At 38.0% G+C, this 132,795-nt stretch overlaps 1 protein-coding gene across 2 annotated transcripts; it reads left to right on the forward strand.

The window, feature by feature from the left end:
- The first annotated feature begins 462 nt into the window (after nucleotides 1–462).
- On the forward strand, nucleotides 463–112,940 carry ccser1 (coiled-coil serine-rich protein 1). 2 transcript variants are annotated; one of them, XM_087792512.1, is made up of 12 exons: nucleotides 463–591; nucleotides 7,608–8,594; nucleotides 9,759–10,179; nucleotides 11,203–11,387; nucleotides 17,481–17,571; nucleotides 24,253–24,358; nucleotides 38,340–38,514; nucleotides 46,096–46,173; nucleotides 50,908–50,985; nucleotides 56,878–56,958; nucleotides 62,860–62,908; nucleotides 104,697–104,952. In XM_087792512.1, the coding sequence occupies exons 2-12, from the start codon at nucleotides 7,632–7,634 to the stop codon at nucleotides 104,828–104,830; spliced, it is 2,361 nt and encodes a 786-aa protein (XP_087648638.1). In that variant the 5' UTR covers nucleotides 463–591; nucleotides 7,608–7,631; the 3' UTR covers nucleotides 104,831–104,952. The 2 variants fall into 2 exon arrangements, with proteins under 2 accessions (XP_087648638.1, XP_087648630.1); XM_087792504.1 differs by lacking the exon at nucleotides 62,860–62,908 and having other exon boundaries at nucleotides 104,697–112,940.
- Nucleotides 112,941–132,795: the final 19,855 nt, after the last annotated feature.

The following is a 132,795-nucleotide window of genomic DNA, read 5'->3' on the forward strand; positions in this document are numbered from 1 at the left end:
ATACTTAAAATGCATATGATCATGTATTAATACAGAAACGTAAACATAAATACATGTCAGAATTATTGCTCAATATTATTATACTTAAAATACATATTTCTATGTATTAATTAAAAAATACGTAAATATAAATGTCAGCTGAATTATTGCTCAATATTGTTATTCTTAAAATACATATTTATATGTATTAATAAAGAAAAACGTAAATATAAATACATGTCAGCTCAATTATTGCTTAATATTGTTATAGTTACAATAAATAATTGCATGAACTAATATTAAAACGTAAATAAAAAAACATTATTATATCTATTATATTATATATTATATTATATTATATATATAATATAATATGTTTGTTGTCATCCACGCACCTGTAGGGAGGGGAGGGAGGGAAGGCGGGAGCGTCGACGTCACGCCGACGCGCTGGCGCTACGCGGAAGAGCGTCGGAGAAGAAGGACGTCAGTGACGTCACGTCCCAGAAGGTGTACCACAGGCGTCAGAACCAGGCTCTACCTCACTCAGGGTCGCACGACGTCACTTCTCAACGGGTCTCAACCTTCGTCAGGAGAACAGAAGAGTCGCTGAAGGTACGACTGACGCAGGCTCGTGTACGTGCGCGTGTACGTGTGTGTGTGTGTGTGTGTGCGCGCAGCACTGGATGCTAGCTGACACAAGAACCGTCGCCGGACACACCGGTGTCCACTGTTGCGTCATCAAGCAGCGGCGACTTCAAGCTTCTGATCACATGTATCGATAATGAAGATCTGGAGACAGTGTTGGGGTCTCAGGGACACACACCGGCTGTTGACGTCACACTGACAGTTGCTGCTAAAGCTAGGTTTAAGCTACTGAGCACTGCATCTACGTCATAGTGCGTGAGAGCATCTTATCAACAGACATGTAGTACTACTTTATATCTACATGTAGTACTACTTTATATCTACATGTAGTACTACTGTATAGTCTAGATCGGTTCATTCAACGTTTTACAATCGTTTTATTGACACCTGACAGGGGACACCCTGGACAGCTCGCCAACCCATTAGACAACCTCTTACACTTAATTAACAGACGAAATAATTTAAATTAATTCATTTATTTTGTCACCTAAAAATGAAGTGTAGGCTGTGAAAATACATACCAATAACAAAAAAGGAAAATGCTATTTATATTTTGTGTAATATTGCCTACTTGAGGTCTCGGCTCCTGCAAGAGTTTGAGTAATGTTTTTTTTTTTAAACCTGCGATTTGATTTATTTTTTCTATTGTTTATTATTTAGATAGTCTTTATAGTCTAGACTTGTTAGTCAATTATTGTTTTAATATTTTAAATAATTTTCTTTACACCTGACAGGGGACACCCTGGACAGCTCGCCAGCCCATTAGACAACCACTTACACTTAATTCACAGACAAAATAATTAAATTATTGCATTTATTTTGTCACCTAAAAACTTAGTGTAAGCTTTAAATACATACCAATAACAAAAAAGGAAAATGCTATTTATATTTTGTGTAATATTGCCTACTTGAGGTCTCGGCTCCTGCAAGAGTTTGAGTAATGTCTTTTTTTTAACGTGTTATTTGAATTATTTCGCTATTATTTATTATTTATTATTTCTGTGATTTATAGATACTTTTTATAGTCTAGACTTGTAAGTCAATTATTGTTTTTTTAAAAATATATTTTCAATCATTTTCTTTACACATGACAGGGGACACCCTGGACAGCTCGCCAGCCCATTAGACAACCACTTACACATCATTAACAGACAACAAAAAAAATAAACAAATTAATTCATTTATTTTATCACCTAAAAACTTAGTTAGTGTAAGTTGTAAAAAAAAACAACCTTAATAGATACAAATAACAAAAAGGATAAAAAAAAAAAGCCATTCATATTTTTGTGTAATATTGCCTACTTGAGGTCTCGGCTCCTGCAAGAGTTTGAGTAACGTTTTTTTTTTTGTTTAAACCCGCGATTTGAATTATTTATCTATCATTTATTATTAAGTATTTCTATGATTTATAGATAGTCTTTGTAGTCTAGACATGTTAGTCAATTATTGATTTAATATTTTCAATCATTTTCTTTACACCTGACAGGGGACACCCTGGACAGCTCGCCAGCCCATTAGACAACCACTTACACATAGACTTAATTAACAGACACTAAGTTTTTATGCGATAAAAGGAAAAAAATACATTTTAATTTTCCTATTAATTTTGTTGCAAATTGAAAAAACAAACCTAATGCATACCAATAACAAAAATGAAAAAAATGCTATAAATATTTTTGTGCAATATTGCCTACTTGAGGTCTCGGCTCCTGCAAGAGTTTGAGCAAATTATTATTATTTATTTGTCTATTATTAAGTAATTCTGTGATTTGTATTAAATTGTACACTTCAAAAATGACACAGCTTATAATATGCTCGTCTGAGACATACTTTTGAAGAAGCTGGTAGTATTATGGGATGGAATGTAACATTTCGGCGTAGATGTCCGACCACATTTTAACGTGAGAAATTATACTTAGTTAGTTTAAGAAATACTTAATTGTACCAGGGGCATCATTTTAGTTTAGAATTGAATGGAAACTTAAATAGATTTATTTGTGGAGTTTGTATGTTCTTCATGTGTTATGTGGGTTTACTCCGGACACTCCGGTTTCCTCCCACAGTTTATAAACGTGCAGAAGTTAATTGGGAACTTGAGGAAATTCCCTGTCGACCCCCTTCATGAAGTGAAAATGAAATGTAATATTTACATTGTATATATAAATAACAACAATTCCTCTATAAGTTTTTATTCTTTTGAACAAATTTATTATACATTTTCCAGAGCGTATAAAACAGACCATACACACTTTTTTTGTGGCTGTTTTTTTTTCACCAGGACAATTTGAAGGTATAATGGTGAGATCGGTGAATGTTCACTTGAATTAGTAACTTTAAAATCCCTTCAGTTACACTTTGAACCTGTTTATGAATCAGTTACTCTTTATGTTCCATATGTAAGTAAGTAAGTAAGTATGTAAGTAAGTAAGTAAGTAGTTTTTATTTATATAGTGCTTTTCCAGACCAGGGTCACAAAGCGCTTAAACAATCAAAACAATATTCAATAAAGTATATATTTTAAAGATCAAGATAAAACTGAGAACACAACAAGAGTTCCAGAAAATAAAGGAAAAGCATGAACAAATAAAAACGTCTTAAGATGTTTCTTAAAGGAGTCAGTAGATCCATCAAGCGCAAAGAGAGAGGAATGTTCTCTTTAACCGTATTAGTAATTTAAAAAGTGTGTGTTGTAAAACAAAACTAGCACAAGGGTCAAATGTATCTCCTCGTAGCTTGAAGAAATCTTTATTCCTCGTGCTGCTCGTGTAAATCAATCTCTGGACCTTTGTTTCCTGAAGTGACTTGATGTTCCCACAGATCAGAGTCCGTGTTTGTCCAGCAGTGATTGCACTTGTGTCTGTTTTTTTCTCCATCGACAGACACAAACTCTGCATGAGAAAATGACCTGAGTATTCATCAAGTGCATCACTAAAATGTCAATTGATGCCTGTATTTACAGCACAGCCTTCCTTTTTTTTTTTTATCATATTTTCAATTCCAGACATGGCTACGGAAAGACGTTTGAAAGCATTTTAACTCCATCTTAAGATCTTTTGAAATTAAGTGTAAGTGGATCTTAAATGAGAAACCTGTTGAATGGGAAACACCCAAACGCCTGAAATATAATTCAACACTTCCAGGTAATTTTCTATTGACAAAGTGGTACCAAAACTATTTAAGAATCCAAAAATCTTTGGCAAATATTACAGTAAATATGAATCAAAAGTATTGTGCTCAACCATTAATGGTAAATATGATGGAAAAATGTCAAATGTGTGTGTTTTTGTCGGCTCTTATTTCCACGTCTTCATCTTATAATCCGTAAGCAAAAGTGCTCACTTTCAGCGTCCAAATAAGAGAGAGTGCCGGTGGCGTCTCTGAACCGTCGGAGGGTTTACTGATGTAATTACAGCTGCATTACTTGAACGAGCCATTGACCAGCTACGCACTGTTCGCTTGTCAATATCAATTTCATTCTTTTGTTCCACATTCCTGAATAGGGAGAGATACAACTGGGAAAGCCTGAAACCCTCGTACTGAGAAGTAATTATTAGCATCACATATTATCGTGTTTAATTTAATTTAACATTGTTTTGAGCCTGTTTCCCTTATATTTGTGTATCCATCTTGTTTATTTTTTTTTTCCGTTTCAATTTATTAATGTGTTACTATATTACTTTTTAAAAAATGTAAAACGTCATACTTTTGAGTCTTCTGTCGACTTCCTTTATCATAATTCTTCTTTGAAATCTGTTTTATTTCTAATATTCCTGAACTTCTGTCGCAACAACAACACGGTTCTCACTGTCACTTGCAGACGCACAACAGACACACACACACACACACGCACACTTTCTGTTTTGTTTTTTTACAGACGCAGAGTTGTTTTGTCTGCACTTGACTCGCTCTCGTGTGTGTGTGTGTGTGTGTGTGTGTGTGTGTGTGTGTGTGTGTGTGTGTGTGTGTGTGTGTGTGTGTGTGTGTGTGTGTGTGTGTGTGTGTGTGTGTGTGTGTGTGTGTGTGTGTGTGTGTGTGTGTGTGTGTGTGTGTGTGTGTGTGTGTGTGTGTCAATGATACATTTTACAATCATTGCAAAGTTTATTCATATATATGTGTCATATTTAAAAGCACGGGCAGCTGATTTTAACTTGTGTATGTAAAACTTATGTAAATATTTAAAGTTCATTTTCCTCATGTAATATTTATTAAAAATATATATATTTAATTTATTTGTAAAAAAAACAAATGTATTGATGACCTTCTTTAGTTGTTTCTTAATATATTTAACCTGTTGTTGCTCCGCCGTATTTAAATAAAGTTCAATACGATCAATAAACTCGACCAATTTCTTCTTTCAATAAGTAATATTATTTGACAAATACAGGTCGAGAAAAAGGTTAAAACAGACGCAGACTTGCACATAACTTCAGTCGTTTTAAGATCTTATATATGACTAACTATTAACCTATTTCTTATCAGACAATTAAACCTTATTTGTTCTTTATCCTCCAGAGCTTTGTGTGCTTCTATAACACGAGTTGTGTGTTTTAATGCTTGATCAAATTTACATTCAGGGCGGCGTCACCTTCGTAATCCATCCACGCAAAGGTTGTGGATGTGAACTTATTACTCGGAGAAAACATAACAATGTCAGCGACATAGTTGTGCATGTTTGCCTTTCTGAAAGAAATGAAATCCTACGTTATTTATAACCGTGTTTTTTTTGGATGGTCGCCACACACTTGCTTGTATGTTTTGAGCTTGTAGTTTATTATGTTGCATGTTTTGTGTGTGTGTGTCGCTGCATGCTCGCCCGTGGAAGTTCGCCACACAACAAACACATTTGTCTCTGTGTACACGTGCAGTGCTAATCCATTTACTGCGACGCTTTCATCGGTCTCACCGTGCCAGCTCTGCTCTTTGTCTCGTCTCCCGTGAGCTTTTTTACATATTTGAGTCTTTCTTTTACTTTCTTTTTCTAAACGGTCCATACAAAAATGTTTTTTCAATCTTGAATCATCCCTTTGTAATGAAATGCTTCAATTTAATGGCTGTTGTTGAAAAGATGACCCTGCAATCCCCATTAACTCTTCAAGTACTAATTGAAACTGTATTATTATTTACTTTCAACATACTAAAGAAAGATTTTCCTGTTTTCAATTAATTGTTTTAAAACCAAGATTAAAATTGATTCTCTCATGACAGTCTTTTCATTTAGTTGTTGTTATCTAACATCCACGTATGACAGAAAATTATTATTAATGATTGATACAAATCCCACTTATTTCTTTCATATTAACTCCTTATTGTGTCTGTACATGGCCCTGAACTGGGTGCTTAACTGATTTATCTAATTATTTAATTTAATTTGATCTTTTCGAAATTTTGAGGCAGTTTTTATTGACTTTTTTTCTGTTTTTATGTGTTTTTTTATACCCCAAATGCTTATGTGTCAAATTGTTGACTTGCTGGGATCTACTTTTCCTTAATCAACTACAGTCTTACTTCAACTGTATAGTGTCATGAGATAACTTTGTTATGATAAGACACTTTAAATAAAATTGAATTGAATTGAGATATTTCCAGCTGTGTTATCCATTTGTTACTTCAGAACGTACGTGTGTGTCTATTATTGTCCTTTACTGGTGAGACAGGAAAAACTAGGCGGCGTCATGTGCTGAAGCGTTGAACCAAAAACTCCCCATGGACGAGTTTAACCACATGATCGGATGTGTTTTCCACTTGTGAGAAGTTTTTCTAAGCAGATGGTTCGTGTGAGATAAAAACAAGCGTTGGTGTTCCACAAGGCTTAGTGTTGGGACCTCCTGTATGTGTGATGTTTTGTGGAGTTATGTCAAATACAGATGCAACGGTTCTTCTACTGACTCCTTTAAGAAACATCTTAAGACGTTTTTATTTGTTCAGGCTTTTCCTTGAGTTTCTGGAACTCCTGTTGTTTTATCAGTATTATCTTGACCTTTAAAGTATATACTTTATTGAATATTGTTTTGATTGTTTAAGCGCTTTGTGACCCTGGTCTGGAAAAGCGCTATATAAATAAAAATTACTCACTTACTTACTTACTATTAACTGCCGTGACTTTGATGGCAAATTCCACCTCATTACATTTGGTGAAAATTCCAAAACAATTTAGATTTACTTAACCGTCGGGTGGACATCTCAATTGCTTTAGGGGCCACATTATATACTGTGACTTGAGATGAATAAAAAGTGACAAGGAAAAGAAAGATTAATAATGCTGGGAAAATTAGAAAGAAAACCATGAATCCATAAATAGTTTTTAGAGATATTTTATTCATGATAAGTTTTATAGTTTCACACTGAGGGCCACACACATGTATGCACATGGCCCTGCACTGGTTGCTTAACTGATTTATCTAATTATGTAATTTAATTTTACCTTTTCATAATTTTGAGGCATTTTTTGACTTTTTTTTTTCTGTTTTTATGTGTTTTTTTTATACCCCAAATGCTTACGTGTCAAACTCAAGGTCCAAATCCGGCCCGGGAAGTCATTAAATGTGGCTTTGCTGGCTCAAAAATCCAAGTAGATTAATGTTCCTGTTTATATCATGAGCTCTAGAGATCATCCATGTAGTAACCATAGTACGTAGACCAACTATGGTATTGAAAAGGATGTTGAAAGAAAAAGAAGAAAATATACTTCATCTTGAACTCACTTTGGCAAATTTCCATTCTGTTATGGCTTCAAGATTTTGGCAAGCCTCGCTTAACCTGCCTTTTACCTGTTATTTTGCTTCTTAAATGGTGAAATAACCTCAGAACCCATGTTTATGAAAGTGTTTTTCAAAATAAAAAAACTCAAAAAGGAAAATAGTTAGCGATAATATCATCAAATCTTCTTCCAAAGTCGCACCTTTCCAAAGTTATTGATCAAAATATGTCAGCAAGAAAGTCATGCTTTTATCTTTTTGATATTAACAGTTTATTCTCCTCGACAGGACTCTGATCGCTCCAGCCTCCCGATGGGCGAGTCGGGCTCCCGCCGCTCCACGCTGGTCTCCCGGCTCCCCATCTTCCGCCGCAACAACAGCAAGAGGCAGGAATCTCTACCCTCCTCGCCCTCTTCGGGGGGCGCCGGGAACGGCGTGCACACCTCCTCGCCCTCCAGCACCAACTCCAGCTCCAGCAGCACCGGGAAACGCCGCAGCCTCTTCCGGACGCCATCCCTCAGCTTCTCGTCCAAACGGAGCAGCCAGCCCAGCGTCCAGTCCATCAACTTAAACCTCACCCCGCCGCTGACGCAGGAAATCGACGCGAATGGGAACAACCAGCAGACTCTGTCGTCGAGCGTCAGCGACGGGGGGGCGCGCTCCAAGTCGGGGCGTCCGTCGTTCGGGTTCGGCAGCAGCCGGCAGAAGAAGCTCACGCGTTCCCAAACCGAAGATTTCAACAAGACGTCCTCAAACACGGCCAATCGTAATGTATTTATCAACTGCATCAGCGGCTCCGCGGCCAATGAAGGAGACGACTCAGGGTTCCTGGAGGATTACAGCGGGAGCAGCAACAACAAACGCTCGCGTCAGAAGAAGAAGCAGCTGCTGCCTAAGTCTCTCTCGGCTCACCACCGCTTCTCGCAGGCCTCCGATCACCACCGGCCGCCTGAAAAGAGTTCCGACCATCAGAGCTCCGCCCCCGGTGGTGGGATCACCCCGGGTTCCTGGCCCGGAGAGCTCCTGGGAACGGGCGGCGAAAGCTCGCTGCAGTCCCCGATGATCTCGGAGGACAGGACCACAGCCATCACCCCGTCGGAGTTTGTTCCCATCACGGAAGATTCCATATCGGAGGAAGACGCTCTGCCAGCTCTCAGCCCCGGACCTGGAGTCGCTCCAGCACCGACGTTGGTATCTGGATCGGTCAACGGCTCAGCATCTGCACAGCTTCCACCTGTGCCTGAGAATTTCAGCATCGCTGTCTCTACCTCACAGGTGAACACGAGTGTTTCTCTTCGCAGCTGTTTTATAACATAATAGTTTTGTGTGGTCCAGGTAATATTTCTGCGTCATGAAGTCTGTGTGAAGATCTAAAACCATTTATCGATCAAACATATTGAAAGTGTCGCCTGATTTCATAGTTTTCAGTGGTTATATCTGTATTTATAGATAGTTAAACTATGTAAAAAGACACAGACTTCATACATTGATGTGTCATTATTTAATGAGGCATCAACTACTACGGGAGTTTCAAACTTAATACGACAAGGCGCAAAAATATTAGAGCATTCTTGGTCGTGGGCCAAACAATGTATATTTAAACTTATCATAATTTTTGACGTTATTTATCTCTGTATCTTGGCTTATAATTAAAACTGGCATCTTTATAGGTCGCAGTATAAAGAAGAATATAAATGCCACACGTGGTCTACTTTCTCAATCTGTTTAGATTGAGAAAGTAGTATTGAAAGGATCAGAATTAATGAAATTATCAGAATTTCATTTGTTTGAACAACACATCATAGTTTGTTTTCCTTAGTCTTTCTGTAGTTCTGATCAGAGGTTGCCAGAGCAAGTTATCCTCCTTTGTCTTAACTTATATTTTCTGTCCTCCCTTTTCACGTCCTCCTTCATCCCAACCCTCAATGTTTTTTTTTTTGTTTTTTTTCTGGTACTTCAATTCCTTAAATGTTTTTTAATGTTTACATTTTATTAGCATAGCAGGATATTAGCTTCAATGACTGTCTGATCAAAAGAATGACTATCAATCAGATGTATGTTTACCGAGAAGTACCGAGTATTATTGCAACACTGTCTTTTTATTTTTGGAGGCTCATTATATCTCATATATCTCCGTGTTTATCCAATTTCTTTAAACACTCATCAACTTTTCAGTTTAAACCTTTAAGATGTCTCTGTATAATTGTTGACGTTCATAAGCTATATTCCTGATTTGACCTTAAACTCTATAAAGGTCATAATATTAACATAAATCTATATTGATTTTGAGCATCCAGAGGGCCAAAAGAAATGACTCGGCTATTTTACTTATTAGTTTTCCAGCCCCAGCTTCACACCTCCCTGTACTCCAAGACTAAAGGAGAAAATTCAATCACTTCCATAATAACGCACGGATAATAATCATGTCTTCGGTTCCAGGTGTTCTTCACTCCTGCCCAGTCCAGCACCGAAAAACCTCTCCTGCCCGACTCCAGCACCGCCAACTACACCGATTACGAAACTGCCATCTCCATCTCTGAGCCCGAGACGGTGGTACCCGTCCTCCCTCCGAAGGAACAGCTGCTCGAGGAGAGGAAGGAGAGGGAAGAGGAGCGTAAAGAAGCGAGGGATCAGCTGCTGCTGAAGGAAAGAAGGGGGCTGGCGAGGGAGAGGAAGACCAGTTACAACACGGAGACGACGACCAGCGAGAGCGAGGCGTGCGGGGTTCGCAGCGAGGGCTGTCAGGTGAACCCCGAGACGTCGGAGAGGAAGACCAGACACACCCTCTCTTTCCAGGAGCGAGGAACCTTCTGTGGCTGCCATGAACCCCGACCCTCTCACTTGAGGAAACCACACGCAGGTAGAAATGCTCTGCCGTTTGAATAAGAATATTCTTGTTTTTATGTGACGAAATGTATTCACTGGTATTTATTATTCACAGGTATTAATTGCATTATTATTTTACTGTAAAATGTATTAAAGTTGTTGATAGAAACTTAGGAAACCCTTAAGTCAACACCTGACTACAGATAATTAAAAATGTTAACATATGAAAATATATACGCAAAATATCAAATGCATCAAAGTCTCGACAGATCAAGAAAAACAAGTCTGATACTTAAAGTAAAATCTTTATTCATGAAGCTTAGCAGAAGCAGTAGTGATACACTGATCTTACGATACAATTCAATACGATATAGTCACCTCACTATACGATATATTCAGAGCTCACTTTACAATTCTATACGATATATTCAGCTCACTTTACAATTCTATAAGATATATTCAGCTCACTTTACAATTCTATACGATATATTCAGCTCACTTTACAATTCTATACGATATATTCAGCTCACTTTACAATTCTATACGATATATTCAGCTCACTTTACAATTCTATAAGATATATTCAGCTCACTTTACAATTCTATATGATATATTCAGCTCACTTTACAATTCTATACGATATATTCAGCTCACTTTACAATTCTATACGATATATTCAGCTCACTTTACAATTCTATACGATATATTCAGCTCACTTTACAATTCTATAAGATATATTCAGCTCACTTTACAATTCTATACGATATATTCAGCTCACTTTACAATTCTATACGATATATTCAGCTCACTTTACAATTCTATATGATATATTCAGCTCACTTTACAATTCTATACGATATATTCAGCTCACTTTACAATTCTATATGATATATTCAGCTCACTTTACAATTCTATACGATATATTCTGCTCACTTTACAATTCTATACGATATATTCAGCTCACTTTACAATTCTATACGATATATTCAGCTCACATAAGAACCATCATGACTTCAAGTTGTCTGTTATTCATCCATTTTCCCCCCTTTTCCTTCAGCGTCTCTGTGCAACAGTGTTAGCCCGTACCATGAAGTCATGCGTCTGGAACGACGTCTTCGCTCCTCATCAGAAGGGGCCGGTGGTCCTCGTGTCCATGGAAACCCTCGAGACCCTCATGGCATGGAGGGAGGTGGACTGCTCAAGCACCGTAACAACTCCTCCTCGTCCAAAATGGGCAGCCTGGTACGTCATACTTTGTTTATATATATCTTTTATCACTGGGCAGGAAGAATTTTCACAACACAGGTTGAAGTTAACGAATATTCGTAAGATGTTGAAGTAAAGTTGTCGGGAAAACACTATAAATATATTTTTATATACAGTATAAGCCTAGTCAATAGCTCTTTAATACTATATAGCACGTTTTTCGTTAAGTAAGTGTGACAGGATCTTTTTTAGATTATGCTGGTGTTTCTACAGCTTAATTTAGATTAAAGAAGATTTTGAAGGATTTATCATTCATATGTACAGCGTGTATGGACAAGAATATGACAATACGATACATATTACTGCACAGGGACAACTAAACGTATTACACATTATCACATATTGTGATGATGTAGTAACAAGGATATATTTGTAGTATTGTCGAGTACTTGACTCTGGTGTTGCAGAATTTAAAGACCACATGACTCTTGAGGAAGTTCGTAACTGCTTTAAAAACAAAATATGTCCAAACAGCAGCTTTAAAAGCTGCTAGAGTCAATTGTATCCTCTTGTCCTCAGTAATAATCGTGATCTCATTGGATAATCATTCCTTCAGCTGCGTATTACGTTATGACTGCTGCCATCTAGTGGCTGCATCACAAATACGAACAAACACTGAATATTTTCATGTTACTTGTCATTACAAACTTGTTTACACACACTTTATTGAACTATAAACCATACAGTGCTGTCAAATATCAATACAGTATCTTTGAAAAAAATGTTTTCGACATTTTCTAACACCCCTTTTTGTTTGTATGGCTTTTTAGTTCCACTGCTCCAGCGGGCACCCCTATTATATTAATATTACTTTTAAGGTATTTCATTGTCTTACTTCACATTGTCATTTCTAAGAGCTGCAGGTGTTGCACATGTACAGTGCATTAGGAGGGCAGTTTCAACGTATATATTAAACTGAAATAATTATAACAAACTTACTTTGCATTTTCCACTTTTCGTTTTCTCACATATTTTGCTAGTTATGTGTATTACTGGGTTAAAGGGAGCTCTTGTAGCACAGAGGAAACTAAATGTGGTGGATTCCCCGAGATCAAAGGATATCAATGTTCATGTTGATATCGTGACCTCCTCAGAGGTCAGAGTTCAAGATAAGAAGTTGTAAAAGGCGGAGAGCTGGAGTAAAACAGCAGCTGAAGGAGAACAAATGTATGGGAGAACAAAACCAGAATGAAGATGGATCCAAGATTGACTTTATTACAATCTGACTTCCTGTGTCAGTTCTGTAAATATTCAATTTTCTGGCCCGTGACCCAAACTAACTGACTCGGATACAGATACCAGGAATGAAATTCCATGTAGATATTACAATTTATTTCCTCATTTCACTATTTACAACCCTTGTAAATCCCAATCTGTATTTCCTCTCAAGAAAAGCTTCCTAGATGAGCATCGAGGCTCGAAAACAGAGCTTATTTTGACTCCCCAGTGTTTATCTCTTGTACCAAACCAAGCACGGTTTGTAAAAACTGTTTGAAGTCAAAGGATAAGCTGATTTATTTTTCTATTCTGCTCTGGCAGTAAGAGTTATTTGTTTTACCAGCACAGTGAGCCTCTCCTCGTGTGTATCTGCCACACATATTGTTTCAGTCTGACAGTTTGATTTCATTTTCAGTTTAAGAGATTACAACGTGACATTTCCAATAAATCTTTTTTGTCTCCGATACGAGCCGAACACCCGTCATCAACATGCTGGGAAGTTTCTCCCCGGAAGACGAGAATTTTCAAGTGCCGCGCTCTTCACTTTTACACGTCAAGAGATAATTGGGAGATTCCTTGACAAACACTTCTGTGGTTAGAAGAACGTGTCACGGTGTTGAGTTTAATTGCCGTCCTCTGAAAGGCAAGTGACACCAAATCCATTAAATAAATCCCATTATTGAATTTGTAAAGCCATTACACTGGAAAAAACACTGTTAAAAATCAATGTTTTCATTATTTATTAGATTGTTGTCTCAGTTTATCCAACAATATAGTAGAAAAAAAGCACAGAAAAGCTTACTTTTTGAATTAATGTATTTCACGTTGTCTTTTTAGTTATTAAGTTATTATCTTGAATGGCCTCAAAGTGGAAGACACAAGTAAAAATTCCAATAACTTATTTTCATTTTAGTGTTGAAATAATAACGGTGGTTCTTTAAAAATGCTTAAAGGGCAACTAATGTGTTCAATTGAATTGTGTCTTAAATAAAATTATATTTTAATTATAATCTTGTTCACCATAACCAAACCCACGTAGCAGTAACTAGTCAATCTTTGGGTTTGTCATCGTGGGTCATCAATCCCGTAAGTCTCCACCTCCAAGGGACTCTATGTATAATCAAAGAGGGGCGTGATTACAGCTGGAGGAGGAGTCGAGAACATTATTACGTAATAATGGACTCCGCTCTCGTAACCTCTCGTTCGCCCGGGATTTCAGACGGGGGAGAACTTTATAAAGTAATACCTTCAAAACATGGTCATGATGAAGGACTTACTGCATCTTGGAGAGGAAGACTTTAACATTTGAAACATGAGAGACTGGAATGCAAAAAAAAAAACCCAAACAAAATATATTGTAGTTGGCTATAGTTTATAGTAAAATCTTTTTGGACAGTGCACGATTTGGGACACATTTAAAGGACTTTTGCTCTCCGTAAACACCTGGTGTTGACTAATAAATGCCTGCCTATGATCCATCCTCACTACAACATTTGTCACTGGGATAAAATCGTCAGCATCCAGCATCAAAAACACACAAACAGGTCGATTTCCGCTAAAACCACCTTAGAATTAGGTTAGGTTAGGTAGAACTTTATTGATCCCTCAGGAGGTCTCCTTCTTGTTTTTTTTTCCAATTAGCCACAGCAATACAGCAATTTTTCCTAAAAAATAAATAAAAATGAAATAAGAACAAAGAGAAATAAAGAGAAATAAATTAGTATCACTCCTAGCAAAACAACACAGTAGTTGCCTGCCTCTGGTGTCGGTCAGTGAGCAATCTGTTACTGGGCAGCACTGAAAGAAGATGTTTAATTTCCGTTGGTATATTGGTTATCACTGAAGGGTAAGATAAGATACTCCTTTATTCTTCCCACAGTGGGGAAATTTGACTTGTTACAGGAGCAAGTTCACAGTAGAAAAATAAATTAAACACACCTACACTCACCGGCCACTTTATTAGGTACACCTTGCTAGTACTGGTTTTGACCCCCTTTTGTCTTCAGAACAACTTTAATCCTTCGTTGCATAGATTCAACAAAGTACTGGAAACATTCCTCAGAGAGTTTGATCCATATTGACATATATTGCAGATTTTGTCGGCCGCACATGCATGATGAGAATCTCCCGTTCCACCAAATCCCAAAGTGCACAATTGGATTAAGATCTGGTGACTTTGGAGGCCATTTGAGTAGAATGAACTCACTGTCATGTTCAAGAAACAAGTCTGAGATGATTAGAGAGCATTATCCTGCTGGAAGTAGCCATCAGAAGATGGTACACTGTGGTCATAAAGGGATGGACATGGTCGGCAACAATACTCAGGTAGGCTGTGGCATTGCAACAATTGGTACTAAGGGGCCCAAAGAGTTCCAAGAAAGTTTTTTTTCTTTCAATCTCCTGTTGTGCTTTTTTTCATTTTTTTTTTTTTCATCAACCTATCCTTGAAGTCCGTTCTGTAAAAATAACAGTGACATGTATGCAGTACTGCAAACAAAGTGAATACTTTTATTCATGATGAATCAGATAGTGGGTGGTAAATGTATTTATTTCCATATCTCCATCCTGGAAGGGAGTTGTAGCGACTTGATGAGCATTTAAAGATGCATGATTTAAGCTGCCAATTTTGAAAAGTCAAAGGGAAGGCATGAATTAAACATGACCAGCAGAGAGCTGAGAGTTGAGTGCTGAGAATGAATTAATGCCGTGTTCATGTGTAGTGCTGTAAAAAGACCATATATATTTATATATATATATAGTACTTGCTCTCTTTTTCCTTTTATGAGCTCGTAGTACAGATAAGTCGCTGAACAGTCTGTGACCGCGGCCCAAAACCCATTATTGTTTCTATTAACTCTCTGAAAACCTCTCACCACATTGTATAATCATAATAATGCATTTTCCATGGTTAGAGGGCAGCATAAAATGACTAAATTAGCCTGGAATTAACTTCTCCAGAGTCCTTGGTTCCTATTTCCTTTGAAAATACAATACAGTTATTATCTTAAATGCCTCTTACAAGATCTCTCGGCTTCGGTTCTTTTCTGGCTAATTGATACTTATTTTGTTTTTATGTAGTCCATTAAAAAGCAGGTGCAAAATGGGTTTATTCAGGTAATGGTAGTTGTTGTGTAATTCCCCTTTTCTCTCAAGGTATGTCTCGCTGAGCTCCAGAGCTTTAGATGAAAAGAAATCAATACAGAATCTAGTTCCGATGTTTTTCTTGGAATAAAAAAACCTGATTATCGATAATCTCGGTTCATTATTGGGTTTATTACGCTACTGATGATTCCCCTTTTCATCATATTGAGTAAGTCGTCCCGTTGTGAATAGAATCCAGGCTGAATCAATGCTTGAGACGGTTCAGCAGGTTTGATTCTATTGTATCATTTTGCAGCAAAAATGACTAGAAATCAGGGAAATTGATTGACTACTTATGACAAAACTACAGAGATTCCAAACACACACTATAATACAATATACTCAACATGTCTAGGTACAAACTGTTCATATATATTTTATATATGTTTTTTTTTCCCCATTGTTTTTATGTTTATGAAGCTAAGTGGTATTAAAAGCTATGCACACAACCACCAAAAGCCTATTTTCAATGTAAAAAACTAAATAAAAACACAGCATAATAGAAAAAACGACGGTAAATAAAATTGGGATCATTTACCTGATTTAGGAGTTTAAACAGACCATTATCAAAGTAGCTATAACTTTAAAAAATCATATGCGTGTTAACGTTTATAATGTGATGTGACTTGATTTACCTTTATTTTCACACATGTGGATAATTATGAATTAATTGTTTTTAACTGTTAAAACTAGTTGTGAACGTGACTTGGCTTTTTTTGACATACATCATTCAGACAATACTTATTTGTAGAAGAAGGGATATTTGTGCTTCAAACCAATAGATGACTTAGATTTTAAACTCAATGTCTGGTCTAAATAATGTGTATATATTGTATATTGTTATACGTTTTGGAACGTCTACCAAGACATAACACTGTGCAGTTGCAGTCTTCCATATGACCATTAGATGGCAGTATCGAGCTTCAGAACAGGTCTAACTTTATGGCTCGCACGTACCTTCGCCACCATCCCTTCCACTGCTGTTTTTTCTCTTCTGTATGTGAGCCTAGACATTACCACATTCATCCATTCATCTTCTGCTGCTTATGACTATCAACGATATTTGTAGGGAGGGAGGCAAGTGTGGCTACTTTAGCGAGAGTCAAAATGGATTTTTTTTTTTTTTTCAATCAATTGATCCCTGAAAGGATGCCTCATGCCTGCCTCCTAATGGGATGATTTTTTATTTCCTTTAATTGCTTTTTCTAAGGTCATCTTTTCTTTTTAATGATCCCTGATATGTGTCTGTGTTCTTTTTTAATTTTTCCAGAAGGAGCCTTTTTAAAACTCCTTAATGTTGTTATGCCGTCAGATTGCTTTTCCTTGATGGCATTAAGTCGCTATAAAATTTTTTGTGAGCACTCAAACCATTTAAAAGATTAGTTGTGTTGCTTAATATTTGGATTGAAGTGGCTCCATCATGGTCTATTTTTACATTTTACTTATGATTACAGGGGTTCCTCAGTGGCTCTTAGTGGATCCTTTTGCCGTTTTCTTAACTTGTTTACTTGACTCATGTTCAACAGATATAACAACAGTTGATTCATAATGAGTTGATTTACTTTATCAACAGTTAATCAATGGATTTTATATGTTTTATCTAATTTAATTCATGATTGACAAGTTTGCTATATGTGTGTTCAAATATATTACAAATATTAGTGTAATGTTCTTTAAAATAGTTTTTAAATTCTTGCTCTTGCTCCTTAGGATGTCATAAACTATCTTGGTTCCTCTGAGTTGGATGAAGACGACCTCATGTTGGATCTGGACTTGTCGGATGATCAGCGTCATCGTCATGGTAATTCAGATTTTTTCTTGTATTTATTTGTTCCTTTATTTCCTCAACAAGACAAACAAAGTGTTTTATCCTTTTAAGTGAATCTCCCCCCAAAAAAAGAAGACAATCCTCCGGATGTTTTGTTGTTGATTTTCTTACTGTCAGCTCATGACATGGAAATTGCTGAAGATAATACATCCTCTCAAGCACAAAAAAAACATGAAATATCTCTTCTGGAAATGTGTCAGGACTGTGCTCTTGCGGCGCCATTAATAGTGATTTAAATCCTTTGTTGTCTCGGCGCCCGACCGCTGCTCTGCTGACATGTGTCGGAGTTGAATGTCAACGTCTGCGTACATCTTCTCTTCTGGAATCTTAAACTTTTTTGGAGTGACTTTTAATGCAAATTATTATTTTTATTCCAAGACTGATAACATATAAACACCATTGTGTGGAAAAAGAAAAGATGTATTTTTACCTTTTGAAAGTCAAGCATTATAACCCTACTTTGTTTTTTTTATATTCTATTAAAAGTCAAACTCGACACTAATCATTTGTTGAAATGGATGATGTCCTTGTGTACATTTTCTATTCTGAGTGAAATTGAATCCAGGCGACGAGAAATTTGACTCATACATTTTATTTTATTACTGCAGGGCAATCGCCTGCCAACAGGAATGTGTTCCACCACCAGCAGCAGCCAGATGAGTCGCATTGTATTAAGAACTTCACATATAAATCTAAAGGGGACCCCCCACCTGGAGACCACTTTTATATTTACGGTACCAATCGGGTCACGGAAACACTGCAGTTCATACCATAGTCGTGGTCCCAAAAAACGCAGTAGAACAGAAAACCATTTAGCCCTGCAAAGCATGCTGGGACATGTTTATCTACAGAAAAAAACACCCTATTTATAGGCTTTTTAAAAAAAAAACAATGTGATCCCATTGTTTCACCGTTTTAGGTTTGTTATCTCAGGGTCAAGGTGACCCGCAGGCTCGAAAACAAATGAGTTTGAGGTATCCCTTGTGTTGTTTCTGGGTCAAGGTGGACGACTTCCATCACTGCATTTGTATTTATGGAAGCCAGGGGGGGTCGTTCTTCTTGACCCCAAAACCCACAAACACATTTGTTTTTCGGGGGAATTCGGGTCATGTGACCCTGAGAAAACGCAAGGGTTCAAGAAATTAAATGTCCAAGTAGTTTCAAGACATGTTTAATCGCATCTTTTTTGTGTTTGATTGTCCAAAGATCATGCATCAGAAAAAGAAACATAGTAAACATAATAGAAAACAACAAAGTATTTAATAAAATTACAGCTTTTCAACACGAAAGTAAGTAAAATGACCACAAATCCTAACTCGGGATGCGAATGGTGATTCAGCAGGAAATGGATTAAAACAGAATGAATCTAGTTTAAAAAAGAACACACGCAGTGTTGCACGCTGAGGCACCAAACACTCGAAATGACAAAAAAAAACAAAACAAAAAAAACAGTCGGTTTGACCAAGATGGGTTCTTTCATTCTGAATTAGAATTCCAGTTGGCTTTTCAATATGAAAGCGACGGCCAACAGCAGGTTGGTTCTGGTGACAAATAGTTCTGTTTGTCAAGTTGCCTCAGACAGTCAGCAGGGCCGGTCCATTTCCAAACGTGATAGGTGGCCAGTCTTTAACCAGGAAGTGAACAGAGTAGATATCAATGTCCTCGGTGACTACTGACCCCCCAATGTATATATATACATATGCATATTTTGTGACAGTAGAAGAACTCACATTTCTCCGATCCCTAAAACTCTTCACTGGCTTCCAGTTTCTTTCAGGATCAACTTTAAAATTCTGGTTCTTACTTTCAGATCTATTCATGGTCAGACTCCTCCTTACATCACTGATCTGATCCAGCCTTACACCCCAGCTCGGGCTCTGAGGTCTGTGGATCAGAATCTACTTATGGTTCCACGCACACGGCTCAGGACCAGAGGAGAGAAATCTTTTCAGGCTGTTGCTCCTAAGCTTTGGAACAATCTTCCTCTCTCTTTGCGCTTGATGGAGTCTACTGACTCCTTTAAGAAACATCTTAAGACGTTTCTATTTATTCAGGCTTTTCCTTGATTTTCTGGAACTCCTGTGTTGTTCTCAGTATTATCTTGATCTTTAAAGTATGTACTTTTTTGAGTATTGTTTTGATTGTTTAAGCGCTTTGTGACCCTGGTCTCAAAAAGCGCTATATAAATAAATATAACTTACTTACTTACTTACAGTATTATTCCAGCAGCTACAGATAACTTCACTCATTTTACTTTGCCAGTTCTGCTTCACTCAACGTGACGCTGAACAAATTCAAGTGGTAAAAACCGAGACGTACTTTCCTTCTTTTATCATCTATCGTACCAAGGCAACGGCATGTACGTTCCTGAATTTAAATTATTGTAATTCTCAGTCGCCCCTGCGGTTTGAAAAAACCCCTAAGAGGGAGCATTACCCTTTTGCGTGCAATAAATCGTAACTTCCATAAGCTTGGGTTGATGGAAGTAAAGATAAAAAGGAACAGCTGGGCTGTTACACGCGTGTGCGTGCCGAACTCCAAACGTGGTTTCTTGGCTTATAATTCCTGTTTGCTAGTGGCCCACGAGGGCTTCACCTACATGGAAATTTTGAGTAATTCCCGCGGTCACAGGCCAGTGGGCCGCGGTTAATGTCGATCCCTGATGAGCGCGGCGATCTAAAATTGCAGATGTCGCCGACGAATGACAAAACGGGGGGGACTTTGGAGGAGAAGCTAAAGACATAAACGTAATTTAAGAGCCAGTTCCTGAAAACCACTTGTGCATTAACGTGCCGTGAAGGAACTTGGAATGCTGGGAAAAAACCTGCAACAGGTCACTGAAAAATAAACATGTATGTTGTGTGCAGAAGAGGTCGCTCTGAATCTGAAGTTTTTTACTGTACTCGGCTCGGACGTCATTGAACCGGAGACCCCCATTGATTAAGTCTGGAAAAGGCTCTGTTTAATTTAGCACGAGATCATTAATAAACACAAGTGCGCATCCTTAACTTACACGCCGAATGGGTTTCAGACTGAAGCATGAAATTAAAGTTTGATGAATTCTTTCCAAAAAAGTCGAGTGACTAAGACTGCGGCATAATTGAAAGATCCCGACTCATGCATATTAAGCTTCTTTCTTTCGACGAGTATTTATGTCTGTCAGCAAAATAAAGTTTGAATCAAATGATACTTTTTTTTTATTTCATGTTGTTTGCAGATCGAGGAACATGGTTTTTTAAAATGTGGTTCTGGATTTACCTGTGCCAACATTTTCCCACGCTGGGACATGGACTGATTTTCTTGCTTGATTTCAGGTTTTTTGTTCCATTCAATCAAGAGGACAATGTTTGAACAATCTTAGGAGTGCAATCAGTTGACTGTCAGTCTCATAGACATATATACAGTGCCTTGCGAAAGTATTCGGCCCCCTTGAACCTTTCAACATTTCGCCACATTTCAGGCTTCAAACATAAAGATATAAAATTTTAATTTTTTGTCATGAATCAACAACAAGTGGGACACAATCGTGAAGTGGAACGAAATTTATTGGATAATTTAAACTTTTTTAACAAATAAAAAACTGAAAAGTGGGGCGTGCAATATTATTCGGCCCCCTTGCGCTAATACTTTGTAGCGCCACCTTTTGCTGCAATTACAGCTGCAAGTCGCTTGGGGTATGTCTCTATCAGTTTTGCACATCGAGAGACTGGAATTCTTGCCCATTCTTCCTTGCAAAACAGCTGGAGCTCAGTGAGGTTGGATGGAGAGCGTTTGTGAACAGCAGTCTTCAGCTCTTTCCACAGATTCTCGATTGGATTCAGGTCTGGACTTTGACTTGGCCATTCTAACACCTGGATACGTCTATTTGTGAACCATTCCATTGTAGATTTGGCTTTATGTTTTGGATCATTGTCCTGTTGGAAGATAAATCTCCGTCCCAGTCTCAGGTCTTTTGCAGACTCCAACAGGTTTTCTTCCAGAATGGTCCTGTATTTGGCTCCATCCATCTTCCCATCAATTTTAGCCATCTTCCCTGTCCCTGCTGAAGAAAAGCAGGCCCAGACCATGATGCTGCCACCACCATGTTTGACAGTGGGGATGGTGTGTTCAGGGTGATGAGCTGTGTTGCTTTTACGCCAAACATATCGTTTTGCATTGTGGCCAAAAAGTTCGATTTTGGTTTCATCTGACCAGAGCACCTTCTTCCACATGTTTGGTGTGTCTCCCAGGTGGCTTGTGGCAAACTTTAAACAAGACTTTTTATGGATATCTTTGAGAAATGGCTTTCTTCTTGCCACTCTTCCATAAAGGCCAGATTTGTGCAGTGCACGACTGATTGTTGTCCTATGGACAGACTCTCCCACCTCATCTGTAGTTATCTGCAGTTCATCCAGAGTGATCATGGGCCTCTTGGCTGCATCTCTGATCAGTCTTCTCCTTGTTTGAGATGAAAGTTTGGAGGTACGGCCGGGTCTTGGTAGAGTTAAAATGTAATAGTATGGGCAGGTTGATATTAAATTATTGATTATTATTAATGTTTAGCTCTTTTGTAATGAATTGTTTTTGTAAATCTATTCAAGTCCAGTTGCATCAGAAGTAACTTCTCTAAAATGATTTTAGTTTCTAAGAGGGTTTTATTTAAAAATCTATTACTGAGGTAGTATCAACTACTGTAATTTTTACGCTGCACTTTTTATTACATTGCAGTGAACCTTATCATAATTTGATCCCACGTTTTCTCAATAGAATATTTCATTTTTTAAAACATTATGTAATATTGTGACATTATCCTCAGCATACCTTTCATATTTATTTCATCTATCACTTCAAAATGTATTTTTTTTATATAGTAAAATACTCCTTCTAATAATGTCTGTCTATCTGGTCTGGGGTTTGAAAAAAAACCATGTGAAAAAAGCAAAACAAATGAGCGATTTATGATCACTTTTATAGTGTAAACATGCACTGTAGGAGCGAGTGGGTCTGTACCAAGATGGCCGCCCTGCATACACACCGCTCTCGTGGGCGGCAGCAGCCGATGCGGTGTCCAAGTGTATATGTCTACGGTCAGTCTGGTGTTGCTCGTTTCAGATGAAACCTCATAATCCGTGCATGCTTGATCGGTCGAAACAAAAACCTGCACCCACTGCGGCTCTTTGAGGACCGGGTTGTCCACCCCTGGTTCAGAGTAATGGAGATGAAATAGACGACGAAAATGGGTTTAAATCACGTTATGGGTGGAAATGAGCTTCTTGCTTGGAGGTCAGCACTTTCCTTGCCGATCATGGCCTCACAAACACGAACATGCCAAGTCACCGCAAATCGGCACTTCACGCCTTCAACGCTCTCGGGTGGCTTGTTTGGTGCCTTTATTAAAAAGCGGGCAGTATTAGTGCGATTTATGACCAACTATGTTTGGCTCAGGTGTCCTGTTCCGACGATGAGTCATGCACTGCAGAGTCAGGCGGGGACGGATTCAGACACGGGAACCTTTCTGTGATCAAGTCATAAAGAAATGTCAGATGTTGACCTTATTACACACCGTGACCTCAGAGTGTCATGTCTGGGAAATGTACGTTCCAAGATTGATCCTCAAAACAGAATCTAAAAAATACATTTAATGCAGATATTTTAGCCAAATATGATTTCAGAAAATGACATGTTGAGTGTTTTTGGACTTTTATAATAAATATATCCTTTATGATAATAATCTTTTGATATTGTTGTTGGTTATTAACACTAACATAAATGTTGGCTCCATCATTACTCAAGTAAAAGGTTGGCTTTAATTGCAATTTTTTTTTTTTAAATGATGGTTGTTGTTGTTTATTTCTTTTATTGAATTATTATATTTTGAATAATAGAATCAGCATCAAGAAAGGTAGAATTATTACTATTATTATTGTTTATTTAAAAAAAATCCAATACTTAATAATAATGAATTAATCTTTTTGTTGATAATCTAATTCCAATATTTCAACAATACATTTTCTAAATTGTACATTATTGATCGAGTGGCACTTTTATACCAACATATTTATATGGATTTTAAAGGGCTATGAATAAAAATAATAATACATTTACATTTTTAAACTGTTAAAATTATAATATTAATCTATGCGTACAAAATCCTATTTATTAATTTTGAAAATATTTGACTTAAAAAAAAAAAAAGTTTATTTAAAATTATTAAATTAAATAAAATAGATTATTAAAAAATAAATAAAACAATCAAACCTTCTAAAATGCAAATTATGTAATTCAATTGGTCAATAAAAAAACAATAAATTTTTTAAAAAATTGAAATTATTTAATTCAATTAAAAAAAAAAATGAATTGCTTAAAATACATTTTAATAAGACTTTGATGTTAAATTCAACCGTTTAATATTGTGGTGGCACTGAAATACTTCCATAGTTCACATTCTTTTGATAAATGCTGCAGTCCCGTATGTTCTGGTTTCTTTGGTTTCCTCCTAAACTCTGAAACATTTACAGGTTAATCTGTTATTGATATTATCCTCAGATGTTTCAAGGGCGACTCCTGCTCGTCACCCTAGATAACTGGGATACGGCTGCACTAGCCACATTTTCAATGAATATCTGCAACTATGTGGATGATTTCTAATTTCCTTATTTCATCTATTTTGTACAGTGTCGAGAGAAAACTCCAGTCAGTCCCTCGCGTCCTGCCTCAACCTGCTGCCCTCCCCGATGGATCCGTCCGGAGATCGTATCCCAGGGAAAGATGCCAATCAAAGGTAAAACAAAAGGATTGTAGTTGATGCTTGTTTTGAGATAAAACCCATGGATCTCCTTCTAAATTCTTATAGAAGATGCTTTGCAAACTGTTGTTTTATCTGTTTCCCGATCATTATTCAAACCTGTGAAACCTCTGGTGTAAATGTAGGACTTGTATGTTTATGAAGTCCTCCCCTTCTCCCGACCTTTTCTATATTGGATCTGGCATCTTCCGTGTCTCCCTCTGAGTTCATGATGAGTTTTTATCACACACTGACACTTGCACACGCCGAGATAAACGTAGATCAAGATATGGCTGCTCATCTCTGGGTTGTTTTGTTTAATGGAGAGTGGCTAGTGAAATACTTACGTGGAGCATATACGCCCCGGTGTGGTGGTGTAGGGCGAGCTTGTAAAAGATCATTACTTTATCTGTTCCCATGCCTGCTAGGATTTATTGAACATGTCATCCTGGTCGTTGAGGGAATGCATTCATGCTCACATTTGCCTGACTGATGGCACATAACACGTAATTATTGCAAGTGTGAGAGGTTTGCTAGGTGTTTTATACGTCTAGACGCTGCTAGTGAGTCATCTGAAGTGAAAAGTCTTGCGAGGGGGTGTTCAAGGTTTTAGTCGGATCGGTAACTATTTGGTTTCGTTTCATTATTCAAAGTATTTATCTACTTCCTCAAGGTTACTAAAGCAATACTAAAGGCAACGCTTGCTTTTTGAACAAATATACTGTATTTTCAAGACTATAAGTTGCAGTTTTTTTCATAGTTTGGCCAGGGGTGGGACTTATACTCTGGAGCGACTTATGTGTGAAATTATTAAAACATTATTACCGGTATATCATTTCACATGTTATTTTCACATAAAAAGCAAGAGGGCGCTCAAGGCCTGTGTTTCGTTGTTACTTTCGACGTAGAAGAGGAGTTCTACCTCCGGAGTTAGCGGAGTTGTTTAAAAGTGACACCGACGATGAAGATTTCATTGGATTTTAGTTATTTGGAGTTACACGGATGGTTTGGTAAACTTCTTAGCATGTTATTTATGCTATAGTTATCTGAATAACTCTTAATATGTCATGTTAACATACCAGGCACGTCAGGTCATGTAACGTAAGCATACCGTACAATTATTCATTGTTGCCTCTATTGTATTTTATTTTAAATTGCCTTTCAAGATGACATGTCTGTTCTTGGTGTTGGATTTTATCAACTAATTTCCCCCAAAAATGCAACTTATACTCCAGTGCGACTTATATATGTTTTTTCTTTCTTTATTATGCATTTTATGGCCTGGCGACTTGTACTCCGGAGCGACTTATAGTCCGGAAAATATGGTACTTTAACCAATAGAAACATCTTAAGACGTTTCTATTTGTTCAGGCTTTTCCTTGATTTTCTGGAACTCCTGTGTTGTTCTCAGTATTATCTTGATCTTTAAAGTATATACTTTTTTGAGTATTGTTTTGATTGTTAAAGCGCTTTGTGACCCTGGTCTGGAAAAGCGCTATATAAATAAATATTACTTACTTACTTACTTATATGTACAAATCCCAATGCAGAAAAGTAGTCTTGCGAGATATTTTCTAATGTACCTTTAGTAATACTTTATGTCTAATAGGTTTATTCAAAGTACTTCATGTTGTAAGCTTAAATACGGATGTATGCAATATGGAAGCTGAAATGGCGCAAAAAGTCTGGAAAAATCTCTTTCTGAGTATGTTACACATATTGTTTAAATTTCATCGAAATTAAGATGATTTAAGACAGTATTATATAAAGTTAAAATGACAACAACGCTTACCATTGTTGGCTGAAAAGCCCAGTATTCCTGTTTGATTGCACACAATCATTTCTCCATCTCAGTCTGGCCGCTGTTGGCAAAGTCAACTCCCAGGCCGATTGTTGCTCGTTCAGACAAGTGTAGATATTCCGGGACTGCCTGTTACCTGGCAATCCACTTTCTAAAATAACAAATGTATCCGATAATAATTTAGTGTTGCAAAACGCCAATGAATCTTCCCGGAAAAAATGAATCGGTCAATAATAATTGTAAGGTTATTACTGTGGTATTAAATCGCCATTAGATATATGTGACGATTAAGACTTGAAGGATGAATTGATAAGATACTGAAATGTGTTTTACTGTGTCAGTCCTAGTAGTAGTTCACTACGACGGTGAAGTCAAAAAAGACCAAAATGTATTGACAAACTAGTATGTTTGCACTTACAAGGCTGATTTGTCCCCAGTGTGGTTATGGAACTCGCTTTTGTTGTTTGTATGGAACCTCGTGCCTCTCTTAAGGGGAAAAAAAAAAGACACGGAGGAAATTAAATTTTTGACATGTTGGGCTATATAGCTTTCTTGTTTCTATGGTAACCGTAGCCTGCTTGTTAAGCATTGCTTCTTACGTCTCAAAACTAGTGATTTTTATTTTATTGTGGAAGGAAAGCGATCCAAGGATGCTTGGCCTTAAACGTTGGTCATTTGTTAAGGATAAGGAGGTTATAGGTGCAAAAATTGTGATTTCAATCTCTATACATCTTCAAGTTGTTACAGGTCTGCCCGAGAAAATATCTGTCCAAACGATCCTTGTCACTTTAGCTTCTGAAACCTTCTGCCGTTGTTTTTAGAGTGACATAAATTCAAGGGACTAGTGCTGGATCAAGAGGCAGTACAAAGAGAAGAAGACCTTGTGTCTACCGCTGGGTGTTTTTTTTTACCCCGAGCTGCATAAAGAAATAGAAGAGAGAAACACCAAGAGGACTAAAAAAGAAATGCAACTCTCACATTTGGTTATCTGCTACACAGTGATACTCCGTCAGTAAAAACCTCCAGTCCCCCACAGAGGCATTGAGGCTGGGAGATTACAGAATTTGCTCACATACAGAAGAGTTTAATGTTATTCATACAATGTCTTTCAATTTGCCTAATCCCACCTGATTTTGTATAGTCAGCGAGAATTATTCACCCACATGGGCACATCCCTGCAGTTCTTCCTCAAGATATATACACCAAAGCCTACTTTTTAGAACGCAACATAAAATTCCAACTGCATTGGGGATTGGACCGGAGACGGTTGCCGGGGAGTATGATTTGATCTTGAGCATATCAGTCAGCCCGTGTTAAGATGGCGAAGAATTGCCAGTGTGATTTTCATTATAGAAACACCAGCTGGTCCCTGTGCCTTCCATCTGACCGGCTGCATTTTAGTACTTTCTTAGCATTGATCGCCTGCAGGTTCAAGGTAATAAAGTTATTTTTTTCCCCGATTAACAACACTATGTGGAAGAATCTTTTTGAATGTACAGAAGGAATCTCGGTGTTGTTATAACCTTAGCTGTACATTCACATCAGTCACTATCTGGTGATACTATTGGCACCATAAGAACCATTGGAGGGATCGCTGTTTTCTACAAACATATCGTCTACCTGCCGAAATGTAAGTTAAGTTCAAAAAGCCACATTTGGTCGTGTGTTCTCTTTAGGCCGTCTGCTGAAATAGTGAAAGTACTGGGTGATATTTCGGCACTGGTGAACAAGATGAAACCCTCCTCTTGCTCGTCCGGCGTCCGTTCTTTGTAGGCTCTTTATCAAAGTGTTTGATGTTATTGGGCCCTGGGTTACCAAAATAGTGAACCTCTCCCTTTCCACAGAGGTTTTCCCCAATGCATTTAAACAGGCCATTGTGAAGCCTTTGCTCAAAAAGCCAGGCTAAGAGTTGACGGATCTCAGTTTTTCAGGCCTATTTCTAAGCTTCCCTTTCTTGTCCAAGATCTTGGAGAAGCCTCGGTCTTTGTTCCTGGATCAGAGCGACATCCATGAGAAGTTTCAGTCTGGCGTCTACAAACATCACTCTACGAAGACGGCCTTACTGAAAGTGTCCAGTGACATCATGATGTCGGCTGATTCGGGTTAATTCACTGTTCTGGTTCTCTTGGATCTGTCCTCAGCCTTTGACACAGTTGATCACCAGATCCTGCTGAGAAGACAGAGGGATGAAGTGGGACCGTCTGGGTCTGTATTACAGTTGTTCTCGTCATATCTTTCTGGGCGCAGTTTCAGTGTATCTGCCAACAAATCAGGTCTGAATCAGTGGATCTGTTGTGTGGAGTCCCTCAAGGTTCTGTTCTGGGTCCTGCTGCTGTACTTGGGGATGGCCCTTTGAATGATTTTACCCAGGGGAATCAAGTACAGCAGAGATTTCCTGATGTTTTTTATCACATTTTTGCTGATGACATCCAGCTCTACTGCTCATTTGATCCAACTGAGCCCCAGAAGCTGAACAGCTTATTCAACTGTTTGCTACAAATCAAACAATGGTTCCAGGGTTGAGTCAGTACTTGGGTGATTTAGGTTAGATAACTGAGCCTGAGAAACCTGGGTGTTGTATTTGACAAAGACATGTCTCTAGTTCAACACTGCAGAAAACTGACCAGAAACTGTTTCCTTCAACTGAGAAAAATCTCTAAACTTAGGAAAATGTTGTCACAACATGATCTGGAGCTTGTAATCCATGCATTTGTTTCTTCTCGCCTGGACTATTGTAACAGTTTGTTTTCATGTCTTAACAAGGAGGAGCTGTCTTGCCTGAAGTTAATACAAAACTCTACAGCGAGAACTCTGACCCGCTCTAGTAGAAGAACTCACATTTCTCCGATCCTTAAAACTCTTCACTGGTTGCCAGTTTCTTTCAGGATCAACTTTTAAATTCTGGTTCTTACTTTCAGATCTATTCATGGTCAGACTCCTCCTTACATCACTGATCTGATCCAGACTTACACCCCAGCTCGGGCTCTGAGGTCTGTGGATCAGAATCTACTGCTTCCGAGCCAGAGGAGAGAAATCCTTCCAGACTGTTGCTCCTAAGCTTTAGAACAATCTCCCTCTCCCTCTGTGTTTCACAAAACATCTGAAAACACTTTTATTCGTGCAGGCTTTTCCTTGATTCTTTGAGACTTCTGTGTTTGTCTCAGTGGTGTCTTGACCTTTCAAGCATATATTTTATTGGGTATTCTTTTGATTGTTTAAGCGCTTTGTGACCCTGGTCTAGGAAAGCACTCTACAAATATTACTTACTTACTTACTTTCTTACTAGTGAGCTTTTATTAGATTTAGTGCTGCATCAATCTGACTTTTATGGTCCTGATACCTTGGCTTGTAGTTGGCATTTTGAAATAAAGTGTTTAAATGTTTTTACAGTCTTTTGAGAACTTAACGATACAGTTACACTGTAAACTTTGTTTACCCTATAACCTGCAAAAAAACACCCTTTCTTACAATATAGTTAGAATTTGTGAGGAACATACTGCGAGCAACCCTGCAAGTGTCAGGCTATTCATCCTGTGTGTTGTATCTTGGTCAAAGTCAACGACCTCCAATGCTTCCAGAAATACATATGCAGTGATGCAGGTCGTTCACCTTGATAATCTGCAGTATGATGAGTCTAAATTTAGTGGAAAGTCCAAGTGTCATTTTGGAGAGGTAAATGGTATCATTTTTTTAAATGTAGAAGTATGGCAAAAGAGAAACTCTAAATTATTCTCCCATATTGTAGTGCAACAGTTTATTGTCTGTACATTGGTTTAATCATCTCCTCATACAGTTTGTAGTCTATAATGCACCACCACTCCGAGCTAATATCTTTTAAGGATCCCATCCCGTCTATAAAACTTGACATCTATGAATATATTTGAAACCATACAACTAAAGAGAAAACCTATAGATTTTTTGATGGGGGATTACATTTAAGTTGCTGTCAGTCTCTCTTATGTATCATTCTTTAAAGTTTGCTGCACTCGAGGCGTTTTACCAATAAATAGTTTATGGATCGTTGGTAATAACAGGGATATCTATGTGTGGCCATTTGTCAAGCTACTTAAAAAAGTTTAATAGTCTTTCATAATATGGAAATTAGTAGAATACTTGAACATAAAGGAGGTTAATTAACAGGTTTCTCCGAGAAGTTGACATACAATTTATGTTCTCTTCTATTCCGTAAAGTCAGACTCTTATTTGGCTATTTGGTTCACCGCCTGGAGCCCGACTTGTGCTCACTCTTTAGTCACAGGCGCACTTTTGTAGGAGATGAGTTTAATGGTAGCATTAAACCCTAGCCTTGGGTGCTGAATTCAGATGAGACACACAGTGTCTGTCAGGTAGACCGAAGGAGCGACAAATTAGGGCTATCGCTCTTCATCCCTCGCTGCTTCCAAGTATGTAAATGATGCCCGTACCGTGAGTAAGCCATAGAGTGTATTTCAGTTTTTTTTTTGGTATTTTGCCTCGGTGTTTCAATTTGCTTTTAACATTTCGTTTGCACCTTGGGGATTAAGCAATGTTCAGAAACACAAAGAAAAGTTTCTTTGTTTTAAAATTGTGGGCGAAGTCAAACGAAAAAAAAACAACCTTTGAGTTTATATTGATATAAACAAGAAGTCTAAACAAGGAGGATCTGTCTCGCTTGCAGTTAATACAAAACTCTGCAACGAGAATTCTTACCCGCTCTAGTAGAAGAACTTGCATTTCCCCGATCCTTAAACATCTAGACTAACTTTGCCTTCGCGGCACCATGTCAGCCCACTAATGTAAATGTAAAACTACATTAACCATGAGTTCTGTCTGTGTGCCAAACCCTACCCCCCCCTTATCCAAGCATGCATTTAACCTATTTGGACATGCAGTGTGTGCCTCCATCGCTCCCTGTGACACAGCTAGTCAGAAAAAAAGTGAATTAAAGCAAGACCGACACTGAAAAGACAAATGACCCGGAGCAAAGAAACGGCCTCCCTGCCTGTAAAACATCTATCATCCCTGAACAGACTTGTCTTTAACTGCGCTGGAAACCCTGTGTGTGCGCTTGTGTGAGTCTGTGTGCGATGGGATCAGGAAAAAACATCTTTTTCACAAGAGAAATACTATGAAACTGCAACCAAATGGCCTTCGAAGGCCACACATGTGTCACAGATGTTTGTACTTAAGCAGTTTTTAAAATTGAACATTACTGCCTTTAGAATTTTTTGCACTCTTTACCTTGTATGTTACTATTTGATTTTACTACTCGCGTGTCTTGTCTGATTCAGGATGATTTCAAAACTTTTAAAATATAACATATAAACATTGAGTCAGCATTATGTTTCCTATAAATGTGTATTTTTTAAATGTTTTACGGCAATGTTTAGGGGTTTACTCTGACTGATATTGCAGCATAGGTCTGGTACCCTGTTAAAAGTTAACTATCCGCAGTTAAAATGTAATGTATTTACTTAAAAGTTAAAATACAAAAACCAATATTCAAAAGACATATCACTTAAAACACTGTGCTGATGCAAAATGTTTTTATATGATGCATTTATGTAGTAATTATTCGAAACGCATCAGTGATGCAACATTTCTGTGAAATACTTTATTTATTCTAAATAATTCTTTGAAGCTGCAAACCATTTATTTCAAACTGCCTGCTTGATGATTGCATTGTATTTTCATCTTCTTTTTCTGCCTCTTCCTTGAATGCAAGTCAAATTCCATAGCATCTTATACCGAAGTGGGTTCTTAGGAGAGAGATTTCCGGGTGGCTTTCTCAATTTTGAGTTTTCATTTTTTTTCTCATTGTTTCTGGCTTCATTATTTCTAAATTAACTACAATAACAAACACACAGAGGCAGAGTGTTAAAAATGAATTATGAAAAACTGATTGTTTATGAGAGTAGCAAGTAACTTTTATAGCCATTTAGGGGAATTTTCTTTGTTTCTGTGAACATGATTTACTGAAACATACATTTTTAAATCTCATACTATACACGTGGGTTACATGAAACCCTGCACAATTTTCGACTGTGAACCTAAGATACTAATTGAAAAAAGCTGTCGTATGAAAAATATTCTTTATTTGCTGTTACAATCTATGTAGTTCTTATAGATTCAATATTTTTTTATATTACTATCAGCTTAGTATCTGATATTATTTATGATCTGGTCGATGTTAATGTTGTTATTTTTCTGGTTTGATTGAGGGTTGGTGTGCTCTGTGATTTTTAATAGAAGCAAAACATTTTCTAATTTACTTATTGGTATTAGGAGTATTCTTATTAGAATAGTTTATATTTCACCACAATATCATTCTTCATGCAACAGCAATTGCAGCCATTTATACTTGAACGTATAGTCATTTTTTAATTTTTTTTTTTATAAATTGGAAACCATTAATAATTAGCGAAACCTCATTGGTACTTATTGAGGAGATGGAGACTGTCGGCGCCTTAAGAGATTATTTCAAGTATTCTTCAATAGACATTGAAATCCTAATTGGTTCTCCAAGAGTGTTGCTTTCTATTGCCGTCCCGATCAGTGATTCGACGATGTTATCAAACACTCATCATAATTATACTTCGGGTTCAAATGGTTAATTCCTTAAGTCATTTTTTTTATTAATCTTTTGCAGAACTGCATTATTCATATTTAATTATGACTCGAAATTAGTCAAATCCCTCTGATTAGATTAGTTTTTTTCTTAAATCTCAGACATCACAAGTATTTAAATAAACATAGATGTATTAAGATAACCTTAGGACCTTTTCAAAACAATCCTAAATAAAAGTACTTATTGAAAGTGAAGACATATCCTTTTCAAAGTTATTTTGCTGGTCCAGGCCTGTTTAGGATGGAAGCAAAGAGAGTTATTTCTAACCAAAGGAGGGGTGTTGAGAGCTGGAAATTGCTGTTGAGGTTCAGGGAAAGGTACCTTTTATAGTATCTTCGACTGCAGCAACAGTTTCAGGCAGATTGGCCTGGAAACACTCCGTAGCTAGGAGACAAGAGAGAGTGGATTATTGCTTTGTCTTTGCAGATGTTTAGGGAGGCAAACAATGGAAGTGGCAGTTTGATATAGTCAAACTTGTGGCCTGTGGTCCATTTGTAGAGTTGGTATCATGGTTTAGTTTTTCTTTTCAGTACGGGCTAAGCAACACACTCTTTGTACCTATTTGTTTCTGACATCTTTGTACAATGTCAGAGGGTCATCAAAACAAATTCTCTCTATATAAAATAGTTTCCTTCTGTCTTTCAGTCTACGTGGGTGTCAGCCTGATCTTATTGTCTTATGGACTTCCACAACAAAATACTTGATAAATAGCATGTAGTTAACCAACCTCTTAGTATATTTAAGTAAGTAAGTAAGTTTTATTTGTTAAACAACGAAACAGTACAAAGTTAAAAATAGAAACGGATTAAAAAAAAATTAAAAGGACAATACAACACAGAGACAAGTCCCAAGAAAATTAAGAAAAACCCTGTACAAATAAAAAGATCTTAAGATGCTTCTTGAAGGAGTCAGTAGTCCCATCAAACACAGAGGGAGAGGAGGATCGTTCCAAAGCTTAGGAGCAACAGCCTGGAAGGATTTCTCTCCTCTGGTCCAGAAGCGTGTTCGGGAACCATCAGTAGATTCTGATCCACAGACCTCAGAGCCCGAGCTGGGGTGTAAGGCTGGATCAGATCACTGATGTAAGGAGGAGCCTGACCATGAATAGATCTGAAAGTAAGAACCAGAATTTTAAAATTGATCCTGAAAGAAACTGGCAGCCAATGCAGAGATTTAAGGATCGGGGGAAATGTGAGTTCTTCTACTAGAGCGGCTCAGAATTCTCGCTGCAGAGTTTTGCATTAACTGCAGGCGAGACAGTTCCTTCTGGTTTAGACTTTTTGTTTATATTAATATAAACTATTCGTATTAAATCAAGCTGATTAGGAATTGCAAGGCCCGAATTGAGTCCGAACCCATTCTTCTCATCCTTTCTTCAGGGTTATTTGAGTAATTTATTTATTTATTTGATACATATCTTGGCAATGCTTCGTATTTCAGCAAGTCAGTTGACGATGGAACCGATTTAGGAATAAACTCCTCCATCAAATGAGATGAAAACGGACCAAAATCACAGTGAAATCAGACCAAAATCCACAAAACATAAATCAACAAAATATAAATTACATTTTTATCAAGTAAATACAGAAAAGTCACAACTGTGGCACATTCCAGACAAGAATTGACCTCCGGTGGCTCCGTCCAGTTAAGTGTGATCTTTATGTACGCTGCTGGTTGGAAAAATGAAAAGATTGAAAAGAAAGATTGATTGTACTTGATGATTCACCAAAAAGTGTTCTTGTTCTTCACCATCAATCACAAGATTTTTACTGAGGTAGTCGGCTAAATTGAAGCTCTATCATCTAGTCCGATGTGCCGATGGGGTCATAATTTACTCACCCAATAGACTGTCTATAATGGGCCTGGCCCCGAGACTGTAGCCGTGAAAGGAGTTCAGCGCCGTGCAAAATCCCCAAGTGTGGAATCAAAAGCTTCTTTTTGCATCACTCCTAGTTTAACAAAAGGAAAAGCCGGCCTGCAGAATGGCGATCACCTGTCCTCAAAAGATAGCAGGTTTCATTGACACTTGTCTGAAGTGCCGAGCGGAGCCCTCGGGGGACACCTTAAGACTTGGATAATGCCTCACTTTAGTGTTCTCGTTGTCAGCGTGATGAGGTCAAAATATGATTGAGAGGGGAAGTGTTGGGAGAGAAGACAGTAGTTTGGGTGAAGGGTAGGGCAGAGGAACAGAGTCAGAGGCACAGTAAACCCAGTAGAGTGAGAGAGCGGCGCAGCATTGATGTGTGATGGATGGATGATGCTCAAAGCCAGCGAGACAACAGGGGGGCGAGTGTGAGTTGCTAACACGGTATAAAGGAAAAAAAGGTTGGTAAAAGACAGCATTATATTAAATGAGGTCGCCATTCAGTTTGACCTTTTCGTTCGGATGTCTTCGGAGTGGCTTGTTTTGATGGAGATTTTAGTGATTATGGGCTTGTTTTGCTCAAAGAACTTTATTTTTTTAACTCGAACTCGCCATCCAGCTTAATGGTTCCTTCCTCTGTTTATTTGGTGATTTTTCTAAGTGAATGGGACAAAAGGAATCTAACCCCCCCCCCCCCCCACCAAATGACCATAAGTCTAGAATGGGGTTCTCTAATGATAAAGACTCCCTTTTGTCTGTTTGTCTTTTCTGCCAAGACTCGCACTGCCGTCGCCTTTATGGGCAGACGGTGAGTTTGCTGCCTTACAAGAAAAATTGTATTCCTGATCTTCTGAGATGTGAAGAAATAAGTGAGTTTGACTCATGAATACATAGGGGTGTGGTTTTCACTACCACCTCCCATTAAGAAGGTTCACTTCATGCTTGAGACGATCTGGGTCCTTTCAATGTAGAGTTTTATATGGTCTCCTTCTGCTTGTGTGGGTTTACTTTAAGTACTCCGGTTTACTCCCATTTAAAAAAAACAAAAAAACAGAGGTTGATCGAGTACTTGAAATGGTCTGTAGGTAGGAGTTTTTTAGGAACATCTCTGTACCTGTATTTAAATAATAAGAAGGCATAAGTCTGAGACCCTTGGTATATGGAAATTAACAAATTAAATGCTTTTTCGGGATAAAAGAAAAAAAAAATGTAATGTCAATGTGGGTGTAAAAGGATTGGCTTCATGTTGGATTGATTCAAAAAAGATTTGGAGCTGTCGTATCGGCATCGATTCCGTGTGACCAATTGATGAACAAAGACTTGAGCTGGAGGGCAAAGAAGCTGGCCATGTTCCTTCCTCAACCCTCTCCTGGCCATGAATGTGTGCAAGTACTGAAATAAGGTGAAGAATACAAGAGAGGGAGGTTAGGAGTCTGTGCTTGCATGATAACGTTTCAGCTGCAGATTTCTCTCTTGAATCTGAAGAGGAAAAGTGACTAGAAGTGTCAATCGGCTGTTTGAACCATTTCTGCTGTGCTAGTCAACAACAACGCGTTCTACAGTTTCCAACACTTATATGAAAAAGCAACTTTACTTATAACCCACATGTTTCAAATGTTGAAATCTTCCTCTCCAAGATGCAGTAAGTCTCTCATCATGACCATGTTTTGAAGTTATTACTTTATAAAGTTCTCCCTCGTCTGAAATCACAGCGAACGAGCGGTTACGAGAGCGGAGTCCATTATGATGAAATAATGTCTTCACTCCTCCTCCAGCTGTAATCACGCCTTGCTTTGTTTAAACAACGAGTCTCTTCGAGGTGGAGACTTCCCGGGATTGATGGCGCCTGGTGACAAACCTTGATGTTTGACCAATCACAGCAGAGTGTGGGTGTGGTTATGGTAAACAAGATTTAATCTCCAGAGAAACAAAGCGTTTTCAGAACATTTTCTAATGTAAATATTTCAATGAAAAGAGAGTTTTGTACCAACAGACACATACTGATGATACAATAGAGTCCAACATCTATTTAAGACACACTTAAATCAACACATTAGTTGAACTTTTAACTGTTTTCAACAAGGCTTTTACCTCATAGTCTTACAGGCATATAGAGCTTGACCTTGTTCACTTTGGGCAGCATCTTTCTTTCTCTACAGTTTTGGGTTTTCATTTTTAAAAAAAAAAAAAGGGCTATTTTGCCATATTTTAAATGTTCCATTAAAATAAAGTCAAAGGCTATTCGAATGTTTAAAAACATATTTCAGACAGTTCACGAGTTCACCACCATTTGTAATATTTTAACATGTTTTTCGAAGGTTTCGATTAATTTGTCATTCAATTGTTACGGCCTCTCACCTCGCCTTTCTGTACACATTTTTCAATATTCATCTTGGTAAAAATCCGCCGAAGGATTTCCCAATTTCCATCAGAAAGCTGGAAGAATCCACTCGGTGGATCGTCTCACTCTTTGAAAAAAGTAATATCAAATGACTTTGAAGAGAGTTTTTTTTTTTTTACGAGTAAAGTCACCGTTAATAGTGTGTTGTGATTTGTCACAAAAGAGGAGGAGTTTGACATTGAGCCTTCGCAGTCTTGTTGACAGCTCCTCCTCATATGAGTCATTCACATTAAGTACATGATGCTGATGGTGACATAAAGGATATAGGCCATGAAATGCAGTCCTGAGCAGCAGCAGCAGCAGCAGCAGCGCTCCACTGGCCTGTTAACCGTTTAATGGGGTGTGCTGCCAAATATGCCACTTAATTAAAACTTTGCTTTCGGTTATGACCGTGGGTTGTTTTTTTCCTGCCCACTTCGCTTGATCGTTGTGGTTAAAGGTAGTAAATTCCGACTTTTAAACTCGTCTTTTTGTAATTTTTGTAATGTATTATTTAAAAAACAGCAAGTTAACATTGGCTGGATGTGAGTGTGTTTGACATAAACGTGGACAGTGAATTGAATCATGGGAGGTGGAAGCGATACATCACTCGGCATTCTGCTTTATAAAATCCTCCCTTGTCTGAAATCACAGCGAACGAGAGGTTACGAGAGCAGAGTCCATTATGATAAGAGCTAGGTAAGATAAGATAATAATGTCTTCACTCCTCCTCCAGCTGTAATCATGCCTTGCTTTGTTTATACAACTTCCCGGGATTGATTGCGCATGGCGACAAACCTTGATGTTTGACCAATCACAGCAGAGTGTGGGTGTGGTTATGGTAAATATTTATCTCCAGAGAAACAAAGCGTTTTCAGAACATTTTCTAATGTAAATATTTCAATGAAAGAGAGTTTTGTACAAACAGACACATACTGATGATACAATAGAGTCCAACATCTATTTTTATTTAAAAAAAAAAAAAGCAAGTTAACATTGACTGGATGTGAGTATGTTTGACATACATGAACGTGGACAGTGAATTGAATCATGGGAGGTGGAAGCGATACATCACCCGGCATTCTGCTTTATTATACATCAACAGACTTGACAGTGACGAATGTCTGCGAGATGATAATGATGATGAGATGCGGGATTGAAAAAAAAAAAAAAAATGGGATGGAATGTTTTAGCGTTTATGAACCTAACGTTGCTCGATCGTCTGCCGCCTCTGATGCCGCGTCATTTGTTCATTAAAACCAACTTAAACTTCTGCGAGGAACTTCTAATCTCATCTGTCTTTGTTTCATCCTTCCTGTCTTCCAGGGAGCAGAGTCGCCCCACCAGTCTGCTGCCTGCCGATTGGAGCTCGGGTCTGGGTCTGGGGCGAGACGACGAGCCATTACCTCCAGGTCTGGAAGCTCTACCTCTCAGACTCATGCAGCAGGACTGCACAGCTGTCAAAACATTGCTTCTGAGATTGAGACGAACTCTGCAGGAGGTGAGACGTTTACAAATTCTCATGCTAAAACACTGGCGCACCTTTGACTATTTACTGTGGTATATCACATAATGAAGTCTTTCTTTCCTTCGAAATTGTGCTCAGGTGTCACAAGCGAGAGCCTATTTGTGTGTACTTAGTGGTGTCTGGCAACCTGCAGGCAAAATATGAAGCCTATCGAGTCTAAAGTTTCCCCTATTTTGCCACACAATCATGAAAGTTTGAAGCCACTGTGTCCCAAACATGATGCACCAACAACTCCACTAAAACAATCTAGGATTGAGCTGGAAATGTTTCTAAAATTGTAAGAAATTCAAGAGAAATTTTATTTTTGGTTTTGAAGTTCCAACCGAGGCAGACTTGGTTAAACTTTGACGACACGGCATTTCTTTGGCCAAAAACTATGAACTACTTGTTTAATTTTCACACTAAAAAGCAACACTACCAATTGTGTAATTGAGTTTAAAGTTTGTGTTTAACCAATCATTACTTTTCATACGATTACTTCATACGAAAGCTGTTTTTCTTTTGAAGACTGCAGTTCATTGAGTCAAACAATCAGGGATATTTAACACTTTTTTTCATTTAACGGTATGTGAAATGATAAAAACTCCACTCATGTTTCAGGATTTGTATTATGCTGAACCATTGTCTTAAAGTATTGCAGGTATACGGTCAATAGCGAGAGCAAAGGAACACTGTTGTTCTGGTTATGCTCTAGTCATGTATCAACCATTAAATACCAGACAATTCCACATCATTTCAGATTAGTTAGATTTTAACTTTAGGTCAAGAGGACCATAGAAGGAAACCTTAGCCAACTAACTATATGCTATAAATCATAGCTCTAATAATAGAAATAGAAATCTGTAAATCACTATAAACTGAAATGGAAAAAAAGATATCTAATGTGAGATGTTCAAAAAGCAAGTTTCAGACCTAAAAACTGAGCAAAATATCACTGAAAATACAAAAAGAACAAACTGACTATATTCATGTAAATCAGTAAAACAAACAACAAAACGGGCGCCAAGAAGAATCATCTGTTGTAGGAAAAGCCAAAGATGTGGATCAGAGGCAGAAAAACCAAGACCTTTGCTTCCGCTCTTTCAGAAAGTATTTGTAAAATACGGTTGAACGATGCAATTATAATAATGATGTACACGTTTTATAGAAATGGATGAGATTCAGAAATTGATGTTCAAAATGTAATAAATTAATAATCTTACTAATGACGTCCTCCCTACTCGCCACAAAACAACAAAGAATCAAGTTTCATTTCATGTTACATTTTAGAAAAAAGAAGATACGTTTGCATTTCTAACTGTTTTTGTTACTTCCTCATAACCTACTTTTGCAACAGTAACTGGGTCTATGAGAGCAGCACTGTAGGTACTGTAGATATATACCTAAGCATAGTTCACTTCACCAGGCTCCATTTAAAAAAAAAAAGATGATATTGGACCATTTTTGTCCAACAAATGTTGCATAATCTTTAAGGCATCACACAGCCTTCTCTGGAATCTTTATCTGAAGTTGCTGGAAGGAAAAAAAACCTGAACTTTGGATTCATATATTTTGGTGGTGAAACTGCAAAAGCTATTTTTCATTACTTCCAAAAAAAGTGGATTTTGGTTACTTGTTACTTTCAAAGTAACAAGTAAATAGGGAAAGGAAATTTTTGTAAGATAAAGATGAAGGATCATTTTTGTGGCAAATTTATTTTTTAGTGCCAATATCGTTTATTTTTATTTTTTTTAATTCCATTTCCTTAGGAACTAGAATACTTTTTTTTTCACTATCGTATGTAACTATTATGTAATAAAGCTATTACATAACAACGGTTAAAAACTGAACAACATTGTATTATAACTTCATTCATTCATTCATTCATTCATTCATTGACAACCGCTTTATCCCGGGGGCGGGAGACAGCCTATCCCAGGGTCATAGGGCGAGAGGCAGGGGACACCCTGGACAGGACGCCAGTCTGTTGCAGGGCACACACAAAGACGGACAACCATTCACACACACACTCATACCTACGGACAATTTCACAAAGTTCTCAATCAACCTCTGTATGTTTTTGGACTGTGGGAGGAAACCGGAGTGCCCGGAGTAAACCCACGCAACACAGGCAGAACATACAAACTCCACACAGAAAGGTTGCCTCGGCCTGGAATTGAACCAGCAACCTTCTTGCTGTGTATTATAACTTAAAACATTAAAAATAAATAACTTAAAAAAAGGCAATAAGTACAGACTTTAGTGAACTAATCAACCAAGTAACAAGCCTGTTTAAACCGCAGTAAATCGACAAGTTACTTAATAACGTGAACTCCCAACACTGCCTAACCCATGTATTATCTCAGGGTCAAGGTGACCTGATGGCCAGAAACAAATGTGTTTTGTGGTATCCCTTGTCTTCATTTAACCTTGACCCAGAGGCAACACAAAGACATGTCTCTTGTTCGACACTGTAGAAAACTGACCAGAAACTGTTTCCTTCAACTGAGAAAAAATCTCTAAACTTAGGAAAATGTTGTCACAACATGATCTGGAGCTTGTAATACATGCGTTTGTTTCTTCTCGTCTGGACTATTGTAACAGTTTGTTTTCATGTCTTAACAAGAAGGATCTGTCTCGTCTGCAGTTGATTCAGAACTCTGCAGCGAGAATTCTAACCCGCTCTAGTAGAAGAACTCACATTTCTCTGATCCTTAAAACTCTTCACTGGCTTCCAGTTTCTTTCAGGATCAACTTTAAAATTCTGGTTCTTACTTTCAGATCTATTCATGGTCAGACTCCTCCTTACATCACTGATCTGATCCAGCCTTACACCCCAGCTCGGGCTCTGAGGTCTGTGGATCAGAATCTACTGATGGTTCCTGAACACGGTTCTCAGGACCAGAGGAGAGAAATCTTTTCAGGCTGTTGCTCCTAAGCTTTGGAACGATCTTCCTCTCTCTTTGCGCTTGATGGATCTACTGACTCCTTTAAGAGACATCTTAAGACGTTTCTATTTGTTCAGGCTTTTCCTTGATTTTCTGGAACTCCTGTGTTGTTCTCAGTATTATCTTGATCTTTAAAGTATATTCTTTTTTGAGTATTGTTTTGATTGTTTAAGCGCTTTGTGACCCTGGTCTAGAAAGGCGCTATATAAATAAATATTACTTACTTACTTACTTACTTACTTACATGTGGGGGCCGGAGTATGAGAATGAAAAAAACATAATCATAACACAAATTAATATGAAAGAAGATTAATATTCACAAATGCTTATATATTTATTTATTTTCCTGCGACCATGTTCTCAACTGGCTGTTTTTAAGACACTTTTTAGACAAAAAAGTTTCTGGTTTTCGGAGGTGTGTGACATTCCTTAATTTACTACCAAAGTCTCTTTCTTGGAAGGTTGTCTAGCTTTAAGGAGAGAACAGGACGTCGTAGGGGATTACACACCCACAATGATTCCTAATCCCGTACTTAAAACATGATAAAGTTGTTTTTTCTTAGTGTCTGAGAATTCCTCGTGAAGCCGTTACCCTTTTAAGCCAGGATTGGGGAAAAGAGGCCGATATAATCGCTCAAATTGGTGACAAAGTGAATTTAGATTCTCATCAAAACATGTCGGAACACATGGCGCACTGAGGTTCATGAGGTTCCAAATATCCACGGACTATCAGGTGTCTATGCAGATACTGCGAGTACAAGGGTCACTGAGTGCAAGATTATTAGATTTTCAAGTTTCAATTTTCTGTGTAGTATGTCCTAAACAATGATTTTTCTTGTTTCAATTTTCTGTGCATTGTGTCCTTAAAAATACTAATTTGAGTAGTCTTTGAAAATGGAGTACAAAGACCAGCCTCACACACTCATCATATTTTGGTATTAGCAGAAAGTCATAATTTTATGGTTGAGATATATATAATATGTCTGGGAGCCTTTGATCAAGCGAGCATATCTGTGTCCTTTTTTTTATCAGAAACCTGTAAAACACAATCTTATATTATTTCCCTGAGAGTATTAACCAGATATGGATCTGAAAGCATTGAGGGGCAGCTTTTTGTTGTCCATTCTCGGCACATAAAATCTGATCAAAGCTGGCTCGGAGGACCTTATTAAGGCTTTTGCTCTTTTCTCTCATCATCCCATTTTTTACCCAGAATCCCCATAGTGCACACAAAATTGACTAGAATAGAGAGGACCAATGCAATTGAGGAAACGGGGATACGTATAGAAATACTGTAGCAAATAATTCAGGAGGTTGGAAGGGAAGACCCTCCGTGTTTGTTCATGTTTTCATGTAGAAGCGCTTTTGTTGTGATGGTTAATCTAAGTGTTTCTTGGAACTATCAAAAGCAGGGAACGTCCTCTGCAGCGTACGCCATGCCGTCTAATCTTACTGGACTGAGAACCCAATATTTTTTCACTTTATCATCAAAAAGCATCAATGGTATCAACAAAGCCACAGCCAGAGCCACAGGTTTCACTTCGGGGGTTACCAATCTCAGCGGCTGTGGCTGAGTGAGTGTGAACTTCTCAAGCCAGAGTAAAGATATATTTGAAAGTGGAACCCTTTTTTTTTCCTGTCTACTGCCCCTTCACTCATGTAGATATCTGTATTCTGGAGTGTTATTCTGTAGTATTTGAGATCATATCTACAGATGAAAGAGCAACAAACTTCCTTGAACTATATGTGTATCATCAATTTCCACTTTTTTTATTGGTTTTAACACACAATGATGGTTACCTGCAGGTTCACGACCAAACTCAAGAATCACTACAAACAATTCTCTTACTTGCTTCCTGACTGAAGCTGAGGAAATGTCATGTAATCTAGAAAGTTACTAAGCCAGTAGAGGCGTGTAATGAAAGGATTTGAGGACACGATACATATCACGTATTATATATATATAGTCGATATTGGGATACTGTAGGAACAATAATATATTTGTAGTTTTGCACAAGTAGTTTTTTTTTTGATTTAACAAGAAGAAGCTGTCTCGCCTGAAGTTAATACAAAACTCTGCAGCGAGAATTCTGACCTGCTCTAGTAGAAGAACTCACATTTCTCCGATCCTTAAAACTCTGCACTGGCTTCCAGTTTCTTTGAGGATCAATTTCAAAATTCCTGTTCTTACTTTCAGATCTATTCATGGTCAGGCTCCTCCTTACATCACTGATCTGATCCAGCCTTATACTCCAGCTCGGGCTCTGAGGTCTGTGGATCAGAATCTACTGTTGGTTCCTGAACATGGTTCAGGACCAGAGGAGAGAAAACGTTCCAGACTGTTGCTCCTAAGCTTTGGAATGATCTTCTTCTCCCTCTGTGTTTGATGATCTACTGACTCCTTCAAGAAACATCTTAAGACATTTTTATTTGTTCAGGCCTTGATTTGCTGGAACTCCTGTGTTTTTTTCTCTGTGTTATCTTAACCTTTTTATTATATATTTTATTTAATATTGTTTTGATTGTTTAAGTGCTTTGAGACCCTGGTCTGGAAAAGCGGTCTACAAATATAAATGACTTACTTACTTGACTCTGCAATCAGATGTTTGGTAAACTTTTAAGCTGATGAAAGCGAAACCCTCCAAAGAGCGCACGAGCAAAACCGCCAGTTGACCTTTGACATCTTATCGTTTAATGTTCATATTGCGCCTCAGATTCGTCACACTTGCATATTTTTCCTCCGGCTGTACAAGACCGCCATCTGCCCCGTGATTTATCTCACGTTCAGCACTTTAGCCCGGTGTTTGCACATAGAGACGTTTTCCGAAAGGCCACCGTCCTCCGTCCATGTGTGCAGTAATGTTGCTTCGCACAACCGTCCCCATTCGTCAGTGTCGGCCGCGGTTTTCAAGCAAAACTGTGACGACCCCATTTGTTACAGCACCTACTCCGTCTTTGTGTAGACGTTTACAGCGAGTACCAGCATGCACCGTCGAGCGCCGTCATCGAGGCAACGCAGCTTCTCTGTCTGTCCCATCGACTTCAATCCTCAAAGCAGCTGCTCGGCTTTTTTTGGCGTCGTCTCTTTCTCTGGCCGCGGCTGCCATATTTGAACATTCGTGTGGCGCCGGTACAAGGTTTTCACCTGCTTTATGGAAACGTTACAAATGACCGAGACATCATGGACACAATATTCATCTTTTGTGTGCGCTGGGTTTCATTGTAAATTCCGACGGTCATAAAAGCAACTTCCATTTAAGAATTAATTTAAAATATATTCAGAAGATAATAGTTTTCAGCAAAAGGTTCTGCTGGCTATGAGTGTTTACAGTTTACAGTTTCAAAAGTGTGTTTTAAATAAAATAATTTGATGTTTAATTTAGAATAACATGCATATATATTCACAGCGTTTGTATAATTTTGTGTTGCAATCAAACTTCCCCTGGAAGGCAGAAGTCATTATGTGCTTGATAGCTAAAGGAACTAGAAAATCCTGCAAGAGCCCGGTGATGACTGAGGACGAGAGGATACAGTTGACTCCAACAGCTTTTAAAGCTGATGTTTGGACATATTTTGGTTTTAAAACTAATTAAAGCAACTTTTGTCAAGAGTCATGTGATCTGTAAATTCTGCGACACCAGAGTGAAGTACTCGACAATACTTCAAATATATCCTTGTTACTACAGTACCATGATATATCCCAATATATCACATTTTAATATGAATCCTTCTTCTTCAGATTCTTTCCAATATACAGTTCTACTGGCCTAGTAATTTTCTAAATGATATTACATCTCCTCAGCTTAAAAAGAAAATAAAAATCGAATGTGTGTCAAAAGTACTTAAAAGCACACTCCGTCTTTTAGGATTCACAACTACTAAATTGAGTGATGTACAAATGTTGTCATTGTTACCAAAATATCCGTCCACACTTGTCTATTTTATTTATGTTGATCACTTACGACAGGTGCAGTTTGAAAACTACCAGAAGGCACAAAATCCATCAAGATTTATTTCCCTTTTCCTTAATTTGTTGTCTCTTTGTCCGCTAAAGGCCTGGCACTGAACCATATCTAATCGTGGAGACAGTTATGTGCTCAGAGTTGACCTTATCCAGCGGGTGCATTGTTGGAAAGAGAGAGGGTGACGGCATGGCAGTGGAGAGAGAGACAAAAGCCTGGGAGAGTTCGCTCCCCGTCATTGAGAATGTGCCCGGCTCCACGTAAGGACATGCCTTGATCAATGATGATACATCGCAGGCATGAAGCCATGGCAGGCGCTTCTGACGAGCATCTTCTTCTTTAGAAAGGTCAGCCAAATGTATGGACAAATTATTGCATCAAGGGCCGGTATATGACGTCTCTCTGGGATAACGTCAAACCTGATAATGGGACCTAACTATTATTCTGTAGAGTTACCATTACTCTGATGACATCCTACAACAAGTAGCCAATTTTACAATTAAAAAATCGAATCTAAAACAACACGTGTATCATATTTTTTTATTCATCTTAAAAGGCTGTACTTGACAGGATAGGCTCAGATCTTATGCTTCTGTTTTAACAAAAAGCTGTTTTAATAAAACCATTAAATCCTAATCTTGTGTTTTTCTTTTTTTTTTTAACAGAGTACAGAGACGAGTCCTGCAAGTAGTCTTCAGTCTCTTCCCATCAGCCCTTGCAGTGAGAAGTCCCTTCCATTTAAGGTAATGCAAATGATTGTTTTTTTAATTTGTGTATTTATTTGACGCTTATTATTATTATATAATTGTCAATACATTTGAAGTTGGCAACTGTCAGCTGTATTGTTATTTCTTGACTATAAAGCACACCTGAATATTGGGAAAGAAGTAAATATATTTTTAGTTTTAAAGGGGAAAAAAGTAAGTGCTTATAACACGGCAGTAAAACTGTAAGATGATTAAACAGCATAACAGAACAGTCATTGTTAAGTTCAGGCCATTCATTTTTTATTTCCTATCAAAGCCTTTGTTGTTTCCTGCTATAGCATCTTTTAACCTCAATAAATCTATAGGTTAGTCACATTATTGTATAAGCCCCACTAACGTCCAAAAGTGTGTGGAAAAAATTAGCAATTTAGTCACATATATTAAAGTTTGGAGGAGGAAAACAAATGAGATAAATTGACAGAACATGATAAAGAGATAAATTAAATTAAAAAAATGTTGTGTTCTAGTTTAAGATATATCCTTACAGGTGGAAACATTTTAAAATTTAATCTCAAAACGTAACATTTGATACGATTATAACTGAAGGTTTTAAAGCCATTTTCTAATGTCTTCGGTGTCGGTCCATTGTTGGCCGGTGTGTGTTAGAGACGCACACCTACAACAGGCTCGCTCTGTTGATTCAATTTGTTGTCACTTTGGCTTACAGTGTGTTTATTTGTGAATGACTGTGTGCACTTTCTCCCTGTCCTCTTTATTGACCCACATTGAGTATTACTGGCACCAATGTGGGCTAAAACACAGCTAGAAGTAAGAGGCTTTCACTCAAACTGCGATAAAGAAGGATATGGATGGACAGGCGAGGCGATAGTCAAACCCAACCTACACAAAATGACATTTCCCTCTGTTGCAGTTCCTATTGTTGTTTGACAATTCTACCATAAATAATTGTATTTATATGATGATCTTGAAACATCTGCTACACGGTAATGCATCTGTAAAGCTGCCAACATGATCTATGGCAATAATAAGTTATGCACTTTCCTAAAATAAACTTTGCAACGGGCTTGACAGGTGATGAGAACGTGTTCGCTTCCAATCATGGACTCCAGTCCGGTGGGAAAAGTAGTTGGAAGGGGCAGTGTGAGGGCATTGAAAGGTGGATGAAATGAGGCTGGGCAGGTGTGATGAAACTGTTGAAACTCTGTGAAGACGACCTTGTTTTAATTGGCTGTGATGGAAAGAGCTGTGAGCGGATGAAGATAAAAGTCAGAAACTATAAATGTTCTCCTCACATATCCAGCTCCCAAAGCTGAGGAATGTGAAACTTGTATGAACATGTTGGACGTGTTCAAGAAGCAAGTGGCCGGATGGATAAGATCAATTCGAAGGCGCGAGAAGAGAATTTGTCCTGGCGTTTCTGACAGTGACTCTGTAGGTGTAAAAATAATCTTTGCAAGTCACCTGAGAGACTGCTGCGTGGCAGTGCGCCCCAGTTTAACTCAGTTATGTGACATGGTTTTCACCAGACTCTGCCCTACTTATGGTGTCAAGCTGCCATTTTAACATCGAATAAACCATTATAAAACCTGATTTATGCGTCAGTTTTTGAGAATGAAAACGAAAATTACTTTTGACCGCACAGATGTTCATGTATTTCTGGGTTGTCAACGTCATAACTTTTGAAAGAGTGCATCATTTAATAAATGTGCTTATTATAATTTTTAAATCTCAATGTTTATTCTTCTTACTTTAGATATCGACCACAAAAAAGTACTTACTTTTAGAGCTAAAGTTGGAGCATCTGGGCTTAAAAGCCTGTTTGGTAAAAATGTTTTAACCAAATAATTATCTAGTATCAATTATTTAGTCCATTAAAACCACAACATAACCTTGTGTTTTCAGATCTCTCACCTCTCCTCCACGAAATGTCTTCTCTTTTCTGTCTAGTGTTACCTTTCCTTTTTTTTTTTCCCCCCACCTAAAATCAAAACCCATAATATTGAAATGTGAAGAGGCCCTTTTAACTCTTGAATTATTCATTACATCTTCAGAAAGCCTTTTTGGCTTACTGCTTTAACGCTGGAAAAAAAAAAAAGCAATGGTTTCAAGCATAAAAAAAAGTAGGAAGTTTCGATCAGGACTGAAAAGAACTGTTTGAATAATGATCCGTGACACAGACTGATAAATCTGTTGTTCCACGAGCTTTGACTAAAGGAAGGACATTTTCCCTGTTTAAACGGTCGTTAAAATATTATTTTCTAGTAATTGTGTCACCGAACCTCTGATTTAAAGTCACTTGTACACTTTATTTTTTTGACAGGTTTCAAGGTAAAATCTACCTAAAATAAAGTGCATTTTAATGGAAAACCCACGGCGATTATGTTCACGATCATAAATATGACGGCGAAGCTGCGAAGCATGACCAGCACAGAGACATCTGGTGTTCTCTCGTCCTGGTGTGTTCATGCAGCTCATTTACAACTGCCCGAAGACACACGTGTGCCAGAAATAATCCGAGGCTGACGAATTATTTAATTGTCAAAACACATTTGTTGTTTGTCAGTCACAGACATTCCTTTTTTTTTTTTTTTAGATGTTGTTTGTGTGTGTTTTTGGACGGTTGTTTTGACCTCAATGAAACACTCCTTTAATGATTGAGTTCATTAACCGAACTCCCAACCTGAGGGACATCATCTGATGCGGTTTATTTAAACTATTAACGTCATTGTAAATATGTGGGTTTGGGGGGGAAAAAGTTGAGAAGATGTTAATTAAAAAAAAAGAAGTTTGTGTTTTCTTCTGAAGTCGTGAAGACTGCAGTTTATTTGGTAAATGCAAATGGGAGAAAAGGGGTGTAGTTGTGTGTATGTGCTTCCAACAGGGTGACTTGGAGGGCAGTGTTGATGCAGTTCCCTGTAGTCTCCCTCTGACTCTCTGTCCTTCAGCTAGATGGCTCCCTACGGTTTCAGACCATCATGCTCAGATCATGCTCAGCCTCGGGGCCTCTCCGTCCTGTCCTGCTCTCTATATATCTCTCTCTTCTTTAGTTGCTCCCCTTTTTTTCACAAAGTTATCACCCCCCCCCCTCTCCCCTCCCCTCAGCACTGCCCCTCTTTTTCTGCTCTGGCTCTATGAGCCTTCACCAGGTAATGATGTCTTTTAATTCACAATCTTCTATGCCACCGTCTTCACTCACCCATTTCACTCTCTTGCTTCACACAGATGTTCACTTTTTGGCAACCTGTCCGACCGGTAATTGAGTTGAATACTTTTTGTGATAATGGCGTCATCCTCCTTTACTTTCTTAGGTTTGACCTCCATGTAGATCCAGTGTGTCCACAGGCTCAATCCCTTCTTGAACGATATCAATTGTTAAACTTCTAGTCATTGTTGTAGTGCTCAGTGCTACGGCCTCACAGCAAGAACAGTTGCAGGTTCACTTTCACCTTGAGGCTTCCTTTGTGTGTGGAATTTGTATGTCCTCCCTTCCTGGAACTTACAGAGGTTGACTACAATACTGAATACAAGTGTTCTCCAACCATAGCCATATTTCTATTGTATTGATAAGTGCTGTCTGTAATATGTTTTATTTTTTTTAAAGGACCATATTTTCTCCAAAGTAACAGAAGGTATTTGTCTACTTAAAAAAATAAGCTCATAAACTACTAAATTGAGTATTGTCTAAACAAGAAGGAGCTGTCTCGTCTGCAGTTAATACAAAACTCTTGCAGCGAGAATTCCGAACCGCTCTAGTAGAAGAACTCACATTTCTTTGATCCTTGAAACTCATCACTGGCTGCCAGTTTCTTTCAGGATCAATTAAAAAATTCTGCTTCTTACTTTCAGATCTATTCATGGTCAGACTCCTCCTTACATCAGTGATCTGATCCAGACTTACACCCCAGCTCGGGCTCTGAGGTCTGTGGATCAGAATCTACTGATGGTTCCTGAACACGGTTCAGGACCAGAGGAGAGAAATCCTTCCAGACTGTTGCTCCTAAGCTTTGGAACGATCTTCCTCTCCTTCGGTGTTTGATGGATCTACTGACTGTGTCTACTGTCTGTAAAAACTATGGATTTGACGGCTTTACCAAATTTAAATTTCTCTTTATATCATTTTATACAATTGGGTTTTATACTTTTTAAATCAGACTTGATGTTCCTCATTCACTGAATAAGTAAAGTGTACATGTGTTGCTCTCTTACTTCACATAACATTAGTGATATTCATCAAAAAAAAACTTTTTTTAAGTGGGTAAGAAAATTCTATCCTCTAAATGTTGAATGAGAACCTAAATGGTTGATCGTTCCCTTCATGTTGCAATGAAATATATTTCTAAACAAATGACCGTGTGTGTGTGTCTCCTCTCGTGCTCCTTGGTGGGACAATGTCAAATAATAGTGCTGTTAGTTGCTTCTGGCACACCACCGCAGGACAGGCCAAGTTTATCACAGAGAAAGATTTGCGAGGTGAGGATGAGCACTGCATCATGCACCCAAGGAGAAATGTGCAACATCGGAAACATAGATACACAACAGCAATAAATAAAAGTCACAAAAATGTGTGCATCTCCAGATGACCCTTTGTTGGGGGAAAGAAATACCAAAGACAAACACACACGGTGAACTTTGTTTGTTGGTTTTTGCCCTGCTTATTGCTCCGTCCAGAACCTGGGCCCCGAGATACATCACTGTCTTTGAGAAATGTGTAACCTGGTGCCTTCTACCTTGTGTTCCTTTTGTGCTCAGGATCCAGGCAGAGAAGAGGCTTTGCTGCAGCAGCTGAAAGAGAAAGACGAGTTGATTCTCAGACTCCAGGGTGAACTGGTGAGACGCCTCTGAAACATATCTCTGTCTGTCTCTTTTTTTTTCTTTTTTACCACTGAGTTGCTGTGAAATAGTTCTGGCAGTTGTTGAGGCGAGGAATATAAAACAGGTTTTTGTTTACTAATTGCCTTCGAACAACAAAAGTTTCTTCCTCTACATATTTGTCAGGTAAAGAATATTTTGTCAAGTTCTTGTGTTTATTAAAAGAATAAATGTCTGCATGAAGTAAAAATCTTATGAAGCTGTTCTGAAAGAAAAATGGAATTATGATCATTTTCATTTATTTTAATTCCACAGACTTCACAGATCCTTCTGCAGCTGTTTTTATTTTCTCTTTTAATTAAGGATCAATTCAAAAGAGTTGATTCCACTTATGTGTGGAAAATGTTGTGTAGTCGTCTGGATTACATTGATTTTCCTCTCTTGGTCTCACTTCACAGAAACAAACATAAATTGACAAAACTTTCCCTCGTTACTTGAACGAAAGTGAATAATCTTGCTACTTATGGGTTGTTATGCTACTTGTTGATAATAACAGTGACCAAGGATACGATTCAACGATTTTTCTATTTTCATTTCACTCAAAAAGAAAATAATACTCAATAATAGGTATTACTTAGATAAGTACTTACCAAGTAGTACTGTTTAGGGGTTAGTATTAGCAAGAATGTAACGATACATATCTGGCTACAGGGACAACGATACAGTTTATTGCGATATATCCTGTAGGAACAAGGATATAGTTGTCGTATTGTCAGAGTACAATAGAGTACTTGGACCTCTATTGTACTCGTCTGTGCGTTTCTGTTTGAACAAAACTCTTATAATTGAAATATTAACTTTAGAAAATGTGCTTAAGCCCAGCCACCATTATTACGTGTAATGGACTCCGCCCTCGTAACCTCTCGTTCGCTAAGATTTCAGACGGAGAAGAAATTTATAAAAGTTATAAATTCAAAACATGGTCATGATGAGGAACTTACTGCGTCTTGGAGAGGAAGACTTCAACATTTGAGTTTGTTAAATCTTCGATCAAATGTTGCTTTTTATTTGCTAAAGAGCAATTTGGCCTTCAAACCTAATCAAGACACGAAAAAAAATGGCTGGATTTCGAAATTCGGGTTCTTTTGTGGCAGCGACAGAAATGCTTTTAGTGATATTAAAACATGCTCCATTTTCTGTTTAGTTTTTGACAACACAGCATGATCAAAATTTGACATGTGGATTTTTCTAAAGAAAAACCGACAAGGCAGTAAACATCCAAATAATTTGTTACCTGTTGTTTTTTGCACTGAAATTTTTTTATTAATTTTTCTGGAATTGGAAAAACTGAAGTTTTTTACTATCTTTAATTTTCTTTTTGTTAGAATTGATCTTTTAAAATTCTATGGAAAAAAAAGTTTTGTTCAAGAACCTGTATCGTAGTAAAAGGTATTGCTATCAGTACCAGTAAATGATTGATAACCAGACCTATGAATAACCAATGTCTGTGTCTAAATCTCATTAAAAAACATTAACCTAATAATTTTTAATCATATATATGAAAAAAAAATCAAAATATCTAATAATAAAACAAATAGAGTCAATTATTACTGGACATATTTCTCATTGTAAGTTCTGGGAATTTTCTTTACTTTTCGCACCTGGAACACTTCTAGAAACCAATGTTCCGGGAATAAACAGATGGTTGGATATATTTTAATAAACTTTTAACATACTTCATTTCTTAATTCCAGCTGACAAAAAAACCCTGATTATAATTATGTTTAGACCAAAATAGTATTGAACATCTGAAGCAGGACACAGATCCATTCATTTTGATGTAAACTTACATTATATATATATATTTGTTCTGCTGTTCTGAATGGAAAGGTGGAGGTTTGAGCTGGAGGTCTGTAGAAACCAGACAGAATCCATGTGTGTGGATGAGAGTGATTCAGGAGGAACAGTAGTGGTGATGAGAACAGATGAGCGATCCAGAGTGATGGACAGACGACGAAGGGCGAAGGATGGTGCCGACAGGGTGGACTTTGGAGGAGAATTTCACTTGATTTGTGACAAAAGAGGGAACGGGGGGAAGTTTTATAGAGCAGCAGTGAGACCTGCCAAGATCTAATGATGGCGGACTGTAGAGATGATGGTGGAGGAAGAGTGTTTCATTAGGAATGACCAGTGAAGGCAAGTTAGAAATAACTTATTGAAGGTTTTGAGACAGAGTTGAGGAGCACCAGGACGTTAGAGATGCAGGTTGATAGAGATGGATTTAGGTGGTAACCACCAGGGCCGGGTCTAGACAGGCATGTATGAGGGGGCAGCCACAAATCTTGAGGGGGCATTGTGCTGTTACTTACTTACTTACATGTAAGTTTGAGGGGGCACAACATTTATTTGAGGGGGCCAGGCCCCCTCTTGCCCCTGCCTAGACCCGGCCCTGGTAACCACTGATGGAGACAGAAGAAGAACGAGGGCTGCACGATATTGGAAATATGTGCAATATTCGATATTGGTGTCTTGAAGTATGATATTGATATTAATGCGATATTTTTTGTTTCACCTGAAAATGTAGCCACGCGCACACTTAGCCGCGCACACAAAACAGTTTATAAAGGACCTGATGCTAACGACTTAGCTCATTAGCATACGGCAAAGACGGACAGGTTTACACTTGTTTTGAAGTTCCGCGATCTTATAAGAACTCGGAAAACAACTGAGACGAGATTAAAAGTTCTTACAAAATATGTTGCTTTACCAAAAGGGGGTTGGAAGAGATGAGTGACTGGATCACTCACGATTAAGTAGCGCTCATAAGTTAGTCTTACTTCCGTGTGTATACTTCCAGGAAGACGCGTTGCCATAGCAACCGAGCCTAGCAAGCGGGGACGTAAACAACAACGAGACATAGAAGTACAATTTGACAACTTAACAGAACGTGACACTGATAGGTCAAACTGGTATTTAAGAAATGCTTGATTTATACAATAAAATATTATAAATTATCGCACAAGTTTTCGTACGTGCCAATATCGTGATATCAATATTTTATCAATATATCGTGCAGCCTTAAGAAGAAAGTTCTATGATCTCTACTTAATTTATTTGTAAACAGTTTTGGGTTGTTTTTTTTTTTTACAGTGAGATAAAAACCCATGTAGAAGTTTTGGGCTTTACTTGTGTTGCTCGGGTAACATAATGCATTAGTTGTTGTGTTTCCTGATCTGTATTCAGTTCAATTTCATTCTCTCCGGTGTTTTCTTTCTTTCTTTATTTCGTCTGACAAGTTTTGTTCACAACAGAGTTTTCTCTGTTCTGTAGTATTTCCTCTATGCTGACTAAAAAGAGGTCTTTTTCTAGAACCTGATATTATCTAATTAATTATGACTTCAATATAAGTATATTTTATATTATTTGTTTGCCGCGAGTCCTAAATAACCAATGCAAATAAAATATTAAAATATTACATTTACTGGCATTTACTAAATGCCACAATTTGTCCACCACACGCCACAAAGCGGCTGTTTTGTTGTTGTCTATCAAATTTGATTTCAATAATATTGTAACCAGGATTTGTTTTGTTTTATCTGAAACGTTAATTATTTTCTTCCCCTCCTTAATGGAGACAGACTTGTCAAGATGCTGGACATGGTCTGTTATCGGACTTATTCAGATTCCCCGTCACACAGCCTGTCAACGTTTAATTACCTCCCGGTGTACACCTAGTGTCGTTCAAGTGTCTGAGCGGAGGCTGCTCGACAAAGGTCATCCTGTCAATAACAAGAATGGACCTCGTGCATGTTAGTAGAGAGACGACTGGTCTCTTCGCCTTTTTCAGTTTACGGGGAAACTTTTCCTACCGCAGCGAAGGCAAAGCGTGTCATTTTGAAGAACAGAACAGATTATACTCACTCTCCTCACTTTACCTCTATCGCTAAATCTGCCAAGGAAAAGCAATTAATTATCTAAGAGAGGGAACTGCTTGTTGGCTGGCCATCACGAGCTGTCACTTTTACGAGTTTTCACCTCATTTCGCTGATGCATTTGGTAAAGCATTCCTTCACCATTTGCAGTGTTGGAAAAATATAGCTCTTAAAAGTAAGAATTGCACCAATGGGTTACTAGAGATTTGTATCATTTGATTAGTGGGAGAAGTGGGCATTACTTGAGCATAATCACTTATATAACAAACAGTAAAGTTGCTCACCTGTAGGTAGTTTAATTTTTATGGCACTCTTAACTCAGCTGAGCCGCACAAACAGGGAAATGATCGCTGCAGAGTCCAGGAGATGGTGTCGACACTGCTTTACATTTTAAAATGGATGGTTATCTTTTTGGAAAGAGAACAAGTTTATACGTTCACAGGACCACACACAGCTGCCAACTATCGAATCTGCATGTCTTTACTGATAAAGAAGGTTTTTTTTATTTTGGGTGAACTAATCCTTTAATTTTCTTTAATTTTCTACTCACCCTCATGTCGACTGATTATTTTCAAACGAATCCATTGCTTTTTAGAGTTATAGGAAAAAATGTTTTTTTATCTTAATGCACCGACTGGAGGTACTTTTTTAAAATCTCATCTTTCTCAAAAAAGACACTTAAAAACATTGAAATTACTCAATACTGTTCGTCTGTAACGTCCATCTTGTAGTTTCCGAAAAAACTTAAATCAGTCTATATTTTAAACTTGTTTTTAGTGGTAGCCAAAAGTCTTGTGCACTGATACTTTCAATTGGTTTGAATGAGAAAATATGTCAAAGAGACTGATAACTTCTGCTTCAATCAAACTTAAAATAAACAGATTTATTTAGTTTTTAGGGAACAATTTATCATGTCAAGGCTTCAATACACGATGGACGTTACAGTCAAGCATTATGGAGGTATTTGGATGTTTTTCAGTGTGTAATTCTGGACAATGATAAAGACAACTGAGCTCCAGTCGCTACATTATGTGTATATATATATATATACATATATATATATTTATATAGGTGTATGTCAGGTTAATGCATAGTGCAACACGAAAGTTAATTTTCATGAACCTTTTCGTAATTTAAGGTATTTATTTGAATTCAACAGAACAAACTTTGTGTTAACAACACATTTGTGCTAATATCCATGAAAGACACACTTTAAAATATGCATCAATTATTTTTGCCGCTTTATACCTTAATCATATTATTTTCCACTGTAAATAAATCAACAACTGTCAGGTATTTAACTCAATAGTTTTGTAGGTACTTTAAAGACACTGTCACCACTTAGGAAAAGGTACATTTCATTCTCCTTGTGTTAAAAAATTCTAATTGAAGTCAATTAAAGCCTCAATGTTTCATAGCAGCAAAGTGTCTTACGGTAAGCAGCGTAGGACAATCCTGTCAGAATGATTGCTTGCGTCGCAGTAAAAAGGCGCCATCAAAAGAGAAAATAGGGTCTCGTTATTTAGAGGACATTCAGTCTCTCTCTCTTTTTGTTGAAAATATTCCCCGTCAGGTTTGCACAGAAGTCTGCAGTTTTCCTGGTCAGGGTAAAAATGCCTGTGTTTTGAAGTGAAAGGTTAAACTACTTTTTCTCTCACAACCTCTGTTATGAATCTGACGGGGGAGAACTATTAATTATCTCCTAGGAGAACCTTACGGTGAGCTGACCAACTCTAGCCTTTTTATGGTTGTTTCTTCGCCGCAGCACAGCACCTGCGATTCATAGTTGCAAGACCTTTTGCTGCAAAAGCCGCATGAAAAGGGGAACGCGGTAAAATACTGTTAATGTTTGTGTGGATAAAAGTCATTGATGTCTAAACTGGGCCGGGGTTTACTGTAGAGGTATGTGTTTTTGATGTTGGAAGTTTTTTTTTTTTTTTTTCATCCCCCTGACTGATTGTGTTTAATTTGTATGCAGGAGAGTGCCAAAGCTGCCCTCAAGATAAGAGACTGCCAAATGACTGACCGCACAACACAGACGGAACACCTGGGGCAAGAGGTGAGATCGCACAGCGCTAAATGAGGCTCGGTTTAAAAGAGAACTCACGGCCCATTTCTCTTCGCTCTGTCTCGCTGAACTGTTGATACCTTTTTGGTACATTTATGAAGCTCTAAACTCCACTTTCTTCCTCCTAAACTTTTTTTTTTTTTTTACTGGACAAATTCTCTCCGGCTATTAAACGGGTTATTTAGTCTAATAGCTGCTCTTCCTTTTTGGGTTCTATGATGTGTTTATTCGGCGCCACCTACCTGTCCGACGGCCCCGGCTGGCATGACCTCTTTCTGTTTCCACATGGTTGTTCCGCACTGAAAAAAGAGGAGCAGCACTTTGCTTTATTGTGATGAAGCACTTTGTTCTCTTTTCATCTGCATCAAACGTACGACCATTAGTCTCTTAAAGTTTGCACAAGAGGTCATGTTTTTTCATGAGCTTGTCATTAAAACTTCAACCATACATTTCTACACACGGATTCCATCAAAGTGCTAATGGTGTTTTTTTTTTGGACTGTTTAATAGTAACATGTCGTACCAGCTCCTGATTTTTAAATGTTCGCTGTCGCATTATCGTCATCGTACTCGCTACATCCTCCCAGACCAGACTGACGGATGTGTTTAAAGAAATTTTAAGATTATGTGCTTTGAATTTGGGCTTTGTTCGTTCCACGATTAACAAAAAAAAAAGCCAATAGAATTGAAGTGTAAAAGCAGTGCTGATGGCAGAGAAGACGGTTAATAGACTGAATAGAACAGCCAGACACGCACAAGCTTATTGTCAATAAACTATGGGGTGGAAGACAGTAATTCATCATCCTTTTTTTTCACTGTCCCCCTTCACTTTGATAAATATGGTGAGGAAAAAGAAAAGGGAAATTCATGCCAAACCTTTACAATATATTTTCATCTTTATTAAATCTGCACCTCCAACGGCAGTGATTTAAAAGGGTTCACTTTTGTAACGTGGAAGTTGATGAGGAGTTGAGGATTGTTGAAAGTCTGCAGAAGTGTATTCATGGGCATTTGTCCAGCGCCTGTGTCGATTTACAAATGACTGTTTGTTATTTTGTGTGAAAAACAGTGAGTGTAAAACAATTCTGCCAATCTGCTGAAACTTTGTAGGGACTTGAAAATTCCCTCTGCATCAGGCCAAGAATGTAGCTATGCAGATGTAATTTGTTTCATGTTCCCATGATGCCCTCTGAACGGTAGAAGGCAAAAAAACTTACACAACCTATGAATAAAAGGGTAAACTCTATGTGAACACAGTGGCTCAGAAAACACAAAGCTGATGCTGCTGTTTGAAAAAGGAAATGGAAATATTTTCAACTTATTTTTCAACTGAATCTCAGAAACAGAGTTTTCACATGAAGGTAGGTTTTTAGAATTTATTCACTTTTGGCTTTTTTTGCAGTGTTAAAAAAAAAAGGCGACAATCACACATTTGGATATGGAGATTTGCCAGGCCTCACTATTTACCAGTTGTTTTCCACATAATAGAAGAAAAAGTATGTTGAAAAAGCATGTGAGAAAATGTTTTCCATTGTACTCGAATTAAACACTTTATCATTTAATTTATTAAAAAAGAAAAGGAGAATTTTTCTTTCTAGTAGGTGTATATTTGTAACTTAATGTACATTGAAGTTATTGGTATGATTTACCTGAGCGATCCTAGTACCCCAAGTAGTTAATATTTGCATTAAATTGTTTATTCGTGTGGCTAAAAGTACCGGCAACATTTATAGTTGATACTTGTAATAACACCATTAAAAACGGTGTAATACCTCGCGGTGTCAGCCATTGTAAGGCGAGTACCTACCACACTATTGAGTGGTCCATATGTCCTCTTGAGAAGATGGGCTTCTTAATTATAGGGGCAGCTGTCTGCCCGCTAGCATGTCAAGCTAACTGCACAGGTGACTGGACACAGTCGTGGCTTACAGCATGCTCGGCCTCATTTTAGCCTCCTCACGTGTGTGTGTGTGTGTGTGTGTGAGAGAGAACGAGGGCTGCGTGGCGAGGCGAGCTTGTCTATGTAGGTTAGGTACCAGACTGCATTTAGCACAGTTGGCTAGCAACCAAAAGCGTCTTTGTAAGTGAGCCAGTTTTAATGTTTTCTATTACTCCAGAAAGTCATCATCCCACTCTCGGCACTTATGGGCACATGTTTTTCTTCTCTCTTCCTTTTTTTTTTTCTTCTTGCGTGTAATTCTCACAATCTTATTCACCTGTTTTCAAAGGTACTGTTTGCCCTGTTCGCCTTCTTCTTCTTCTTCTTCTTCTTCACCTCCCCTGTTGCTGAGGTATCCAGGCCTTTAGGAATCCTATAGGGATTCCACTGCCCTGGATTCCACAGTTAGGACTTTACTTTACCTAGTAGTTCGGTGGAACTTCGATGAAGATCATTTTTCAAAAAGATATCCTTTTCTTTAGAGGTACTGAGATGGACAATACTTTAAGGGAACTACTTAATAATTACTGAAACAAGTCTTGATCATGACTTTGAAAACAAGAGTTCATCTATAAGTATAAGTATCATCTATAATCAGAATGAAAAAATCCAAGAAAACTGCATTTATTTTAATGTTCTTGCAGTCATGAGGAAAGTAAACCTAAATGTAAGTAAGTAAGTAAGTAATATTTATTTATATAGCGCTTTTCGAGACCAGAGTCACAAAGCGCTTAAACAATCAAAACAATACTCAAAAAAGTACATACTTTAAAGATCAAGATAATACTGAGAACAACACAGGAGTTCGAGAAATTCAAGGAAAAGCCTGAACAAATAGAAACGTCTTAAGATGTTTCTTAAAGGAGTCAGTAGATCCATCAAGCGCAAAGAGAGAGGAAGATCGTTCCAAAGCTTAGGAGCAACAGCCTGAAAAGATTTCTCTCCTCTGGTTCTGAGCCGTGTGCGTATATGTATATGGTTGAGATGTGTTAAAACGTTGGTTCTTTATTGACAATTATTCATAAATTACCCATAAACAAAGGTATTCAGTGGCTAAATTTATCAAACGATGATATTTGTATTGTTCATCACAAAGACAATTGAAAATTGATGAAAGTTAATCATGTCTCATTGCAAGATTGTGTTAATAACTTTGTTTTATTTAAGTGTTTAAATTAGACTTAAACCAAGTGTTTAAGTTTAAATGATGGTAAACTAACTGCTAACAACCCCCTGAGACAAGACAAATATATTTTAAAGTATCAGAATTGTATCATGATGTTGAAATACTGCACCTCATATACATAAAGCTTAATTGATTTTGCAGAAATGTCCTTAACAAGTAAAAACATTACATTAAAACCAGGAGTGAATTCGATTACTTTGGAACTTTTAATCTATGTTACCTTGGAAACATATGTTTCACTCATTTTCGGATAAAAAAAGTCTACAAATTTTAATCAACATTTAACAATTGTTCAAACAACTGATCTTAATATTGAAAAGTTATTTTAATTTGTTTTGTGTTTAGAAAGGGTCTTTAGTTTCTTTCTCTATTTTACATAAGGGAGGGATTTTCATAACCTTCCATGTGGGCCTGTGCCAGCCATCTGTGGAAGGTGAAAAGTTTATATTATCAAAAGTCAAATAAATACAGATTGAAAGGCGCAACTGACCCAATTTTTTTTAGAACGTAGGCATCGAGGAAACGGCGGCGAGTTAAAGAAAGGAAAAGGCGAGAAGATTTCTTATATCCCGCAGAGACTCTTTAGAGCTCGAGGTATGGTGGCTGTTTGAAAGTTTTTTTTAAGAGGGGATTGAATAGATTGAAATTGCTTTCTTTCAGCAAGTTAATTTCATGGGCTTTCTTAAAAGGACAGTTTTATGGGGAGGAATCAGAAGCTCTCGATGGTTAGTGCATTCTTATTGCCTTTTTTGCTTTGCCCTCTCTTTTTCACTCTTCCATTATCCGTGGATGCCTGAATGTTTTGTGACTCCGTCTGTGCCACACCTCACTTTGTGCCAGTTTTTTATTCTCCCGAAATACTAGAAGACAAATATGTGCAAAACACACCGGAGAACATGTTTTTTTTTTCTATTTTACAATAATTATTTCGTGTTAGGTTGAAAATACCTTCACTTACCAGATGCAACAATCACTCGCTTTGTTTTTTTTCCGATTGTGACTTGAACACTGTTTCACAAATCTTCTTGATCAAAACACTACGGGTGTCGCTGTAACAATCGTGGAGTCGAGTGAAAATTGTTTACGGACACCTTTAAAAAAAAAAAAAAAAAGAAAAATTATACATCAGGATGACAAAGAAGCCAAATTACTTCTCTGCGGCATCACACGGATCTAAGAGACATTTGATTATAGGAAGAGAAAAAACATGATTTCATTTTTGTGGTTTTCCGGATAACCATCTGGATCTTTTGAAAAGGTTTGTCACCGTCTGTGGTGAAGAGAAGGGGATGCAGTGTGAGCGTTCCTACTGTGAAAGTTGTCGGTACAGAGTACTAACTTAAAGCATTTTTCTTTCAAACATTTCCTTTTATACGTCTTTTTGATTGGGCATAATGTGTGGTTGACTTGACTGACAAGTGTCTCAACTTGAGTGACTCCTTGTCTGGAATATGGCTGAACCGTAAGACGGTATTTTTCGAAGCAAATTTTCTTCGAAACAGTGGATCAGTTAACAGATGGTTGACTCCGACGACACTTCGTCCATAAATGCCTGCGGTTTTGTTGAGCTTCTTACTTTTAACCCTATTTCAAATTCTGAGAAAAATCATCCTACAGGTGAGACAAGTGTGAGGGAAACAATATTGAGTGTAAACACTAAATTCATAAATGTAGCTATAAGACGATATTTGGATCCACATTCAACACCTGTGAACAGGTAGACTAAGCATCGATTTGTTGTTCTGTATGGCTTTGTTCTTCCCATGTTCCCTAACAACCATATTGATCTAAGGTGTCACTGGAAAAAAAAAAAAGGAGACTTCGTTTCTTTCCAGTCGCCTCTCATTATCCCTCCATGTGACGCTGACACAATTCATGTTTTGTACAGCGGAGAGACCCCCATAACGAAGGTAGGTGCCAGTGGACCTCCTTTTTGGCCCAGGAGGCCTGGATCAATCCGTGTGATGAAACAACAAGAAAAAACTCCTGTGAGCTTGCATCATGGTGTTCTGGCCAATTTAAGAAGGGAGGGTGGACGGACTAGCGCTGATGGCGGCTATGTAGGTCTCCGCCTCCTATTCCTGTAATCTAGATCAAGAACAGACAAGGGCCTTTTCTGAGTAATGGCACTGCTATGGATAGAAATATGAAAGAGGAAGAGGTGGAGGGTTAGTCAGAGAGAACAGGAACAGCAGTCCATGTGCCCCATTTTGTGATCCCTTACATTTCTGTTTTCTCCTCTCACATGATTTTCTTCGGCGACAGCTCGTCATTTATATCCTCAGATCTTCATTTTTGAGGATTTTTTTTGGACTTCCCGAAAGTGTCGCTCCGCTAATGGATGCTGTGTGACGGATATTTTGCTGTTGATTCATTTCATTCTAGGAAACTATTATAAAAATTCTGGTTTCATTCCTTCTATTAGTAAGTAAAGATGGGTTATGGCATTGTGCCCAACGGATCTTTATCACAACATGAATTCATTAATAACCTATTTACTGCTATTTTCTCTTGTCTTGCTTTGGCACATGGTTCATTAGTAACTTTTTATTTTTTATTATTTGTGCGTTTCCTCCACGAAAGCCGAGAGATTTCGGTGATGAATGTTCCCCGGCTGGAACGAGTCGTGCCAGAGGTTGATTTATGAGTGTCAGGGACTATTTTGAATATTGCTTACTCATCTCCATCCAACAAACAATCCCTCTTTGTCCACCCCCCTTTTCCCCGTTTTGGTTTTCTCTTTGTGTCAACATATCTTCTGTTTCCAGGGCGTCAGGGCGCACGGGAGCGCCACTTTGTCGTCAAGGAGACAGCTGAGTGAGTGTCTCTGTTCTAATAACCCCTGACTGGACGTGACTGTCTTGTAGTGCTACCTAATTGCACTGTGCTAGCGAATCTAACAGGGGGTCTTTGTACTGAGGATTCTGGCAATCATAACCTACTCCATAGGGAGTTTTTCTTTATCATTGATCTGCTCTTGTTTTACTTGACAAATATGTCAAAAGCGAGTGAGGTTTTTTCACAAGTCGAACCCAACGTCCATTAACCGCTAAACTATAGCAATAGTCGTGACATGTATAGCCACATTTCTATTAATGTTTCTGCAAATGACCTGCAAAAGCTCCAGCCTTTTCAAAACGGCCCCAATTGTTTTCTCTACATGAATTGACTTCCATTGTTAGGCCTTAAAAGCTATAATTGCATTTCCTGATGTTGCACAAACACCACATTAAGTTGAGCTCTAAATAATGGATGGATTGTTGGGGAGCGATACACATTTATATCATGAATCTATAGATGATTTCCAGGGCATTCTTTTGTCATGTAAAACAATTGCAGATCCAAGATTGATTTCTATTTAGGTGCCCAGTATGGAGGCCCGCTGTGAGAGGAATGCCACCTGCACTTCCTTGTCCCACGATACACCTAGACAAGAAATCCTGCCTGACTTTTATTTCCCCCCCCAAAAAAGTCTGGTGATCGAATGATCCTTGTCTCAATATTTACGGGTTTAATTTGCAAGGGTCTTTAGAAGCTTCATTCGCAGTGTGATTGGTGATGCGTAAAAGTACAGCCAAAATCAACTTGAGCCAAAGAACAAAACGTTGTGAATGATTCAGTTTTGCCTTTTGAGCCAGAGTATCCTGTTTAAAAATAGTTTATAGCTTTAAAATGAAAAGTATCTCTAGTTTGTAATTTATTTATTTTTTTTACACGGAAGGAGCTTTAGTCATTCAAAGTCTTATTTAAGTTTAGTTTTTTACTTTACATTGTAGGTATAGATACACAGTGTGCTATACTTATCATATTTTTAGTGTATCGAAATGGAAATTCAAATTACAATTATAGACGGTACAACAGAGACGAATGTTGCTTGAGTCAAATCTGAAAATCTAGTAATACTTGGAATGTAATTTGTCGCACAGAGCAGCGAAAATAACTTTTTACATCAACAAATTGATTGAGATAATACCAGAAATAAATAAAATGAAAATAAAAAGATATTGAAAACATTTCTTCCATCAGAATTCTTTCTCACCTGCAGTATGTACATGATACTCTATGTTCTTCTTCTTATTTTATTTTGATTTATTTTTTATGAAAAATTGCTGTATTTTCTGTGGCCATTTGGAAAAAAACAATTTCAGGAGACCTCATGAGGGATCAATAAAGTTTTACCTTACCTTACCTTATTCCAAAATAAAGTTTTGATAGTTTAACTTAGTTTAACTAGTTCAAGCCGATTGGTTTTGAATGATTTCAAGCAGGTCAAATAAAGTGGAAATGTTACATTAAATATTTGCTTTTTAGTTAGATACCTTTTAAATCTGTAGCTCAACTTTTTATTCCAATAAAAGTCATTGTTTCAAGTCATCGACTTTTACAATGAAATATGACATAGCATGGGAAAAAAGTCTCCCTTCAATCTCTATTCCCTCTTCCCCTTCCTCCCGTGGGTTATCAGAGACTGCTGACAGTGTGCATGCTTAAAGGTTAAAAGCACCCTCATGTAAAAACCTTCCCCTCCCACCTGATGTCCGTGTGAAAACCAAACTCCTGCCTGCCATATCGCTGTGATCGAAAATCCCCGTCCGTCACATTAGATGCTTTGATTGTGTCCTGTGAAGTGTTCAAAGTGAGCTCGTCCTTTTTTTCTTTCTATCCACACAAGATATACTCACTCATGACCAACAACCAAAATAGGTCAATGCGATCGACTGGTAAAGACGGTTATTGATAACCAAATGATTAGGTATTTTATGCAGTTTGAAGGTTTTTTACATTCGGTAATGGATCACACATAAGGACGTTATGTTCGGTACTGATAATGCAGTAAGTGGTGAAGTGATTGTGATAAACGGTTGATACAAGAACTTCATTCAATCTAAAGAAAAATGTATCCACTTGGCGACAATTAAAATGCTCTTGAGCAATTCCGTTAATCAAAGGATTTTCACAAAGCCCTTTTGTTATATGTTTATAAAAAGCCAGAGAAGAAAAAACGTAGAATTACATTTTGAGAATTTTCTTGTGTATTTCTTTAATATAGTGAATTTCTGAAGAGTATTCTTGCCTTTACTGCCCTTTCTATCTCCACTCAGTTTTTCTAGTGCTGCATTGACAACAGTTTTGACTCATAATAACTGCACTTATCACCTGTTGATCATAATGGTTACCTTCACAAACTAGCGCTGTATTTTTGGACACATAAATTCAAATACGAAAAACACTTCTCAAACACAATAATATAAAGTACTTTCCTACCTATGTTACAGCAAAATACATGGTGATTTCTCTTACTTCCGGGCTAATCATATTCCTTTCCTTTGTTCCTCACATTTTATTCAGTTTATATACTTATTGAAAATGCTTTCTTTGGACGTTCAGGGAACCAACAATGGCCGAAAAGCAATAGAGCCTTTAAAAGAAAAGCCCCGAGCATTGAAATATATATGGTGTTGAAATACTGGACTAATGATCCGTCTGCTGGTCCTGAATCAGTTTAGCTACAGAAAGAGGTAAATGGATTTATATATGTGACATTTCTGATTAATCACTTTCAGGCAGTTTAAAAATGGCAGAAGTTATAATACATTTTATTTGATAACCGCCTTCCACAGCGCTCAAGGACATCGTATATGACACCATTTTTTTTTTCCTCCACTTTTGCCCGTTTTAGTGTGTCCTCTACACGAGAATGAGAGAGAAGGTTTTGCGAGCGAGTGCGATACGTTTCCAGCTGGAGACCACTTATACAATGACAATTGTGGAGGTGGAGGTAATCAGGTGGCCCCGGCACTACTCCGAGAGGATGTGGAGGCCAAATCCACACGCCGTGTCACCTCCGATTGGAAGCCGAGTGCGCTGCCCTCGTCGTGTTAGCCTGTCCATTAATATGCGAGCGTGAGGGGAGGTACAAAATCCAACCCTCTCATATTCCAGCCTGAAAACCCCCCCGAGCACCACTCGTGGTGCCACTTAATTACAGACCAAAACTCTCCACCAGACACGTTCACATGGTGCGAACATGGTTGATTCACGCTAACAAGGAAGCTCCCGTCTTCAAAGTCCGACCACCGGGAGCGTCTTTTGTGAGAATCTTCTCTCGGGTCTTTTTTTCAAAGGAAAAAAAAAAAACGACACGGGGCTTAAAAAGCGATGGATGTTGAGTCAAAGGACTTCACTGAAGCGCTATAGAAGTTGCGTTTTATTTACTACTCGAGTTGTGTTGGGAATGCGGTTGTTTGAAATATGTAATTGCACAGAAGGTGTTAGGGTTAGGGTTAGGGGTTAGGGGTTAGGGTTAGGGTTAGGGTGTGCAGAAATTTTTATCGCTCAGATTTTACCCGCTCTGTTTAGAGTTGTACTTCTTAGCAACTCAACACTGAATACTGTATGAAGAATTATTTTAACAGAAAAAAGAGACAGTTATTCTTTAATCTTTTTAGTGTTTGTTGATACATACATCATGATTGATCATGTGATTAACTCATCGTAACAATCACTATCCAATTTTAAGTCATAAAGTCTCAAATGTACTTTTGTCCTTTAGATTTTATTCCAAGCAATTATAATTCTTCAGGGGCCACATTAAATTCTGTGAATGTTGTTAGGGGCCGTCAAGCAAAAAGAAAAACGAGAAAATCCCCTTTAAAAAAGTTTGTCATAAGACCGTGACATTTATCAAGCTTAATAAGCGGCAATTTTATTCTTGTATATATGATTTTTTTTTTCAAAACATTTCTTCAACTAACTTAAGAAAAATGTGTTGAGGGATTAATATATACTCGAAAAAATTACACACAAGAAAGTAGGGAAAAAAGGGAATAAAATGTAAATGAATAATGAATACAAAATACATGTTTTAATGCATTAAAACCTTATAACCTTATTTATACATGATCATACTTTGACATTACGAGGGCCGCGTAAATACAGTCAAAGGGCCGCACTTTGCCCAGGTCTGATCTAACTGAAACTTGACAGTTTTTAACCATCATGGTTTTAATTTTGAGTTTTTATAACCATTTTTTTTGCTTTAACGGTTCACTTCTCTATGGTAAGACAGACAAGGACCTGAAACGATTTGCCTCAAGTGATCCCAAATGTTTTTTTTCCAGGAACTTTCAATCCAAACTCCAGGTAAAGCCGATGCTTGTTTGAGTAAACATATCAGTCCAAATTAATTAAAGTCCACCAGCAACAGATGCAGTCCGGAACGGAAATTAATAAAGGTCTGTCCTCATAAGCCGGGGGTCAACTTATTAGAACCGGTCGAGCCAAAAGATGGATGGAAAATAATTGAAATGATTAGTTATTGGGGAAAAAAGTACTTACTTCTACCCTGACACGGGTTATTTAAGTTTTTTAAAATGACTTTTGTGTCACTGTTTTACTTTTGTTTAATTTTCTCTCTCTCTTGTGACCTTTTTAATGGATGTATCAGCATTGCCAGCATCACTTATGGTAGAAAGAAAGTGGTACATTGTAGGACAGGACAGAAGGGACTAAGGTGACCACTGCTGTGAGCTTCTCTTCTTGGCTCGCTGTGCCCTGGGGCACCACAGGAGTGGTGCTGTCAGCAAGTTGTGTGTTTAAATGTGTATATATATTTATGTATATGCATGAATGTGTGCGTCTTTGCGGGTGTTTACAAAGAAGTACCAAAAGACGGACACGCATTGTATCGGCCAGTGTAGGAGTTTTTTGATCTCTGCCCTCCGTATGCGGCTCTCTCTCCATCAGGCAGGCCAGAATGACATGGGGAGGCGGGCATCTCGCTGGGCACCTCGCTGGGCCCAGATGGCACCAACAGACAGGCAGCCACGGAGGCGACATCAAGTGTGTTGCTAGATAATTTGTGAAACAATGACATAAAGAGGTAAGAAAGTGACAGGATTCTGGCGGAGATCGCGGAGACTGAGGAGGAGAGAGTTTGTGGACAGTTTAGGGAAAAGTCAACTTTGACCTCTGCAACCACTTTTAGGGAGAACATATTAGTGACTTATAGCTACTTAACTAACTAGATTATTTCCGCGATCTTGATGGTTAACTTCAAGACGCAGTTCCCCCTTGATATGCATTCGCATGGTGAAAGTTATTTCTCGAAAATCCCAAATTGAACTGGCATCTCTACACCTCATCCTGTCACCCGAGTGTTTGATCCTCCTCTCATCTGCTTCTTCTCCCCTCTGTCCCTGTTCCAGACCTCCTACTGTCTTGGCCGCCTCTCCAAGTACAAGGCCAAGTTTCTCCTCTTTCTCTCTCATCCTTATTGCATTTATGTCAGCAGCTGGTTTCACGCTGAATCCTAATCATGGAAGGTTGAAGTGCAAACATTAAAAAAAAGAAAAAAGAAATGTTTGAGATGGATGGAAATATAAGGATATTGATTTAAGTTGAATCTAAGGGAGATGAATGAGCACAGATGGCTGTCCAGGGCATTGGTGTAAGAAAGTTTTCTGACAAATGTGTTATGTGTACCCGTAGATACCCTGGGTACAAACTTGTATTTAACTAGCTAAATTACCAGGGGATTTCTGGAAAAAGTAGTAATTACTTTAATAGAATTGACAAACAAATGAATGCAAGAGATTATAAGTTACAAATTAAATAGAAAACCAAACAACCAAAAAGAAGTGTTTAAATTCAGGCAAATTATGGGTCTTAGAATAGCCAAAAGAAGCTTAAATTATGGAAATAATACTTATTTAATATGTATAACATATGTTATACCTCATAAAAATTGGACACATTTGTATTTTCATGGGGGTCTCCTGCCCCCCTTGTGCCCCATTTCCCTAGGCCTGATCAAGTGTCCCTCCATAAAACCTCCACTTAGAGGACACTAAATGCGGTTTTGGACTCAACAAGAAAATACATACATGGAATATATAGTTTTAGGCAAATACAGCCTATTTAAAAAATGGAAATGATGATATTGGCCTGATCCCCCTGATCACATATTATTTTCAGTGAACAAGATTAGGGTAAAATATGGAATCTCAGTTCCTATGTTTCTTCCCAAACGTGGTTTCATTCATTAACATATCAATTCCCAACCATGTCACCTGTCACTATCTCCACCTTCATTAATGTTGGTTTGACTGTTTTGCACAAGCTTTTTATTTCTATCTCCTGTGTGCAAAAAAATATGCATATCCTGAGAATGGCGGAAACAGCCGGCGAAAGATTAATGTGTATTGTTGACGTATACTTGGCATATAAAGCCGTTACTGATTCTATAAATGTGTACAGGAATGTTTATAACGTCTCTCATTTTATATTTGTAGATGCATCTGTTCAAGCTTTACCCAGTTTTAAAGGTTTTCAAGAAAAGAAATCTTGTTTGTTAACGTTCCATTTTTCCGTAATTTTATCTTATGAAACTGCCCAGTATTGTAAAAGAATGTTGGTCTAAATAAACATAAAAAATAGGTTACAAAATATGTTCCGCTGAAGCATCACCAGTCGTGTTATGAAACTAAAATTGAGCAAGCAATGATGAAATGAGAAACATGTATAAACTAAAATGTCCTTGGTCTTTTAACTCTTTTAATTGCTCACTTTATGTGTTTATTGAAACCTTTTGAAGTTATGTTTAGCATTACCAGATCTTATTTTTTATAAATGACTTTCTTAATGATGTTTCCTTTATATATTTTTGAATACTCCTAATATCTTCTTTAACATAAACGTGTCTTAAAAGAGATTTTTCTGTTTCCAATTTCAATCGCTTTTTGCTTCATGTTCATGCTTGTTTTCTAGTCTTCCTTTTGTGTCTTCATCCCCCCAATGTGTTGATGTGTTTGTGTTCATCTGTCCATGTCAAGCTGCCATCTAACCATTGCCATGTCTTTCTCCATCCATTTGTCTCGAACCAGGAAGCAGCATGGTATGACCCAAAGAACTTGAACAGGTATGGCTGTCTAGGCTGCTTCATGTTGCCAACCTGGGCCTCCAGTTGTAGCTTTTCCTGCACTAGTGTTGCTTTATGTATCGTGCCACTTTCATCGGACTATTGCCACAGAAAAAAAATGAGATTCTCACCCGTTCCTTAGCCGATACTATCCGTAATGGATTGATCTAGTCTGACAGGAGAATAACCTGCATAATAGTCCCTTTGCCCTCCAGGCTTTGTTGAGCTTACAACTGGCCCAGGTTTGCATGCACCATCCGTCATCTATCCATCACTCATCTAAGTGTTCATTGCTCAGCCTGTTTCTCTCTTCAATCAAGACCGCTGAGCATTTCATTTCCCTCTGTTATGGCAAACGTGACCTCTCGGGTGTACTCCAGAGCAATCTGAGGTCTTTCCACGTCAGCCCTCTTCGCTCTCTCCTGCCCCTTGATCTCACGTTTCTCCGGTGTTTGTTCTAAAAGCATCTTTTTAAATCACAACCATGATTACAGGCTGACCCACAGGTCATGGGTAAATGATGGTGTTGTCAAATTATATACATACTGTATATATTTTTTTGTTAACAGTATTGTTTGTAATCGTATAAGAAAAGCAGTTTTTATTTGTCACTTCATTATAATGTTATGTTTTGCTGACTGAATCTGGGGGGGTGTTTGTTTGCTTATTTTGTTATTTGAAACATTTCAGGATCTGTTAGAGGTATAATGACTTTAATTATGATTTTGGTGCTGCTATGTATTTCCATCTGGATTCAAGAACGTTTGGGAGGTTTCATCAGGGACTTGCACGTCCTCTTCACAACTTTTCATGGTGAAGAAATTACTAAAACTATAATGACAAATAAATGTACATCTTAATGATATGTTCATTCAACATGGCTTTAACAGTCACTAATGGCACACTGGTTGATTAAGGCGTGCCTATTAAACATCTTGTTTGCTAGCTTTTGCTACAGGCTATCATAACTTTTTATCATAAAACAAGTACAATTTAACAATCTATGAAATTTCATGGATTGAAAAAGATTATATTGTGTAATATTTGTGACTTTCTCCCCATATAAAAAAAATATATTTGAATGACTTTGCTGTTAAATCGGTATGTAAGTAAGTAAGTTATTTTTATTTGTATAGCGCTTTTCCAGACCAGGGTCACAAAGCGCTTAAACAATCAAAACAATATTCAATAAAGTATATACTTTAAAGGTAAAGATAAAACTGATAACACAACAGGAGTTCCATAAAATCAAGGAAAAGCCTGAACAAATAAAAGTGTCTTAAGATGTTTCTTGAAGGAGTCAGTAGATCATCAAACACAGAGAGAGATGAAGATCGTTCCAAAGCTTAGGAGCAACAGCCTGGAAGGATTTCTCTCCTCTGGTCCTGAACCGTGTTCAGGAACCATCAGTAGATTCTGATCCACAGACCTCAGAGCCCGAGCTGGGGTGTAAGGCTGGATCAGATCAGTGATGGAAGGAGGAGCCTGACCATGAATAGATCTGAAAGTAAGAACCAGAATTTTAAAGTTGATCCTAAAAGAAACTGAAAGCCAGTGAAGAGTTTTAAGGATCGGAGAAATGTGAGTTCTTCTACTAGAGCGGGTCAGAATTCTCGCTGCAGAGTTCTGAATCAACTGCAGGCGAGACAGATCCTTCTTGTTAAGACATGAGAACAAACTGTTACAATATTCCAGGCGAGAAGACTGCTGCTTTAGTGCTTTTTGTTTTAGTTGAAAAACTGTCATAGCACGGTTGAGCAGCTAACCTAATGCTAACACATTAACTTCACTAAACCAACATACTTGCATTGAAGGTACAAAGTGACTGATGGTCTAGTTTTCAATGCACATATTTCTGACAGAAGAGTTACATCTAGTTATTTTCCAGCCTCAGTTTTTCCGTGTAAGCGTTTGATTCCTAGAAATGGTTGCACTTGACTCTTCTCTGAATAGCATCCCCGAGCCCTTTGCCAGATATAATTCAGGCTGAATCCTGAGCGATGGAAGTCAATTTGCATGTTTCTGATTCCGCCGCACTATTGGCAGAGTCTGGTGTCGTATCTCATCTCGAATCAAATTTGTCACGCTCAACAACTAAATCTGCCGATGAGCGGCGGTCGACGCCGCGCGCCAGATGAAAGTGTTTCCCACCGATGTGACCTTTTTTAATAATCAGAAGCATTATATCTTAGTTGCGTAACCCTCTCTGACATCACCGTTTTCCATTTAGCCGTGACTCAGCTGTTTTACCCGCTTGTTTATTATTGTTTATGTGGACCAACCTGTGTTTAGTAATGAATGTCAGGCTGTCTGAAGAGCCATCGCGATAAAGGTCATCCGGCGACTTTTTTGTGAAAAGTAACAATTTCTCAACGTCGCCTCGCTAAATAGTCGCATGGAATCCTTCTATTACCCACGTCTCCCAGAGGGTTCCGAGGCATTTCCGCGTGTCACGGGGCTGAATAAGACTGCTTTTGACCTATAGGCAGCCACGTGTCCTTCCCGTAGATTATCGTGCGCTGCGGTAAATTGCCTGAATTGCTTTAATTGGCCAGAAAAGAGACTGAACAATGCTGCTCAAACAAGCCAGTCTAAAGACGCGCTGGGAATTGTTCCTGTAATTAGTTTGGAACTGTATGATGAACATGCCACTATTCCAACACAATTATTTTTCCATGATTGAAGGAACGTTTTTCCTACATCTAATGAATGACCGGCCACTCTGGGATATCAACGTGAACCAATCACACACTGAAAGGCTCCATCTGGACAAATAGTCTCTGGTGTCATCTCCTGTTTTTTTTTTTACTGAGTATAAACAACCAAATCAGTGTTGGAATTCCAGTTATGAGAAAAAGGTTTTCTATGAATAAAAGATGGAATCGACTCAATTTAAAGTTTCAATGCACAACTTGGCTAATTTAGGCTATTCATTTTGCCAAGGCTCACTTCATATGTTACTAAGCCTGAACCCTTCTGAAAAAGTAGGAGGGTAAAAAAAGTCCTCAACCATGACAAGAATTGGGTCCCTGACCTGAATTATGGGGCATAATCCAGATATTGAGCCATTGAGTCATACTATTGTTAGTTTTTCCCAGAACATTTTGGCCAATTGATCCAAATTCACCTATAGCAGTTTTTAACCAGAATAAGAGGTGCCATCTTAACCCATTACTTAGTATTAAAATAGGCCACATAGCAACATATCTTTATGAGGGAACAGGAGACTAACTAGTTATCTGTAGAAATCCAACTTTTTTGGTCTGAGATGCGCTTTGCTTGACCCGTTCACTTGAAATGGGACGAAGGCTTGAAGTGGTTTTGATTATTAGTTCTGCCTCCATAACTCGACATTTAGAATTGATTTTATAGGTACCTTATTTTTCTACTTGGCTGCAGAAATGTGATTTGGCAACAAAAGAAAGTTAATTTAAAGCGTCTGTATGCATTTGCATATGTTCTCAGGAAGTACGTCTGTGCATGTGAGGGAACAGCTGGCAAGTCTCTGTGTGTGTTGATCTCGAGGTCTAAGGACGTGGCCTCACTTTGAGTCGGTCAGTATTCTCCTTGAAACTAGCAAACTTCCTAGACATGCAAAACACTGTCGTGTTGTTCACGGAGACACTTTTTACCGAAGTGAGTCAGGATTGCTTTAGTGTGGGTCTGAAGAAAAGGAACGTTGTGGAAGTTTTCTTTCATGCAGATTTTCATGGGGGTCTTCTGCCTTCCTTGTGCCCCATGTTGTAAAAACCTTCTTTTGAGAGGCAATAAATTGACTTTAAATCAAAGAGACGCACAGACCCACAATTTAAAATGAACATTGAAGGGAATTAATGAGTAGAGAATGAAGGACTCAAGCTCAGTAGAACAGCATGTTCTTGTCTGTTTCATAACACCTGCGATGCATGGAACATCTTGCTTAATATCATAAGATACCTCTAAGTGAGAAGGGTCTAAAGGAGATGTGGAGAGTGGGGTCCAGAGGGAGAGGAAATGAAAAAAAAGGGGGAAAGTGTGGTAATACTGTAGCTTGAAGGGGAACCTCCCTTATAAAGATTGATGTCACGGGGAGGAGGACCTCTCTTCCCGAACATTTATTGTAATTTCACCAACACATCACATATTTTCTCATAAAATGCGACAGGAGGTATTAAAATGAAATATACGCCAATGAGTGAGAAGTGATGCATTTATCATAATTATGACATGTAGCATACGGCATTATTGAAAAGCTACTCCCAGAGTGCTTCATTTTTAAAGCAAACTAAAAATAGGATGCATTTTGTTGCAGACGAAACCTAGTTGTACAGAAAACATTCACTTATTTTAACTCAGTTTTACTCAGACCTTTAATCTCTTTGGCTTCTTTTTCTCTTAGTTTTCCTTTCACGGTAGAACATTTTTCATTCGTTAAAAAAAAGCAAGGATGAAATCTATCATTTGACATCTTGTTGGCTTCCTCCTGGGAACGTCTCCACTGGGGGTATCTGGGCAAATTCCAACCAGGAGAGGGGGGGGGGAGACCCCCAGAGCCAGACCCAGGATCTACAGGAGAGATAACCGTTAACAGTTGGCCTGAGATAATCTCTGTATTCCCCAAGACGAGTTTGGGGAGTTGTTCGGAGCGCCTGGCCGCCGGCCCTGTGAGGACGGCCTTGGATAAGCAGAAGATAGATGAATAAATTGAATAATATTCAGGATAAAAAAAAGTGGAAGAGAGGGGCATATTCTCAAATATATATCTGGGCGATATGTTTATCTCTTCTCTTTCACTGCGTATATAAAGGTATTATCCGATTGTCAGATATATATGTTTGTAAACAATGTGCAAGCTAGAAAGTTTAAAGAAGAAGAAAATGGACCAAGAAGATAAGTCGAGGTCAGACCTGAGACACGTGCAACAACCTCTGGTCGAATCAGGTCAAGATATGATTGCAAAGTCCCGCAGAGAAGCAGGTAATAAGTGACAGCTATAATTAGACTAATTAGACGAACAAAAGCCATCAAGGCTGAGCTTAATGACCCGGGCAGCAAACCAAGGGTGACGACGGGATCAAGAGGGATCAGGAATGAGGGCGAGAGCCGCACAGTCAGAAGGTTGGCTTTGACATTTGAGAAACAGATTAAGACTCAGGGGGGGTGTTATGGATATCCATATTAGTGTAATTTTTGTTGATCCTTCCTGTAACTTAACTTTAAACTGAATCATAGTTATCGTGTTACCTTATTTTAATCCTGCCTCACCACACGGTGAAACCTGTTTGACATGGTTGAGTTTGACTCATCGACCTTATCAACCTTGAGTCCCTGATCTCTGGTTAATTTGCTCACACGCCCCCTCGGTTTCGTAAAGTCAATGGAGCTCAAGAAGAAATGTTAGGAAAAGCTTTAGCGACAGATGAGAGAAGATGTTTTTTTGTTTTCTTAAATAGGATAACAATGTATATTTCCCCCTCCTCGCCACCTACACACTCTTCTGTAAACGGCGTTCTGTGCTTAAACTGCATCAGCCTCTCAAGAATCCACCGATTATTATATTGAATGCGAATACTTTCGGTACTTGCTGTTACTTAGTAACCTTAAACGTTAGTTCAGTTTGATGCGTATTTGGATTCATCACTAAGTACAGAAGGTTTATGGTTTATTGACTCCTGGTCCATCAATTGCGAGTAGAAAACATTCACTCAGGCTAATTAATAGAGGTTTAGTTTATTTGTATTTGTTTCTATCGTCTTATAATATATTGTTTCATTTTGACCTGGACTGTGCTGAAGGTCCAAGAGTTCTTAAAGTAATAATTATTTTTTTCAAGTTTTTGACAAGATAAATTGTTACAGAATTGATTTATACTTTCATGTATGTATGATTGATTTTTTTTAAACTTGTGTTATTTTCAAAGTATTCACAACCAACAATTTATTCAATGACAACTGTGCTCCGTCCGCCATACCATGTGAAGTATAAACATAATTAACTGTGTATTGTTGTTTTTATTTTTTACTACCATCTTGTTTATCAACTGCAGGTTTTGCATTTCCTTTTTTAACCACTGAAGGTTGTTTAATTTAAAGTTGTTCATTTTATTTAGTGTTTTATTTGCTAAATATAATTGTGTTTACTGCTTTCATCAACCCCTTGATGTGGTGATCTCCTCTTGTCATCCACCCCTAAAGATGCTCTTTGCTCAAGCCTCTCATATTTGAAGCACAATAGTCATGAAGATGGATAGATGGAACTTCATTCATCCCTCGGGACGGTTCCTTCGGGGAAATTAGAATTCCAATCGTCGCCCAGCAGCCGACCGAAGAAACGGAATCAATAGAAGTATAAATAAGAATATAAAGTGCAGTTCACAGTAGAGTTCACACTAAAAGTGGGCAGAAGATTAGTAGAACAATGCAGCGGGTGATGAAACGACAATCCTGTTCCATCAGTGAGTCGGCGCAGCTTTAAGGAGGTAATTTCTTCATTTGATTTAAGGTGTGTTGGGACGATGAGAGGTTGATGCATTTTGTGTTACTGTTGGATAATAAAAAACAGATTTTACAGTTTGTTTTCTCCCCCAAAGAGTGGGGCGTATAAAACACGGTGTCCTTCCGTGACCTCTGACCGACGCTGTCCTGTGAAATATAGCCACTACAGAACTTGAGCGTGCTCTTGAGAGTGATGGAGGGTCGTGTTATGCCTGCTACTCATCTCCCTACAAAGTTGCCCAAACAAATATCACTGCTTTGCCCTTGACTCCCCAAATTAACTGGTCACAGTTTTGCTGAAAAACAAGGTGAAGGTCCGTTGCATGCCTGTGGACGCGAGCGCTCGGACCCCCTTCGGGTAAACAACCAGCATCCATGCGATCACCAGCTCTTCGTGCACGTCATGGTTGTCGTGTTGTTTAGCAGGAGTCGGTTCTAGAGCTGGGATGTCAAACTCAATCACACAAGGGGCCAAATTATTTTAGCAGGCAAGGTCGCCGGATGAACATAATTTATGTTTACCCAACAGTGTTTGACATGAATCATGAGTCTGAATATGATTATTTTCTTCTTGGATGCTCGGAAAGGCCTTCATTTTTAAAAATATTCGATTGCTACATTAAACTTTGGATGTATGGATGGATGGATAGATAATCCCTATCGATCTAGTCAATAGTCTCTGTAAGGGGCGGAAGAAACTACTGATGCACCGATATATTATGTTTGTTTTTTTTACCATACTCTATCTATATTAGAAGCGACGTATAGATTTTTATTTCCCAAATAAATGTAATTATTTTCTTAAATAAAATGATTTGATTTTTTTAAATTTACAATTAAGATGTTATTGTTGATCGCGTTTGTTTATTTTTATGTTGGAAATTAACTTCCAGATTGCAGCTGTCATTACGTCCTCTTCAGCCAAAAGAACAATGAAATCCTGCTAGGTCCAGGCTGAGGATGAGAGGATACAGTCGACTCCAGCAGCTTTTAAAGTTGATGTTTGCTCATATTTTGGTTTCAGAACAAATGAAAGCAGTTACGACTTCGTCAAGAGTCACGTGATCTGTAAATTCTAAAAAAAACAGAGTCAAGTACTTGGACAATACTACAAATATATCCTTATTTCTAAAGTATTGCAATATATCGCAATGTATTGTATTGTCGCACCTGGTCAGTGTTATACGTATCAACAGTTAATAGTCTCTAATTGTTATCTTTGTTTAACACTGGTGTGTTTTTAGGTCACAACATCGACATGAACATTAATGTACGTCAATTTTTAAAGCCTTTCATTCGTAGGGCCACATAAAACATAAAAGCATTTGAGTTTTAGCCATGGTTCTCTGTTCTCTCACACATGCAGCCGTGAGCCAAACCACCTGTCACCTTTTACCCGAGTCCGACTAACTCCCTCAAATAAAGTCCTTAGAGAGGATCAGTAGTATCATGATGGATGGCTTTCACGTGGTACACGTATGTACCTGTACACGGTTGTGTTAATCAGCCAATTCTGAAAGGGTTTGTTGTTTACAGAAAACACTTCTTGAGATGTGTTTCTCTCCTGGTGAACCTTTTGATTTTCAAGGAGTGAAAGTGTTTGTTTTTTTTTGCTGTCGGTTTTCGAGACATAATTGATGGTCGGCGAGAATCCTGAGAGGGAGAAGTTGCCGGAAAAAGACAAGTAAAATAGATGGCTTGTGTATCAGAGAGAAAAATAAAAAAACAAGAGACGGGCGGAATGAAAAGTAGACGACCAGAAAAGCCTCATCGTTGAACTCAAATATCACACTCAAGTTCTCCACCCACACATGGGGAAGTCAAATTATTCTGGCAGATGGAGACGTCTTTGATGTATGTTACATGGACTGAGTTCCATTGTCTTCGCATTTCCCGTTGGCATGGCGGTGACCCAACTCTGATTCCAGCGTCACCGAATTTGACTTTCCTCTAGACCTAAGAGTAATTATCCAACCCTCTTGTGCGTCTGGAAGGATGTGTACGCTCATTTGTTACCACGTTTTTTTTAATATTTAATCATAATGAAGAAACATTTGTGTGGCCTTTTTGTTTTGTATTGGAGTCAAGGAAGTCCTAATTGCGTCTGCTCTTATTAAGCCTTTGTAAATAACAGCAAGGAAAAGCAGACGTACACCCGGCAAAAGTCTGTGGGGAGTGCGTACTTTTAATAGTTGCTGTATTCGTGCGTTATGTGTGAGAGATGAAAGAACGTTTGCCTTTGAAGACGGGCACGTATCAGAGCCGCACATTACTTCACATAATGCTTGAGAGCAGCTTTTTTTTTGTTGTGAAAAAGTATCGCTTCTTTTTTTTCTATACTCTCAGGTTGGGATGTTTTTTGTCTTTTAGGGGGTATTTTTGCGCGGTTATTTTTCATTTCTTGTCTCGTTTAAACATTCTTTGACGCCATAAATGAATATATCTGATCTCAATATCTTGTAAATTATTTTCTTATTCTCCACATCAAGTGGAGAGATTTTATTATTTTGGGGAATTATTCACAAATGAGGGGTAAATGGAGTGTAAAATTGATGCGTCAAGAGAGCTGAAGAAAAAAGATGAAAGAAAAAAAGCCAAAGCTCTATTTTCATTTTCTACACTCATGAACCATAGATCAAAATTGAAAGTAAAACATCCGAATGACAAGAGACCCACATGGTCACCCTTTACTTGGGGTCTTTTTTCAACTGTGCTTATCTGGAAGCCGTTCTTTTGTGGAACTATCACGAGCACTCATTTCCAAATTCTGGTCTTTTTGTTCAACACAATTGTTACATCATAAAACAAGTTCCATTTCCAAAGGCAGTTTTTGCAGAGAAAGTCAAAACTTTGCTTTAGAAAAACATCAAAAAGTTTCCCATGGTAGTGAAAACTACTAATTAACTCTGTCTATGCGTTAGAAAAATGACTCAAAAAGTACCTGAAGTATATGAAACGAATTTCAGGAAGTGCTGATAATGAGTACTATATGTTTAGATTATTGTACTGTCTGGTTGTTTGATCTAAATTTAGTATGTTTTTTTCATCGTTTCAACCTCCTTTTCTCAGACTCGGCAAAGAAGGGAGAACTTTTATGAAACGCAGCATAAAATCTAACCACCAAAAAAGGATCAACTTTCTCGAGACGGTGGTGACAAAATGTCTTCAACTTTCGTTTCAGGGTCTCTTCGTTTGAACGATGTTGTTAAAGCCCAGTGCTCTAAACCTCTTAGAAACAGTTTCCTTTTCAAGGAACAAGACGATGTCGGCATATTTCAAAGGCCATAGAGTGAGTCATAATGGCAGGGTGGCTTCTCCTGGAGAATATCTTTCCAGAGATTGATGACGCCGTTGTCGCACATCAATACTGTGACAAAGTAGACAAACGGAGCAACACAATCGAGTACATGATCCGGTTTTTAAGTAATTTCTGTCTGGTTTTGATCGTATGGGATTTGAATCATTTGGGGTATGAGTCTTAAAAAAACCTGCTGTATTAAACATTGATTCCTGTACCGTCGAGTGGTGTCGGGCCAAATGAAACCCTAAGTTGCAGAATGCAACAGAACTGCAGTGGAGTAATGATCCTGTAAATACAATGTTCAATTATCTCTGTATTACCGCAGTGAACTGTCTTTATAATTGGAGTTTAAGAGGCTGAAACAGTTGGCGTGCTGTACTGACAACCAGCTGATGCTAATGACTTTGAGCATTTAATTCCCTCCTAGATTATGAGGTTGGTCTATGCTTGGGGGAGAAAAAAAATCAGAATGCAGGATTCAAAAAGTACTTGATGCACTTCTCAGTATCAATGACATTGAATAATGACCAATCCTTCTATTTCCCAACATTCAGTTGTAGGTTAATAGAGTCTTATTTTTCTCAGAAATTGAATGATACTTTATCTAACGTGTCTTGGGTGTGTCCCAGGGTCTCCTCACAGTTGGACACACCAACAGAAGCATCTAGAAGATAGTCTAAACATTTCAATCCATCTCTATATTGGTTCTACTTTGAGTCTCTCCCGGGGATCTGAGCTCAACATCTCATCTCCAAGGGTAGAGTCCTGCCACCCTTTAAAGAAAACTTTATTTTGGCCCTGCTTATTACGATTTTTTAAAATTTATAATTAAGATGTTATTATTGATTGTGTTTGTTTATTTTTACGTTGCAATTTAACTTCCAGATTGCAGCTGTCATTACGTCCTCTACAGCCAAAAGAAGAATAAAGTCCTGCTAGGTCCGGGACATGACTGAGGACAAGAGGATACAGTTGACTCCAGTAGCTTTTAAAGTTGATGTTTGGACATATTTTGGTTTCAGAACAAATGAAAGCAGTTACGACTTCGTCAAGAGTCACGTGGTCTGTAAATTCTAAAAAACCAGAGTGAAGTACTCGGACAATACTACAAATATATCCTTGTTTCTAAAGTATTGCAATATATCGCAATGTATTGTATTGTCGCACCTGGTCAGTGTTATACGTATCAACAGATTCTTGTTAATAGTCTTTAATTGTTATCTTAGTTTAACACTTGTGTGTTTTTAGGTCACAACATCAACATGAACATTAATCTACTTCAATTTTTAAAGCCTTTCATTCGTAGGGCCACGTAAAACATAAAAGCATTTGAGTTTTAGCCATGGTTCTCTGTTCTCTCACACATGCAGCCGTGAGCCAAACCACCTGTCACCTTTTACCCGAGTCCGACTAACTCCTTCAAATGAAGTCCTTAGAGAGGAGAATGTATACAAGCGTTTTGTTAGGATCAGTAGTATGTAACAGTAACATGCAAAGTCAAATCTTGTTTCCCTAGGTAAAAGTCAAAAATTGTGCCTTTTGGCTCAGCTCTTTCTTCTCAACACAGTTAGTCATGTCTACATCTTTGACTCTCCATCTTTTCCAACAACTTGCTCAAAACACTTCTAACTCTAAAATGGGAATCAAACCACTGCATGCAACCTTATATTATCCCATATATTCAGTTTTTTTTAATTCTTGTTATTTCTACAGTAAAATGGCAAACAAAATTCTTGAACTAGGTCAGAACACGCGGCGTTCATCAAGCATCATACATGGGGGATAGACTTGTAAAACTCATCCCTCAGCCACTTATTCTTATCTGGCGCACGCGAAAAGATATCAAATTCCAGAACACTCATTAACTCATCGATGTGGCCCTTTGAACACGGTTAATCATGTGTGAAGTGCCAGGAGGGTAGAGATTACGATGCGCGATCACACACATGCAGAAACATGTCAGGCCACTCGGGATTGTTTATCCCGAAGAGCGTGGACACAAAGCCGTGGTTGTTGTGTGGTCTCTGCGTCTGTAGATTTAACAGTCGCCGCTTAGATGATCCAAGTTGTCAACCAAAGAGATGTGATATGACGAGACACAGATACAAGAAGAAAAAGGTGAAGTTTTCCATGTAATCTGGAAAAGATGCCCTATTTTTGGTCGAGAGTAAGACGATGGAAAAATCCCATCTATGTTGAACAGTACTCTCAATTTATATATATTTTTTTACCCACATTTAATACCGTTTTATTAGATATAATAATCCGAAACTTGTGTTTTTTGTCAGGCTCAGTCAGTGGAAGGTACAGTGGTACATTAGAGTCTTGCACGGGTGTCAAAAAATCTTTTTTTTCCCACCCCAACCGCAGAGCAAAGAGCATTTTAAATCAAGCAAACACGCTCAGTCCGACCGATCGAGATGTCTCACTCGCCAGAGGGTACGAGAACTTGCTGCGCTGGGTGGTCTAACTGGGCCTCTGTAGATGCAGGACACATTCAGGACACTCCGGGTTCATTAGTCAAACCGAAGTAGGACAAGCTACCTTTGGAGCTCTTTTATTCCCGCCCTCCTCTTCTCTCTCGTCGTCGTCTGCGATCTCTTCCTCGTTTCCTCTCATCCCTCTCTCCGGATTCGCCATCTTTTTCCTCCTGTTTAAAATGAAGATGTATTTTTAAAGGATATTTAAGTGGATGCAGTTAAAAGGTTGTTTTTTTTTCTGGTCCGATGTGATTTTTCTTCCTTTTGGCCGTCGGTGGGAGACGCGTGTTGTGTGGACGAGCACACAAGCTGTGAATTTGATCCAGGACCATTGTTGCAATATTAATGAAAGCATAAACTCGCATGAATATTAATGAGCTATTCTTCTGGAATCTGCCCATTCTGGTCGGCTGGAGGGAAAGTAGTAAAACACATGCGTGCTCGCTCTCTCTCTCTCATTGCAACACACATTTCATAGCCTCGCTCTTAACAGACAAATACCTCAAATGAATATTCAGCAGCGATATGGACCTTGTCTCGCATGTTTACTGCTTTTTTCCTCACTTTTCTTATGGCTCATTTAGGCATGAAAACAAACGCTCGCTCCAGTAGATGCGTTTGTTTCTTCCGTGGTTACCGAGTTAGTCTGTGAATGCAGAAGATGAGCGTGTTTGGATGAATCTGGTTTACACGCCGACACTATGTCCGCCTTCAAAGCCAAGTGTCGGCTTTCGTTATGTTGGAAGTGATGCTAAAGCGTTCACTCGGAGAATTAACTTGTTTGTTTGTGTTTCCTTCTTTTAATCTTGTTTGGGTTGATACTTTTTTCTTTATTACACATAAGATGTTTTAACGCTAATGCTAGCATATTGAGTAAAGTTCGCTCGGACATGAACCATTATAAAAAATGAATTGACAAAGTTTCAACTTGTATTTTACTGTTGAATTTCAAGTGACAGTAAATATAATAATAATATTGGCTCATAAGATAATTAATTTAAGATTTAATATCTAGGCATGATCATAGTTTTCTTGGTAATAAACAGGGACATTCCTGTGTTGTTCTCAGTATTATCTTGATCTTTAACGTATATACTTTTTTTGAGTATTGTTTTGATTGTTAAAGCGCTTTGTGACCCTGGTCTGGAAAAGCGCTATATAAATAAATATGACTTACTTACTTACTTACTCATATTGTTGTAAAGCATTCCATATTTGAATTATGTCACATGATACGCACAGGTTAAAGGTTAATGCCTGATTCTTTTTAATTTAACATGGGTGGTCGAATAATGTTTTCCTTCCATAACTGTATCTTTGATGGAACGTATTCAATTTTCTAAAGTTAAGATAAAATGTTGATTTTTCATATTAGGTATATATAGTCAATAGTCAAGAACCAAAGGTGTGTGGTTTTCTTGTATTTGTCTGTTTGTCGATAAAATAACTTGAATGAACAGATGAACATATTTGAATGTAAATTCCTGAACACATTAATAGTGGGAGAAAATAAAATGGTTGATTGTATTTTATTGTTGTGAATTAGGGGTGTTAGAAAAATATTTATACGTCGATATATCGCAATATTCTTTTTCACAATACTGTGGCTTTAGGAAGGATTAGTTCTCGGGAAGTGACTGAGGACGAGAGGATACAGTCGACTCCAGCAGCTTTTAAAGCCGTTTGACATATTTTGGTTTCAAATTGGAGAAAATAAAATGGTTGTTGTATTTTATTGTTGTGAATTAGGGGTGTTAGAAAAATATTTAGACGTCGATATACCGCAATATTCTTTTTCACAATACTGTGGCTTTAGGAAGGATTAGATCTCGGGAAGTGACTGAGGACAAGAGGATACAGTCGACTCCGGCAGCTTTTAAAGCCGTTTGGACATATTTTGGTTTCAAAACAAATGAAAGAATTTACGACTTTCTCAAGAATCATGTTGTCATGTAAATTCTGCAACACAGCATGTATTCGACAACACTAAAAATATCCTTGTCCCTACAGTATCACAATATACCGTGTTGTTGAGAGTACCAACTAAATTCACAAATGATTTACTTTCTTCTTCGCCTACTATGTTTTAAGACCTGATTTTGTAATACAACTGCCAACTTATATCTTATTTAGTTCATTTATTTCACTGATATAGATAAAAAACAAACAGATTTGTTAAGAATCCTATAGATTAAATAAACATGTGAATTATCACTTTGCCACATCTGTGCTTTTTTTCTCAGTATCCTTTAGATTTACAGTGAATTAACAACAATTAATTGTCTTCATTTTGTGTTTGCAATTGGAGAGAAAAATGAATCCTCTAGTCTAAATTCCAAAGTTGTATTTATATCCGCCAGTAACACACCTGGCCACTAGAAAAGTCGGCAATGAACTGGAGATGTTTCAGAAGTTGAAAAGTCACATTACTTTTCCAGTTGATACGGTGTCACTGAGATCCATCACGCGCAGGCAGTTCCACGTTTACTTTGAAAAATGCGACCGTGTCTGCTGTGTTTATTTTTCTTTTCTGGAGTGTGTGTGAAATTGTTTTTCGCTGCTCCGGGATATTTACGCCTTTACATGCTTTTTCCTTTTTTTTTTTACTCAAAACTCCAGGGCAGTCTCATCAAAAATTAGATGTCAATATAATTTGTTTGCTTGAAAGATGATGTATTTTAGTCTTGAGTGAAGGAAAACGATTTACAATATGCTGCTAAAACTACTTTTCAGCAACATGCAAAAAAAAGTGGAGCTCCGGGTTCCCATTATGAGTTTACTGAATAATTGAGGAGAAAGTCACGGGAGTTCAGACTCTGACGGACGCATGGCGAGAAGAGTCATGTTAGAGATAATGGAAGAAGACAACAACACCGTCGTCTGTCTTTGTTGTTGATTGATGCTTCAAATGGTACCGACTCAAGTCGGAGAACTTGAACCGAACAGGTCGTACAAGAGGGGATTTTTATTTGAGGTGTGTTCAGGGTTTCCATCTGGATTCAGGGACGTTTTGAGGGATTTGTCATACATTTAAATAGTTTAATAACTCGCATGAAACACTTAAATACTGTTGGTATCGCTCAATATTAGTAAGTAAGTAAGTCATTTTTATTTATATGGCGCTTTTCCAGACCAGGGTCACAAAGCGCTTAAACAATCAAAACAATATTCAATAAAGTATATACTTTAAAGGTCAAGATAAAACTGATAACACAACAGGAGTTCCAGAAAATCAAGGAAAAGCCTGAACAAATAAAAACGTCTTAAGATGTTTCTTAAAGGAGTCGGTAGACTACATCAAGCGCAAGTTTGAACTGAAGTTAAAGGACTTGATTGTGGAACTAAAAAAAAGCGACGCAAAAATAATTCAAGTCATTTACTTTATTTTGATGTTTATTTTTGCCTCAAGCAGTATTCGTTTTAATTATTTTAACATCCTTTTTTAATGACTTAAGATTCATGAACTTGATCAAAGCCTGGATTTGTAAAAAAAAAAAAGAAAATGGAACCATAATGTGTCTTACTGTAACAAGACCATAAATGGGACACTGTACTGAAACAATAGAAGAATGTAGGCTAATGAACTGTGAGGCTTTTATATGCGACTCAATTATTTTGAGCAGAAATAGTTCATTAAACATAATTAGCACAATATAACTTTTGCTAACTCATTTTCTTCCCTTTCTACCCAGTTCGAAAAAAAAAAAAAAAGGGTCTTAATTTAGAACGCGGTTCTGGTATCTCTTCGGGAACACAACACGATGATGAATGGTAAAAAACATTTAGCTTGAATTATTCCTGATAACATGTTCCGTTGTTATTGTCTTCTACCCGTTTCTTTTTCCCCCTCCTCTTATCTCCTCATACCTACGGCGAGAGCTTTTGAATCGGTTGGATTCCACCTGTAATGGCGTCCAGCGTGGAACCTGTATATAAATAAATCATGCAGATCATAAACACAATCAAATTGTGTTCCGCCCGAGTAATCAAACACCACCTGGTCCTCGGGCTGATGGGATCTGGAAGAAGGCGAGGGTGAAGGTGGAGGCAGGAATGGTGGCGGAGTAAAAAAGGTGAGACTAGGAACGTGATGGATGGTGGAAAGGAGAAAGGTGGAAACGATCTGTGTATGAGTAGGAAGAGAGGGAATGTTGGAGGTTGTTTCTGGCTGTTCTCACCTTGACGTGGATGCTAACAGCCAGGATATAGCGGTTTGATTGTAACAGGAAAGTCACAGCTTTGGGATCAAAGGTTGAATGTTGTCTCGCCCTTATGTGGTTTCGCTGAGGCAGCAAAAAGTGTGATGGACACTAAAGAGAATTTCCAGGTGTAGTTATTTGTGAAAACGTTTGTTTCCCGTTTAGAATTCAAGGAGAAAAAAAAACGATAATAGAATACCGTATTTCCAGGACTATAAGTCGCAGTTTTTTTTCAGTTTGGCCGGGGGTGCGACTTATGTGTGAAATTATTAACACATTATTACCGGTATATCATTTCTTATGTTATTTTCACACTAAACCGCAAGAGGGCGCTCAAGGCCTGTGTTGATAATTTCGACGTAGAAGAGGAAGCGCGGCATCTTCTACCTCCGGAGTTAGCAGAGTTGTTTAAAAGTGACACCGAGGATGAAGCTTTCATTGGATTTTAGTTATTTGGAGTTACACGGATGGTTAGGTAAACTTCTTAGCATGTTATTTATGCTATAGTTATCTGAATAACTCTTAATATGTTATGTTAACATACCAGGCACGTTCTCAGTTGTGTCATGTAACGTAAGCATACCGTACAATTATTCAGCCTGTCGTTGCCTCTATTCTATTTTTATTTTAAAGATGACATGTCTGTTCTTGGTGTTGGATTTTATCAAACAAATTTCCCCCAAAAATGCGACTTATACTCCAGTGCGACTTATTTATGTTTTTTCCTTCTTTATTATGCATTTTATGGCTGGTGCGACTTGTACACCGGGGCGACTTATAGTCCGGAAAATACGGTAATCATCCATTCATTACCTCAATGGGGGTTCTTGGATTAATGTTTGATTCTGTTAAAAGAAGCAGAATCAAACGAGAAAATCCAAAAACTGCCTTTAAATCTACTCAAGTTTATTTTAGGTCATACCAGAGATTATTTTATTTGGGTTGAGTTCAGGATTTCCATCTGGATTTAGGGAGGTTTTGAGGGATTTGTCATCCACTAAAATAATTGAATAACTCTCTTGAGACTGAGATCTCTTTTGTCATCATTCAATATTATTTGGGACTGATCTTACTTGAGTTTTGACAGAATCTTTATCTATTTTAATTTTTTTTTCGGTGAGCCTACACAATTCTTGAGTCATGAAATGTGTTGAATAATTAATTAAATTGTTGTTCAAAGCTTAAAGTCAGGTAAAATTACCTCCTTGGCAGAGGTATGCACATATAATTTATATCTAATATAGTCCCAAAAGAAGGTACCTTTTTTAAAAAAGAAAAAAAAAAAACTAAACATAACTTGTATCAATTTGTGTAAAACATTTTTAGCTCGGTGGATAAAGAATGTTATAAATTGCAATATTTTAAGTTCAGTTAGTTGTGTTTGGTAGTTTTTAAGGAAAATTGGACAGAATTTTATGATAAAACTACATTTTTGTTCACATTTATAATCAGTAACATCGGTCCTGAAAACCAAAAAACAATATTGATCCAAAATAATCTGATTGTTGGAGAAACATTGAAGTACAGAGGATAAAAATAACATGATATTTGAAATTATTTCTTCCGTTTAATCTAATTTATAATGTGTTTAAACAGGCTGTCATCTTCTTGCTTCTGCTCTTTTTTAATTTGTTTTGCTGCACTTCCCGCCACCATGTTCTCTTTGCCTCATCAAGACAAACGAGGACAAACTCATCCATTACTTTAACAAACTCGGAGAATCCGTGAGTCCATTTGTCGATCAGGACATCATGTTTTCGTGCACAATTTGTGCGCTTGTTGCCTTCTGGTGTGAGTTCACTTTTTTCTCCAGAGTGTGAGCACGTCATTGCAAGTGTGTTTACGACCATTTGTAATGAGTGGGTAACGCTTTGATATGCACGGGGCCAAAAAATAACTTCTGGCTCCAATCGGCTTCATGCTCCGTCAGTGCATTGTGTTACACGCCCCACTTCCCTTCTCACATGTTTGACTTAAGGCGCACTCTGTCAACCGAACACCTCTGTTCAGGTTCTGATGATGTTGCCTCAGAATTCAACGCGAATATCTGTTCGACAACAACGTCCATCAAAATCCCAATTGTTTTCATATTTCACAATATTTTCTTTCCAGTAAAACGGAGAATATTGTGAAATGGGACTAAAAATAAATGAAAAGCAAAGCGCTTTTACAACCTCTGTTGAATTGGATTTTAGGTGGTTGAGAGAGATTGAGTACAATTCAGTGAACAAGGTGACCACGTTGGGTTGTTATTATCGAATACACTTTCCACAAAAATAGCCCTTTCATTTCTCTCTCTTAGTCACTCTCTCCCACACTGCGATGGTCGCAGGCCTTCAGGATTCTTTACTCGGTATTCAGCTGCGTTTAAGTTCAAGCAGTTCAACAGAAAACTACAGTTTCTGAGGGTGAAATAAATACGACAATTTAAACAAATATTCATAAGTATTATGGCCACTCGCACATCTGTTTAATAGAAGTTGTAATACTGTACTTCCACTTTGAAAGTTCAAATCTTACTACTCATTTACCGGATTGAAAAATATGATCTTGGTTTTCTACATTTTCTGTGGATCAGAGTTGGAAGTGATCGAGTAAAGTTAAGTGAATTTACTAAATTAAAAAAACTTGCACCAGCACATGCCTCGGCGACGACGGTCTCGCTTCACTTCTTTCATTAGTTTCATCCAGCAATCTTGGAAAACACCAGATCAGCTGTTTCAATTGAGAGCCGGTGCATCCAATTAAATTTGTAAGCGTTCCGACTCGATGGTCAGACCTTTTGAAAAAGAAAAAAAAAAGTGTTTCATCGGTACATTTTCGTGGCCCTTCATAAACATCACTGAAACGACTCATTAAAGCTGGAAATGTACTTTAACACAATGAACGAGTACGGTAGCATTAAGACTTTTATATTTGTAACGTATAAACTTGAGAAGTCGTAGTATTATGACTACAGATATATATATATTGTGTGCGTCCATAATTCTCCTTCGTAAATAAAAGATTCATCATTTTTATATATTTATTTGAACCTGCTTTATTTTATTTTTATATATTTCTATCTTTTTATTCTTCAAGACTACTTTCATGTGCATATTGTTAACCCTTTTTTCTTAATTATGTAAGTATTATTACTTAACTTTCTTTAAACCCGTAATAATACTTTTGGAACATGTCAAAAACATGGAATTTAATAGTATTAATACCAGATGTTGCATCAATAATGTGGCAACAAGGCTCTGATTAATAAGAATTTTCAAGAATAAAATCAAATGATTCCTTTCAGTTCAAGATTCCTCCCCGAAAACTTTATTTTTTCGGTCTCAATTCAATTGGGAAGATTTTGAAAGCGGGCGACAGGTGCTTCGGTCACGGTGACATGGATTACACGTCAGGTGTGTCCGTACGATGGTTTAGATTTAATTTGATAACCAATCCCAGCAGCTCCGGACATGCATATGATTCTTAAGTTCCTTCTCAAAACAGCTGGCGTCACCACAGGAGGACCATTTCGGGAGGTTTAGTGACTGCTGTGAGAAACAAGGAGATGCGTTCGTTGAGTGTTTAGATTATTTAAACACTCCACTGTCAGGTATATGCTTTCTTTTTTGGGGGTGTATTTCTATCTCTAGGCGGGGTTGTGACAGAAATACCTCACATGTATAGGATGTTGGGGAATATATACCAACAAATGTCTGATAATTGTTTTTTGGGACCTAAAATAACTAGTCAAGTCGCTTTAAATGAGTTAATAATTAAGCAAACAATGAGTTTGAATTGTTATTTTAGATGACAAAAACCAATACAATAAGTTATTAAGTATCAAATGTATAAATTACTTACTAACTTAATTACAAATTAAGTAAAAAAATAGTAAACAGGAAGTGGAAGCCTTAAAATGGATATGAATGGATCTTGACACCTAATAGGTAAAAGAAAAACTAAAAATGAACGTGTCATTGAACAGTTGTTCAACCTTTGAGAAAACATATCTTGTTTATTCGTTGATATTAAACAAGTTTATTAGTCAAATTAATTTCAAATAAAGTTTTATTTATTTAACTTATTAATGAGTATGGACCACCTGGAAGAGTTCAAGTACCATCTGTGGTATCCTGTGATTCACTGAGAACATGTTTTTATTCATTAAAATTAAGAAATGAAGACAGAAGTGTGACTCCGAGCCGAGTGAGGATTTTCTTTATTTTATTGATGAGCTCAAATCAACTCCTTCCTGTTTGTTTTGAGTGCGAAAAATGAAGAAAGTCGGTTCTTTTTCATTAATGTGTGAAAACTATTGAGCGAGATTTCAGACGAGACAGAACTTTACAAAGTAATAAGTTGAAAACATGGTCACGATGAGGGACTTACGATATCTTGGAGAGGAAGACTTCAACAAGTCAGTGAGTCAGGAGAGTTGGGTTTTAACATTAGTTGCCCTTTAAAGAATTGGGAATTTGTCATTTACCATAAGCCATAAAAAAATTTGGCTCCTCGTATCTCCGATACGTAAAATTTCTCTGACGATTTCCCACTGTGGTCGGCTCGGCTACGCCGATGAAAGATTGCGTGAGTGTGAGCAACAGACTCGTGGCTTTTTGAATGTGTCCCAAATCCACCATTTGGTGGACTCCCATCTGTCCTCGATGGCTTTTATTGAGATTTTTGAAAAGACTTTCCCTCGGCTCGACGGTGATTGGGAAGTAAATCTGAACAGATAAAAGTCCTTCAGGGAGCATTGATTTAAATTGAATCCGAAGTCATACATTATGAATTGATTTTTTGGATGGTTTTCGATACATTAACACGCGACTGCGTTGGATTTTCAAGACCATGATCTGACACTCTCGGCGTGACACCGGTCTAATGTTGATGGTACAGTTTCTGCTCAATAATTCAGCGTCGGGACCAAAAGATTAGCGGCACCAGGGAACGATTAGCCGTGCGCCGCAGCATATTGGTGTCCTGCTTCTTCGTCGCGCTTCAAGCTGTTCCGTCCAGAATGTGATACGCAGCCAGCTGGTTGGCAGTTTGCTGCAGTGTCGATTGATTGATGGTCAGACCGACTTGAGCGACACCGGTCCACTTACATTCTCCAGCTTTGCTTCATCATTTCACTCCCAACCCATGTGCTCAGGGAAAGAAAAAAACCCCCCCAAAAAAAAAAACTTCCCTCCCACACTCCCTCTTCCTCTCGACGTGGTCTCCAGACTGCTGCAGCACACCATCAATCCTGCAGCTGTCAGGGTTTATTCAAGCCTACCTGCCACTGGCATCCCTAAGTACTGTGTTACATAATGAAGAAAAGGAGGATAAAAGGAAGGACAAGGTAGAAGACGTGAGATTAATAGGTCAAGAGAGATGGGCATGTTTGAGCAGAAAAAAAAAAGAACAGGGAGGAGATTGAATTCTTCTCAGACCCTATCGTTTTATATGATAAACTGACTGAAATATAATAAGTCAGACAAGTCGTTGAAGTAAATAGGAACAAATAGAAATGACTTAGAATGACCAACGGTTGCCAAGGGTGATATGAAAACATACGGTAGTCTTGTGTAAACGCTGTATCTGATGATATTAGATGGGATTTCAAATGAATATTTATATTATTTTTGATTAAAAACAAACGCTTAAAAGGCATCTAGAGAGAAAAATATCCTTACATAACAAAGTAAAGTAAATTATAGCTCCGAGCACCGTAACAGATCTTGCTTATGTATTGATCGGTTAGTCGTGAAAACATTCGGAAATAAAAAGGCTTTTGGATCCAGACTGGAACACTTCTATTAAATCAAGGTTGTTTGATTATACATTGCAAAAAATAAAAAAATAAAGAGAGCAAAATGTTCCTGTTGAAATTTTTAATGAATCACAAAGTGGATTGTGTTCAGAGACAAATTACATCAAAATGATGAAGCTAAAAATAAATTCTTATCCCGGTAGATTTGGAATCCTATTCAAAGTAAAAGTGGAAAAAAACTAGGACCAGTATTGTAGCCTGAATGACCTCCTTACAATGGCTGGACGTGCTCCTGATGAGATGAAGAATTGTCTCCCAAGGATCTAGCCGTCTTCGGTAAAATGTGGCGTTGGTGTGTGGAATGGGACCTGCTCAATTGGATTCAGGTCTATGGAATGTTGAGGCCAGTCCATAGTCCTGATGCCTCCATCGTTCATGAACTGCTGACAGGCTTCAGCCACAGGAGGTCTGTCATTGTCATGCATCAGAATGAACCCGGGGCCACATGCTCAGTGTGAACCTGCTCTCAGCTGTGAAGATCACAGGCCGCCGACGGCGAGTTTGCCAATCTTGATGTTATCTGGCAAATGCCAATGGCGCTGCTCGGGGTTGGGTCGGTAAGTGAGGTATAGACTCCACTTGTGGACCCCAGGCCCTCGTACCCCCCGTCACGGAGTCTGTACCTGACCTGGATTCATAGTTTGTCTTTTATCAGTGAGATTTGAAAATGAGAAATGTGAGTTCTTCTACTAGAGCAGGTCAGGATTCTCGCTGCAGTTAATACAAAACTCTGCAGCGAGAATTCTGACCTGCTCTAGTAGAAGAACTCACATTTCTCCGATCCTTAAAACTCTTCACTGGCTGCCAGTTTCTTTCAGGATCAACTTTAAAATTCTGGTTCTTACTTTCAATTCTATTCATGGTCAGGCTCCTCCTTACATCACTGATCTGATCCAGCCTTACACCCCAGCTCGGGCTCTGAGGTCCGTTGGATCAGAATCTACTGATGGTTCCTGAACACGCTTCAGGACCAGAGAAGAGTTGTGCAGGATTCTTCGTGATTTTCTGGGACTCCTGTGTTTGTCTTATGTTGTCTTGTCCTCTTAAGAGTTTTTAAATGTGTACTTATTTTGAACTTTGTATTGTTAAAGCGCCTTGTGACCCTTGTGTCTAGAAAGGCGCTTTACAAATAAATATTACTTACTTACTTACTCTAGTGGTGAAGCTCATTTGACAGGGCTCTGGCGTACTCCTCCTGGTACTCCTTGAACAACATGGAGGTAGCAATCCTGCTGCTTTGTTGTTGCCCTCCTACTGCCCCCTTCCAAGTCTCCTAGTGTAGTGGTCTTCCAGGTATCTTCTTCTTGCCACTGCTCGCACTGATGTGCCATCTCGGATGAACAACAATGCCTTAGCGGGTGGTACACGACCGCCACATGGTACCTCCAGGGGTGGGACGCTGACAAAATGCAAATGTTACCAAAACATCAGCCAGAAAGGATGAGACGGGAGGGAAAATAGTCAGTGTTCACCACCTGCGGAACCCATCTTTATAGGGGGTTCTCTTGGCAATTGCCTCTCATTTGCATCTGTTGTCTCGTCGCACGACAAATGGTTTCACAATCAGTGTTGCTTTCACAGAAGTGTGGTTGACTTGGAGTTCCATTGTGTGGTTTTGGTTTCTATGCAGTTTACATTATATTGTTTGAGTTTAGGTTGGAGGCTGATACTTTCACTGTGCGACCGACTCACTCTTGACATAAGTAGTTCAGTGTCGATGTGTTTCTCGATCCTTAATGTTGCAAGAAGAAGAGACGAAGGCGGAGGATAAGAAAGAAAGAATAGTTTCACTCGGATCAAGGCTGGTGTGTTGCGTTGCCGTGAGCAATTTCAGATTCAACGTCACGCTGAAGGACAACTGAAAGGATCGCTGGACGAGAGGGCAATCAGACCCTCGACCTTTCTCTAAGCACTGTGGCGAACGGTTCTGCCGCCGTGTCACAAGTGTTCCGTCCACCATGTTGATATCATAAAAAGTCTCTTGTCGTTTTTCCGGACAGAAGATGTCTGGCGCTTTTCATCCTCCTCCGAACCGCCGGCGCCACAGTAGTCGTGGGTGTTGTTGTATCAGTGAAGATTTGCTTACATTCAAGCATGTGTGTTGTACACCTACAGTCTCTTTTGTTCACTGTAATTACTTGGTGTCAGTTTTGTTCACCAAAAAAAAAAGAGAAAAAGGCATGAAATAAATCATTCGCCCCCTCGTTTCTTGATTTATGAAACAAACAAGCAGCACGTCGCCGTGTTAAATAGTGTTACAGGTGTTATAACAAACTCATCGATTAGAACTCGGCCATTACAGCGCATTGTAATCCATGCGTTTGTTTCTTCTCGTCTGGACTATTGTAACAGTTTGTTTTCGTGTCTTAACAAGAAGGATCTGTCTCGCCTGCAGTTAATACAAAACTCTGCAGCCAGAATTCTGAGCTGCTCTAGTAGAAGAACTCACATTTCTCCGGTCCTTAAAACTCTTCACTGGCTTCCAGTTTCTTTCAGGATCAACTTTAAAATTCTGGTTCTTACTTTCAGAGCTATTCATGGTCAGACTCCTCCTTACATCAGTGATCTGATCCAGACTTACACCCCAGCTCGGGCTCTGAGGTCTGTGGATCAGAATCTACTGATGGTTCCACGCACATGGTTCAGGACCAGAGGAGAGAAATCTTTTCAGGCTGTTGCTCCTAAGCTTTGGAACAATCTTCCTCTCTCTTTGCGCTTAATGGAGTCTACTGACTCCTTTAAGAAACATCTTAAGACGTTTCTATTTGTTCAGGCTTTTCCTTGAATTTCTCGAACTCCTGTGTTGTTCTCAGTATTATCTTGATCTTTAAAGTATATACTTTTTTGAGTATTGTTTTGATTGTTTAAGCGCTTTGTGACCCTGGTCTGGAAAAGCGCTATATAAATAAATATTACTTACTTACTTACTTACTTACTTACTATCTGTTTTGCAGTAATATGTAGGCACTTCATATACGCCATCTCAGATCACACTGATTCTCTGAAGACGTTTGTTTTTCTTCACGCTCAAGACATGTTGTCAACAGTAAAAGAAGTTTGCTTGCTGCAGGACAGTGCTCTTGAGCAAGGTCACTGAAATGTTTGTTGTTCTACTTTATCTCTCTACATAATCTCCCACATTCTGCCTCGTTCTCTCTCGTTTACTTTAATCCGTTTTCTTAACATTTAAGTCATGTTTGACCTTTTTTCTTACTTGTTTCGTGGCAACTTTTAGCTTCTTCATCCAGGACTGTATTCATGTGTGGAAGTAGCAGGATGAATGTGTTGAAATTAAGAAAAAACAGCTGCTTAGTCAATATATTTGTGTACATGTGTGTGGATATGTGTGTATTTAATTTTTATTTTAACAAGTCTGTAGTTTTGGAAATATTTGTGATATTTGTTTGGATGTTTAAAGGAATCAAAACGTTGATTTAAAGCACAATAAATACATCTTCCAAGACTTTATAAAAATACAGCAATTAATACAAATATTTTAACAACTTTTAATATTGAAGAATTGTGTCGACTCAAAGTAAATGACAGACCTCTAGGACTTAAGGCTCAGAGATTGTACAGTTGTGCCTTGAACATGTTTTTTTGTGACAGACTTTCTCTCAGTAATATTTTGTGGCTGAATTGGGCTGTTGAGTACCTTTTGAGTTTTCTCAAAAGGGCTTGTGACAAATGCAGTGGCCTTGTGAAATTCACCCAAAAGTTTAAACCACATTTTTTTTATCTGGAAAAATCTTTTAATTAAATCTTTTAAATTTTTTGGGGCCTTTTCTTTTTTTTGTAAAATATTTAAAAAATAAATCAATTTTAGTGCATTTAAAAAGTAATACAAGTTTTCATTTTCTTTTTTATTTAACATTAGTCCGACCTTATTAAAAACCCAGCCATTGGTACGATAACAACATATTTTCAAAGTTATTTCAGTTCCTTTAATGTTCAATATTGGTATTTTCTTGAAAATAATATTTTACATGATATGTACAACAAATTAATGATATTAAGTCTAAAGACGGCATTTTTGTTTGTTCTATTTTTTATAGGGAAGTCGCTAGTGTTTTTTCTGAAGCAATGATATCCTCTGTGGACCAACATTTAAAATGCCTTATAAAGAAATATTCATAAAAATATTATCTTGATGGTGGAAGTCGTTGGAAATGTAGATCTTTGTATCTTTTCTTCGCCTCCAAAATTCCTTTTTTCCTCACGAAGGCATATGCATGACATGGACGTCTATATTAGCGATGTTGGGGGGGGGGGGGGGGGGGGAATCCCTCATGTTGTTTTTAAATCACTGAAGTGTATAAAAAAATTGTCTGGAACCAAAATTCGTGCTCTTCTTAATTAGATCAAGGAATCGGCAACAAGTCGTGCAGTGTTTATCCAGCCATTAGAGCCCATTAGAAAGTGCAGGCTCACTCCCTCAGCTCTTTAATGAAGCCCCATCAACAGCCACACACTGTTTGATGTTTTGGCAAACTGCTGTTATGTTAATGTAAATATTGTCTGGCTGCGGCTCAGATAAAGAAAGTCAACATCAAATGTAAGAAATGTCTCCGTTACGGAGGGAAACGCCAGACCTTGAAGTGAGCCAGAAGAGAAGTTTTCGGGAATACCAGCCTCAGTTTCTGCCCATTAAACTCATTAGTCAATTTTAATGAACTGTGAATTCCAGCAGTCATTTTTTTCCCCTCTTCCTTGCTGCCGAGAACAAGATGGTAATTTGTATTCCAAACCAACCTTAACCATTTTTTAGTTGCTCTCCTTTAATTGTCAGAGGACCTTGTTTACATTCGCGTCTTCGTGTACTCCGCTCTTCCTCGGAGTAAATCCGCGCCAAGCCCGGTCCAAATCCTCACAGCGTTGCCGCATACTTTGATATGCAGAGAAACACAGGCCAGAAATAGCGGCTCACGGTGAGTTATTGAAAGTCTACCGGTGTTCAGGGAGTGCGAACTTAAAGACGGCGAAGCTCTGACTGTATTTCCTGCGCTAACAACGTAGCAACGCGTTCTAATTAGTATGTAGAGCAGTGTTGTGCCTGAACCAGTTCATTGAAGGAAAGTTCATGAACTCATTCATATTTTGGGTGAACGTGAACTGAACGTAGTGTATTTTGTCAGATGAACGCTTCATTCTCCATTTATATGCGTCTGGTAGGTTTCCAAATTTCTACAGACTTATGTCCGATTCGCACGGGATAAGTATTACCTGGGGACGCCTGGTAATTTGTAATAATTACGGAGAATGTCTGAGTTGTAATCCAGTGCGAATGCGCCATGTCTGCGATTTGTAATGTAATAATTCCGCCGCGAATCGCCTACTTTAATTCACCAAACACAAACGTCGGGTGATAATACTAATCCCTTGTGAATCTGAATGTCTGTGTTTGTAATTCTGAATGAACGGACTTCGAGGCACTCGGCATTGTGTTAATATTTACTTCCGCTGTTTTATTTTGAAGGGGTTGAAAAGGAAGAAGATTGGGTTCGTTGTTGTTGGGGGTGTGCTCCAGAAGAAGACGTGCACGCTGCAAAGCTACAAACTAAGTTCCGGCCTCGTTGTTTCCCACACGAATAGACTAACTAACTAAGACTGTGTCTCTTCTGTAAGAATAATGTTGGGGCTAATTTATGTTCAGGGCGTCGTTCTCGCTGTTGAGCGTCTGCACAAGTTGAGAAACGAAAGAAAATAAACGGTTGTCCACTTTATCTTCTCTAAACAAAGAACGCTTGGTTACACTAACTTTCTCTTTCATTAATTGCGCTCCTTTTTAGATCTGTATCTCTAGGTAATGTAAGTAAAGACTATTTTACAGACGTTGCTTATCCCGTGCGAATATAAAGAGCATAGATCAAAAGAAATGACACAGAGACCTAAAGGGATACAAACGGAATAACATCATCAACCCATCGTGACATCAGACTGTCAGACAGTAACCAACTACTACGACACCCAACTAGTTTCATGACAAGGTCGACAGAGAAAACTTACATTTATTTACAGATTGCCCGGCGACTTTCAAAAAACAAAAAACTGCACGTCAGGACCCTGAACGCATCACTGCTACTGTGGACTGAATAGACAGAAATACTGCCCCGATGTAACCCTGGTTCTTTAGGGTTCCATATTAGATGTCCGGACTCGTTTGTAGAATTCTTATACAACCACTTTAATGTTACTTATTTTATTCATCTTATTAACATTTATTTAATTAATTATATTATTTACTGGATTCAACAACAACACATAAAAATCCTGCGTTGTTAATTTTTTATTTCTGTGTACTTTTATTATAATGACAATGAAATATGACACATAGTTCATCCATCCATCCATCCATCTTTTTGATGTTAAAACAGAATGATTGATGATGGTTATATGTATTATTTTGAAAAAGAAGAGCTCGTAGAAACATATTGGGAAACAAAGGACCGTGAACTAGTTCTTTCTTGGAGCGATGAACTTTTGAAAAATTTGATGAACTGATGAACTAGTTCATTTTCAAATTGGTGAACTGATCTAGTTCACATAGAAAATAAACTTTCCCAACACTGATAAAGACAAGGAGCAGAACATGTTAATTTCCAACATGAAGATCGTATTCCCGTCCCCATACAGGAGGGTTAGCTCGGGCAAATGTTCCCGAATACAACAGCCCATAAAAAATGTTCAAACGGACACATAAAAGAGTCAAATCAGGAGTGAATGTTTCAGACTCCTGTGCCGACGAGCCATCAGGCTTTACCACAGCACATGAAACTTTCACCGGCTCACTTTGAAAAGTTTAAATGAAATATGGAGCCACGGTTTCGGAACATTATTTCTTCTTCTCAGCCTCATGGTATCCAGAGTCTTCTTCTTTAACGCTTATTATTTTATTAGCTTTGACCAAGAGTTTAAAATATTTATAAATTCAGCTTCTTTTTTTTTAAAGCCGTCATTGCAGCATCTCGCTGTTTGGAAAAAGGACAATCCTACAGAGGTCTGGGAAAGGTTAGGGTTCTGGCTTCCAGTGGTCAGAGGACGAGCGCAGCAGCTGCTGACTCCGACTATATTCAACCTCAGGAAAAAGGGTTGAGAATCAGCGAATCTCGACTCACTTTTCCTTGAATTTGCAACAAGCCTCAGGGTGTTATTGTGTTACGTTCAAGATTAGTCAGTGTTAAATTGCAAACATAGTTGCAGACACAAACACAGATGCTGGCGAGCGTGCACCGTGTCAGCTCAGATTGGCTTCAGCCCATCGTCACTCTTCTGAAGGAAGATTCTTTATTTTTTTTACCAAACTGACAGAATATAGACACGAACAAGAAACAAGAAGACTTCGAAAAATGCTTATTCTTATGTTTTTGACCCCTTGACACCAGTTTTATCTAAGTAACAGATTTAAACGATTGGAAGATTGAAAATCTATGAAAAAACTATGCTTCTTCTTGACTATTTTGTTGAAATATATATTTTGTTATTGTTAATTGCTAGTTAGCATGCGGAGCGTCTCGGTAAAAAGTCAGTTGTTTAAATGTTTTTATTTAAATATCATTAATTATGACGGCGGGAGGGAACTGATTATTTTTGGTATAGAAAAACATCAACAATTTAGGAAAACAAATCCCAATTTAAACAAAAACAACTACACAAATGTCCAATTTAGCAAGCATCTGTTGACCCCAATGTCAGTTGGGATTTAACTTGATTTAATGAACCTAAGAGTAGTTTGGAATTACTTGGTGTTTTCACAATCTTTTAAACTGAACAGAAAAAATGGAAAATCGGATCCGACTTTTTCTTCATTCTTAGACTTAGACTTAGACATCCATTGTTGTCATTCTAGATGTACAAAGTGTACACAGAACGAAATTTCGTTTGCATTTCTGGCTCAGACTAGTCTCTTTTTTATTTTTCCTGATATGACTTTAACATTCAGAGTTGTTTGTTTGTTTATATGCTGCAATACTAAATGAAAATATACTTCATATGTCAATCATATTCAGTGACACCTCTTGGTTTAAGGACGTACGGTCAATGGTATCTTGTGATTTTTTTCTTATTGATTGACTTTAAGATCAACAGAAGCCTCTGGAACAAACGTTCTTGCTGAATTGAAATGTCAATACAAATGTCAAAGGATCTCACTGATGGATTTATGATTCAAGAAATGGATTCGCTTATGGGAAAACCTTTAAAACCTTTTTCAATCCAGATGGAACTCCCTCCTCGTCCCCCTTCCATTCTTAACATGCATCCAGAAACATGTCATTTAATTACATTCAAAAGTTATTCATCCTACACCTAGTAGGTATAAAATAAAGATGGTGACCCTTCCAACGCACATGTGTCACAACACAAGGCCGACTCTGGCTCGACCAACTCCTTTATCCTAGAGGTGTTGCTCCTAAGCTTTGGAACGATCTTTCTCTGTGTTTGATGATCTACTGACTCCTTCAAGAAACATCTTAAGACATTTTTATTCGTGCAGACTTTTTCTTGATTTTCTGGAACTCCTGTTTGATGTGTTTTATCTTTTATAGTATCTAGTTTTAACTGTGTATTGTTTGTGATTGTTCAAGCACTGTGTGACCCTGGTCTACAAATAACCTTTACTTAGTAACTTACAATATTGTTGCTGTTGTGACCTATAAAGTTACCAGTGTTTAAGATAAGATAAGGAACATGGTTCATGGATGTCGAAAATTGATACAGAGATTAAAAACAAGAATAAAGCTGATTGACACGTTTAGTAAAAGAAGACAAACCGAGATAATAAAGAATGATAGAGCCTCCAATTAAGTTTGGTAGATGGTTGTTTAACAGCCCTGTGATCGACTCGTGTGCTCAGATAAATGCTTTTCAAGTTTTAAAACCTCTAAAAATGATGTTTCATTTTGGTTTACAAAACCAACCATTGCGTTGAACCGCTGAACTGATTTCTTTGTTACAGTATTTGAGTGCATCGTAAAGAGGGGTACAGTGGAGATGCTGCGATACGGAGGCAAGAGTAAGACGGCAGATAAGAGAGCGAGAAGATAAGGGGGAAGGAGGACAGTGATGAGAGAGATGTTGCATAAGGAGTTGCATCCAAGTGTGAAGGGAACAGGTGGCCTCGTATTCTGCCATCTTCCCCATTGACTGTGCGTCTGTGTGTGTGTGTGTCGCTGATGCAGCTTGTGTGTTCCTGACAGAGTAGGCGTCTCGCTTTTTTTCTTTTTTTTAAACACACCTCAGGGCCGTATCTCCACACATGCACATGTTACATTGTTCCGCTCTCCTCGCGAGTGAGCGTCTGTGCATGCGGGTCTGTTCTTTGGTGATCAGGGTTCCGGTCGGTTTGGAGACAATTAGAACAAGCTGCAGGTGCCCAGAGAGCTCCTTCTCCAAATGTCACCCAATTAACAATCTATAGCCAACACACACATGGAAGACGTCCTGGTGCCGTCGGTTCCGTCGGCCCGTCCGCCCGCTTTTTCCTTTTTTCTCGCTCGCGTTCCCGCGTGTCCTGTCCTTTTGAGTCGCTTTTTGAGAAAATGTCAGGTTCACGCCGCGTCCTCGACCGGCGACGTCAACATGGTCCAGCAGAGTTAACTCATAAATCGGGAGTTGGAACTTGGCAGACTTTGAAGAGCCAACCATTAAACCAGAGTTTTTTTGTGTCCGTATCAATGCAGCCCTTATGCCAGCCGTCCCCAAACTACAGCCCCTATTTATTATTTTCAAATACAGAGAGTGACTTAAATATAGGAGCATCCATTTCAAGGTGGTAAATTATTTTTAAAGTAGCTCAATGGTAAGTTAGTAAGTTAAGGTTATTTGCAAAGTGCATTTCTAGACCACGGTCACAAAGTGTGTGAACAATCAAAAACAATACACAGTTAAAAATAGCCACAAATTTTTCTCTCCTCTGGTCCTGAAGCGTGTTCCGGAGCCTTCAGTAGATTCTGATCCACAGACCTCAGAGCCCGAGTTGGCGTGTAAGGTTGGATCAGATCACTGATGTAAGGAGGAGTCTGACCATGAATAGATCTTAAAGTAAGAACCAGAATTTTAAAGTTGATCATGAAAGAAACTGGCAGCCAGTGAAGAGTTTTAAGGATCGGGGAAATGTGAGTTCTTCCACAAGAGCGGCTCAGAATTTTTTTCTTGCAGAGTTTTGTATTAACTGCAGGCGAGACAGATCCTTCTTGTTTGGACACTAAAATATCCTGTTACAATAATCTGAACGAGAAGAAACAAATGCATGGATTACAAGCTCCAGATTGTGTTGTGACACGGTTTTTCTCAGTTTAGAGATTTTTCTCAGTTGAACGAAACGCTTTTTGGTCATTTTTTTTGCAGTGTTGAACTAGAGACAAAAGTATTTTTTGTGGTATATTCTATACCTACCTATTTTTCTTTGCATTTCCCTACTTATTTCTGTGAAGAACCCAGAGAGGGTTATTTGGTTATTTGTGGTCATTTGTGGTTATTTGGAAAACTATACATTTTTACTTTTTCTGTGACAAACTGACCCCGGCCCCCCCATCAGAGAAGAAAATATATTGTGGCCCTCACAGGAGAAAGTCTGGGGACCCCTGCCTTAGTCCTAGTAATACATACTTCGATAATTTTTAGTTATCCGTTTTTAGGATTTTTTGTTATTTTATGTGGCTCGCCAGATGGTTGGCCTCAAATTAAAGTAGAGTAATGTTGGTGTTGATATCGTGACAGACCGCACAGACCTGTTTTAAGATAAGGAACAGAAGTTATCCAAGAGTTTTTGGAGGAAATTTGATATAGGAGGAAAACACATAGAGATAATTGAGATGCACGATTACACATGTACTTCAAAATGAAGGAATATAAATAAGCCGTGCAAACAAACAACAACAATCTTATCATCCGAGTTTCAGGTGAGCCCTGAAGAAGTGCACAGAACGACTCCCGTCTAATTAGCCGAGTTAAAATAAAGCCTAACAAGCTGGTGAATCTTTTAGGAACGTTCACATATGGCTGTTAATTTGTTTACATGTGCAGCGACATATGTCTGTCTGAGAAGCAGCACCGAGGAGATTGTCGTACGTCTCGCGTCCATCTGCCCACGTTCACGTGCTACTGAGGCAGCGACTCTGGGCTCATGCGAGAGCGAGCGTGTCCAGGGCTTTGGGGAGAATTTAACATGGTTTTGGAGACTACAGTCATGAGCACTTGAAGACTCATTATGGACGGAGACGAGAAAGTCGAAAACCTTTAAGTAAAAACGCAATATTGGGATTGGATTGGAACCGTTATTAATGCTGTGGTTTAGGATTTGAAATTTTGTTATTTTTCCACCTGGAAATGTAGAATATATCAATACACTTTATATCGTTATTTGTTTATTCATGATACTGTTTTGATACTCAACAACTTTATATCAATATATAATTTTTTACAACAGTACACTTTTACATTTTTATACTTCAATAAATTGTGCATAGAATTGGATATTTGTATATTTTGTGTATCTATATATTTACAATTAACATCTAAATATTCACAACGTTTCATTTTTGTGTTGCAAATAAACTCCCGGCCGCCAGATGGCAGCACTCGTCACGTCCACTGCAGCTAAAGGAGCAATGAGATTCAGACATAACTGAGGACGAGAGGATACATTTGTTCTCTAACAGCTTTTAAAGCTGATGTTTGGACATGTTTTGTTTTTTTCAAAACAAATGAAAGCATTTACGACTTTCTCGAGAATCATGTCGTCTGTTAATTCCGCAACACAGCAAGTACACAACAATACTACGAATATTCTTGTCGCTACAAATCACAATATAGTGTGTCGCTCCCAGAATACAATCTAAATCCACAAATGATTGGAAGTTACGACTTTGTCAAGAGTCGTGGTCTGTAAAATCTGCGACACCAGAGTCAAGTCCTCGGCAATACTACACATATCTTTGTTCCTACAGTATCAAAATATTTTGTACCGGGATACGTATTGTATCACCAGATTCTTTCCAATACACAACTCTTCTGATGGTTATATTCTGGTGGTGTGTTTTCGTTCCTAGCATCTGTGCGTTGATGTGAGAGGAACCACGGTGACTGTGAACAAAAACTAGAATATCTAACGTTATAATCCACAGTACTATCATAAACTACTTCATGTGATGAAATGTTGTTTTAAGTTCCTACACCAGCACTCCAGGATCCTGCCGGCCCAGTGGTCACTGCTGGTGTCGTGTTTACGACCCAACGTGACTCATCCAAGGTCATGATTTCACTTCCTGCTCAAGGCTTTTACGAAAAAAGTCTGTTGGCGTATTATCTGTCTGAGTGTTTTATTTGTTGTTGTTAAGAAGTTTTCATCCTAAAAAATATTGATGATACACTGTTAACTAGTTAACTGAGTATCTCCTTGTTAAGATGATATTTTTCTCTGTGTTCCCATCAGTCCAACCCTCCAGGCCGGTGGTCCGGGCTCGGCAGCAGCAGCAGCAGCAGCATCAGCAGCAGCAACATTCTGCCCCCAAGGGACCGAAGAGCGGTCCGGGGCGGGGGGGCAGCGCTCGTAGGGGACCCCTCTAACCAGCAGCAGAACAACCGTCCACATGTGTCCGAGCAGCGCGCTTTCCGGGAGCCCGGCCCGTGCCAAGAATCCCTGGCACCCAAGTTGGCACCGACCCCCGTCTCCTCCGCAGTGTCGTCCCAACCTTCATCAACCCGTCCCGCTCAAGCTCCACTTAAGGGCCCGTGTCCAAATCAATGCCCGGGTTCCGGCTCGGCGACTTCTAATCATAGCCGAGTCCCGGCCCTGCCCTCCAGGCAGAGCGAGCGAGCGTCCTCCTCCTCCGAGTCCCTAACTCTGGGAGGAGGTGGCAGCGCGAGGAAGGGCTCGGACCACCATCACACCACCAGCCATATCCCCCGAGCCGTCGGCGCCAGCGGCTCGTCGAGCCTCCGAGGGAGTCCTTCTCCCAGCAACTCCTCGTCCGAGCAGGCCTCCCCTCCGCCGCCCACGCCCTCCTCGGCGTCGTCGTCCTCCTCCGCCTCCTCCTCTTCCTCGCCGTTCACCGGGCGTCTCGGCCAGCCGCCCCGAGGCCCTCTATCTCTGCACAGCTACAGTCGTAAAAACGTCTTCCTCCAGCACTCGCTGCACACGGCCGAGCTGCAGGCCCTGACTCAGAGGGACAGCTGAGCGGCCGCCGGGGGGACGTTTTTGGGGGGTGAAAAAAAAAAGAAATGACCCCACTGTCTCCCACACACTCCACGACAAACACTTTAAAAAGGTTCCAACGAACAGAAAGCAATGCTTTAGAAAATCCTTTTCCATCTCCCAACAAATCTCAGGAGAAGCTCTGACTGCTGGCGAAGATTAGATGATATATTTCTACTTAAAAGATATAAAGGGACTCGGACGACCTTTGATTTTTCTTTTTACCAAATCTTTGCTGATTTCAGCGAACATTTAGCCGCCAGCGGAACGTTCTCGCTCACATAACAAACACTTTCACATGTGTCATCGGAGCGAAGCGCCGCTAAAAATAGCCTCACACGAGGACGCGCACCTTTGCTTTCGCACGACACTGAGAACACTAGTGTCCTCGGTTAGCAGGCGACGACACCGAGGCTTGTTCTTTTTTTTTCAATTATTATTCCTGCTCTTTTAAATCATCGTGGCTTCACTCCTGCTGCAGTGACCTCACTTAACCTCCCGTAACAAATTTCAACCGTCATCAAAAGCTAAGTGTGGAGGGAGGTGTCACTGATGATGGCCGGTTGGAGTCACGATGTGTAATTCATCTCCAGTGTTGTGCTCAGGATGTTGTGTTGAGAGTCAGTCTCGCTGCGAACAAATGCTCAGAGAAACACTCATTTAGAAAAGTTACATTTTCTGGGGTGTTACCACAGAGCCTCGCGGAGTAATACTAGGGAGCCTCGCGGAGTAATACTAGGGAGCCTCGCGGAGTAATTCTAGGAAGCCTCGCGGAGTAATACTAGGGAGCCTCGCGGAGTAATACTAGGAAGCCTCGCGGAGTAATTCTAGGGAGCCTCGCGGAGTAATACTAGGGAGCCTCGCTGAGTAATACTAGGAAGCCTCGCGGAGTAATACTAGGAAGCCTCGCGGAGTAATACTAGGAAGCCTCGCGGAGTAAGACTATGAAGCCTCGCGGAGTAATACTAGGAAGCCTCGCGGAGTAATACTAGGGAGCCTCGCGGAGTAAGACTAGGAAGCCTCGCGGAGTAAGACTAGGGAGCCTCGCGGAGTAATACTAGGAAGCCTCGCAGAGTAAGACTAGGAAGCCTCGCGGAGTAAGACTAGGGAGCCTCGCTGAGTAAGACTAGGGAGCCTCGCTGAGTAATACTAGGAAGCCTCGCGGAGTAAGACTAGGGAGCCTCGCGGAGTAAGACTAGGGAGCCTCGCGGAGTAAGACTAGGGAGCCTCGCGGAGTAATACTAGGAAGCCTCGCGGAGTAATACTAGGAAGCCTCGCGGAGTAATACTAGGGAGCCTCGCGGAGTAATACTAGGGAGCCTCGCGGAGTAAGACTAGGGAGCCTCGCTGAGTAAGACTAGGGAGCCTCGCGGAGTAATACTAGGGAGCCTCGCGGAGTATTGCTACGGAGCCTCGTTGATTAATACTACGTAGCCTCTTGAAGTAATACTACTGAGCCTTGTGGAGTATTAATACGGAGCCTCGCGGAGAAATACTAAGGAGCCTCGCAGAGAAATACTCGGAGCCTCGCGGACTAAAACTAGGGAGCCTCACGGAGAAATACAAGACAGCCTCATGGAGTAATACTAGGGAGCCTTGAGGAGTATTGCTACGTAACCTCATTGTGTATTACTACGGAGCCTCGTGGATTAATACTACGGAGCCTTGTGGATAAATACTAGCCGGGTAATACTAGGGAGCCTCGCGGAGTATTGCTACTGAGCCTCTTTGAGCATTACTACGGAGCCTCGTGGAGTAATGCTAGGGAGCCTCACAGAGTAATGCTACAGATACTTGCAGAGTTACTAGGGAACCCCGTGGATTAATAGTAGGGAGCCCTGTGGAGAAGTACTACAGAGCCTCACAGAGTATTACTAGGGAGTCTTACGGAGTAATACTAAGGAGCCTTGCGGAGTAATACTACAGAGCCTTGTGGAGTAATACTACGGAGCATCTCAGTAATACTAAGGAGCCTCGCTGATTAAAATTGGAAAAAAAGAGATATCCATATGTTTTATGTTTTAAGTGATAAGAATGAATAGAGTAACTGTCATCATATCTCCAGACAGTTTGTTTTTGTGTAACAATTTCTAACATTCTGACTTCATGATTAATTCCCATTTTGACATCTTAGCTTTACAAAAAAAACAAACACTCCACTTCCCCGGATCTGCCAAATGACTCCCAGCCACCTTTTAGAGTAAAATGCTTCGATGTGTCGTTTACTCATGTTCCTTCATCCCTTACAACTCCAAATGTAGCTCGGGGAGGTCGGAGGTCACCACGGGTCGGACAATTAACATTTACTCCTCACTCTTTCCTAAATGTTCGTTTTAAACCTTAAAAAAAAAAGCAGATAACACACATGTCATCCTGCTTTGTGTTTGAAAGAGGGTAGAAAGGATTTTTTAAAAGCATTGCTTTCTATTTTTACTAATGTGTTTTTACAGCTAGAGAGGATGTACACACACCGACACACACACACACACTCATCAGACTGAGGGTATATATATATATATAAAAAAAGCACTCACTCGTCTGTCAGTACTCCCACATTCTGTCATGCTGACATTTTCGATGTGCTTACACCCACACGTATACAAAGTGCACAGAGACTCAACCGCACACATTTTCATATCCACACATTTGCACAAGAGTTGTGGGGAAAAAAGAAAAAAAAATGTTATTAAAAGTCGTTCATTTCCTCCAGATTAAGAACATGTGCTGCAGGAGAGTTTTTTCTACGACTCGTTGTGCTTTAATTCTCACGTTGCCAAAAGCAAGATCTCCTCGACATTCCCTCTCCAGCCCAGGAAGCTCCTTCGGACGCATGCGGTTTTCTCTCCGGGAAAACTTTCTCGGAAAAAAAGAGTCTTTTTGAACATTTGAACTCGACGAAAACATGTTTGTAAATGTTTGCGCCAGTGTTGTGTCAAAACAATCATCATAATTACATCTAATCTTTAAAGAAAAATATGCTGCTTAAACTAATCATTGAAGAAACATCATTTTTATTCAAAGGGACTTAATCTTGAATCTACATATCACGACTCTTTTTAATGTTATTTTTAAACGGCTCGTGTCATTCGCATGTTGAACTTTAATCTCAACATTAATTTTGTAAAATATGTTTTCTTAAAAATCGCTTCTTTAAAAAAGGTTGTAATGTTGTCGCGGTGGATTGTTATTTATTTTGGTTATTATGTGTTATTGCTGCTCTTGTGTCGCTGCAGGTGAAAGAGACTTTTTATTATTATGAAGGGAATCGTAACAAATATCAATGATCGAATCGTACGAAAACATGTTTACATGGAGGATAATATCTGAATACGTGAGCGGTTTTTGTACATGTAACTTCCTGGACTATTTTCCCGGAAGACATCTACAATTGGAGGAGCTTTTTATTCTTTTTATTTTAGTTTTTCATCGTGTGTTATTACGTGAAACTACTTTCAATTTGAATGTTGGTGTTTTACTGCAGAAGTACAATCAACTCTTCCTGCTCTATTTGTTCGTTCGGTCCGTGTCTGCTCTTTTGGGAAGATAATGTGTGTTATTGTGAATGTTTTTAGGACAGAAATTATATTTGAAAAAAGGATTTTTTTTCTTCTCTTTGCTCCACAAAGGCGTCACTAGCATGTGATTCAAGCAGGACTCGTGGATATGATGGAGCGACACGTCGTACGATTCAAAAGAACAACTCGACCTTTGACACGTCGCTCTTCCTCCAGGTCATTTGGCTTAACTGTGCTCGTCAATCCTTCTTGTTCTTCGTTCTTCTAAGGTCTTATCTTTCTTTTGGAACCTCAGCCCCCTCATCTCTGACTCCATCTGTGTCACCCTGGTTTCACTCTCTTCTTCACCACAGTTTCTCTCCATCACTATAAAGGACTGATGTTAATTTACCGTTTTTTAATTCCCTTTCAGTTGAGTTGCATTTCCACCAAACCCAATGTCATTTACATTTGAAGCCCACCTAGAAGTGGGAAAACTGTTGCCATACAATATGGGCAATGTGACATATTCAAGTATATATATATTTTTTAATCTGTAGTATCGTGTCAGATTAGGAATCCGTTTTAAGGTACTTGGACCTAAAGAGACATCAGAGATCAGAACTGGTCACAACAATTTTACTTGCATGGAGAGTTTAATACAGAACCTTCTCATTGAATGTCCCATTTTCACTCTGAGGCGAGAGCTGTATCGGTTGCATCTTTATACTCCAGCGCAAGTTATTTATTACCCGAGAGACGGGAACAAAGTTAAGACACTGGGAAAACGGAACAGATGCTGTTAAATTAAGCAAACAAAGATTAGAGTTTCATCCTCTCATTATCTGCATTCCGAAAATCAGATGAAAATCAAGCAGTGCTTTGAAATACAAGCAATGAACAACATGTAAAAACCTGTGGTTCGTTAATTTGATTTCCAATCACAATGTGTAGTGTAATATTAATCAACAAATATAAGAAAGGAAATCTTACCTCTCCATCTGGAGTTTTTTTTTTTCGTACTTCAACATTAGATGAAGAGCGAAAACTCTGCAGAGCTAGTACTTTTGACGGTACTTTTGACGGTAGAAACTAGGAACTGATGTTTGGTTTGATGCACACACATCCTTTGTCTTTGCTTTTATTCGCACATATTCTTTCTTCTCTTCCCTTCATCTCGCACCTCTTCACTCTCTCCACAAATCACTATATCATCAGCGGACCTCATGGTCCACGGAGACTCCTGACTCCTCCCTGACCTCGTCCGAGTGCGTCCATCACCGCGATAACTGTCTAAAGCTTCGTTCTTTATCCTACTTTCTGCGTTCATCCAGTCGATATTTATGTTAATGTGGGGAAAACCTTGACATTTTTCCTGGAGCGACGGCGACGTCTGAAAACATCTGGGACTGATCATCAGTACGACACGTCGCTCCATCATTTCAAAGTATCGCACATCACTCTGCTTTCACTGCCGCCCCCCCCATCCCCTTGTTATCTTGAAAGTCACGACAACCTGTCAACTGACATGAGAACACATGTTGTGTTTTCACTTTTCTTTCTTCGAAAACTGTAAAAACCAAGCAACACATTTAGTTGAAGGTTCTAGATTGAAATTTTACATTATGATGTCGAGTTTTTGTTGGACTTTCGAATTGGTTGGATTTCATGGTGTGATGTCGTTCTGAAGATTCACTTTCAAACGAGTAGAACAGGGATTTTGAAGGCAAATCTTGAAACAATATAAGAAAAAAAAGTGTATTTACCAAACAGGAAGTTAATTGCGATATTTTCTTTTCATTGTTTGAGGCTTAATCCATCCTTATTACCCTTCTGTTCTTCTATCGCTCCCATAGAATTCCCAGCATTCCACTTGAGTTCAACTCTTACTGAAGGTGCTGGTGTAGTTGTTGACATAGACGATACAGGTTCCTTATCTTATCTTAAACTCAATTATCTCTATAAGTCAAACATATCAATATGAATGTTAATCAACTTTGATTTTATCCAATCATACGACGGACCACATAAAATGACTCCGGGATTTGGCCCCAAGGGTTCCTTGAGTTTGACTCGTAGTATCGAGAGTCATTTGAAGCCTTTGCTGTCGAACCATATCTTAAGTTAAGGTAAATATCAACAGATACAGCGAATAATAATACTTTTCATTAGGAAACCTGAGTGCTGAAAGGATTATTCTTGAAAAATTGGTAGAGAACTGTAGTTTATTTATGAAAAAAGAAATGTTAGGAATGACAAGATTTGAGATAATTTAAGTTAAAATGATGCTGCACAAGAGAAATAACAAAGTCAAGACGACATTTGCTCTGTAATCCTAACTCTTCAGGCGTCGTCTTCACGATCGAAACACCAGAAACGTTCGTTACTTGGAAGATTAAATCATGCAAATGTACGCCTTACAGGTTCCATATCAGAATAATCCCCCCCTCACTCCTCCCCCCACCTCATCATTCCATCAAATCCAATCACTTTCTTTCGCCCGAGTCCGGTCGCTCATCTCGACTAAAGGTGTCGTCACGTCCCTCCATCACTGCCTCCCTCGGTGATGAGGTCGTCATTTTTACATCTGCTGAGTACAGTTGGTACGACAACAGGCCGGTGGTGACAGAGTCGCAGCTGTAGGACGGACTACTTAAAAAAGAACTTGGCCCATTTACCATTTAGACGTTTGAGAGATGTTGTTGATCACACTTCTTTAGAGTATCCAGAACATCTACTTCATACCGTACTTAACCCTAGAACAATTATTACTTTAACTACGTTTTTTTTCTAGGCCTATAAACTTAACCATTATGTTCTGCAACATTTGTACCACACAGTGAACTCTTAGTTAAGCATTCCATAATGTTCCTCATCCAGAGTGTTTTTTTCCCTTTTAGGTGGGACACAATAACTTTTAAAATTCCCTTCATTTCCTGAAGTTGTTTTTTTGGGTTGACGTCACGAAACCGAAATCCCTCCAAGTGTGTCGTGATGTGTCGCTGAAGCTTCATGAAGCGGTTCTTATTTTCAGAGACCACTAAATGACACCCGCTGATGGATACTTTAAACGAGTGAGAGCGCCACCTGTAGGGCTCTGGAAATGAGCATGAGGCTTCACGAAGCTTCATCGACTCATCGTTCTTAAATGAAGTTAATAAACTTCAACAACATGTGCAGAATAAGAAACTGCAGCCGATTAGTCGAAACCTAAACACCGTTTTGGGTAAAGAAACGACTCAGGGCTGGTCTAAGTTGTAATTTGGAAAATATAACTTTGACAACACATTTTCAAACATTTCTGCCTTATTTGGTTGTTTTTATTCCCTTTGATTTTATTGTTGCTCTGTTGAAATTCACTGTATCGTGGTCGTCACTGAATAATCGTTCATCGTGCACATTTGTTTTAGGAAACACTGGATTTTCTTCTGTATTTGTACATAAAATAATGAATCTTCAACGGTTTTATACTTGGAAGTAGCTGACGGGGAAGATGCTTAAACCTGCGTGGAAACTCTGAGCTGCTACCAAAGTACTTCAGGCTACGATCACGCAAGAAAGTCAAGCTTGTTTTCTTTTTTTTATCTCACATATGTATTTTCTTCTGTGTTTCTGCACTTTTCTCTGCTTCCTGTTTGCTTTGAGCCGCTGGACTTTGTGGGTTTTGGCCATAATAGTATTTGCACCGTGGATTATCCACCATTTGTTTGTGTCTTGAAGCTGCTTTCTGATTCAGGATTATGTAAATCACGAATATTTTGGAATTTTTGACCAACAAATGTGAGAGTTCTGGTCAATTTAAAAAAAAAAGAAGAAAAGCTGTATATTTTGTTATATTTTTTATTTTATTTTTTTGCTGTTCTTTGTTGAATGATGAATTTTAGGAAATTATTTTTGTTCGCTGCCCCCACATTGTTGCTAGTATTTAATATGACTAAATAAAAATATTGTAAACATTTTGTTTCATTCTTGAGCATTTATTGATTCCGACTCGTAACTTTTGTTGTAGCATTTATGGATGTCTGTTGTTCTAGATCCTCTCACCCCCATAATGCACTGCAACTGTTGAAGCTTTTATCATGAATCAACTGAATGAACAGAGTACGATAGATGGCGCTCTCTGCTACATAATGCTTAGTGCGACAAAGGGATGCGTCGTCTATGTTTTTCACTTCACCACGTAAAAAAACTGTTTTTGCAAAATTATTTTTAGATTTTTACAAAATTATTTTTATGTTTTTACAAAAGTATTGTTTTCTTCTTTTTTTTTTTTACAAAATTACCATTATTTTTACAATTATTGCTTCATTTTTACAAAATTCCTGTTTTGGTTTTACAAAATTTCCGTATTTTTTATTGTTTAGTTTTTACAAAATTCCTGTTTTGTTTCTATAAAATTACTGTTTTGTTTTTACAAATATCCCCATTTTTTTTTGTTTTAATTTTTTTTAAATTACTGTTGCTTTGTTTTTAATTACTGTTTCGCTTTTCCAAAATTACCGTTTTTTTTTTTATTATTGTTTTGTTTTTACAAAATTCTCATTTTGTTTTCATAGAAATTGTTTCTTTTTTTAATTCCCTTTTTTCTTTTTTATTGTTTTGTTTTTTTTAACAAAATTACTATTTTAATTCTTTATTGTTTTGTTTTAACACAATTCCTGTTTTAAAAAAAATATATACTTTGTTTTCTCCCCAAAATTCCTGTTTTTTTAGTTCCTGATGTTGAAAAATGTTTCTAAATCTTATAACCTTTAACCTGAAGAAACTAATTCCAAATAATACTGAGAGCGCCACCTAGTGAGCTTTTAAAATATCGTCATTTTCATGAAACCTCATCACTTTAAGAAGCTCACTCTCTTCAAACCTCCACCAGAGCACTCAACTCTTGATCCTCTTCAGAGCTTCCCTCACTTTCACCTTCGCTTTTCACCACAAATGATTCCCAGGTTTTGACTTCGGCCTCTTGTCTGAACTCACTTCATGTCAACACTTCTTATCTTCTCACCGTCTCTGCTCTCAGGAGCGTCTGCTTTGCAAGAGAACATAAATCGATGAAGGCCATAATAATCTCTGGTCGCTACACGACCGAACGTCTGGCAGAAGTTTGTCGTCTTACCTCGACTGACATCATCCGCAAAACGCTCACATTTGCTGGGTTTGGCAGCGACGGCGAGTACAGCAGCAGTTTTTTGGGTAAAATCAATCACGTTGAGATGAGTTTGTGTGCGAGTGGGTGGGATGTGACTGTTTACCCCTGCGGGAGAAACCTGAGCGTCTCTGGACCGCCGAGGCTCTCAACCAGCAGACATGTTTACACGTAAACACACTCACGCTATTAACGCACTTCTGATTCCACAGTGTTTCTAATTGATTTGACGACACGTCAGCGCATTAGTGAACAAACCGCCCCGGAGCCTCGCGACACAAAGACATCACGAGCCTCGTTCTGCGCTTCTGGGTTCCATGACGGGGGGTTTGAGGGGAAAAAAAGTTGTCGTTTGGCTTCTCATCTCATCTGAAACCTTTGGTTAATAATAAATGTTCCACGCGCACTGTTTCTTAACATGTGTTAAAGATGATTTATTACTCTATATATGAGATTAAAGTTGTTTTATTATGTATTATTACCAGATTAAAAGTGTTTGTTACATGTTATGAAAGGTTAAAGATGATATATTACTTTATATATGAGATTAAAGTTGTTTTATTATGTATTATTACCAGATTAAAAGTGTGTTTTACGTGTTATTAAAGGTTAAAGATGATTTATTACTTTATATATGAGATTAAAGTTGTTTTATTATGTAATATTACCAGATTATAAGTGTTTGTTACATGTTATAAAAGGTTAAAGATGATATATTACTCTATATATGAGATTAAAGTTGTATTTATTATGTATTATTACCAGATTAAGTGTGTGTTACATGTTATAAAATGTTAAAGATGATATATTACTTCATATATGAGATTAAAGTTGTATTTATTATGTAATATTACCAGATTAAAAGTGTGTTTTACGTGTTATAAATGGTTAAAGATTATATAAGATAAGGTAAGGTAAGGTAAAACTTTATCACTTTATATATGAGATTAAAGTTGTTTTATTATGTAATATTACCAGATTATAAGTGTTTGTTACATGTTATGAAAGGTTAAAGATGATATATTACTTTATATATGAGATTAAAGTTGTTTTATTATGTATTATTACCAGATTAAAAGTGTGTTTTACGTGTTATTAAAGGTTAAAGATGATTTATTACTTTATATATGAGATTAAAGTTGTTTTATTATGTAATATTACCAGATTATAAGTGTTTGTTACATGTTATAAAAGGTTAAAGATGATATATTACTCTATATATGAGATTAAAGTTGTATTTATTATGTATTATTACCAGATTAAGTGTGTGTTACATGTTATAAAATGTTAAAGATGATATATTACTTCATATATGAGATTAAAGTTGTATTTATTATGTAATATTACCAGATTAAAAGTGTGTTTTACGTGTTATAAATGGTTAAAGATTATATAAGATAAGGTAAGGTAAGGTAAAACTTTATCACTTTATATATGAGATTAAAGTTGTTTTATTATGTAATATTACCAGATTATAAGTGTTTGTTACATGTTATGAAAGGTTAAAGATGATATATTACTTTATATATGAGATTAAAGTTGTTTTATTATGTAATATTACCAGATTAAAAGTGTGTGTTACGTGTTATTAAAGGTTAACGATGATATATTAATTTATAAATTAGATTAATTGCATAAAGTCTTATATATTGCAGTTATTATGATATTAAAGTAATTTATATTGCATTTATTCACAATTTAAGTTGTATATTTTACGATATTAGAGCCTTATGATGATTTATACGAGATAAAAGTCGTATATATTACATTTTTAATGAGATTAAATTTGTATATATTACATTTATAGTGACATTAAAGTCATATATATTATATAACTTCTAGATTTAAGTCGTATCAATTTTATTTTGTTTTAGTTTTTAGTTTTATTAAAGGATTCAACTATATTTTAGTGACATTGACATTTTAAGATGATTAATATTGTTATATGACGTGATCAGAGTCGTACTTTTATTATGGCAATAAACAAATATACATGTTAACGTAACAAATATAAATGAGCAACGTTATATTTTAAGCATTTAAAAAATCATTTAAAGTCGTCAAACCTTCAAATGATCTGTGGGTCCAGATGGTAATTCTCACGTCAATTGTTTATTTGTCGCTTCTGAGGCTTCATCAATGATTTTTTCTTATCATTCTAAAAACACCTTAACTTTTGATGAGGTTTCAAGAGAAAGTGTTGATTTCAAAGGCCACTAGATGTCACTCTTTTGCTCATTAATGTCAAAATATATTCAAGTAAAGTAGAGCGCCACCTAGGGAGAACATGAAACTCATCATCATCTTCATCCATCAACGGATGACGGGTGAGAATCTGTCAAAACAACAAAGGAGCCTCTGGTTTACCTTCACGTACCTGTGATCTCCGAGCAGGAAGTGGAGAATATTGACGACGTCCTCGTGGGTTCCTGAAGGCATCGCCGCGGCGCTTTAGACGGTCTTCATTATTAATGGCGCCTCCGGCTACGTCTGCTTGAGTCGGAGTAAATTCAACTCGTGCTCGCGATCGTCTTCATCGTATCAACGCTCGTTCGTCGCCGATGTTGGGATTAATGCGTCGGGATTGACGCGAGAACACAACAAGAACATCTGTTCTGCGTTCCATCGGTTCAGTAAAGGTCGTTCTTTGTGCGACGGAAGCTCGAATCGACGAATGACAAAGAATTCATCAGAGTCTTTGTCCTCCGACACGAATGAACGCCTCGACGCAAATGTTTCTCCAAACCAGAGGAACTTTATTTTCTTCGACATAAACTCTAGATCACGGTTTGTCAAAGTGAGGCCCTCGTCCTGTATTTATGTGGCCCTGGCAGTGTGGATAAAATAACTTTATTATTCAATACGTATTGAATTTATTTAATATATTTTTATTCATATGGTCTGTTTTTTTGCTTTTCAAAGGGATTTTTTAAAATAAATAATACATTTAAAAAACTAATTTCTTTACATTTCTTGCACCTTTTTATGGAAGTGTCTGAAGTTACAAGGTAGAAAAATGATAACAACATTTTTATATTGAATTTATTTATATTATCTAACTCTAAAAAAAAAAAAAATTAAAAATAGGAAAATATTAAAAAATGTATTTAAAAAATATTTAAGAAATTTAGAAGAAAAAAGAAATGCTCTATAAATGTTTATTAAAAAAAAAGAATAGAAAATGGCAACATTGGAATTTCAACCATTGAATTCTGAGGAGAGAATCGACTCCATCTGGCATCTGGAAGTGGGAAGAAGAAAATGTTCCTCCATTGATGACTGTTATTAGGAAAAGGGCAACGGGAGCCCTACTTCCTGTCGCCCTTACAAGGTCAGTGTGAATAAACGTTATTATTAAACATTCATACATTTCCTGCGTATGTGCACTTTATTCACCATTATTTTCAAGCATTTATTTATTATTTTCAAAGGTCATTTTTAAACGAAGATGGTTCCTTTTTTTTTACTTTCCATAAAATATCATCAAAGGTGTGTCACTGTGTGTCATCAATCCAGGAAGTCGCCACCGCCAAGGAACTCATTGTCTAAACAAAGCGGGTTGTGATTACAGTTGGCTGGAGGAGGAGTGAAGCCAGTATTTAGTCATAATGGCTCTCGTAGCCTCTCATTCGCTGAGATTTCAGACGAGGGAGTACTTTATAAAGTAATACATTTAAAACGTGGTCTTGATGAGAGACTTACATTTGAAACTTTCCATAAAATATCATCAAAGGTGTGTCACTGTGTGTCATCAATTAGGGAAGTCTCCACCTCCAAGGAACTCATTGTCTAAACAAAGCGGGGTGTGATTACAGTTGGCTGGAGGAGGAGTGAAGCCAGTATTTAGTCATAATGGCTCTCGTAGCCTCTCATTCGCTGAGATTTCAGACGAGGGAGTACTTTATAAAGTAATACATTTAAAACGTGGTCTTGATGAGAGACTTACATTTGAAACTTTCCATAAAATATCATCAAAGGTGTGTCACTGTGTGTCATCAATCCAGGAAGTCGCCACCTCCAAGGAACTCATTGTCTAAACAAAGCGGGGTGTGATTACAGTTGGCTGAAGGAGGAGTGAAGCCAGTATTTAGTCATAATGGCTCTCGTAGCCTCTCATTCGCTGAGATTTCAGACGAGGGAGTACTTTATAAAGTAATACATTTAAAACGTGGTCTTGATGAGAGACTTACATTTGAAACTTTCCATAAAATATCATCAAAAGTGTGTCACTGTGTGTCATCAATTAGGGAAGTCTCCACCTCCAAGGAACTCATTGTATAAACAAATGAGGAAGACATTTGAAACATGAGAGTGAGTCAGGAGAGTTGTAGTTTCATATTTGTTGACCTTAACAATTAAAAAATACTTTTTAAACTCCAAAATAATAAATGTAAACCTGAGATGTAAATCTGTATTTTTTCATTTATTATTATAATATTTATCTTTATAGCAGCGAAGACATAAGCCGACCGTTTGTTTCTGTTTCATCCACAGAGCTCTTCAGTCGCGATCTGAAGGAGTTCCTCTCTGATCACAAATATCTATCGTCCGGTCGATCAGTGTCTCTCAGCAGGACCTCCTGCCTTCACATGTTCCTTAAGTGGACGTGCCAGGGACGGAGAAGAAGCCTGGACCTACTCCAGCACGGCGGGACCCTGGCTCGCCGGGACGAACCCTCGGCAACAAATGAAAACCTCGACTTATTCATCAATGGCTTTTTTTTTCTTCTTTTCTTTCTTCAGGGATCCGCAGACCTTCTGTCCTTGACTGGGAGATATCTCCTGGTCCTCAGGCCAGATGTAGATGTAATCTCACCGCACTGATCCTGAGTCTGCTCCGCGGTCTTTGCTCTGCCGCCCCGGATTCAATCAGGTTCAGAAGATCCATCACACGGATCTTTGCACCTGATCTCCATCTGCCCCTTGAGACCCTCACAGCTTGGTCGGTTTCTCCATGTCGAGGAAAGTAAAATGATCACCTAACAAAGTCATTAAGAACATCCCTTATCATTACTCTATGAGTTTGCATCTGGCTGGAGTCTATCCCAGCTACTTGGGGCGAGAGGCACACGTCTTTGAATCCTTTGACATTTTTCCCCTCTTTCTTGCGAGCCCTAACGAACTTTCCTTCTTCAGTCCGTCAGAGCGAATCACTGGTTCTGTCACGACAACAAGCTTCATTAGAGGAAGCCTCGCCAACAGGCTTCAGCGCTCAGACTCGGCTCAGCAGGAGGCCGCTCGCCTTCATTACGACCGCCTCTTCTGCAACACCACTGCGAGCTGGTGGTGGCGCCGTGAACGTAGGAGACGTGAAGTATCTCAGGTGTTGGACTCGGTTGATTATGGGATGGAAGAGGAAACGTTACCGTTTAGAGTAGCTTAGGATTCGTCCGGAATAAGACCATAGCTGTCATTTATTTGACCCAAAATTGACTTGAAACTGTTCTCAGAGGTCATGAAGCCTCACGACACAGTGTTTGTATATTGGCGTCCACTAGATGGCAGTCTTCTCTATGCTATGTTCTTTTGAAAATGGTGCGAAATCTACATACTAATAATAATAGGTGTTGCTTTGCTCAGTAGATTTGTTCATGTGCAATTGTGATGCTAAATCTAGATGAAGCTTCATGAAACAGTTTCCTATTTATTGGAGCATAGCAGGTTAAACATTTGATGTACTGTTTTAATACAGTTTCTATAGACACAGGGGAGAGTGACATCTAGTGGGCTGAGAAAATAAGGATGATGCTTCATGAAGCTTCATCAATAGCTAGTAGTTCCTTTATTTATTTATTTGTTCAGGCTTTTCCTTGACTTTCTGGAACTCCTGTGTTATTCTGAGTATTATCTTGACCTTTAAAGTATATACTTTATTGAATATTGTTTTGATTGTTTAAGCGCTTTGTGACCCTGGTCTGGAAAAGCGCTATATAAATACAAATTATTTACTTACTTAAATGATACACAACAGCTTTATTTTCTGACTAAACTAATCGACCTCAGATGATAATGAAATGGAATCTGAATTAAGAAATAAATCATAAAAATAACAACAACCTCATCAGGGAACATTATAATTGATTTAAATTCAGCAACACGCTTAAGTTGTCAGGAAAGATTAAGGAGACCAAGAAGTGGGAGACAATGAACGAGTCAAAAAGGAAAAAAAAAATGCAATATAGTTAACAAAACATTCTAGAGTTCAAATTAAAAGGTTAAAAGGAAAAAGTCCAATACATCATTTTCTCTAACTCCAAATCCTTATTTTTAATAAATCCAAACGAGGCAAGAAATAAGAAGACCACCACTAAAAGAGGGGGGGAATAAGAAGCATCAAAGTAAAAACAGAAACATAATAAACTTGGACGAAAAAAAAGACCAATGAATAACCTGAATGTCCAAGAAATCACAAGACCAGTGGATCAATACATGAACGAGAGAGAACGGGCGTCAGAACCGTGAACGAGCCGACGCTGGTCTACGGGAAGTCCGGCGTATATGAATGGATGATGATTGACAGTTTGCTGGAAGTTGTGTATCGTTCAAATGACCTTCCACACAATGCCTTGAACCGCTACAGTCAACTGCAGACAAATAAGGAGGAAACATGGAAGTCCTTACCACTTGAAATGAACAAACACGGGATCGTTTCAAAAGCAGGCTGTCACACAAAGACCCTACAATTTAGACATAAATTAGATTTACATTTGTTAACCAGATGAAAGGCCTGTATCTTTACACTTGTCAGTTTAATGGGCTACGACATAGTTTTAGGCAGAGTGTATCCTTCGTTAACCTGTGTTCTGTGATGAAGTGACAGTAGGGATTTGAACCCCATGCATGTGGTTCAGGACTTTGGGCCACTTGAGATCTAGATGCGAACGGAGTCGGGAGTATATTCATGAACGTGCAATAACTGGTGCATTTAATCTCATGATAATCAGGACGACTGGCTCAAGGGCAGCATTACCAGGGTAGTCTCTTTGATTCTCCTAGTTGTCACTTCAGCACCGAGGCTGTTTTTGTTGTGTCGTCCCGCTCATTCACAAATGCAGGGTCCCCCCCCGAAGGCCCCCGTAAACTCTCTCTGTTCCGGGGCCTTCGTGTGAATCCCGGCGACTCGATGGTTGACTTGCGACTGCAAAGGCGTCGTTTGACTCTCGCTGCCGGCCTGTCTTCTCCAATCCAGAGGAACGTCGAGCAGATTTTGGCTGACATTTGAAGGAGGGCCTTTTTTCCCTGTGTTTAAGCTGGGTCGGCTCCAGAGCTGGCAGGGCTTCATGTGACGGTACAACACTCAGCCGAGCCCACACAGTGTCTTCCTCCTCTGTGCTGCCGGACGCCCGTGTTCTCAGGATGAGACGGAATTAGCTCCGGCATTTACAGGAAGCAGATGGTTGAGTATTACATTGACGGTTCTGTTAGCCAGCGATGACTCCGGTCGGCCCACTCGGCATCTCCTGCTCTTTTCCTGCTGCCTTTCATCTTTGGATCTGCTCGTTGAATGGCTCCATTTTTTTTGCCTCCGTTTCCTTCTTCCTGACGCTCCTGAAAAAATTGGGAATATTATCTTTTAAACAGATTTGCCGCGATGATGCCAACATTATGCCAGTCTTCCCTTTCCTTTGTGGGATTCATCAAACCATGGTTGGGATTTTAATTTTTCAGGACCAAATATCATATTTTCTTCAGTTTAATTCGATTTTTAATCCAATATAAAAAAGGTAAAATTCTTTTAACACCTGACCTGGGCAAAGTGCGACCCTTCGACTGCCCTTGAGAGGTCAAAGATCATCTAGAAATTAACTATTTTTAATTTAGATTTATATCTTATCTATAATTATATTTTTCATTAGTATTCTCTAAATATTCTTTAAAGTTATTTGTTTTAGGACATTTTGTTTTTCATTTTTGTGAGTATTTTTCGGCCTCATAAAATAAACAATTAAATATTTGGAAAAAAAACGCTTTGTATCATGTTTTAAAAAGTTATATGAGGGAATATTCCGCATATAAAGCTTGATCCCATAACTTTTTCTTTTTTTTTTTCACTTTTTGCTTGATGGCCCCTAATAAAAGCCACTGTATAAAATGTGGCCCCTCAGAAAATCGAGTTGCTTTATACCATAAATAAAAAAAATCTTCATATATTATAAATTCAATTCAATACATTTAATATTAATTATGAATCTGATTTTCTATCTATTTTTACTTTTCGCAATTTAACGCTTTGTTTATTCGATGAATTTAATTTAATTCCCGTGAATCTAGAATTCTATTTCAAACCTTTAAAACTATCTAAATCCTGCAAGAGAAAAAATGTATTTTATTTAACATTAAATACAATTTTGACAATAGTGTTATTCACTATCAATCCACGGTTGTACTAGTATATTCAATGACTATAGATTATATTTCCTCTGTTTATTTTTACTTTTAATTCAATAAAAAATCACAATAAATTACTTTAAACCATTAATAACATTTTCCAAGTGTATTTTATTGTTTACTATAGTCATATTGAAATTATGACTGGCAGTGATGGAATGTTTTTACATATTTTTTCTGGTACAGCGAGACTCAAAATGGTCCTCTTGATGATTTAATGTAAAGTATAATAACCTTTTGACACATTTACAGATCGATATCATCACCATGGAAACCTGTGTTTATTTTTAAAGGTCTTTGATCGATGAAAATAATACAAAAATAGTTTCTAACGATCACTGAAACAAAGTTCACTAATGTATTGCTATGTGTACTTTTGTTTAAGTGTTTATCATAACCATTAGTTGGACACACAGCTTCAGGCTTTTGGTACTAACTTTTTTTTTTATCCTAATAATTCTCACCGAAGTCTTCTGAACCGGACCTGAGGTGGAGGTCTTGAAGGTCTTGAAGGTCCAACCTGCTGTTTCTTAACATGTTCGACTGTTTGTTTGTCCCCAAAAAACAAACATGCATTTGTGGACGGGCGACTCTGGACGAACATCGGACCTGACAAGTCACTTGTGGACATGTCTGCCGGCTCATCGGGGGTCCGGGGGGGTTCTGAGTGTGTGGTATCAGCGGCCGGCGCTGACATCCTCCAACATCAAGCCTCAACACTGACACCGTCTCGGTCTCTGGGGGCTGAAGAGAGTCCGAGGAACAGACGAAGCAGCATTTCTTCCAGCAACTCGGGTTCAAATCCTCTGAACAGCCGCAACAACAAAAGAGCGTCTGTGTGCAGTCCAGCGGTTCCCTGAACACCCCCTGGTGTGTCACTTTCTCTAATGGGTTTGTCTCCAGCTCGGTTCAATACCCCCCGATTCGTCCTTGTACCGACGCCCCTGGTGCCGCGTGTTGTGCCCGCAAATGTGAGCAAATGGAATCAAATAAAAGCATATTACTGATGAGTGCCGGGACCCGTCCCCTGCACGGCGGACATGAGAGGCTTCCGCATAAATGTTTCATACATTAGGAAATTCGGGGGAACGAGACGCAGTTGAAAACCTAAAACATTCCTCTGGGAGCAGTTTAGGCCCAAACGACTGAGGGGCTGCTGCTCCGAGGAGGAAGGAAGCATTTAATGATCTTCATCTGACGCTCGTAGAATTAGCAATGTGACCAAAACCACAGATCTGCTTCTTCTCAGGTGCTCAAATATGTCAGAACGGATCAAACATATTGATCACCTGATGACTTTAACATGCAACCAACGCTAGCAGGAAGTGAGGTTTTATTTAACAGCTGATAAGGCTTCATGATACAGTGACTTAAATAGATATAATTTGTGGATTACAACCAAAAATAAAGAGCAGAGAGTGACATTTAGTCGCCTTTGACCACGAGAACATTGTTTCACGAAACCTCATCAATTGTTTTATGAAACAACATAATATCCATCATGAAAGCTCATCACTTGTATCATGAAACATCATCAGCTGTATCATGAAACATCATCAGCTGTATCATGAAACCTCATCAGTTGTATCATGAAACCTGATCAGTTGTATCATGAAACCTCATCAGTTGTATCATGAAACATCATCAGCTGTATCATGAAACCTCATCTGTTGTATCATTAAACCTCATCAGTTGTATCATGAAACCTCATCTGTTGTATCATTAAACCTCATCCGTTGCATCATGAAACCTCATTAGTTGTATCATGAACCCTCATCAGTTGTATCATGAAACCTCATTTGTTGTATCATGAAACCTCATTAGTTGTATCATGAACCCTCATCAGTTGTATCATGAAACCTCATCAGTTGTATCATGAAACCTCATCAGTTGAATCATGAACCCTCATCAGTTGTATCATGAAACCTCATCAGTTGTATCTTGAAACTTCATCAGTTGTATCATGAAACCTCATCAGTTGTATCATGAATCCTCATCAGCTGTATCATGAAACTACATCTGTTGTATCATGAAACCTCATCAGCTTTATCATGAAACATCATCATTTGTATCATGAAACAACATCATTTGTATCATGAAACCTCATCAACTGTATCATGAAACATCATCATTTGTATCATGAAACAACATCATTTGTATCATGAAACATCATCAGTTGTATTATGAAATATCATCATTTGTATCATGAAACAACATAATTTGTATCATAGAACCTCTTCAGTTGTAACATGAAACATCATCATTTGTATCATGAAACAACATCATTTGTATCATAGAACCTCTTCAGTTGTATCATGAAACATCATCAGTTGTATCATGAAACCTCTTCAGTTGTATCATGAAACCTCTTTAGTTGTATCATGAAACCTAATCAGTTGTATCATGAAACCTCTTCAGTTGTATCATGAAACCTCATTAGTTGTATCATGAAACCTAATCAGTTGTATCATGAAACCTCTTCAGTTGTATCACAGAACCTCTTCAGTTGTAACATGAAACATCATCATTTGTATCATGAAACAACATAATTTGTATCATAGAACCTCTTCAGTTGTATCATGAAACCTCTTCAGTTGTATCATGAAACATCATCAGTTGTATCATGAAACCTCTTCAGTTGTATCATGAAACATAATCAGTTGTATCAACTTTGTTTGCTAAAAAAAAGAAAAAACACCCAATAAATAAAAGAATGACAAAAGCGAATAGAATAAATAATTTTTAAAAGTGAAGTGAAATAAATCCTGTATATATTTTTATATTTAATTATACTCTATGTTTTAACGTTAACTCTAAAATGTTGTGTTGTCACGGCAACCAGTTCATTTGTCCGGCAGACAAACCATTAAGATTGTTCATTTCTGAGAAGCACAAAAGACTGTGAACTTGCCCTGACTTGACTCTTTATCTGGAGAAAAAGATGAACGCCGCAGCCTTTTCACACGAGTGTCATTGAAGGCGACGTAAACACAAATCATTATCTGCCGCCACAATAAACGCGATGATACGAGTCAGCACTACGATAATGCGTTTCTCTCTAAAAGGAAATTAAAATCTTGGTTCATTTTGTGGCCATTCTCACTTGGATATTACATGTTTTCATCTCAAATGTTTGTCGGAACCAGGAGCAGCATTCAGTCTTCATAACAGGCGGCCATGTTTTTCAACAAACAACAATATCTGGTGTGTTTCAGTTTTTTAAACTCTTTCCAGGAGCCAGTTCTGACTCATATGTCTGAGTGCACACATGGGTTTATGACTCATGGATCTTCTTGATCGTCACGGATCACTTTTCTGCCCTTGATCCTGATGGAACACCACAGGGTTTTTTTCATCGTTTTTTTTTTAATCTGAATACAACGTATTAAAGCTCTTTAATTAAATTAAAATATATATTTTCAGTTTAAGTTTGATGTTTCTTTTGGTTAATATTTAATTTTCCCACAACATGAACATTAAACACAATTTTTTCTTTCATCTAGATTCTAGATGTTAGTATTTGGCTTCCAATATTATTATTTTTGGCGACAAGTGGCAACACAGGATTTTATTTTTAGGGTGATGAAAAAATAGAATTCGTAAATAAAATAATATGAAAATAAATAATTAAAATGAAGAGACAATAAATTGAGTGACATCTTAATAAAATAAAATAAAATAAAATAAAAATATTTTTCAATAAAGTTTATATGATTATTGTGTGCATAGATTGCTTGTTATTGGCTACATATTGCAAAGTGTAATTTTCTGTTGCAGTTTTTTTTCTTCATTTATTTTATTATTTTATTTTTTTTCTTCTGTTTTATTTATTTATTATATTGTGAAAAAAAGGTACATTTTGTATTTGATGGAAACATTTTTTTTTAATATACATTCAATAATCGAAAAAAAAGAGATAACAAAAACCCTGAATAGAAATAATTAATAGCATTTAAATTAAAAAATAACAATAATTGAGAGTCTCTAACAAAAAATAAAAAAATATATAAATTCAGTTTAAAAAAAAGGGTTACGTTTTTATTGTTCTGTTGCATTTTTTTTTACTGAAATGTATCCAGACTACAACAGGAATTAAAACAATAATAATAATTATAAATAAAAAAGCAATTTTTTTTCATTTAAGGATTTTTGAGTATTAGAGAAAAAATGAAACATCAAATGCTAACAAAACCCTGTAGTTTATTTTCTATATAAATGAACAAGTATCAACGACTTAAAAAACCTCAAGGTCACAGTAAACCTCAGACGTAGTTTTCACGACAGAAATATCTGACCTTGTCTGACCCTGACAGACGAATCATCGCTGACTTTAAACTCTTCAAAGGTCATGTGATTCATCGGCAGCGTAGAGTATTGATTCAGGATCTGAGTTTTCAACAAACTAGAAAACATGTAATATATATAGATATATATATATTTAAGGTTTCTAGGTTTGCTTTCACTTAGGAAAATACAACAACTATAATAAAAAACAACTATATAAAAACTGTCAAATAAATATATGTTAAAGTACTGCAAGTTAAACAAAAGTTTATTACAGTAAGTTGCATTTAAAACTACCAAACATTGTTGTAATTTATATACAGCAATTAAAAATAATTAAAAAAAACAATTCAGAATCAACTGCCTGCCATATAAAAAAATGTATAGTACTTTTACAACACTTTGTTGGCAACTTGTATTTTCTATAAATGTAAAATGAAGATGCTTCTAAACTATATTGTGTTTTTGTTTAAATTATTTTTTGATTTAAAACTTACATTTCATAATTTCATGATTTCATGATTTCAAAATCATTGAATATTTGTAAGAACTGCCTTTGAACTGAATTGTTACCATAGTTTTTAAAGCATATACTGTATTTTTATGAAGAATACACATCATTTTTAACACGGATCAAAAAAATCATTCAATTTGAATTGATCCACTTCAAAATGATTAAGTGATACTGAGTAAAAATGATTGAAAAAAAGAACATTATTTGACAATGTATTACACAAAAATGCAAATATAACCACACATTTAAATTCTACAAGCTAAATCCACTTTGTCATAGAAAATTGTTTTCTTTTAATACTAACACACTATTTGCATTTCATTTTGTCGGGTTTAAAACTTGACAAAAATAGGTAATAAAAAGGAAAGATTGAAAACAACAAGTACTTAAATCACATTAGATTATTGAAAAAAATGAAGCAACAGGTGTAGCTGTGACTCAAGATGTCGTCTTCATGCTAGTTTGAGCTTCAAAGCTCAGAGTCATTTATCAAAACCACAGAACCAATGACGGGGGAAAAGCAGCAAAAAATCAGGAGATGATGAAGATTAACGGACTTGACTGCAGGGAGAAGCTGATGGAGAATCTTACAGGTGCTGATGCCTGTAGACTCTCAGGCAGGAGACGAAGACGTCTTTAATTGTTCCGACCTCGCAGACCAGCTTCGATGAAACATAATGTCAGACGTTTGACTCTCGTGTTTGTCGCGTGGCTGAGGAAATATTTTGACATTTCAACACCCACTCATACGATGTCACTTTGAGTTTTATTAAAAAAGCTTCTGGTCGTATTACACAGAAGAAAAGCACTCTGACGGGGAATACCTCTGCCAAGGAGCTCATTTCCCTTCTCTTTATAAAAGACTAAAATCAAGAAAAAAAATTCAGAATAAAAGGGCATTAACCAGGAATTAATGCTGCCAAAGCAACAAAGTTTGACCCAGTGGTGTCAACTTCTGCTCCGTCTTCAGTTCTGACCTCTCTAGCGAACCTAAAACAATGATGAATGACCGAAAATAGCACGTCTTGTCACCGCAGTCACATTGAGGTTGATTGATTCTGAGCTGGACGTGCATGTACGCAGCAGCAGTTAGAAGCCATACATGGACGAAACCTTAAATACAAATTACGGAATTTTCCGCACTATAGGGCGCACTTTAAAGTCTTTAATTTTCTCAAAAAACGACAGTGAGCCTTATAATCCGGAGCGCCTTATATATGAACATTACCTGGTGGGTGACTTGTTTACAAACACTTTCATGACTCTGCGCCGACTGAGCCGACACGCCGTGGGCGGGATTACGTCATTGCGTCATCACAGGGTGAGATTAACGATGTACGTCACATCATGGTGGACGGCTGTGGAGTGATATTACTGCCAGCGGTTTGAGCGAGTGTGTCTTGGTTTATCTTTATCTTTATCTAGTGGATACACAACGCAACCCCAGTCAAACGTTTTACTGTATCTTTTATTCTATGCGCCTTATAATCCGGTGCGCCCTTTTAATGAAAACAGTTCTAAAATAGGCAATTTTAATCATTGAAGGTGCGCCTTATAATCTGGTGCGCCTTATAGTGCGGAAAATACGGTACCTGGAAAATTTTGTCATTTAATTTGTCCCATTATCAACATTACCAGAAAATTATGTAGGACTTTTTATTAAACACAAAGGAAAAGGCTTTCACACGAAAGGTTTGATCTAAAACAAATAAATAAAAAATTCAACTTTCAAACTAAAAAAAAAGTTTTTCATTTTTCTTATCGTTTAATTTTCAGTGGGTGTAAAGGATGAAGGTGGATCCAACCTCCACCGGTTCCTCCATCATCAGCTGCCGATCATAATGTTTATTCACACAAACTAGTAAACATTGATTTTCAATTTGAGTTGAGCTCACGTCCCATGAATCAGTTTACGAGGTCAAACGCTTCACGACCTCCAGGGATCATGAATCTTCCGGTCTTTGACTCCCACGCCGGTGCTTGTCGAGCGGGTTTGTTCATCTGCGTGGTTCTGACAAGCTCGAGCGAAGTTGATCGTTTAGTCGGGCGGACAAGGACGAGAGTTTTGATGGAGGGAAGCAGGTATAGAAGCTCGGAGCTGTCAGAGAGACTGTACATCATGTGATCGCAGCCCAAACCTGCCTCTTGTGTTGACGAGTGAGTGAAGAGAACTCTGGTCTACGATGAAGGAACAGTGTTTGATTTATTTGCTCTGAAAATGATCAAACACTTTTTGTGAGCTAGTTTTAGCTAAAAACTTATTTACAGTCTTGAAAAGTACTGAACAAATTCTTGTGAGCTAGCTTAGCTAAAAAATATTATTTATAGTCTTGAAAACTAATGAACACATTCTTGTAAGATAGCTTAGCTAAAAACTTATTTACAGTCTCGAAACTACTGAACACATTCTTGTGAGCTAGCTTAGCTAAAAACTTATTTACAGTCTCGAAACTACTGAACACATTCTTGTGAGCTAGCTTAGCTAAACACTTATTTACATTCTCGAAACTACTGAACACATTCTTGTGAGCTAGCTTAGTTAAAAACTTATTTACAGTCTCGTAAACTACTGAACAAATTCTTGTGAGCTAGCTCAGCTAAAAACTATTATTTACAGTTTTGAAAAGTACTGAACAAATTCTTGTGAGCTAGCTTAGCTAAAAACTTATTTACATTCTCGAAACTACTGAACCCATTCTTGTGAGCTAGCTTAGCTAAAAACTTATTTACATTCTCGAAACTACTGAACACATTCTTGTGAGCTAGCTTAGCTAAAAACTTATTTACAGTCTCGAAACTACTGAACACATTCTTGTGAGCTAGCTTAGTTAAAAACTTATTTACAGTCTCGTAAACTACTGAACAAATTCTTGTGAGCTAGCTTAGCTAAAAACTATTATTTACAGTTTTGAAAAGTACTGAACAAATTCTTGTGAGCTAGCTTAGCTAAAAACTTATTTACATTCTCGAAACTACTGAACCCATTCTTGTGAGCTAGCTTAGCTAAAAAACGTATTTACATTCTCGAAACTACTGAACACATTCTTGTGAGCTAGCTTAGTTAAAAACTTATTTACAGTCTCGTAAACTACTGAACAAATTCTTGTGAGCGAGCTTAGCTAAAAACTATTATTTAAAGTTTTGAAAAGTACTGAACAAATTCTTGTGAGCTAGCTTAGGTAAAAACTTATTTACATTCTCGAAACTACTGAACCCATTCTTGTGAGCTAGCTTAGCTAAAAACTTATTTACATTCTCGAAACTACTGAACACATTCTTGTGAGCTAGCTTAGCTAAAAACTTATTTACATTCTCGAAACTACTGAACAAATTCTTGTGAGCTAGCTTAGCTAAAAACTTATTTACATTCTCGAAACTACTGAACACATTCTTGTGAGCTAGCTTAGCTAAAAACTTATTTACATTCTCGAAACTACTGAACAAATTCTTGTGAGCTAGCTTAGCTAAACACTTATTTACATTCTCGAAACTACTGAACACATTCTTGTGAGCTAGCTTAGTTAAAAACTTATTTACAGTCTCGTCAACTACTGAACAAATTCTTGTGAGTTAGCTTAGCTAAAAACTTATTTATATTCTCGAAACTACTGAACACATTCTTGTGAGCTAGCTTAGCTAAAAACTTATTTACATTCTCGAAACTACTGAACACATTCTTGTGAGCTAACTTAGCTAAAAACTTATTTACATTCTCGAAACTACTGAACACATTCTTGTGAGCTAGCTTAGCTAAACACTTATTTACATTCTCGAAACTACTGAACACATTCTTGTGAGCTAGCTTAGCTAAACACTTATTTACATTCTCGAAACTACTGAACCCATTCTTGTGAGCTAGCTTAGCTAAACACTTATTTACATTCTCGAAACTACTGAACCCATTCTTGTGAGCTAGCTTAGCTAAAAACTTATTTACATTCTCGAAACTACTGAACACATTCTTGTGAGCTAGCTTAGCTAAACACTTATTTACATTCTCGAAACTACTGAACACATTCTTGTGAGCTAGCTTAGCTAAACACTTATTTACATTCTCGAAACTACTGAACCCATTCTTGTGAGCTAGCTTAGCTAAACACTTATTTACATTCTCGAAACTACTGAACCCATTCTTGTGAGCTAGCTTAGCTAAACACTTATTTACATTCTCGAAACTACTGAACCCATTCTTGTGAGCTAGCTTAGCTAAACACTTATTTACATTCTCGAAACTACTGAACCCATTCTTGTGAGCTAGCTTAGCTAAAAACTTATTTACATTCTCGAAACTACTGAACACATTCTTGTGAGCTAGCTTAGCTAAACACTTATTTACATTCTCGAAACTACTGAACCCATTCTTGTGAGATAGCTTATCTAAAAACTTATTTACAGTCTCGTAAACTACTGAACAAATTCTTGTGAGCTAGCTTAGCTAAACACTTATTTACATTCTCGAAACTACTGAACACATTCTTGTGAGCTAGCTTAGTTAAAAACTTATTTACAGTCTCGTAAACTACTGAACAAATTCTTGTGAGCTAGCTTAGCTAAAAACTTATTTACATTCTCGAAACTACTGAACACATTCTTGTGAGCTAGCTTAGTTAAAAACTTATTTACAGTCTTGTAAACTACTGAACAAATTCTAGTGAGCTAGCTTAGTTGGAAAACTTATTTACATTTGCGAAACTACTGAACAAATTCTTGTGAGCTAGCTTAGCTAAAAACCTTTTTTACAGTCTTGAAAAGTACTGAACACATTCTTGTGAGCTAGCATAGCTAAAAACGTATTTACATTCTCGAAACTACTGAACACATTCTTGTGAGCTAGCTTAGCTAAAAACTTATTTACATTCTCGAAACTACTGAACACATTCTTGTGAGCTAGCTTAGCTAAAAACTTATTTACATTCTCGAAACTACTGAACCCATTCTTGTGAGCTAGCTTAGCTAAAAACTTATTTAGTCATGAAAACTACAAAGCAGATTGTTGTGAGCTAGCTTAGCTTAAAACGTATTTACAGTCTCGAAACTACTGAACAAATTCTTGTGAGCTAGCTTAGCTATAAACTTATTTAGTCATGAAAACTACGAAACAGATTGTTGTGAGCTAGCTTAGCTAAAAACTTATTTATATTCTCGAAACTACTGAACAAATTCTTGTGAGCTAGCTTAGCTATAAACCTTTTTTACAGTCTTGAAAAGTACTGAACACATTCTTGTGAGCTAGCTTAGCTAAAAACTTATTTACATTCTCGAAACTACTGAACCCATTCTTGTGAGCTAGCTTAGCTAAAAACTTATTTAGTCATGAAAACTACAAAACAGATTGTTGTGAGCTAGCTTAGCTAAAAACTTATTTATATTCTTGAAACTACTGAACAAATTCTTGTCAGCTAGCTTAGCTAAAAGCTTATTTAGTCTTGAAAACTAGTTAACAGATTGTTGTGAGCTAGTTTAGCTAAAAACTTATTTACAGTCTTGAAAACTACTGAACAAATTCTTTGATT

The sequence above is a fragment of the Callionymus lyra genome, chromosome 1, assembly GCF_982586985.1.
Source record: "Callionymus lyra chromosome 1, fCalLyr1.hap1.1, whole genome shotgun sequence".
In the NCBI taxonomy this organism is placed as follows: Eukaryota; Metazoa; Chordata; class Actinopteri; order Syngnathiformes; family Callionymidae; genus Callionymus; species Callionymus lyra.

Bases quoted from the DNA above. Each gene is read 5' to 3' on its own strand.
- ccser1 (XM_087792504.1), top strand. From the start codon at position 7,632: ATGGGCGAGTCGGGCTCCCGCCGCTCCACGCTGGTCTCCCGGCTCCCC. The intron at 38,515-46,095 runs GTGAGACGTTTA...TTTTTTTAACAG, and splicing joins TGAGACGAACTCTGCAGGAG to AGTACAGAGACGAGTCCTGC. The intron at 46,174-50,907 runs GTAATGCAAATG...TTTTGTGCTCAG, and splicing joins AGAAGTCCCTTCCATTTAAG to GATCCAGGCAGAGAAGAGGC.